This window comes from Pleurodeles waltl, chromosome 6 (genome assembly GCF_031143425.1).
Source record: "Pleurodeles waltl isolate 20211129_DDA chromosome 6, aPleWal1.hap1.20221129, whole genome shotgun sequence".
Classification (NCBI taxonomy): Eukaryota; Metazoa; Chordata; class Amphibia; order Caudata; family Salamandridae; genus Pleurodeles; species Pleurodeles waltl.
The window spans coordinates 1,513,719,987-1,513,864,165 of NC_090445.1; the positions used below are offsets into that span (position 1 = coordinate 1,513,719,987).

Genomic DNA, 144,179 nt, shown 5'->3' on the forward strand with positions numbered 1-144,179 from the left:
GATTCCAGTAGGAAAAAGGTCTGAGCTGTTCGTAGCATGCAGATCCAAGACAGATGACTCCAGCATGTTGCGCTGATGATGTGAGCATTCCTTGGCATCCTGCATAGAAAAAAGCAAGGGCGTCTGCTGGGGTGGTGAAAAATTGTGCCTTGTCACCAACATTGACCCACAGCCAGGTACAACATGCCATATCTCAGTATTACGGAGTATTTACGGCATGCCTCTTAGACCACCAGGGTAAAGTTCGGGAAAAAGGAAAGGTTGGAGCCCTGGTATTGCCCCTGACCCTGCTCACGAGCAAGCTGGAGCGCAGTGTCACAGTCCCAGTAATTTAACAGACTGGCTGTTATGGGACATAGTGGGGCCCGGGGCGCAAACCCAGAGAGCGATGAGCTCGCTCAACCACAAAAGTAGTATAGGGCTTGCGGCCAAATAACTCCGTCAGGAGACTCTCCACTAATTGATAAATCCTTCTGGTGGCTGTAGACTCTACAATGCCAACTATCCACAGATTATTGTGACACTATCTTGCTTCCAATCCTTTTTTCTATAGCAACTGTTTTAATGAGGCATTCCAGTTTTTCTATTCACTTTGCTATCTTTACCATGCCATCTGCAAGCATCGAAAGATGTTCCTCAGCGCCTTCCAAGCAGGCCTGGTGGCTATATAAATGCTCTCCCATGGCATCTAGTCTACCTGTAATGGCGTCAAAACGCGCATCCATGGCACGGAATCCGGAGTGTATTTCCACCATGAGGGCTGCAGTGGTGGATTGTTACTGAGGGGCCATGAGGCCTGCCACGGATTCAGTAATTTCAGCAGGTTTGGCAGGGTCCCTTGGCCGCTCAAACAGCAGCCTCATTTTGTTTAGTGTCAGTGTGACCCATATAGCATCGCAAGTAGGCAGTACGGGTCTGTAGTAGGCCGAGATCGGTACCAGTAAAAATGAGCAGTGGGCCAGCATGGCAGAACAGGGGAGCAGGCACCCATCCCTGGGTGCATGTTGGTATGGGATGCGGTGGTGCGCCAGTGGCGAGAAGGGCAGACAGCCATAGCTGAGGCACCAGTAAGTCACAGCACTCTGAGGGGCAGCACTTGTGAAAAAAAAGTTAGACAGTTGGGCTCCCAGTGGATTCCCTAATAGCAGTTGTATGGCAGCCTCTGCAGCTTGGGGAGCAGTAAAGCCAGCAAGCAAGGGCCCCACAGGAAGGGTTCGTCTGGAGTATGAGGTGGCAGCGTGGAGAGCCCACCTGTTTCCAGCAGTGAGACCACCGTTGCCGCAACCACTCTCTGTGGTCTGCACCACAGCAGCCCTGATCCAATTCCGCCTGCATTTTACAGACCACAATGGCCCCCAACGTCCATGGGCAGGCGCTGGATGTCGGGTCCAGCAGCACAGGCCACCTCAATGTAGGGTCGATGGTCCACCATCTGTCTAACAGCACATCTCCAGCATTGGAGGGGAGGGAGAGGCAAGGGGGTGAGACTAATCAACTAGATACAGTCCCCACGCCCGGTATTGCTCAGCAGCCCTATCCCCTGAGGCTCACCCACAGTCCCTGTCACCACAGGGCCTCTAAGGCACAGGCAGGCCCATTCCCCGCTGGCAATCAGGTTACGCTTCCTGTTCCTTCCAACGTTTTAGGCTGTCTGGGTGGTCCGATGTTGCACAGTGGCCTCGGATGCTCTGATGGTCACAGATGAGTCTAGTGTGGCCTTTATTTTAGGATATTATCGGAATTAGAGGCCTTAGTTTCAATGCCGCATGGCCATTTTGGACGCTGGCGTGGCCACGCACTCTTGGTATGAAGCATCTCGTATTAATAAACCCTCACTGAAGCAAGTGATGGATTTATTAATACATGCACCCAGAGAGCATCATAGAGGTGCCCCCTGAAACAATTACCACTACTGTGTGCCAACTGACTAGTTCCAACTAGCCCGCCACTTCCAGACACCCAAGGGTGAGAGCCTTTGCTCTAGGGCAGACAGAAACGAAGCCTGCTCTGTCATGGATGTTAGCACACCCCTCCCAACAGGTTGACCTGCGAATCTGCATTTCAAGAAAGGGGGCTTCAAAGAAGCCCACCGCATGTGATATGTAGATCTGGCTTGCTCATAGGAGATGATGTCAACCCCCTGCCCTAGGTCCCATTTGGCACCTGGAAAGGTGGGTAAAATTAGTAGTCAGGAAGGTATGCTCACCTCTCAGGTCAGACCTACCCCTAAGGTGAGCTGCCTGATGTGGATACACTTTCTGAAAATCTGCCATCTTGGTGATGGCAGAACTAGGAATTCTGGGATTGGGTTATGCTCACTTACCACAGGAAGATGTCACGTAGGGGGGTGTAGTGACCCCAGGGGTAATTAGCAACTTGGGTACTACCCTACACTCCCCCAAAACACCCCTAAATTCAGTACTTAAGGGAGCCCATGGCACCAAAAAATCAGATTCTGCTCACCTGAAGAAGGAGGAGGAAACTCCAGAGACACAAAAGACAAGAACTGAAGACTGGTGATGGACTTGGCGCCAACCCTGCCAGCTGACTTTTGACAATTGCGAGAAAGACGTCTTGTTCTCCAGCTGCTGAAACTTCCAAAAGCCTGTGAAGAATGCCAGCCTTCACCCGCGAGGGACACGCCAATAAGTAGCAGCAGGGGAGCCCAGGGCGGCCGGGAAGTGAAGTTCTTTCTTTTCCCCAAAGTGTCGTCAGCAGCTGCTGTTCGAAACACGTTTCCTACTAGAACTCTACGGGCCCTGCTGATCTCATCACATACAAGAGGTGCGGCTTCCGAGTCCTCGGGATGGATAGGCGTGGCTGTTACCAGCATGAAAGCAGAGCCAGGATTGGTTAGTGCAGTTTTCTGGGTCCCACCTTGCAGCTTCCAGTCATTCTGCAATTATAAAATTCATACTGATTCAGCGGCCTGAAGTGCCATTTCTTAACTGCACAAACAGCTTTCAATTTAAATGAACTCCCTATTTTTGCGTGCATGGGTGAAGCAGGTGTAATGTAGCGAGGAGAGCCTCGACATGAGGACGCTAGGATAAGGTGTCCAGCGAGAGCTGAAGGCAGGAAGTGGATAGGGAGGTACAGAGAGAGACAGTGACGAGATACAAGGTCATTCGTGGCAGCTCCACTAATCCACTGGTGTTTCTTCATCCCTGAGGATTGCAAGACCTGTGCCCACTTGGTGGTTCACCCTGACTGGACTACAAGCCCTAATCTGCAGCCTCTTTCCAACTGGACCAACCCCATTGACTAACATTGGGCACCTGACGCTGTACTACACCTCTGCACCTGGCCGCCTCAGTGCCACTCGGTGTGACCTGCTGGTTGGCCCTGACCCCTGCCCAGTACTCACCTTAATTCCAGGAGATTGTCCCCTCCTAAGTTGCTGTACCATACCTGTTTGCCATATTTGTTTTTCCTCTCTAGGATAACATTACAGCTTCCGAGAACTGGCATTGTGTCGACTTTCTAGACTATAAAGATTTTTCTTGCAAAACGTACTTACCTGACTGTATTGATTCTGGTGCCAAAACATATGTAAAGATACTTGTTATTTTTTCAATTTGGTGTGGATCTCCTTATTGAGTTGGTGTGTCTCATTTATCAGCTGTGTGTGTGTATTTGCAGATTTTGCAGATGTCTAACACTCCTCTCTGATAAGCCTAGGGCTGCTCGACCACACTACCCCATCTAAAATCGCACCTTGGGATTGCTAGAGCAAGCTCCTGCCCACTAGTTGGTGAACTCCAGGAATCTTTGCACAATATATCTCATTTTTATATATCATATTAAGAGCCAGCTTCCTACATTCTGCGCTCCTCACTTTTACATCTTTGAAATGTAGAGTTTTGCATTGCTGGATGAAGGTTGGGACATGGTGAATAGTTTGTAGGGCAAATGAAACATTATTAGGACTCCTTTAACTGCCAATTGGTCCAACACTTTGAGTGTATGTGTCTGAGTAGGCCAAATAAGTGCTTTGAGGGAAGTGATTTCTCTCACCATGCCAGATCCCATAAGGAACACCCTGCTAAGGCCTTGTCCACGAATAGCCATTTCTTTTCAGATTCCCTGGAAGCCCACTCTATTATAAGCAGATGTGTTGCCCTGTAATATTTTACAGGGTCAGTACTGGTCAAACATCCCCATCCTTGGGGTGATAACAATATTCTGTTGGGATACGAGCCTTCCCTACTGCCTACCAAAATTCTAGAAGCTGAGTTTGAAGTACTTGGATATCTGCTATAGGGTAATTTATTAGCAGGATTTGTAACAAATACAGACCCTGGGCAGAATATTATTTTTGAGCACATTTGTGTGTGTCAGCCTAGAAATATACTAAGCACCTCATCTACGGAGATCCACCTGAATTTGTTTAATCAGATTGATCCTGTTAGCTCGTCGCCACCATTCTGGTTATTTGCAAGCCAGTTTATTGGACTGAGTGGTTTTCCAGTCTGAGGTATCACCGGTTGCAGCTTTTTTCTTCATTCTACAGCACTGTTAAGTTCATGGTGATTGATTTTTGCATGTTGGCCTTGAAATCTGAAACTTTTCAAACTCCTCGAGTTCCTTTAGGACTACAGGGAGTGAACTCACAAGGTTGGTTAAGATCAGCAACACATTGTCTGTGAGAAGGCAGTACTTCATGAGCTCTGATTTTTTAGTTTTAAGGCCAACAGTTCACAAACAGTAGAAGAGAAAGCAGGCATTCCTCCCTGATTCCCATCGGGATGGAGATATCCCAGTATTTCCTTTGTTAATCTTGATGGCTACCTAAGACTTTCTTGCTGGCCAGGATCCAGCTCTTCATTTTCTTACCTAGCCCAGGTTTATCCAGCACCTCCTCTAGGAAACCCAGCTCACCCGACTGATGTTTCTCTTTGAATTTAGCAAAGCTGGATTACCAGGATTCCTCCTTTGCCTCTTCTTTACCAGGCGGGCTAGCCGTCTGATATAGCTTCCTTGTCTATTTTTAATGAAACCCTCCTGGTCAGTCTAAATTAACTTGGCAGCATATCCTCAAGTCTCTTAACTACAATTTTCTAGAATAACTTTGCATTGTTGTTTAACAAGGCTATAGCACAGTTGTCCATTAGTTTTCTCAGTTTGGGGACCAAGGTAACTTGTGCTTCTTGGTCAGGGATTCGGTGAGGGGGGGGGGGGTCTGACCGGTTGATTGCATAAAGAAGTTCTATAGATCAGCCAGCTGATTCTTCAATTGTGGCAAATCATCTTGTAGAAATTTAGGGTGATTCTTTCTGAGCCAGGTGCCTTATTTTTTTAAAAAATTTTTTGAATTAAAATGTAATGTTCGATGGCATCTGTCGCTGTAGATACGCATGTTCTGCAATAGCTCGCCATCTGGTGTTGGGCCGGAGTGTTACAAGTTGTTTTTCTTCGAAGAAGTCTTTCGAGTCACGGGACCGAGTGACTCCTCCTTTTGTCTCCATTGCGCATGGGCGTCGACTCCATCTTCGATTGTTTTTTTTCCGCCATCGGGTTCGGACGTGTTCCTGTCGCTCCGAGTTTCGGAACGGAAAATTAGCTAATTTCGGAAGATTTTCGTCGGTATTGTTGCGTTCGGGATCGGCGTACTTAGATTCCACACCGCATCGAAGATCGAAGAGCTCCGGTGCCCTTCAGGGTAGTTTTTCGATCCCCCGTCGGGGCCTGGTCGGCTCGACCGCGTGCTGAAGAACGCCGATGGAACGGACCCCGTTCCGTTTCTGCCCCAAATGCCACAATAAATACCCCTACACAGACCAACACTTGGTCTGCAACCTGTGCCTGTCACCTGAGCACAGCGAAGACACCTGCGAGGCCTGTCGTGCGTTCCGGTCCCGAAAAACACTCCGAGACCGTCGAGCCAGAAGACTTCAGATGGCGTCCGCACCGACAGCCCAACAGGAGTTCGAGGAACAGGAAGAGGAAGGTACCTTCTCGATCCAAGACTCAGACTCCGAAGGATTCGACGATACACAAACCGTGAGTAAGACGTCGAAAACCACACAAAGACACATTTACAAGGCCCAGGGGACGCCACTGCCATCCGGCCATGGCTCCACCCATAAATTCGGTGACCGACCGTCGGCACCGAAAAAGGCCCAAACAGTGCCGAGGTCGTCCGACTCCGGTCGAGATACCGGCACGCAGCCTTCTCGGGACCGAGAAAGTGCTGAAGACAAGCCTCGACACCGAGATGCCGGTGTGGACACGGCTCGACGCCGAGACAGCGGCACCGAAGCAGATCGACGCCGAGAGGTTTCGGCCCCGAAAAAGAAAAAAGTCACCTCGGAGCCGAAAAAACACGCAGACAAGGTTTCGATGCCGAAACAAACTGCAAGCGACCCAGCTCCAGGCTCTTATACAGAAGAGCACTCGCTAACCTCCCAAATGCAAAAGCATAGGTTTGAGGAAGAGCTACAAGCAACTGATGTGGACCATACGCAAAAGCGTATCTTCATACAGCAGGGGACAGGAAAAATAAGCACCCTTCCCCCTATTAGGAGAAAGAGAAGGTTGGAGTTCCAGACTGAACAGACACCACAACCAAAAGTGGTGAAAAGAGTTACCCCACCACCCTCTCCTCAGCCCGTGATTAACGTCTCACCAGCACAAACTCCATCACTCTCCCCAGCTCACACCACCATGAGCCAGGGTGACCAAGATCAGGACGCATGGGACCTATACGACGCCCCAGTGTCAGATAATAGTCCGGAGGCATACCCTACGAAGCCATCTCCACCAGAGGACAGCACCGCGTATTCTCAAGTGGTGGCTAGAGCAGCACAATTTCACAACGTAAGCCTCCACTCAGAACAGGTCGAGGATGATTTTTTATTCAACACACTCTCCTCCACCCACAGCTCGTACCAAAGCCTGCCTATGCTCCCTGGTATGCTCCGGCACGCAAAAGACATCTTTAAGGAGCCGGTCAAAAGTAGGGCAATCACACCAAGGGTGGAAAAAAAGTATAAGGCGCCTCCTACAGACCCGGCTTTCATCACTACACAGCTGCCACCAGACTCTGTCGTTGTAGGAGCAGCTAGGAAGAGGGCCAACTCTCACACATCTGGAGATGCACCACCCCCAGATAAAGAAAGCCGCAAGTTCGATGCAGCTGGTAAAAGAGTCGCAGCACAAGCTGCAAACCAGTGGCGCATCGCGAACTCCCAGGCACTACTTGCGCGCTATGACAGAGCCCACTGGGACGAGATGCAACATCTCATTGAACATCTGCCCAAGGACTTACAAAATAGGGCAAAACAAGTGGTTGAGGAGGGACAGGCCATTTCCAACAACCAGATCCGCTCCTCCATGGACGCTGCAGATACAGCTGCACGGACAATTAATACATCTGTAACTATCAGAAGGCATGCATGGCTCCGAACGTCTGGATTTAAACCAGAGATTCAACAAGCAGTTCTCAATATGCCTTTTAATGAAAAAGAACTGTTCGGTCCAGAAGTGGACACAGCGATTGAGAAACTCAAAAAAGATACGGACACTGCCAAAGCCATGGGCGCACTCTACTCCCCGCAGAGCAGAGGGAATTACAGCACATTCCGTAAAACGCCCTTTCGAGGGGGGTTTCGGGGTCAGAGCACACAAGCCAGTACCTCACAAGCAACACCGTCCAGTTACCAGGGACAGTATAGAGGAGGTTTTCGGGGACAATATAGAGGAGGGCAATTCCCTAGAAATAGAGGAAGATTTCAAAGCCCCAAAACCCCTACTACTAAACAGTGACTCACATGTCACTCACCCCCTCCACACAACACCAGTGGGGGGAAGAATAGGTCATTATTACAAAGCATGGGAGGAAATCACTACAGACACTTGGGTTCTAGCAATTATCCAGCATGGTTATTGCATAGAATTTCTACAATTCCCTCCAAACATACCACCAAAAGCACAAAATTTAACAACACACCATTCCAATCTCCTGGAGATAGAAGTGCAGGCACTATTGCAAAAGAATGCAATCGAATTAGTGCCAAACACACAACTAAACACAGGAGTTTACTCACTGTACTTTCTGATACCAAAGAAGGACAAAACGCTGAGACCAATCCTAGACCTCAGAGTAGTGAACACTTTCATCAGATCGGACCACTTCCACATGGTCACACTACAAGAAGTATTGCCATTGCTAAAACTACACGACTACATGGCAACTTTAGACCTCAAGGACGCTTATTTCCATATACCAATACACCCATCGCACAGGAAATACCTAAGGTTTGTATTCAAAGGAATACATTACCAATTCAAGGTTCTGCCTTTCGGATTAACAACCGCACCAAGAGTCTTTACCAAATGCCTAGCGGTAGTCGCTGCACACATAAGAAGGCAGCAAATACATGTGTTCCCATATTTGGACGACTGGCTAATCAAAGCCCATTCGTTCATAGAGTGCTCAAATCACACAAATCAGATCATACAAACCCTCTTCAAACTCGGGTTCACCGTCAACTTTACAAAATCCAACATTCTGCCGCGCAAGGTACAACAATACCTAGGAGCCATAATAGACACATCAAAGGGAGTAGCCACTCCAAGTCCACAAAGAATTCTAAATTTCAACACCATCATACAACGCATGTATCCAACACAAAAGATACAAGCAAAGATGGCATTACAACTCCTAGGCATGATGTCTTCATGCATAGCCATTGTCCCAAACGCAAGACTGCACATGAGGCCCTTACAACAATGCCTAGCATCACAGTGGTCTCAAGCACAGGGTCACCTTCTAGATCTGGTGTTAATAGACCGCCAAACTTACCTCTCGCTTCTGTGGTGGAACAACATAAATTTAAACAAGGGGCGGCCTTTCCAAGACCCAGTGCCACAATACGTAATAACAACAGATGCTTCCATGACAGGGTGGGGAGCACACCTCGATCAACACAGCATACAAGGACAATGGAACGTACATCAATCAAAACTGCATATCAATCACCTAGAACTTCTAGCAGTTTTTCAAGCACTAAAAGCTTTCCAACCAATAATAGTTCACAAATACATTCTCGTCAAAACAGACAACATGACAACAATGTATTATCTAAACAAGCAGGGGGGGACGCACTCCACGCAGTTAAGCCTGCTAGCACAAAAGATTTGGCGTTGGGCAATTCACAACCAAATTCGCCTAATAGCACAATTTATACCAGGGATCCAAAATCAACTCGCAGACAATCTCTCTCGAGATCACCAACAGGTCCACGAATGGGAGATTCACCCCCAAATTCTGAACACTTATTTCAAACTCTGGGGAACACCTCAGATAGACTTGTTTGCGACAAGGGAGAACGCAAAATGCCAAAACTTCGCATCCAGATACCCACACGAACAATCCCAAGGCAATGCCCTATGGATGAACTGGTCAGGGATATTTGCTTACGCTTTTCCTCCTCTCCCTCTCCTTCCTTACCTGGTAAACAAACTCAGTCAAAGCAAACTCAAACTCATATTGATAGCACCAACTTGGGCAAGGCAACCCTGGTACACAACGCTGCTAGACCTATCAGTAGTACCCTGCATCAAATTGCCCAACAGGCCAGATCTGTTGACACAGCACAACCAAAAGATCAGACACCCAGATCCAGCATCGCTGAATCTAGCAATCTGGCTCCTGAAATCCTAGAATTCGGGCACTTACAACTTACCCAAGAATGTATGGAAGTCATAAAACAAGCTAGAAGGCCATCCACCAGGCACTGCTATGCAAGTAAATGGAAGAGGTTTGTTTGCTACTGCCATATTAATCAAATACAACCATTACACACAACTCCAGAACATGTAGTGGGTTACTTGCTTCACTTACAAAAATCTAACCTGGCTTTCTCTTCCATTAAAATACACCTTGCAGCAATATCTGCATACCTGCAGACTACCTATTCAACTTCACTATATAAGATACCAGTCATTAAAGCATTCATGGAGGGCCTTAGGAGAATTATACCACCAAGAACACCACCTGTTCCTTCATGGAACCTAAATGTTGTCCTAACTAGACTTATGGGTCCACCTTTTGAACCCATGCACTCCTGCGACATACAGTTCCTAACCTGGAAGGTGGCATTTCTCATCGCCATTACTTCCCTAAGAAGAGTAAGCGAGATTCAGGCGTTTACAATACAGGAACCTTTTATACAACTACACAAAAATAAAGTCGTCCTAAGGACCAATCCTAAATTTTTGCCAAAGGTTATTTCACCGTTCCATCTAAATCAAACAGTGGAACTTCCAGTGTTCTTCCCACAGCCAGATACCGTAGCTGAAAGGGCACTACATACATTAGATGTCAAAAGAGCATTGATGTATTACATTGACAGAACAAAAAACATCAGAAAGACTAAACAACTATTTATTGCATTTCAAAAACCTCATGCAGGAAACCCAATATCAAAACAAGGTATAGCCAGATGGATAGTTAAATGCATCCAAATCTGCTACCTTAAAGCTAAACGACAGCTGCCCATTACACCAAGGGCACACTCAACCAGAAAGAAAGGTGCTACCATGGCCTTTCTAGGAAACATCCCAATGCAAGAAATATGTAAGGCAGCCACATGGTCTACGCCTCACACATTCACCAAGCACTACTGTGTAGACGTGTTATCCGCACAACAAGCCACAGTAGGTCAAGCCGTATTAAGAACATTATTTCACACTACTTCCACTCCTACAGGCTGATCCACCGCTTTTGGGGAAATAACTGCTTACTAGTCTATGCAGAACATGCGTATCTACAGCGACAGATGCCATCGAACTGAAAATGTCACTTACCCAGTGTACATCTGTTCGTGGCATCAGTCGCAGTAGATTCGCATGTGCCCACCCGCCTCCCCGGGAGCCTGTAACAGTTTGGAAGTTACCTTCAATTATTTATATATGTATCATCTCAACCTTAAATAGGTGCATACTTAGTCACTCCATTGCATGGGCACTATTACTACAATTCAACTCCTACCTCACCCTCTGCGGGGAAAAACAATCGAAGATGGAGTCGACGCCCATGCGCAATGGAGACAAAAGGAGGAGTCACTCGGTCCCGTGACTCGAAAGACTTCTTCGAAGAAAAACAACTTGTAACACTCCGGCCCAACACCAGATGGCGAGCTATTGCAGAACATGCGAATCTACTGCGACTGATGCCACGAACAGATGTTCACTGGGTAAGTGACATTTTCATTTCACTGCTATCAATGGGCCACACCAATGTTTTTTAACATTTCCTCTGCATAGCTGACCAATTGCAATTGTTGAAATTTGCATGGATGTATTTTAGTTTTTTGGGTTTGACAGGAGCTTTTAAAAAAAAAAATTCCTCTGCATAGTTGACGAATTGCAATTGTTGAAATTTGCATGGATGTCTTTTAGTTTGTTGGCTTTGACAGGAGCCCAGACCGTGTCTGGTGAAATCCTTTACTAGTTGTTGGCTTTGAAAAGCTACTCATTCTCCTCAGCCATTTACTTCTTGGGAACTGGGTCCCTAAACATGTTAGTTTCTATCATCCCCCATTTCTTCCCATGCTTAGAATCACATCTCTCCCCATGTCATCTCTATGTGTGCATGTTCTAATATGGAGATGTCAGACATATTCATGTCTCTGATTAAGTCAAGGAGTGGCAGGGACGCAAACAAGTAATCTTTTTGTAAATATGTGGAGTACAAATTCAAGAAAAAGAAGAAATCAGCCGCTCTCATGTGAGTTCTCTTCTGGCTGGGTCTGTGATTCGTTATGTGAGGGATTTTTAGGGGCTTCTGCTATAATGTCATCTTTCCCCATGAGCACTTTGGGTCTCAGCACCTTTTCAATTTTTTATACTCACCATTCTCATGCGCCTGTTGCTGCCTCCTTCCATTGGGCAAGACCAGCAAGGATGTATCTACCACAGCAAATTCAGTATCAGGGGAAAGCTAGTTATCAAATCATCAGTATTTCCCTATTTTCGTCTGGTGCACCCTTTATTGGGCTCACAATGGGATCTTCCCCCGCCGAGTGTGACCTCCACTCCTGGCTTCTTCTTTGGAGTTTGCTGTCTGTTTCAACCTTTTCATACTCCTTTCTGCCAGGCCACACTTACTGGGTTGCTTCCTAGGGGTACACTTACTCCGCTCTTCCTCAGTGGGAAGGGGAGACACTCTTTAACAGACCTTGGTGTCTCTTCCTGCTGGTCCCATGTTTCTCCTTTAATCCACTTGTAGATCTTTACACTTAGGGGCATATTGATAATGCCCTAGCGCCACATTAACGTCATTATTTTTAACGTTGATGTGGCCCAACAAGGCCAAAATCCCCACGCCGTATTTACATGCATGCATTGCGCCCCTCTGTAACCCTTTATGCTACATTATGCCTGCGCCAGGCATAACGTATGCTAAGGGAGCGTTCCTCGTGGGGGGAGCCAGAAAAATGGCGCAAGGAATGAGATTTCCTTGTTCCATTTTTTACGGCACTTTTAACGCCTGCTCAAGAGCAGGCTTTAAAAGGGGGATTCCATTCTTTAGAATGGGTCCCTATGTACTCTGCAGGAGTAGTGCCAACATTCTTTACATCAATAACTTCATGAAAAAGGATGCTATTGCCCCCTATCCTGCACCAGGGTGCACTATATTTTAAATACGGCGCACACATGGTGGTGGTAGGGCGGTGCAAAGGGGCGCAGGGAAAGTGGTGCTGCACTCGGTGCAGCACCACTTTCCATAAATCTGCTCCTCATTGTTTGCAGGCACCTTTACCCAAGATGGGGCCCATCTTCTGGTTTACGGCTGGGTAGCAACTTGGTGTCCCTGCAAGTTTGTGCTGATTTCTTATCTGTGTGTGGCCCAGGGGGCAGATTTACTGTGTTTTTACAAAGGCTAGGAGTGGAGCTTGGCTTCCTTGCTTCCTACTCCATGCCCTGCCAGGCCACTCCCCCACTATTTTAAATTTAAGGAGGTATTCATGAACAGAGAAGATGGATAGTCTGAGGAGACAGATAGGGAAAGGGAATGTTGGACTTCGGTTGGGATCTATGTCATTAACTATTTTAAGTCTTTTAAAAATATACTGTGCCATATATTACTCAAACCCATATTTCCTCTCACAAACAACTGGTTCTTTATCTTCATTAGCCCCCTCATATTTCATTTACTGCAGCCTGCTCCATAGAAAAGGTTTTAAATTCAGCAGTTCCTATTTCAGTAACAAGGTGTTCAGGGGTTCTGCCTTTGCCTGGGACGAACTGAGGGCCTCCCGGCTCTCAGTTTGAGGCCCTCCTGCACCTGCAGGGTCATCCCTGCGCCTCATCCGTGGTGGTCTAGTGGCCATCAACAAGTAAGTATCTTCTCCCTATCTCTTTCACACTTGCTTTTTCCTCCCTTCTCACTTATTTTCCTTTTACTTTTTTCCATCTCTTTTCCTTTTTTCCTCCCCTGCTGTCCCTGCCTCCCTCCCGCACTGCTTTGGCCCACCTCCCTCCCTCCCCCTCCCGCAAAGAACCTTTCCCGCCCTCCCCCCTCACCGCTCCCTCCACCCCCTCCCCTTGTTAATGGCTGCTGCAGCACGGTCGCAGAGCAGGGTCACCAAAGGCAAGCCCATCTGTGCCAGGACTGTGCCCAGGGCCAGGAACCCTGGAGCTCCGTTAAGACACCCCTGACCAGCCTCCATTACGATGCCAAAACCCTCCACCACCTTAACACCGGACGTCTCACCAACTGCTGCACCATCTCCCCCAAGGACAACCACGGACCTTTCACCTGCAGGAACTGCAACTTCAGCACTGGCCTCAGCAAGCTGAAGGTACTCTCCACACACAGAGATAGCAACACCCTCCACAACCCCATCAACTGCTTCCTCCTGAACATCCGCTCCCTCCAAAAACACGCCACCAAACTCTGGACTTTGATCTACCGTGCTCAACTGGACATCTTCTTCCTTACCAAGACCAGGACCAACCCCACCTCAGGCCCAGACATCACCATCTCTGATGGATACAGCATCCTAAGGAAGGACCGACCTTCCCGCCCGGGCAGAGGACTCGCCATCGCACCAAAATCCTCACTATGTGTCAAGGCCGTCCCGGACGAACAATGTGCCACCAGGGAACACCTTCACTTCCTAGTCCACTCCGACCACAACTCCTCCATCTGCGGCACCCTGGCGTACAGACCACCTGGCCCCCGCCCAGCCTTCATAGACGACATTGTAGACATCGCTCCCCCCCCGGCCCTGGAGTCAGACCTTCTCTTCCATGACCTGAATTTCCACCTCGAGGACAGTGCCGACCCAAACACCACCACTCTATTCGACAACATTGCCACCCTCAGATAGCTGGTGTCTGCATCCACACACATCGCAGGACACACACTGGACCCCATCGTCACTTCAAGCAACCGGATCACCATTGAGACCATCTCCACCCCAGACTGGACCAACCACCGCTGCATACATTTCACAATCAACACACCCATCAGCCGCACTCCCAGGACCCACCCCCCCCCACAGGAAATGGAACATAATCACCAACGAGCAACTCACCTCAACCTTCCTCCTCCCTCCGATGACGCCAACACAGCAGCGTCCAATCTCCTCGCATGGATCACCGAATGTGATGACTCTCTAGCCCCCCTCTGGCTGACATTGGCCAAACACGTACCTCAGAAAGCCAGCTGGTTCAACACCGAACTCCAAGAATCAAAGGGCTCAAATGCTTAGAGAAAAACGGAGGCACAGCCAAACCAGCAAAGACATTGCCTAGTTCAGAGCCACAACTGCCACACACTGCCAAAACATCAAGAATGCAAGGAAGGACGCCCTCTGGGATTGCATCGACTCCTCCACACACAACTCTAAGGAACTCTTCTCAGTCACTGAGTTCACAAATCCCCCCCTCCGAAGCCACCAGCATCCCCCCGTCACAGGACATCTGTGACAAACACTTTCCACCGCAAGATCCAGGATATCTACGACCGGAAAAACCTGGCACCGGGACGTTAGAACCCCCCCTCCTTCTCCCGCCAGAACCCACCCAGATCATCCACAGCTGGTCCACGCTCACCGCGCAGGAAACAGTCAGCATCATGAAAAGCACCCACAGACCCCTGCTCGCACCACATATACATCAGAGCCAGCACACCCATCGCCCCGAGCTCCGAAACAAGATTAACTGCTCTGTCAACACTGGCACCTTCCCAGAGGACTGGAAACATCCCAAAATATGCCCTCTCCTGAAGAACTCTCGGCTGACCCATCAGAACTAAAGAATTTCCAGCCCATCTCGCTCCTACCCTTCCTCGCCAAAGTACTGGAGAAAGCAATCAACGCACAACTACGGAATATCATTGAGGCGAACAACTCCCTGGACAGCTCCCAGTCCGGTTTCTGCAGCAACAACAGCACTGAGACAGCCCTCCTGGCAGCCACCGACGACATCCGATCACTCCTTGACTGCACCCACACCGCAACACTCATACTCCTCAACCTCTCAGCAGCCTTCGGCGCTGTCTCCCACACCACTCTACGCACCAGACTCCACGACATAGGAATCCGTGGAAGAGCCCTGGAATCCCATCTAGAGAGGGGGAAGAGTGAATCAGGAAAGGAAAATAAACAAATTCAGTCCGCTGGTATGATACTTCAGGATGGTGAACATCCACATTTAAGATCTGTTCAACATGCACATTACACACTTGAGTTCCCACAGCGCAGATTCAGCAATTTATCCGCATTTGGTCAATAAAATTATACAATTGGTTAACAGTAACATTTGCTATCTAAGCCCAGCACAACCCCATCTTATTTGTTGGCCAGTATGTACAGGTTTGGGATTGAACTATCAGGAGGATGACAAATGAACGCTCCTATGACAACACTATCAATCCTGGAAGTCCTCACCCATTATAGGCCAATCACCAGCATGTTATGCAAGTAATGATGTTGGAATCTAAATAACCAAAATGCACTGGAATGTCATTCTAAAACCCTAGGGCATGATGCAACATGAATTTTGCAAAGGGGTCAATTGGGAGCGAAGGGGACCCCTCCACAAAGCCAATCACATTGACGTGCAGTTACATTATCCTTAACTATAATGTCAGTTGGACTCATAAGTGAACAAGCATAAGTGATATTTAGTCACTGCCTAGTCTGTTCTGGGCCCTGTTATCCAAGAGACACCCTGCTTTTGCACCATGATGCATGACACAGTCCTGAGCCGTGACAAAGCCCTGACCACAATCTCCTCATCAGAGGGGCCGTCTATGTTCGGCTGCTACATTGGACAAGACAGAGGCCACCTCCAGGGAAATCTCTCTTGCATGTTCTTGAAGTCCCACAAGAAAGAGGAAAAGTACAGGTCCTCCTGAGTTACGTCCGAAGTCTTATCCGCCACGAATATGTAGTAAGGACACGGTCTTTCTTTTTCACGATGCACGTATACAGCCCTTCATTAATTGCATTGGCGATGATACTAAGGTGGTCTTCATTCAGCGTGAAGTAGCCCGGGTAGGAATATTCCAGAAGTTCCTTGTCTTTGAACCAGCTGCAAGGACAAAAGAGGTGTCATCAGGCACAAACATGCATACATTGGCTTAGGTCTTGCTACAGATCAGTTACAACTAGTGAGGACCAGGAGTGGACTGGCAAGCATGAAGAGCAGGATATTTCCTTATAAGTCATGTATTACTGAAATGCTGCTCTGCCACATCTTAAGTAGTGCCAGCTTGTAGCAAACTCTACTCTAGACATCCTAGCATTTTGGGGATCTCGGCCTCTCAGGAAATATCCTGACTTATACAAATTACCCTGCCTCATCTGAGGTAGATGGTGTTTATTGCAGGCATCGCACCTGCACCAGCCTTTATTTACAAACCCTCAAGTATGAAAGAAATGTTGTTTCTCGATTATTATCTCACATAATCCATCTGCATTATACCTCAAAATCCTGCTGCTGAGTAATAGCATGCACTATGATGTTCGCGAATCACAAGATAGGGCGTGGAGACTACCTAGAAAATCGGAAAACAACGTCAACCAATGATGGTGGAGGCCTTGAAGAAGACCACTCCACTCTTCTAGCTTGGCATGCATTGGACATCTTTGCTTTGTTACTTGAGAGTGAATACATGACAAGCAATTGATTCTTTGACTGTGGTCTGTTGACCTCAACTTCACGACCTTTATTTTTGTGTCAATGCCCACCCATGATCTTATCTTATACACATAACACAATTCATGTGTACTAGTGGAAAAAATAGATCCATGCATTCCAATGTTTGCAGCTGTGTATCAGAGCTCGTGTCAAAATACCTATATATTCAAACACATAGATGCCATATGCTTTGAAAATTGATTTTTAAAGGTGGGAAAACTTTTAACATGGAAATCTGAAGTATTTGCACGAATGATCACAGCCTGCCAGGGGCAATGCTCGTTGCAATACCCACCTTCGGCAGCCAATATTCATCACCAATACTGGCACTGGAATGTTACAGGAACACAGGTGTTGCCAAAGTTATTATAACGTAACTCACCAGTGGAAGCAGCACCTGCGTGGGCTCGCGCCCCATAGATCACGCCTATTTTACAATCTTAAAATTGCATAAAAATCATTTTTTGTCCCCGGGCTTATGTGTTGCTTCTTTATCTTGGTCACAGGCGATCAAATGGACAATACTGCCAAGTTTTCAAAGCTTAGCAATCTACAAGTCTGACATGGCCAATTGGACATCCATCTTGTCTACCGCATGACTGTAGTAGACCGGCACTTACTAGACTTTGCCCTTCTTGTGAATGATCTTTTTTCCACAGCGCATGGTGACCTTCCGGCCCTCTGGCACCACCTTGGTTTTCGTCCTGGGTGGATGGGCTGTTGGAGCAATGGTGGGGAAGGGGAATTCTGAGCAACAAAAAAACAAAACAGTCATATGAGACAGTGTCAAAATGCATTGCTTGGAGTGTGGGTTGTTAAAGATGTGCCACATGGATTATTTGATTTTTTTTGTGTGTGATCTACAAAAATAAGCGACTACTTTCCGGGGAGTCCGGAAGGTGTGCTGCGAGATAGAGGAGTATTGGGGCATCATTCAAAAGATTTACCTAATGAACATATTGGGGTAATTTTATTTTAAATTGTTAGGGCTATGCACATAAAAAAACCCACAGCAAGTGTACGTTCAGAAATTTACATTCCCGAATGAATCTAGTTTTACTTTTTATTTTTTATATTCCCTAAACTTCTCAATAGTATGTCTGAAAAGATGCTATTACACATTAGTAAACTGTACACCCAGTAAAGTTCCTTTAAGTAGAAAGATAGCGCTGCCGGAAAATGACACTTTTTTTTGGTTTTGGACTGGTCTAGAGATAGCTTTATCTAGCCAACCTCGTGTTTTTTTAATCATGATAAAAAGACTACATGCTGGCTTTCAGCAAGCCTTCTATATCCATTGATCTGTTCAAATGTTATTCACATTTTGCTTCCTTACAGAACAGCATAAAGTATGGGCAATGGCTTAGCCTACTTCGGCCCCTGAATTTCTTAACTGCAAGTGACGGCATCTTCCTTGTGCATATCGGCCTAACACGTAGACACTTTAGTGCTAGGGCTGGCAAGCTAAATTCTGCTTATATTTGTTTACATGTTGTGTGCTTTTTTATTTAATTTTGCAAATAGTTCGTTTTTAGTGGGTTTTTTTTTTTACCAACATGTGCACACCACCTTTAGATGGTGCCCTTTATTCTACTATTTTAAAACTTCTAATGCTTATTGCATACATTTTCAGGAAAAAATATAAAAGCAGTTGCCGGTTTCCCAACGCCAGACTTATTGGCTTTCCTTTGCGTGCTTCTCTATGGGAAAATAGTTTTCACGTGGAGAAACTACAACTCCTGTCCCTACAATGGCAAACAACATTTGGGGGTGTTCCAGTCCCCATCCTCCCCAGTAAAGAAACTCACTCCAGATCTCGACTGGTATAAACCTAGGACCATTCCAGGATGGGAAAGGGCTGAAAATAAGTGTTCGAATGCTCATATAATGGGGTGTTGGTGCCTAATCAAAAGCTCACAAGGCAAAGCACACCCTGGACGCTCCATCTCCTCACTGCATGGTATTAACAGCCACTGTGACCATGCAGGCGCAAATTCAACAATTTTCAAATGTAAAAGTACGTTTAAGAAATGAAAATGGCTTTGGGAATCGGTGAGTAACTAACAAAGTTAATTATCAAAATTAATTCCCCATCATTACAAAATGTTTTCTTCAAAAGATGAAAAGCAACTGCTTGTAGATTTCTGCAGTTTGTACTTAGTCGATCGAGCTGTCTCACAAAATTAGTGGCCCATTTCACCAAGAACATGTAAACTCAATCTTTGGAAACCCCGGGTGAGAAACCGTGGAAGCAGTCTGTATTTGCAGAAATGTGAGGGTGTAAGTACACCACATGCCTTGAAGAGTAATACATTACCGAAACAAAAATCACAACTGTACGGGCAGTGCTTTTTCATCAGCATCCTCCGTGTGTCACAGAACCCTTTCCGTGCCCAAGAGGGGCATACGAAAAGCCTGTCCAAGCAGCCTGAAATAAAACAACGAAGGCCTTTATAAGGACTAGAAAGGACTGGACACAAGCCTAGCGGTTAACTAAAGTATATTGAACATATGTTTTAAAGGGCTAGATCTATGCAGATATTCAGGATATCCAAATACTACACATGTACATCCAATTAATTTAATTGAAATAATACAAATCGTCAGTGGTTATCTTGAAAATATGACGCAGATCCAGCACTGCTGGACCTTGATTTAAGTTATTTAGTATAAAAACTAGGATATTTTACAGGAAAAATAAAATAGGTTGGCCGTTAGGGGAAATCAAGTGACTTTCAGGAAAGGCAGTGTGTCAGAAAGCTCATAGGTATAAGTCAGAGGGTCTGGCACAAGGTAATCGCATCCCCACTTGTCACATCTATAACTTGAATTGCCACCAACTGAACTGTTGAAAGAAAAGCAGATACCCTCCTATTACTAAAACCCCTCTTCTTAACATGCAGACAACTCATCTTGTTAATACAAGACAAATATTACATCTGCAGCATCAGTGAGACATCCAACAGAAGAAGAATGCTTTTTAAATCGACCAAGCACTGCATTAACCCTGCTCCCAGACCCAGCAGTCTCAACGTTCACAGACGGGTGAAGAGCAATGCCTTAAACTTCTTCTGCAAAAGAATAGTTAAAATCCACAAGCACCAGGCCTAAGGTTCTCCCCACCACACATCCCACCCATTCTGCCATAGTCATCTTTCAACCTATTCTCCCTCAGACCTCACCAACATCCTTACCTCCTTCAAAGCCACATGTGATGGAGGCAATGTCCTATGTACATCTTCTATGAAAGCCTTCACTGGAGAAGCTCCCTCATCCCTGCTCGCTGTCATCAATGTCTACCTTCCCCAAGGCATGTTTACAGAAGCTCTCAAGACTGCAAAAGAATCTGAGGTCTGAAGGAGCCCATCCTATAGATGATCAGCTTGCCCAACTGCTCATCTACCCTTCATCATTCGTCATTGAAAAACACTTTACACTGAACTCCTACAACAACTCAAAATCATTTTCTTCTCATCTACCAAATCCGCTTTAGCTCATACTGCAGCACTAAAACAGCCACCCTACAAGTAATAGATAACATCCTTCTGACCCCCTGGACAAGGATAATCCCTGACTCCAGAAATATTTGGACTTCTCAGTGGCCTTTGACTCCATCAACCATCCTACCCTTATTCACAATTTGTCATCAGCTGGTTCTCCTGCAACAAACATAAGCTCATCCTGGTGGGAACATCAAGATCCCGGAAGCTTCCCTTCACCTCTGGAGTACCACAGGACTATATCCTGTCCCTGCCTTTTGGAGCTTCAGATCCCAACTCTGTCCCCATGGAGCCTTTTGGATCCCTATTCACTGACAGCAACATCAGTATTCACCGAGACACCACTGACACCCACCATGACAATCTCCACTGCTGTTGACAATCAACAACTCAAGCACTGCCTCCACTTCAGTCCTGGATGTCCAGCGTCCCAACTGAACCTCAAACCCACCACGACTAAATTCCTCCCATTTGCCAAAAACAAAAAACAATAACTAGTCCATACACAATCCCAATAGCATGAACCTGGATGGCTTCAACCCTGCCACTATCAACCACTGGTAAGTCACAGGGATTTACGCTGTAACACCCAACTCTTGCTTAAGGAACCAACTGCGAAGCAGACCCATGTAGCATAGTATCAGCTGTCCCTTTAGACAAAAAAGAAAAAAGTGAATCAATCCATCCCTGTAAGAGATTTCACAACAGCCATCCAAGCCCACATACTCCGACATCTGGGTGGAGGCAACGTTTTACTCAACAGCCTGCCACACACCAGATTTAGCCCCTGAAAGTCATGCTATATGCTGCAGCCTGCTTCAGTAAGAACTAGAGGAAATTCAGCTATATCATGCCTAGCATGATTGAACTCGACTAGCTCTTCTTGAAAGCCCACATCATCTTCTAGACTAGCTGAGTCATCTACAGGACTACAATGAGCCCCACGACCAGCAGACAAACTAACTATCACTGACATAACAAGTGAGATAAATAAATGTATGAAAACAAAGACAGGCAACATGTCTTACGTCTAAACACCCAGGAACTGTAACAACATCCCAATAACGATCACAAATGTCCAACTCTCCTCTAAATCAGGAAATTACTGTAGAGCTGCCTGTTTGAAGTACACAACATCTCAACACTTTAAAAGGCTCCCTCCTCTTTACTGACTAGTGTAGCCACTGTCCTTTCCCCTCTCCTCTGCAGATGATCACAGACTGTGAGCCCGGCATAGCCCTACCTCACAAATACCCACATGCATACATCAGGGCACCTAAAATTTAAAATATGTCAGTGCCAGCTGATGAGCGGAGATCCTACTGAAGAACTCCCCAGGTAGGTAGGTAGAAGATTTATTGTTTTAGGTAATTAAAACTATGACAATATTCCTAAAATAATCATAGACTATTGCAAGGATAAAATCATTAAATACAACAAAGAAGGGGCTATCAACATACAAAATAAACAGATATGCAGGTTAAAACATAATTTAAGCTTGTTACTAACTCAACAATAGCGGTAGAAGGAAATACATTGAATTTGTCAAGTATATATGCAAAGTAAGCACGCTTGAAATGTGTGGTCTTTTCACTTATACGCTGAATAACCACCCAAATTTCATTTATAACTACCATCACACTATGTGGACAATGTGTTTCCAATTAAAAGCGGACAAAATTATGATTTACAGTATGGTAGAGCGGTGTTGTGGGATAGTTTCCATGATTTTTCACTGGTATGTTAAATACTAATTACAATAAATATTTCTAGGGGGAAATGACTGTTCACAACAAAATACAAACTTTGCAACTAATATGGGATAAGATCATAAGCTTGGCAATGGAATTATTAGATGTCTGGTTCTGCAAGGACCGCTGTTTCTAGTAATTTAACAAATTTCCCAGTTAGTTGTGGATCCATGGGGCTGAAGCAAGCAATTATGGCTTCCCTGCATGTTCGTATATTTCTTTCAATAAAGCTTTTCTTTAGATATCATAGCCTAAGTGCACACAAGCAGGGGCAAATACATATCAGGCGGATGGGATCATCTTCTTTAGCACTACAGTGCCTGCACTGTGTTGAGCCGGTATACCTCCATATTGGTCTATTTGCTAGGGCTGGTATATTACCCCAACCGTAGGGCCCGAAAGCTACGTTTTATAAGTGATGGGAATGGAACTGACATACAGTATATTTAGCAGGGAAGAGTGTTATTTAGTGCTTTATTGTCATCTTGCATGGAAGGCCTCCCTAGAAAGCCTTTGCAGGCTTCCTGCAAGACAAAAACTGATGTACAAATAGAAATCTTCCCCTTCATCATCAAATTAAAATAAGCAAAAACAGTGGCCATGGCAAGGACGCCACATTTTGTACTCAACAACGGCATCAATCCAAGATGTGCAAATAGCAGGTATTAGAGTGAACTGGCTTTTAAAGGGTTAGAGGTAGCCACTTGGGTCAAAAGCCCTGGTCGAGCCTTATTGAGACACATCTTGTTGTCTACCCCTTTCTTCTTACCATAGAGCCGGTAGATCCCCCAAAGGTCATCCTGCGAGATAGTCTTCTTCCCTGTCAGCGTGGAATTGATGTGCATCAGGGCATTGGAGTTTAGAGAGTGCATGAGCCCCAAGGCGTGTCCGATTTCATGGGCTGCCACGTGGACCAGGTCTGTAAGCCACACTCCTTGAGTCAGTAAGGGAAACAGATGGGTGAACATTGTTAAATGGGAAAACATAATCAGTGGTGCTTCCAAGTCTGGCCATGCAACAGCTTAACAAAGACACCTTGGCTCATATTTATACTTTTTTAGCACCGCATTTGGGTCATTTTTTTGAAGCAAAAGTGGGGCAAACATACAAAATGTAATTGTATTTTGTAAGTTTGCGCCGATTTTGCGTCAAAAAGGGGTGCAAATGCGGCACTAAAAAATATAAATATGGGCCCTTGTTCCTAAATGAGAAAGAAGCAGCAGCATAATGGGTGCTGAAAAACTGTGAGGCAGCAATAGTAAAACTATGTTTTTACTAACTATATACTAAAGTGTATTTTTCACTTTTTGAAGCTCCAACCGAGATCCAATTTGCTCCGAACAATAGACATTCCTATTACAGAGTAATTGTTGGCTTTGCAGTCCTTGGCAGGAACTAGTGTGAGGTGCATGTTGATATGCCACGATTTACAAAGGCTTTGGTTCGAGTTTGCATTACTTTTTAATGCAATCCTGCTGCAAATCCCTTTTGGGTATTTACAAACCAACGCAAATTTGCATCTCTGTTGGTCTGTAAGGAAAAGTAATGCAAAGCTCGCTTTGTTACTTAGGCCCACATTTCTACTCCGTTTGTGTTGAATTATAGCAATTTTTTTACGCTAATTCAGCGCAAACTTAACTCCATATTTATATTTCGACGGTAGAGTAGTCTAACGTCGAAATATTGGAGTTAAAGTCATTTTTAGGATGTGTGAACCCACCCTGCATCAATGAGATGCATGGTAGGCGTTCCCATCCTAAAAATGACTCTAAGGCCATAGCACCTTATTTATTCTCCCGTGCAAAAATGGTGCACAGGAGGGAGGCGGGCCTAAATAATGGCACTAAGCCTGCTTAGCACCTTTATTTAACGTCAGGGTAGGCATTAGTGGACCTGTGGACCCATTTCCATGGTCAAACACCATGGAAGGAGCCCACAGGTGCCCTCCCTAAGCCCTAGGAACACCCCCAAACACACCAGAGGGACACCACAGGATGGGGGACCCCATCCCAGATAAGTAGGGTAAGTAGAGGTAAGTATTGTTTTTTTTCTTCTTCAAAGTGCCATTGGGGGCCCTAAAACAGGCCCCCCTACATGGCACTGGGTGCAATGGCCATGCCGAGGGGACCCTTGTCCCCTGTGCTGGCCATTGGGGTGGTGGGCATGACTCCTATCTTTTATAAGACAGGAGTCATGTGGTATGGATGGTTTTGCATCAAGAAATGACACTAGGCTGGTTAGTCATTTTGATTGACTTTAACCAGCCTAACATCATTTTTTTAGTGCAACCCCCCCTTCTCCCATACCGCCATCCCCCCGGCTAACATCATTTTCCATGATGCTAGCCCACCCTATGTGCCGGATTGTGCAATCCATAAATTCTGCTCTTGTCTGGTGTCCCGGAACGGCCAAGCAGGTGCTATACTTTTAGATGCAAAACTGCACAAAGGCAGTTTTGCGTCAAAGAGTATAAATATGGGCGTTAGTGCAAAGGGAGCATTACATGAGGGGTACATGAGCATTCCCATGCAACTGCCCATGCTTTTTGACACAAAACCATATTTACACCATATCTAGTAAACAGGGTTTTGCGGCAAAAAATAATGCTGCGGGAAAGCATGTGTTAAAAGGAGAATTTTTTTCATTTCTCCTTTATTTTCCAACTTTGCATGTGTGTTCACTGTGCAGCACAAATACAAAGTAGAAAATATTTTAAAACTTGTCTAGTCATAGTATTTTGTTCAGGAAGGGTACCTTTCAGTACAAAACCTATGTTAGGAGCACCACACAGTCTTGCACTACGGTGCAAAGGTGTGTACAAGGTGCTCTGCAGCAACATACTGCGCCAGCGCTGGGGAGAGGTGAGGAGAGTGCCGTCTCTCTGTAGATATGGCGCTCTCCTGCTCTCTCCCCATCACGCAGTGCAGTACCTTTGGGTGCTGCGGTGCATTGCGGGACACCCTTGTAAATCTGGGCTGCAGTGGTTTGTGTACTCTTGTCAAAGGATCTTAGTTTTAGTGTGTTAATATTCACAAAGTAGAAGCCTCTCATTTCACAGGAGCTCCCTAAGCAAGGATCCCTTTGCTAGGAGCATCGCCATGTTCCTGCATTCATCATGTTCATCCATTCAATACTTTTCTTCTTTCAAGAATACACAAACCTGTGTGATCCCATGAAGAGTTTAGATGCAAATACAGTGCACATCTACTGTATAATGTTCTGTTTCTGTAAGTACTTTCATAGCTGCTTGTGAAGATGTACATATTCTGTGCTTGGACTGCAGCTGGTTGGACCTTGCCTAGTCTGTGTTTGATGAAGGTTCTCAAGACATGTTCCCTGTGCATGGGAGCAGTTGGGCGAATACATTAATACTCTTCTCCCACACTTTAAACCATGAACTCAGTGGCAGTGAGCAAATATCGGAAGAGTGCTAACCTAGGAAGACTAAGGGTGTAGTCCGAGTTGAAGACATTCTTAAACAAATGATGTCACATAGTGTATTTCACAGCTCAATTTGCAGAGAATGTTGCCATAAATCTACAGCCTTTGCAGTCGTTCGGGTCATATTCTTTACTTTGGGTTGAAATTTCCTTAAGCAGGGAACATCCTCTAACCTTACTAGAAAATACTGGGTAAAACGTACTTCCCACCTTTACTAACATCCACGACATAGTTCAAAGTGGAGAAAGGGAGTGTTGTTTAATTTACCTGGCTGCTTAACAGCTCTGTAACCTATATGTAACAAAGAATGAGCGAAGTCCAGCCAGCAGAAGTGCAAGCACCCAAAAGCAAACTGAACATCACATCACTCAATTGCCTCAGTGAGTTTACATTTGCAATACTGCATCTATATTACTGAATGCAGGCACATGTAAAAAACACATGATGATTGCAGGCCCAAAGAAGTACGCCTGGCAGAAAAATGATTGTGCACAAAGCTCTTGTAATATTAAAATAAGCAGTAGTAAACAAACAATGAATATTAATAGGCATCTCACACTAGTTTACACTATGTATATTGACAGTTAAACTGTCCATGTAGCAGCGACCAGTATGGCAACCTGTGGTTTCACTGTTCAGAAATAAGCCTATTGCTTTCCAGAACCCTTGCCATGAATAAGTTGCCCTTTATTTTTTTATTTAGCGCTTCATACCGTGTTTTTTGCATTTTCTAAGCGCTGTACATTTCAGTTGTTATTACATTTTTCATGGCTTTCAGTGAGATTATATTTTGAAATACATTACCCATCCTTGGGCATATTTGTTTTTATAAACATTAGACAGTTACCAGAGAAATGTCCTCTCCTGAAATATTCAGTAAGGGACTCCCACTCATCACACCTCCCAACACTAATTAAAAATCTGAGCAGTGGTGGTTACATGGCTTGACTGCTAGCCGGGCACAACAGATTTAGAGAGGCTTGTTGATGAGCCCTTAATCAGAGGAGCCTGAACCAGTCAGGCCCCGGGTCATTGCTAACTTTTCCTCGTGCTTTAAAAAGTCTCTGCTGTTGTTTCTCTCGGTATTCTCTCAATAGATGCGAGGTCATTCATCACTGGGGACATTTATCCCCCGCCCACAATCCAGCCCCTTCCACAGGCCTAAAAATAAATTTAGACATAACATTCGTCCCTCTGTCCCGCCAATTTTCAAGCACTTCTATTTCAGGAATGCATTCCTTGATTAGGAAACTAAGATTATGATGGCTGTCTAATAACACCTGGCGCAGCTGTGCATCTTCCTTTCTAAACTCCTTCCTTTTCGTGTCTTGACCCCTGGAGTTCACCTGGCTTTTATGTAAGCCCTGTGTTGTGTAACGCCAGGTCCTACAGTACAAAGGGGCATATTTATACTCTGTTTGCACTGAATGTGCGTCAAAAAGTTTGACGCACATTCGGCGCAAACCTTGCCCCATATTTAAACTTTGACGCCCGACCCCGCGGACGTCAAAATTCCACAGTGTGCATCATTTTTTGGAAGCGGGAAACTGCCTTGCGTTAACGATATGCAAGGTAGGCGTTCCCTTCCAAAAAATGACTTTAAGGCCTGTGCGCCTTATTTATACCCCAGCGTCATTTTGACGCACAGGAGGGGGTGGGCCTTAAAAAACGGCGCACAGCCTGGTGTGTGCCATTTTTTAACGTCTGGGTCAGGGCAGGAGTCCAGAGGTGCCCTCCCCCGCCCCCAGGGACACCCCCTGCCACCCTCGCCCACCCCTGGAGGACACCCATGGATGGGGGGACCCATCCCAGATAAGTAAAGGTAAGTTCAGGTAAGTATTTTTTAAAGTTTTTTTTTTAAGTGGCATGGGGGGGCCTAATTTGGACAGAAGTCCCCTGGGCATGGCCATTGGGCAAGGGGGCATGACTCCTGTCTTTGCTAAGACAGGAGTCATGTCAATGGGAGTTGTGTGTCAAAAAAAATGGCGCCAGTCCGGTTTGAGGCCTGATTTTTGCCTCAGACCTGACTTGCACCATTTTTTGACGCACAACCCCCATTTTCTCCTACGCCGGCGCTGCCTGGTGTGAGTCATTTTTTTTTTTTACTCAGACCAGTCTGCAGCGTCGGCTAACGTCATTCTTTAAATAAGGCGCCCGCATGGCACGTTGGAATGGCATTAGCTGGCGTCAAAAAGTATAAATATGGCCCTAAGACCCGTATTTATACTTTTTTAGCGCCACATTTGTGCCGTTTTTTGACGCAAATGCAGCGCTAAAAAAGTATAAATATGGGCCTAAGTGCTTCATTTCTCTACTTACATGGCCAACCCATGTAACCCATACTTAATTAAAACAAAAGAGAGTGCAGAACCTCAGAGTTTGTCTTATAAGCCTGCATCTGTCGTGGCAAATCCTGTGGTTGCCAAATACCAAGGGAGGCTAATTTTGATTATACCTTATGACTCTTTCTCCCGGCTCCTCCATTTCCTGTCTCTTAACCTCACTCTTTAGGTCTATTTTCAATCCCTATTTTCCCCTTTCATCATTAATTTTGTTAGACTTGCCAGACTTAGGGGGGTCTTCCCCCAAACCTTTGCCTTTCCTATGTTTTGCTGAAATTCGTTGTTATTGGCTTTAGGACTAAGTGCACTCTACCACTCCTAACCAGTACTAAGGTTCTTGTGCTCAGTCCGCTAAACATGGTAAAATTGGCTTTGGCCTAATTGACATATTTAATTTACGTATAAGTCCTATATAGAGTGGTACTCCAGTTACCGAGGGCCCATTTGGTAAATGCTATTAGTGAGCTTGTGGTACCTATTCTGCCACCCACTTATTTAGCCTCTTAATACATGTCACAGACCTACAATTGCAGTTTTGAACTGCCAATTCGACTTGGCAATACAAGCCCTTGACAAGCCTTAAACTTCCCTTTTATTGATGTGTCACTCCTCAATAGCCCACAGGGCAGGGTGAACTGCAATTAAAGGATTGGACATACACTTTAAAATTTTCCATGTCCGGGTTGTGGAAAAATTCCTAAATTCATTTTTTCAATACAGTGAGGCCTATCTGTCCAATAGGATAACATTTGGTTGCCTTATAACATTTAATAAGTGATAACTTTTGATTGGGAACAGGTATTTCATGTTTGTTATCTATGACATTGTGATTAAAACCCCTCTTTAATTATAAAGTCATATTTTAAATTACAATTGTGATAAAGCCACTCTTAGAAAGTTGCTGTTTTTCTGCCCTAAATAATCTGGTGCCTGCTCCCCTGAGTCGTATGAGTTGGTGTAGTTGGCAGTTGAACTTTGCTTAGTCCTCCCAGACAGCCACACAATAGAGGGATTAGGTGTGCCTGGATGAGCAATCAACTGGCAGGATGGGTGGGGGAGCTGGGCACAGACCCACTTGCAACTGAATAGGCTGTGCCCTGCCTCCATAAAAAGGACTTGTCACCCCTGAATTATTCATGCACCCAGCTTGAAGATGGGGCAAGGGAGCAAGGAAACGGCAAGCATTTCAAAGGAACTTTTCTAGAAACTTCTACTTCAAAGAAGGCTCCATGTATAAAAAGGGGACCTTCAGACCCATTCTTCAGTTCACTTTCTGGACTTGTGGAAGGACTCTCAGAGGACTGTCTGCAACTACAGCAAGCAGTGTACTCCACAAGACTGCTTTGCTATGCCTGGAATGACTGCTTCACTGCCTAGAGCCTGGCTTGAACCCTCACCGGCCTGCACTTGCTGCTTAAGCCCGGTTTCATCACTTGGACACAGGACTACCAGAGTGAATCCAAGGGCTAGTTTGCTGGCCTCTTGATCAAAGCCTTGGGGGCATAAGACCCTCCCACCATAATGAACCCAGCTTGAGTGAGTCCTGAACCGCCAAGTGATGCCTCCCTCCCGGACATGGACTATGCTTGTGATGTTAAAGGTGCCCAGACAGTAAGGCCCATATTCATACTTTTTTTAGCACCACATTTGCGTCATTTATGACGCAAATGTGGTGCTAAAAAAAATATAAATATGGGCCTAAATATCCAAAGCTTGAGACTTGGAAACATTTTGGCTAAAAACTGCTCTGAGAACCGAGGGAAGACTGGGACCAACCTGCTCATCTATCCACCCACCCAAGGTGCACCACGGTCAGCCTGACTTTCAGTAGCTCTGCTACATTCTTGTCCACAGCAGCAAATCCTGTTCAGTGGTCCTTCCCCAAGGAACTCTCATCTGCTACAGCCTCCTGCCTCATCCCGCTGGAGATTTTTAAGTACCAAAAAGGACAGAAATCTTCACTGTGACTCAATCCAGCAGCTCCCTGACAACAACGCCTCCTCCTCAGACACCACCTGCCGACTTGCCCCAAAGAACTTTACCTTCTCAGAGCATTTTCTCCAAAATGTATTCCAAGTCCAAAAGTAAGAGCCGACTGGGCCCAATCCACTTCTTGTATCTGATCAGTGCTCCATCATGGCCGCACATACTTTTTGACTTTGATGCGTCTTCAATGGTTTGATTTCTGTGGTTGGCGCTTTTATCTTTTAGGTGCTAGATTTTACAAAAAAGTTTAAAAATTCATAAACCTGGTCCTAGTCACTGGATTTGTATCTTTTTGGAGTCCAATAATTTTCTAAATTCTACACTATTTTCCTCTATTAGTGTGAGATTTTTCTTCTGTTGTGTTTTCCCTTTTATACTGTTTGTGTGCTGTATAAATACTTTACCCATTACCCATAAGTTAAGCCTGATTGCTTTTTGTACCAAGCTACGATTGGACTATGGCAAAACATTTTTTTTTCCTTGGCCTCTCCTTGCTTTAGCATCTTCAACAAGCGCAAGGTGGCTTAGCCAGGTCAGGACTGGGTCTAAATCGTTCTGAAACAACCCAGGCTCGTTCTGACCCATGCATTTGTCCCCAGGCGCATATCAGGCTTGATTGAGGCTTTGTGTACTAAATGCAGAGGGGTTAGCCCACCATCTATCAAGGGAGTTGGAAAAAGCAATTCTCTCTTATTCATTGCCTTTTGGAAAAGCCTGAATATAGGTCTCTCTCTTTAACTTTGCATCTTTTGTCTTTTGTTGCTGGCTGTGCTGGTGTTTGGTTCTATACAGCCCTATATTAGGTAAAGGTATGCTTTAAAAATACTTAAACTTCCTATCCCTTTGAGACAGTGGGTGTAGCCTGGGGCACATGGTCAGGCACTGCATAGGATCCTTTCTAAAACAGCCACACAAGCCTGGGGTCAAATAAAGGGTCTGGGGCAAGTAGTTTTGGCACCATGATGACATTTGTACACATTTTGTCACTTTTTGCCTTCTGTGGGCTCAGATGTGATGCTGCTATGGGCAATCTGACACCACATTTCTGGTGCCAGGCTAGATAGCTTCCCACTATTAAACATCCAAAATGTGATGGGAGGAATCTGGCCAAAAAATGGTGCCACTCAAGACAGAGGCCCACCTTACGCAAGTCAGTGCTGATTTACATAAAGCAGGCCTCTCTCTAGAGTGGCGGAGTTGGTGAAAAACGATGGATTGGAATGTTACAGAACAATTTCCAGTGCTTCTACTGTTTACTAGCATTCCTCCAATCCCCTTTGGTGTGTTGGCTGCCTACTGTTGCCCTAATGAAGCACATGCCTTGCACATAGACAGATACTGTGAGGCACTTTGGGCACAAGGAAAAAAGGAGGGACCATTTATTCATTTAAGGAGGCCACAAGGAATGCAATTAGCAATTCGATATATCTAAAGACTGTGAGCAGTTTAATGCACATGGACAAACAGTGTGATGATCTTGGAGCAAATAGAAAGAGTGCACAATTGGACGGATACTGTGTGCAACCAGGGATACAAATCGGATGACACAGCAAGGAAAACATTTTTAAGTGTATATTGGTTAAAAAAAAAAGAAAAAATCTTCACAACCGGTATTTATTTTTCATTCTTTGGCACATCCTGGGTGAAAATGCACCAATGAAATTTGCATTGGCATTAGTTACTCTCCAAGGATGGTGTTTCAAAAAAAGCTTTCAGGTATTGTCAGACAATCGGGTCATCTTTCAAGTGTTATCAACCAAAAGGTCACCTGTCGAGTGCTTTTAGTGCTGTTAGCCAATCGGATACTGACTAATTTTCATGAGGATTCACAGAACACAGATCCATCATTAAGCTGTCAACGTATTTCTATTCTGCACCTGGTCAGTGCCGACTTAGGCCCATTTTATGACTTCGGCGGTCCAAACAGTTGACCGCCGAAGTCACACCGGCCAGGAGACCGCTAGTGATGGCGGTCTTGAGACCGTCATATTATGACTCCTGGCAGTTCTCCACCATAAACTGGGCAGAGGGCCGCCAGCAGCCATACTGGTGGTCGGCGGTCTAGTGGAGGTTGCTCTGCTGGCACCCCCACATCATCACAACACCGCCCGCCGTATGACAACTTTGTAATCGGTGTGGCGGTGTTGTGGTGCCGGCAGAGCATGCCCCATGGACCCTGTTCCCTACCGGAGGACCACCGCAAGCAGGTAAGATGATCGTCCAACAGGGGAGGGGGGTTGAGTGTTGTGTGCGTGAATGGGGGTGTCAGTGTGTATGAATGGAGGGGAGGGTGTCTGTGTGCGGGTGTGTGCATGTATCTGTGTGAATGCATATCCGCGGGGTTGGGGTGTGTGTTATGGACACGTGTAAGTGTGTGAATGTGTGTGCGTGGATGTGTGTGCATGAGTGGATGTGGGTATGTACATGGTTCGGGGGTGAGTGGTGTCTTCGGGGCTCAGGTGGGTGGGAGGGGGTCTGTGGCTGTTTTGGGGGGGCGGCTCACATACTGGCGACAGGAATGTTAATTCCGGTCCCCAGTATCCTTTCCACCAGGAATTAATTCCCTGTCAGTAAGGAGACTCATAATACCATCAACAGTATAAGGTGGACCGCCGGGCCGAAGGTGGTACACCTTCGGCCCCCGTCGTCCCACCGCCCAGGCGGTGAACAGGCTGCTTTGCAGCCCATTCACCGCCGTGGTCATAATTTGGCGGTTCTGCTCTGCCACGCTGTCAGCGGTGTTACCGGCGTGGCGGTGGCAGTGCAGGACTGCCAAACTCATAATGACCACCTTAATTTTGTGGTGAATTGCAGGAAAAATCACTGAAAATAATTTTATTGTTTCAAAAAAACAGTATCGGAATAAGTTGTAAGTATATGATCAGCAGTTGAATGCCCACACCTAAAGACCCCATCCGGCAAGATGGCACATCCAAGAACGACTGCCTACTTAATAGTGTGGAAAAGACTGCTTTAATGAGACAGGTGCATAAGTTTAAATACCAAAAACATTGGCTCTATGCCTTACATATTAAAACAATCTAGCCTCACTATGTACCTTAATAACTAACCAAAAACCCCTCCCCTGAGCCGAACCCTCCCAAGAAAACCAACCAAATACAATCACCATGCTCCTCACTCAAACTCTCCGCATTCAACCCTCTTGCATACAGCACTGTTGTTATCTCAAGCCATTCATAACTACCCCTCCCCCCAAAACAACTTTAACTGGTTCTCAACATGACAAATGTTTCTTGCAATAACTTTTAAAGTTGTGTGCCAAAACTGCCACCAGAAACCCAACCAGAGTTTTTCTGCCCCCCCATTTCCCCTCCACACATATGCTATGACTTACATCCCCATCCGCAAATATAACATCTCTGCTAAGACATTCTGTGCCTGCACAAGTACAACTCAACCCTGAAGATGGATAGATGTACTCCATCTGGACAAAGAAATTCAACCATTTTAAATTTTATAGCGGAATGTTCCAAAAAGACCAACTCTTCCAGCTTGCAAAACTTCCTAAACTGGTACCTTTCTGATGGGCCCTGTCAGTCTCCCCAGGTTTTGTAGCCCCCCACAAAACTCTACTGGGCATCAATTCTGCCATACCCATCCGAGACCCCTTAATAGTTGATAAATCCAATTTCATGCCCTTCACCAGTGCCAAACTTTTTCTTCAACTAGATTGTTTTCTCCCAGGTGCACAATTAAAACATCGGGGCGCGGCTGCCCTCCAACAGTAAACTGAGTTTGGGTAACTGTTAGGACTGCCTGATACAGTGGTGCAACTCAAATAGTTTGGAAAGAGGGGCGTGAGGTGGCACTAACTGATGACCTCCTCTCCTGGAATTCGCATGCTTTGCTTCCCACTTCACAAAAGAGTAGCCACAGTTCCATACCTCAAAATGCCCTCTTTGGGCCTGCAATGCCACCTAGGAGAAAAGGAATCATGTAAGTGTAAATCATGGAAGACCCAACCCAATTGCAAATATCGCTGATAACAATTAGAGTGGCAACAGGCCCACATGCCTAATCTCTGCCGCAGTCCAACCCCTACGCTCAGCCTCTGTTGCCATTACGATCCGAAAAAGGGGAGTCACATAATACTGAGCATCCTACCCCAGCATAACCAGTGCTGTCTTCAAACCCCTAAAACCTATGATGTAGAAAAAAACGCATCCCATCCATGTCGCGAAAATCTCACCCTGTCCCCCGAACCCTGCCTGCTCAATGACAGCCACTATTCCAGAGGACAAGCCCATGTATCCGAATACGCAGTTATGGTCATGCAACTGCCCATGCCCAAGTAGTCAGTTTTTGACTTTGGAATCCATATTTGCACTGCTCTAACCATTGTCTTGACATCCTGCCAACACATCCCCATTTTAACTTTATTTCTGTCCAGCTCTGCAACCCTGAATGCACAGAAAAACAGCCAAGCTATTAACTGAGAAACATAGGGCCTCCCAATCATCCCAACACACATGCTGTGAAAAACCAATCACCTGCTTCAAAATGCCCAATGTAACAGGGCACTGCACTCGTACCTCAGTGCACTGTTCCCTGGACCAACCCTCCAGAATCCACTTCCCCATTTCCCTAGCCATCAGTTCATAGCCCCACTACAGTTTCTCGTAAAATCCCTCCACAGTCAACTTACCGGCTATATTAACAGCTGACAAACCTTTCTGAATCAGACACATAATGAAATGTACCACATCGTTTCGCTGAGCTTGACCTCTGTCCGTGCTGCTATGTTGTATTGCCACCGACTGCACAAAATCATCCCATGCACGACCATACGCTTTACGAGTAGACTCCGACAATGACTCCAGGATAAGCTGCATCACGTGGCCTCTCCCACAGCCCGCAAATGCAGCGGAACCGCTGTCCTCCGTTCATCTGCCCATGGTGCAAGCCCACAGAACTTCGTCCATGGGAAACAAGAAAGAGCGCCTGCAATCTCATTGTGGACTCCAGCAATATGCTGCACTTTGTAAGTGACATTCTCGTGTAAGAACTCTGAAGCAACAACACATAAACATTTCCAGACCTTGGGATCTCGTGCAAACTGACGGTTAACAATGCTCACTATGGACATGTTGTCCATGTTTAACAGAACTGTCTTGTTTGCAGTGTGTCTGAGGGGGTGCCACTTTGCAATCACCAATGGAAAAAAATTCCAAGAACACAGTAATCGGACACCCCTCTTCCACCCTTCTCGTTATTCCTCCGCACACCACTGGCCTTGCCAAAATATGCCAAAACCGTGGTCGCCTATTGCGTCTGAGATTAGCTTGACAGACCATTTTATCTGCTTCCTGCCATCATGTCATCCTGGCTTCATGCCATCAGAATCCCATTGTCTTCACATAGAAACATTCCCCACTGATGCAAATCCTCCCATACTCCTGGTTTGATGCACATCTGTGCTAGGGGAAGGATGTGCCAGCCAGTGCCCAGCCCAGTCCCCTACAAGTAGTTCTCCTACCTCTTATAGCCCTAAATGCAAAGTTCACATTTCCAAGCAGAAACTGTCTTCTACCTGTATTTTTGCTTTGACCAACATCCTGTCCAGCAGCTCAATACAATGCCGCCTCTTCTTAGGCAATCTAATTTCCATCGTGACAGAATCCAGCTCGATGCCCAGGTAGATAAGGGCCTGTACCGGGCCTACTGTTTTCTCCAGTGCCAATGGAACACCCAGATCCTTAATGACCTCCTGAAACAACAGCACACTCTCCTGACATTCCTCAGACTGTGTTGCTCCCACCATGAAGTGACAGTGACTCATGACCTCCTTCCCTTCCCTGTGTGAAAAAATCTTCTACAGAAAAGTACTGAATGCCTTAGAGAACAAACCTGAATCAGAACAACCTATAGGGAGAGCCTTGTCCACAAAAACATTCCAGCCAAACTGTATGCCCAACAACTCTGTGAAAATCCAACTTCAAGTTGCATTTTGCCATCAACGCTGCTTGTTCCCATTGCATTCACCAGCTGAACAGCCGTATCCACTGATGCATAATGCACCCTGCTAAACTCCTCTGGGATTAAATTTTTCACCCACAAGCCCTCTAGTCAAGACAGGTGGTGAATCAAACAAAACTCATCAGGATCCTTCTTGGGAACCACCTCAATCTACGACACTGTCACATTTTCCAAAGGACCGTCGTAAAATGGCCCTTCCATCTTCCTTCTTTTACCTCCTTTAACAGCTTGCTGCACAACAAATCATTTTGCTCCTTCACTGATTGCAAGTTGTCCGCTCATTGGCATACCATGGGACCACCACAACAAACGAAAACTGAACAGAAAACCAGATGACAACAAATCCTTTTCTTCTGCTGATTCCAACACATCCAGCCAAAAGCGCAACCGCTCTATATTAACTGGTGTACATGCTCTACCGATAGGATTCTGACCACCCCTGCTGCAATCCGCAGGACTGGACCCTTCACCTGCAGTGGGACCCTGCTGTCCGAAGTACCCCCTTGGGGACCGCACTAGGTAAGCATACGCTTCCCACCACACTTAGAGCATTTATGGCGAGTTGCTATTTTTGTTCCTTGTGGCCTCCTTAATAAATAAATAAGTGGCCCCTCCTTTTATCTTTGTGCCCAAAGCGCCTCACTGTCTGCCTATGCCCAGGTCATGTGCTTCATTAAGGCAATAGTAGGCAGCTCAGACACCAAAGGTGATGGGAGGAATGCTTGTAAACAGTAGAACCACTGGCAATCGCTCTGTAGCATTCCAATCCATCGATCCAAAATCTACCCATCTCCTGGTTATACCAAAAGGTTCCATCTTCTCTCCAATCAATGTCAATCTTACAAGAAAACAGCCTGGTACCAGCTCTCCCTTCTAGAAATAAATGACTGTTTTCCTTGAAACAGACTTCAAAGCAGCAGTGCTTGGTCAGCCCCTCTCAGGCTTGGATAAAGGCAGCTCAACACTAGTTCAAGGCTAACCTGAAGCCACTGTGCCCCCTCCCACACGCTCCCATGAAGAATACTGCACACAGTCTGTGGCTCAGCAATGGTCCCACACCAGGAACTTTATTTGCTTCCCACCCAGGCCTGCGTCATCTACAAGACCAGCTGCATCACATTAGAAGGCCATCAAAATGACACTGAGCCTCTTAGCAAGGAAACCAAGCACATCAGTTGGAGCGTGCCAGACCAGAAGCTGAGGCAGCGCCAGATCCCAGACAAAAATATGCAAGAAGGAAAAAAACATAGGGCAGATCTTCCCAGTATCCGCTCCGAAGACATAGAAAAACATCCTCATCAACATAGCTGCTATTATCAGAAATACCCTTAAAGGCCATCAAAGTACATTGCCCTCCTCCCTCACCCCGCCACAGAAGAGAAATCCACCCAATCTCGCAGCATTATCCCTGTACCGTCCTCCCTTTTCTATTATACGCCCTGCTGCTTAGCTTTGTTTACATTACATAAATTTCCATACATTCGCACACAAAATAGTTAAGTTACTATGTTTTTCTGTTTTTATAAACCTCCATTAATTATTACAGTAGATTGAATGGAAATTGATAGGGCGGGGAGGCCGTCTCCTGCCTTCCAGATGCTCTTTGTGGCCTCCCCTGGTTTCCTCTCGAGCAGTGCCTGGGTTTCTAACCCTGAGTACACCATGATTCCGCTCACCCTCACATTCAAACTATGACTTAAATGTCTTCCTCTTCTTCTGTATTGGTCCCTCCTGATCACTGCACTCATCCATCATCGTTCATTTCCTGTTCTCTTCGTTCTAACCAATGAGCAGGTGCTAACGGATGGATACCCCAAACACTTGCCAATCCTCCTGGTGGCATTACGATAGCGTTTTTTTAAAAGACCTCATCACATATTAGCCTCTTTTATCTTGCCTTCCTTGCACTTTGTTCACTTCCAGTGCCTCTTCTCAGTACTTTGTGGCCACCACACCCTAGCGTTTCACAATGTGCTACACAAATAAGGAACACAACATTTCAACATCTAAACTTGCATTTTATAACCTGATGGCAGCAAGATGAAACATCAATTTTAAAGCAAAAACAGAATTATCAGATAGGTCAGTGTGTGGGCCAGTTTTTTGGCTGTTTGGGGTCTGTTTGTTGTCTGCTGGGACTTTTTTTTAGGTCGAGCGTGCAAGCGTTTTGACCTGTTGTGCGTATTGTGGGCTTTTAACCATGCCCATCTCACGTCCATCACTTTCATTCATTTCTGGGCTTGCCTTTCAAAAATCACTTGGTGTCATTGGTAAAAGCTTTATATATGTCCCGCCTTGAGGCTGTTTTTGTCATGCCTTGCAGACTGCCCCTGATACATGGATTATTGCATGACTGCCAATATACTTCAGCATGGGCACATTTTTCTTCTTTTGTCCCTCCCCTTCGTGCTGCATGGCGGCCATGGCTCTCACAGCAGGAAACAGGCACAACAGCGTGAACTTGATAGGCGGTATTGGAGCGCTGGTCACATTGTTGACAGTTACCTCATCAGTCATTTCTTGTGACCCTCCCCTTAAACACTTGACATTGGTAAATGATTTACTTAAAACAGAAATCCTCAAAGCAAAAGTGACTCTCCTTGCACAGTGGGAGAGCTGCTAGTACGATATTCACTGCACATGGGGAAACTCGAGCCATAATGATTTGCAGGTCATTACTTTTACAAAACGTTTTGCTCATAACTCAGCCTGTGGTGGTCCTAGGACAATGGGACCACCACCCAAATGTTCAGCATGACCCACTTTCTGTCTAGGTCATCTTTGGGTCCCCACACTAGGTTAGTAGGGACCCCAAAATAATAACCCCTCCCACCATTCAGTGTCTTTTTAAATGCTCTTGTGGCTGGAACTTTTGTTTAACAGCTGGGAATAGATTGTGTTTTAAGGAGCCTGCTTGTAATATCATAAATATAGGCCTGTTGCCCCAGAAAATGTGTAATGCACTACGCTCTCTAGGGGCTAAATATATGGTTACACTACATTATTTATTGCCATTTGTTTGTGTGGCTATGCCTTCTAGGGGCTAACTATATAGATACATGACCATGTTTCTTACAAATGTTATTTTCATTTTAGTGTCCTCTAGAGGCTGTTCTAAGCCTTACATTCATATCAACATATTAAAATATTTGTGACACGGAAACTTGCTCTATCATGCTTTGCAGGGCATTACTTTTAGATAACATTTTTGCTCATAACTCAGCCTGTGGTGGTCTTAGGACAATTGAACCACCCTCAAATCATGCACCACGACGTGCTCTTGCTGTCTACACCATCCCTGGCTCCCCACACTGTGTTAGTGGGGACTCCAAAATAATAATTTACAGTTAGAAGAAATTATGTTTTATAGGCCTTGTTTGTAATATTATTGTGATAGGCCTGTTAGCCTTGAAAATGTGTAATGCACTACTCGCTATAGGCGCTAAACATATGGTCACAATGCATTACTTTCTCCCATTCTCTTTTTAGGAGGTTATGCTCTCTAAGGCCTGACTGCATGGTCAGATGACCATGTTTCTTCCAAATGTTATTTTTATTGTGGTGTCCTCTAGGGTCTGTTCTGAGCATTGCAGTCAACTTACTATAATATTCATGGCATGAAAACACACCCCATAAAATGTTGCACAGCATTAGTTTTACAAAACATTTCTGCTCATAACTCAGCCTGTGGTGGTCCTAGGATAATGGGACCACCTTCAAAACGCTCTGTCTACATCATTGCTGGGTCCTCACATTAGGTTACTGAGGACCCCAAAATAATAACCCCTCTCACCATTCAGGGGGTTATTCCAACTTTGGAGGAGGTGGTAATCCGTCCCAAATGTGACGGATTTACCACCAGCCGTATTACGAGTTCCATAGGATATAATGGACTTGTAATACGGCTGGTGGTATATCCGTCACTTTACCGTCACTTTTGGGACGGATTACCACTTCCTCCAAAGTTGGAATAACCCCCTCAGTGTCTTAAGTATTCTCATGGTTAGAACTTTTGTTTTACAGCTGGGAGGAGTTTTGTTTTAAAGGCCTTTTTGTAATATCATTGCAGGAGGCATGCTAGCCTTAAAAACGCCCTCTAGGGGCTTAGTATATGGTTACACCTCATTACTTTCACCTGTTTTTTTCACGGGGTTATGGCCCCTAGGGGCTAACCATATGGTTACGTGGCCACGTTTCATACAAATTATATTTTTGTTATGGTGCCCTCTAGGGGCTATTTTGAGCATTACAGTCTTGTGCCAAAATGTTATTTCTGATAAAGGTTTATATGATAATTGTATATGTTTTAATAATCTCTCCTTATTACAGTTATGACCATGATTCAGGCCTATTTAACATCCTTACTACACTATGACTGTTTGAACACTCTTGATATGTTGGGGTGACCCTTCTATTCTTCATAATCTTTCCAATTCGGTTGCCCTCGGTACCGCAGACTATCCTTTTCTCTGACACTTATTTACATCTGGTGTTTCAGTCACTGACTATGCATAGAGTTTTTGGATGTCTTCAGAACTAGTTCTTGGTTATGTTGCCTTTTCTGTGAGCTTATATGGATTATGAGATTGATCTGTGTTGCTCCTATTTAGGATTCTCTTTGCAATCACTCTCTGCCTCAGAAATCCAGAAGTACAGAATTTAGGGCCAGATTTACAAGAAAGTGGCGCATCAGCACCGATGCGCCACTTTTTTTGTGTCACCATTACCCCACATAAAGACACCATGTGTGCTCCGTATTTATAACACGGTGCACCATGGCGGTCATTAGAACGATAGCGTCAACATTTTTGATGCTATTTTGACACTAGTGCAGCAAAGTGCAAGGATGCCCACTGATTTCAATGGGTGCGTCTTTTTAATGCCTGCTCTAAGCAGGCATTAAAACGATGCCAAAAATGTGCCATTTTCACAGGACTCCTAGTGCCGGAACACCCCCTTGCATACATTATGCCTGACGCAGGCAAATTGTGGCGCAAGGGTAAGCAAAGTGGCGGAATGCATGCATTGCGCCACTTTGTAAATATGGTGCAGCAAAAATTGCCTCCTTCTGCCACGTTATTGTTTGAAAAAAAATGAAGCTAATGTGTTGTAAGGAGGTGCTAGGCCCTTGTAAATCTGGTCCTTAGTGTTATGGTGCCTTCTGACCGAGACAGACTAGCATGCCTGCTTCCACCCACCCCCCTTTCAAGCAGCCGGTCACAGACCTTCTCTAAAAGTATTTATAGTTCTCAAGTTCATCTCTACCTACCTCAACTATAATCAAGTGTGCCTTATAAACTAGTTGCAGCATAGTTTTGAATTGAGGAAATCTATCATGGCCTGTGGCACTTCCCTAACTATTCTATAAATTCCTTATTTATGTTTCTTGGATGAGGAGATGGAGACCCATATTCATTAATACTTTGCACCTGGATTTGGTCACAAAAGAAATGTAAACCTGGCACAAAGACGTTGGCTGGACTTTAGTTCCAACAAAATACACTGAATTTCCCCAGTTACCCAATGTAACACAAAGTTCCACTATACACTACTTTGCCTCAAAGGAGCATTACACGGGTGGTACAAGGGAATTCACATGCAACTACCCATGGGTTTTGATGTAAATCCCTATCTACTAACATTCATAATCAGGGATTTGCACCAAAATCTTACACCTCCTTGAGGCAGGCATAATGAGAATAAATGTGTTTTCTTCTTATTTTTCAACTTTGCATGAGTGCTGCTTTGTATAGCATATGCACAACCCAGGAAAAGTATTAAAGGAGGTTTTGTACAGGAAGTGTCTCCTTCCAGTACAAAACCTATGATATAGAGAACGCACACACCCTCGCAGTATGGGGCAACGGTGTGTGCGTTGGGACATGGCGGACAGAAATTTTATATATTTTTTTCTCTTCCCTTGATGCAAGACAGAGCAACAACTTTGGCTTTAGAGCTGCCTTACTTCAAATATTAGTAAATCTGGGCCATACTTTTTTAAAAATATTTTTTTATTGAGCTTTATACATACATATGCATCATAACAAACACATCCCAACTTCAAGAGGCATGTTGTTGAGTTTCCACACATTATTGTTTAATCCCCATTAAAACGTTCAGAGTTGGACAGTGTGTCCTGGCATTAAGGTACATTGTACATACCAACCCATCATCTTTCCTTCCCCATCATGAACCAGTCTGGTCTGCACTGCCCTACTACTTCTGGCCTACCGTCTATCCCCTTTATGTCACCTTGTTTAAATGGTCCCTAGGCCCCATATATTGACAAATTTACTTGGACATCCCCTTGCTTGACATACTAGCTTCTCAGCTCTTATGCACCAGCTTATGCTATTTTCCCATTCACTGGAGGGGTGGTAATTTTCTCCCCCAATATTTAATCAAATCTCTTCATGCTACCATCAGGGCCACATTACAAAAAAGCAGAGAGTAGTGATCAAGGGATTGGTCTCCCCATATACCTAAGGAGCTCAATTGTGGGGTGAGTGTCATTGGTGGTATAACACCCCTGAAATTCTAACGCCCACCTTCTCCCAGTATTCTCGAACTGGTGGACACTCCCAAATCATAAGGATCAGAGTGCCCCTTGAATGGCAGCCCCTTATACAGTGATCATTTTCAGTCCTCCCCATCCGGAATAGCTGGGTTCTAGTATAGTACGCCCTATGGAATAGCTTTAGTTGAATTAATCAGAAACCTGCACTGATTGCTAGTTCTCACAGATATCGACATGTCATTTCCTATTCGTTGTCTTTGAGTCTGCCTAGGTCTCCTTCCTACTTCTCACACAGCGCGACTTGTGGTGGAAGACTATTATGCAGTCCGTGCATGCCAGACACCCTGCCAACCAATTCAGATTCTGCCTTGCTGCCCTATAGGACATAAAGACTGATTGGTCTGGAGCCACCAGGCAGTCTACACCCTGCATCAGGCAGTTTGTTAGCACCTTCCCCAATATCTTTTTTTCACATTCAACAGCAAAATTGGCCTAAATGAGTCCTTTTCCCATTTTATGAATCAGAATAATTGTCGCCTTCCGGAGGTCTCTCCAGATTGTACCAACCTCCTGTGCCTTATAAAACATCTTATGAAGTGGACCCACTACCCAAGATCTCAAGCTTTTAAAGAACTCTGATGGCAGTCCAATAGGGCCCAGGGTTTAACCTCTATGCAACTGGTTAATTGCCTCCGAGATCTCTAATTCTGTGATCTTTGTGTCTACAGACTGGTGCTTCTCAGTCCCAAGTCTGTGCTTTGAGATGTCCTTTATAAAACTGCCCAAGTCCCGAAGCCTTTCTCCAGTTTGTGTCCTATACAGGTCTTCTAAATATTTAGCAAAAGTCTGTGCAATCTCATTTGAACTCTCCACACTCCTGCTGTCCCTCCTCCTTTTTGGCCAATTAGACCAGAAAATTCCCAGCCTTAATGTCCACTTTATAGAGCCTAACTTGTGTTGCTATAAATGGGTCCTTGCTTCTTGATTTCCATGGGCTCTCACACCCTCAATCCTAAGAGCCCGATCAAAGGAGGGTGCGGCCACCCATTCACTCTCTCAGTCCAGCAACTTGACCTCCAGCTTCCTGCCTTCCCCATCTCTCTTTCTTTTCTTATGCACTACGTGGGTGATCAGCTGGTCCCTCATCACCTCTGTGTGCCTCCCACAGATCCATATCAGATTTTACTGTGCCCGTATTCTCTTTGACGTACAGGTCTGTTTTGTCAATAATTATCTTTCTGGTGTTCCAGTCCATTAATTTCCAAGTATTCAGTCTCCAGTTATCCCCCAGGCTTGGTATTCTGGTTTTTATAATCTTAACTATGAGCGAGTGATCCGATGTAGCTTGGAGCAAAAAGGCTGTGTGTCTGAACTGCATTAGTGTAGTGTGGATATATGTTCACTGTCCTCCCGTATGTTTGCAACAGACCATGTGAGCGTAACATATGAAATATGTTATCCCAGTCTATAAGTTCAGGAATGTGGCCACAATGGCCCTGGGCAGCACTCCTGGCACCGACGGCTTACCCGGTACTCTGTGGGCTTTCATCACTGTAAATGTATTGAAGGCCTTACCCTCCATTATCGTCATTAGCAACCAGTCCTCTGAAAAGACTTCCATACTTGGTCCTTCAGCCTTTTCCAAGACCCCCACCAGCCTCACACTGTTGCATCGAGATCTAACTTCTGCGTCATCGGCTCATTCTTGTAACCATGGTTTTCTGCATGAAACTGATCCTCTTGTCACTTTTAAAGACCATGGGTTGAAGCTAGGCAACCTCGGATTCCGTGTCCACCACTCTGTCCACCAGTTTCCTATGATCCACGCATAGGTCCCCCTAGTCTGTGGCCACTCCATCAATTTGTTTTCCAGTGCTGTTTTAGCATTATTTGATTGCTGACAGAATCACTGCTGTGTGGGCTTCCAGGCCTTGGCCCAGCATAATCTTGTACTAAAGAGTCAGCCAAAATTGCGGGGTATCCACAGTGGGCCTCAATTTTGAAGGCTTAGGAAAAATGTATTAAAGGGTTGCGTCACTTTTGCACCATGCAATCAGGTGCAAAAGAGACAACCCTTAAAATGCAATTCATCAAGCCATGCAATCCCATGCTGTGTGGCCCTGAGGGGCTTAATAAATCCAGAGTAATGCAATGCTGTGCAAATCACTGCATTGCATTACTCTGCCCCAGGGAGGCGTTCCATGAGTGATGTGTGGGTGTTCCCAAGCAACACCTATGAATTTTGACACATTCACGGTTTTACCATTAGTGGAAGCTCTGGGAATGAGCCAAAACTGCTACACCTCTCCAGGTGAGGCATAACGAGGAGAAATATCTTTATTTCTCCATATTTCTTTCTCTTTCAATGTGTGCTGCATTTTGGAAAATGCCTTAGGGGATTGTTTGTGTGCGGGATTGTTCCTTTCTGCACAAAAACAATCCTGCTTACAATGAAGGCACTCTTGATTCATGGTGCAAGAGAGCCTGCAATGGAGCTATGCAGCATATTGTGTGTCAGCCCTGGGAAAAGGAAGGAATGCTCAGTATAATATTAGATAAGGTGCACAGACTTTTTATTAAATGTGCCCCTAAAGGCGTACCAATGTGTGTGGGGGGGGGGGCTACACAGCCCTGTCACCGAGACTTTGATGGGTGACCTCGACTAGGGTGATGCATACACTGCCAGGGTTGCCCTACACGGGGGATTGACTGACACTCCCAGCCTGGGTGTCCAGTGCGCCCGCAATCATTAGTCCCTCGTCCCCCACAGGCCAGTTCCCCAGACCCCAGGAGACCACACCCCAGCCATAGGAATAGCTCACCCCAGGCGGGAAAGAGAGGCCCCACCCACAAGCATGAGCAACCCAGACTCATCGTCCAGTCGGCTTCAATGCCAGACCGTGGGGTCACTCGCATGGACTCTGTAAGCTCTGGTCAACCTCAATAGAGGATAAATACTTCCTGACAGGCATCTATCTGCACCATCTGTGCCATCCCCCACAGTGCATATCCAATGTTCAAGGGGCTGGTCCTTAGTGGCCGCTCACTTCACTGAGATGTCTCTCACCAGCCAGAGTCCACACATCATCTAAGGTCTCTTCGGCCCAGCTCATAACCCATGAAGGATGCCCCCTCAAAGTGTTATTGATCACTAACACCTTATGGGGGTGAGCATTACACTCCTCCCATGCGGCCACTCCCTGTGTCCAGGTGCTCCAGGACTAGTCGGGCTCCTGCCGGCATTCGTGATTCATGCACTGCAGCTGGGGCCCAAAGGTCTTGGCATCATTGCCACCATCAGCAATATCCCCCTCAAGAGCTGAAGTCCATGTAGCCACCCTTATTGGGCATAAACAAGCGATGGGGGAGCCCATCACTCACTCCCCAGTGACGGCAGCCACCAGTGTCCAAGCACTCCAGGGAGGCCCTTGGGATTATTCCTATAGTGTCTCCGGGCCCCCTTCAGGAGCCCTCTGTGTTACTGGACCGAGTCACTTTGTTGCAGCTGAGGCGCAGGACTACCCCACCCGTCACCACGCTCAAGAGTCTCTGTCCCTGGGTCCTGGGAGGTGCTGGCACTCCTGCGGTGCTGTCAGGCCGTTTCTGACTCTCCTGTGATGTAGGACCCAGTCTCTGCAGATGGGGCTTGGCAATTCATGTGGCCACTACATCTGTACATGAGGAAGGTCACCCTCCCGGAGGGCCACTTCTCACCCAGGTCTGCACCGCCAGCAGCCCGCCACTAAGTACCTCTGAGGCATGTTGAACCGCTTCCACTCTGCGTGGTCTCTCAGTGGCTGCCTGGGTCTTCCAGCCCGGTAGGTTGCCGCCATCTTGCCGGTATGCAGCCAGTCCCCATTCAGAATTACTCTTTGGTCTGCCTCTGCTATGGGTTCCTCCGTGCTGTTGGGTGCTCGCCTCTCTTCCCTGGCGTTGTCATCTGGCCCAGACCGCCTGCGGGAAAACTCCGGGCATCAGGATAACTGCTCTGGAGCTCTAGCTGCGTGCGTCTGGTGCCCTGTTTGGCTAGTCACACCCCTCATTTTCTTTTTTTTTTAAATATCTTTTATTGCGTTTATCAAAGGATTACAGCATGTAACAAATGTAATTACTAAACTAGTTCCCAACGTTGTGTTCTAACCCCCCTCCCGCCAATTTGCACTTAGTACATCATCTAATAATCTTATTACGACAATTCTCTGCTGTCAGGAGGCCAATCAGAATTCCATGGTATTTTTATATGGTGGTTGTGGTTATCTGCTCGGAGTCTGAGTCAGTGGCGGAGGCGTTATCCTCTGAAGTGGGAGCGTCCATTGTCTTTAGGTTGTCCAGCAATGAGTCCCATTGTGTGGCGTTGTCTCTGGGCCTTTGTCCCTTTAGAGCTTATTTTAGCAACACCGCGCTCTCAGCTTCAGCCCATTTCTCTAGTGCTTCTTGCCATCATTGCACTTGGGGACCTCCTGGGTCCTTCCAATGTGAGGTTATTTCTCTCTTTGCTAGTATCAGCGCCAGGTCGATGTACCTGTTGGCTATTTTTTGTGCTGAGGGGCGAGGGAAGTCCCCCAGGATTGCTACTACTGGGGTAGGCGAGAGTGATCTTTCTGTGCTAGAGGATATTTTCCTGAACACTTCTGTCCAATACGGGCTGATTTTCGGGCAGTTCCACAGCATGTGCATTAGGTCCGCTGCTAGTTCAGCGCATCGGGGGCACTTAGAGTTGTTCGTGTTGTAGAGTTTGGTTATCAATTGTGGGGTTAAATAGGCTCTATGATAGATTTATCAGTTTGAACCTTGCATTTCTGGATACAGAATAAATGTGGGAGGTGATTCTAGACCATTGAGTGTCCTCTATTAAAGTATCTAGATCAGTCTGCCATTTGGATCTGAGTTTATTCATTGGTAAGCACGTGCTGTTCTGTAGGGATCTGTATATTCCCGAGATCACCCACTTCTGGCCCCCCATTGAACAGAGGAGGTTACAGCCTTCATGTATAGTTGGTTCGCATGATTTTGTGCCCCATAATTTTTGGATAGTTTTGATTAAGGCATTGTGGGTAAGGAACAAGCCAGAGGGGAGATTGAACCGCTCCTGCAGTTCCACGTAAGCGCAGAGTTTTCCATTGCTGAATAAGTCTCCTAATTTCGTAATGTTGTGTGTTATCAGTTTGTTAGTATGCACTGTGGCGTGTCCCTTTGAGATGAGGTTTAAAGATATTAGGGGGATCTCAGGTGTATAAGGGGTGTTTGTGCAGGTGCGTTTTAGGAATTGTTCCCAGCAGTATCTTGTCGCTTCCCATTCTAATGGAAGCTATTGTTTTGGTTTTTTGGGGTTCAATAGAATACTTAAATATTTTCTAGTGGACAGTTTAGCGGGATCTGCAAATCTTTTGTGCTTGGGGGTTCGCTAATTAATTTTGCTATCCATTGTAGTTGCCCTGCCCAGTAATAGATCTCCAAATCTGGGGCGGCTAAGCCACCTTCTGAGGTGGGCCTGCGAAGAGTGTGGAGTGCGATTCTGTGTCTATTCAGCCCCCATATAAAATTCGCGATCAGGGAATCTATATTTTTTAATACTCTTTTCGGGATTGTGTTTGGGATAGTGGAGAAGTAGTATAGCAGCCTGGGTAATGCTATCATTTTGAGTAGTGCGACTCTCCCAAAGACTGTTAGGGGTAGTGTGCTCCAGATGAGCATATTAGCTTTGATTCCCCTAATTGCTCTCTGTATATTCCCCTGTAGTAGGTCTTCTACTTTGTGGTATATGTTGACCCCAAGTATTTAAATGTGTTCGGGGACCAGGGTAGACCTTTGGTATCTGTGGGTTCCGAAGTGCCACTGGTTAATGGGAAAATTGAGAATTTTCTCCAGTTGATTCGGAGTCCACAGGCTTTTCCATAATTTTCTAACATATCTATTGCCCCTGGTAAGTCTGCATCTAGATTCTTGAGAAATAGTAACATGTCGTCTGCGCAAAGGGCGATGTAGTGTGTCCAGCTGTTGATTAGGATACCCTCAAAGCACTTTCTGGATCTTGCTGTCTGGGCTAGGGGCTCTACTGCCATAGCAAACAAAAGGGGAGACAATGGGCAGCCTTGTCTGGTCCCTCTACCCACCGGGAAGGAGTCAGAGATTGTACTGCCTGTGCGAACTCTCGCTGTGGGATTGGTGTAAAGTAGCTTTGTCCAGCGTGTGAATCCTTCTCCCAACCCAAGTTTTAGCATGACCTGTTCTAGGTAGTCCCAGCTTAGGCTATCAAAGGATTTTTCTATGTCTACTGAGATTATCACTGCTTGAGGCATTGTTGGGGGCATGGAATGTAGTATTGAGACTAAGCGTCTGATATTTTGCGCTGTACTGCATTGTGGAATAAATCCCGACTGGTCTTGGTGAATCAGTGAGGTCATGAGAGGTAGGAGTCTGTTTGCCAGTACTCGACTTAATATTTTGTAATCTAGGTTTAACATGGATAGTGGGCAATAGGAGCAGACTTCCGTGGGTGGTTTATTGGGTTTTAGTAGAGGGATCATTATGGCCTCGCTGGTTGATTGAGGCAGTCTATTGTTGTACCATGCTTCTGCGTATATTGTGCAGAGTTTTGGAGCTAATATGTCTTGATATAGTAGATAAAACTCCATTGGGAGTCCGTCTGCTCCCGGGACTTTACCTCTTGCCATGCCCTATATTGCTATTTTAATTTCTGCAATTGATATAGGAGCAGCCAGGGACAGACTTTCCTCAGCTCCTAATTTAGGGAGGGTAAGAGCTTCTAATTCCAAGATCTGAATGTTACTAATGGTATCAATGGGTGGTGCATAGAGGGTTGAGTAGTATTCAAAGAAACAAGTATTAATCTCCCGCTGACTGTGTGCTCTACCACCTGAGTGTTTCTCAATCTCGATTATGGTACTTTGTTGTTTAGGGGGTTTAGCAAGCCATGCTAACAGGGCGCCTGCCTTATCGCTTTCTGCGTGTTTGTTCAAATACTGCTTGTAGTCGAAGCGAGATAATCTAGTGTTTGCCTCGGTTATTTTGGCTTTAGTTTTAATCAGGAGGGGGCTCAATTCAGGGTAAGTTGGGTGCCTACGCTCAATGTCTCTGAGGGAGTCTTCAAGACTTTTTAGTTCAGCTTCGATAGATTTTCGAACTCCGATACTCTCACCGATACAGTTGCCCCTGGTTACTATTTTGAAGGTTTCCCATTCGAGGGATCTGGAGGATGTTGTCCCTGTGTTTTGTGTGAAAAACTCCTCAATGCTTTTGTGTAGGAAGTGTTTGAATGCTTCGTCTTTGAGTGCATTTGTTCTCAGTCACCAAGTGGGGATCAGTGGTCTCTCCCCACTCCACGCTAGAGAAACCAACAGGGGGTTATGATCTGATATGGTGCGGCTCAGGTATTCCGCTGTTACTACGACATTTTGAAGTTCAGGGGATATTAGGAAGGTGTCTAGCCTAACGTGTAGGTCATGTGCTATCGAATAACAAGAGTAATCTCTGCAGTGCGGGTTAAGCTGTCTCCAGCAGTCTCCTAATTGCCAGTGTTGTTACAATCTGTGAAAGATTTGGCAGTTTTTGGAATTTGTGATTGCAATAAGGGTGGGTGTGACCTATCTAAATGGATATTAGCTATGCAGTTAAAGTCCCCGCCAAGTATTTTCGGGCCTGTAAGGGTCGGACTCAGTTCCCGCGATAGTTTGTTGAAAAAAAAATGTTGATCTAAGTTCGGTGCGTATAGGCCGCCAATTGTCACTTCCTTCCCGTTCAGCCTTCCCTTGACCACAACGTACCTCCCCTCTTTATCTATGGTTGTGTGTAGTGCCTGGAGTGGCACCCCCGGTCTGACCAACATTAGTACTCCCCTTGCGAATGCTGAGTAATTAGTGGCAAATATTTGGCCTCTCCATCTTTTCTTGAGTGCTGCAACTTCCTGTTCTAGTAGATGTGTTTCCTGCAATATGGCTAAATGTATCCCTCTGCGTTTGAGGTAGTTGTATACTTTATACCGTTTGGACATATTATTTAGACCCCTAACGTTCCATGTTATCATTTTGTATTGTGTAGTCATGGTCTATGGTTTTTTATTTGTTGATTGCTGGTGGGTGTGGACCAATGGTTGAGTCTGCTATTGTGTTTAATTGTTGAGGATCTAGGTCGAGAATTTTCTGTTTCATTGAGGACTAGTGCGTTGTGTACCCCTATAACTATGTGAACAAGCTGAATTCCCAACTCCCACTCCCCAGGACCGGTGACCAAAACTTTCTCCGTCCAAACCTTTAACATTCTTAATTTAGAGTCCTATAGGTGGGTGGCGTGTCTGAGGCCGAGAGCCCCCACTCCGAGCTGCTCCCGGGGCCCGGCTGCATTGTGTTTAGGTCCAAGTAGGATATACTTAAGTTGCTATTCTGTCGGCTAGTTTTAAGGGATCTCTGCTTATTATTCTGTGTGCGTCCATTAAGTTCGTGTTAGTACTCACAGAAAGTTAGGTCTTCACAGATAAGGATCAGATAATCTCCTCAACAGTTCCTGGTGTTATTTTGGGCAGGCTAGTGATGGTGTCTCAGGAGGATATCGAGGAGCCCCCGCAGTCCGAGTCGAGGTCCGAGACGCTGCCTGGAGTCCGAGGTCGCGGACTGGTTCCCCCGCTCAGCGCTGCTGCTGCGTCTACAGCCTTCCGCATCTCTTGAAGGGATTGGTGCCTTCGGGGGGCTGCTTCCGTGATCCGTTTGGAGGACCTGCTGCGTTTCCTGCCCGGTTTGCGGGGGTTCTAGTAGGAAGGTTCAGGTTGGTTATTTTCAGAGATTCCAGCCATTCCCTCACTAGCTGAGGCGATAGAAAGAAGTGTGTTTTGTCATCATATTCCACTCTGAGCTTGGCTGGGAAGAGCATCGCATATTTTATGCCATTCTCGCGCAGTGTACGCTTAGACTCGTTAAAAGAGGCCCTTTGTGCTTGCGTTTCTCTGGTGAAATCTGGGAAGATCATGATCCGTTGATAGTTGCACATGATTTCACCAAGTTGTCGTGATTGTGAGAGTATATAGTCTCTGTCTTTATAATGCAACAATTTTGCTACTATTGGTCGTGGTCTAGCTCCTGGGGGTGGCATTCTGTTGGGTACCCTATGGGCTCTCTCTATCGCAAAGAAAGCCGAGAGGCCGTCCGCAGCTACTGTAGTCTTGATCCAGTTTTCCAGAAAGGATTCCATGTTGTCTGCTGAGGATTCTGATCTTTCTGGCACTCCGACCAATCTAAGGTTACTTCTGCGTGCGTGATTTTCAGCGCCTTCCGCTCTGGTTTCTAAGGTTTTAATTCGGGTGGTGAGTTCCGCGAGCTCTGTAGATGTCGACTTTTGTGTTAAAGTCACTATTGCGAGAGATTTTTCGTTCGTTCCCACTCTATCTTTTAGTTTGCGGTGGTCATCCCGTAATAATGTGAGGTCCATTGCTAAATTGTCTATTTTCTGATCCAGTGCTTCGCGGGATTCTCTAATGGCTAGGAGGACCGTGTCCAGTGTTGTTTCCTGTTGTGTCAGAACATCTGAGGGGGTTGACTTTGTGGGGTGGTTGGGGGGTTTTGCGATTGTAGCCTCATCTTGGTTCTGTTCTTCTCGTTTTTTGGGTTTCCCCATCTTTGAAACAATTGCTTGATTAGATGAAAAGGTGCTTCACTTGTAGCGATGGAGGGTCCTCCGTCTCGTGTTGCTTGTCCGGAGAGTCCTCTCGGCGTCACAGGGGGCTGTCGCTCTTCTCTGGAGGGTGCGCGCCGGGGGGAGCCGAGGCCCCCCGTTCTCTATTTTCTTACATCGTCAGCAATTAGGTTGTTGGCGGGGGCCCCGTTGTCCTAAGTAAAAGTGGGGAGGCGGTCAGGGTCAGAGGTGTTTTCAATTGCTTGTCCCTTTCAAAGCTGAAGTGATGCGAGTGCTCCACTCCTCTCTTGATTATGGGGCTTCCCGATCCGTTTGGTTCAGTGCTGGGGAGCCTGCCCAGTCAATGTCTCTCTAGTGATTTGCATGTGTTCCCTCTGTTGTTCTTTTTGTAATTGGGAGCCCCCCGTGTTATCCTCGATTCTTCAATGACTTCTGAGGGAGAATCTACGTTTGCTCACTTATTCCCCTGCTCTCCCTGAGTCTGGTAGGGGGTCCGTCATTGCAGGAGGACCTTCTCCTGCAAAGGAGGCCGTTCGGGTGTCGCTGTGGGGGGCTCTGTGCCCCTGTTTCACCTTCGTTCACTCTTGGGGTGTAAATATGGGGGGTGAGCAGAAGTCCTTTGTCCTTTATCCCTCCTTTCTCTTGGTTTTGAAATTGTGGGTGGGGACCTCGTTGATCAAATCGGATGGGGGGTGTTTACTGTCCTAGTTGCCCCCAATTCTCCGTTTCGCTCAGATGTGCCGGCCCGCGGGTTGCTCGTCTCCCCCGCGCGGCGCTCCTCAATTAGGGTGATCCTGGAGAATCTCCTGCTAGGGAGTGTGCTCATTCGGCAGCCGCAGGTGGGACCTCCGCGCTCCCCCCAGCGTCAAGCCCCTTACTGGGAGTCCCTCGGTCTTATTGCTGCTTCACGAAGCCCCCCGGGTGATCGGGCACAGGTTCCAGCCCGCGGTTGGGCGGAGGACCCAGGCTCCTCCCGCCCCTCTGCTCCCGCACTCACCGGCTTCTCCCGTATTCCGCTGGGGGTTCGCTCAAATCTGGGGACCTCCCCGCTCAGCGGGGGCCACTCGAACCCTGTCGTGGATGCTCTATCCACTCGTCACCACGCCGTGTCCCCGTTGGGGAAACACCCGATCGTGGCCGCCATTTTACCTCAGGCGGCCGCAGATGGAAAATGTTGGTTTTTGCTCATTCCTCTGATGATTTCGTATCGGCGAGGGTTTCTTTTCAGGCCAACTGCTCTCCGTCAAAGTTGCTGCTGATTGGTGTCAATTTTGGGCGCCGTTCAGGGATGTAGAGCTGGCCGGGCCCCGTTTGCTGTCGCGGAGCTCCGCTCTAAGCGTGCAGCTCCATCGGCTGCAGGCCACGCCCATTCACACCCCTCATGAGACATAGTCTGAGTGTTCCTTCATGAAAGCTGGTTCCCATCTGACCATTGGCACCAGGAATGAAGCTACAAGCTTTGGATTAGAACACTGTCTTTTGTTAGCAGAGTCTGAGAAAACCCTGATTGTTGTGAGCCAGGACAATGAGGACATACTTATCAACATTTCACACAGTTCAGCCCACAATCCAAGGGCAGAATTGTGCCCTATTTAACAAGTGCTGGCGCACTTATGGCTGCCTAGCGCCAACATGGGCACCATTGCACCATGGGTCAAAGGCGCCTGCATTGTAGGCAGGATTATGTTTGTGCAGGGAGGGGCATCTTCCTGCACAAAACAGTCCTCAGAGGCACTTTCCCCTTTCTAAGTTTGCAGAATGCAGACTTAGAAAGAGGAAACAAGGAGAGATAAATATATTTCTCTTTATGTCATGTCTCCCCTTAAAAGGCGTAGGATTTTAACACATTACCAGGTTTACCAGTGTTAGTAAATCTGGGCATGTGCCAAAGTCCATGGGTGGATATGTGAGAACACCCAAGCTCCACCAATGGAACGCCTCATCTGTGGCAGAATAACGCAGTGCAGCAATTGCGCTGTGTTGCGTTACAGGGCCATGCAAGGCAGCCTTGCCTGGCTTGATAAATCTGACTTAGTAGTTGCATTGCCCTTGTGCCCTCTTGCCTGGCGCAAGCTAGGGCAATGCAACTCATTGATAAATATGGGCCTTTGTATCATAGCTGTTCACGCCTGAAAGACTGCCTCATGAAATCTTCCCAAATCTGGGAAGTGAAAAAGTCTTCGAGCCATAGTATGAAGTGAAATCTGCTTATGGAAGCTACAGAATGCTTGGAAGCTCACCCCATTTGCAACGCAGGACTACCACTCGGTTCAGAAAGAAACTACAACAACCAACGATCTATAAAGATAAACCAAAATGTGCAGGTGTGCACACCCTGCTCCTAAACTAATGACACCTGGACGAAGCCCGCAGAGTACCGCTATACTTGCACACAGTAAAGCACCATGCAACTCCACGTCTCAGCCCTTAATCAATACGCACAACTGTCCTAAATGTCAACCCACAAAGAGCTAGCAGTAAATCCCGATTCCCAAACAGTAGAGCAAAGAAAGCTAATACAACATTCATTTTGTACAACACACATGTTGTCAAACAATTAACAAGAACACTGGATTTTTTAAAGATCCATACCCTACTCTTAGATCCATGGGGGCCTTATTTATGAAATTATCACGCAGCGCAGCAAGTCACCTTGCTGCATTGCATGACAGGGAAAGGGTGGAAATCAGTGCTTAATTTGTGCTTGTTGTTTCCGGTGCTGAGCACAGGCACTTATTTTTGAGGGCTGGGACATAGGGCCAGATGTAGGTAGGTTGAAAATTGCGACTTGCAATTTGCGAGTCCGTGCGACTCGCAAATTGCAACTCGCAATTTGCCATGCAGAATGGTGTCTCAGACACCTTCTGAGACTCGCGATGGGGTCGCAACGACCCACCTCATTAATATTAATGAGGTGGGTCGCAGTTTGCGACCCCATTGCGAGTATGGGCACTCACGGGGATGGTGGCCTGCTGGAGACAGCAGACCACCATGTTCGTGACTGCTTTTTAATAAAGCAGGTTTTTTTTTTCTATCTGCAGCCCGTTTTCCGTAAAGGAAAACGAGCTGCACTTAGAAAAAAAACCGAAACCTTTTGTTTCGGTATTTTTCAGAGCAGGCAGTGGTCCATAGGAGCACTACCTGCTCTGAAAAAACATTTTGTGAGCATTCACAAAGGGGAAGGGGTCCCCTGGGGACCCCTTCCCGTTTACGAATGGGTTACCATCCACTTCAAGTGGATGGTAACTGCGAATCCATTTGCGACCGCTTTTGCGGTTGCAAATGAACTTGCATAGCGTTGCGAGTCGCAAATAGGAAGGGAACACCCCTTCCTATTTGCGAGTCGGAAACACATTTTGCGAGTCGGATCCGACTCGCAAAATGCATTTCTGCATTGCTGATAGGCTTTTGCACCTCGCAAACGGCGTTTTTCACCGTTTGCGAGTCGCAAAACCCTTCCTACATCTGGCTCTTATTCTTTTGCCTCAAGCCTTTGCTGCGAGCAAAAGACACAAGGGAAAGACGGAGGAATGGAAAAATGAAAAAGCGTCACAAAGGGAGAAAGTAGAAAGCTGCTAGAGTGAGCTGAAGGGGCAGGGAATGGCTTTATATGAATTGAAGAGGCCCGGGATGGCTTCGGGGTTACGCTGCCTCAGTATTCTCTGTTCCCACATTTAATTGCAGCAGTGGCATGTTTAAGAGGAGGGCTTTGAGCACCGGTACGTTTTTATTTACAAATTAAGCACTGAGTAAAACTAGTTAGAAGTTGGGTGTATCAGATTGATTGAAAGGAGTAGAAGAGAGGCTAACACAGAAGGTCGAAGAACAGATGTATGTAATGTGTTATGTAGGGTTCTCTCTCGACTGGATAAAAAGCAGCCCTATAAAATTGCAATTCGTCGTATTTCTCCGTAGCGTGTACACCATTAGGAGTCCTTGATTCTCTCTCTAAAAAAATATCGAAATTAAAGTCAAAATAACGTACATTACTACCTTCTTTAACATTAAAAAACAACACATAATGGAATTTGCTTAGTCAATTGTGAAATAATTAAGTTCCCTTATCGGGAGACTAGTTCCACACACTATAGCAGCCTGTATGAGTGCAGTGGCTTGTGTGGGTGCAAGGTGAGCAGGGGACCTGTATGATTTCAGGGTGTGCAGTGAACCTGTGAGTGCAGAGAGTTCTTTGCCAGTGCAGGTTGTGTGAGAGCAGGGTGAGTGGTGACCGAGTGATGTGCTTTTGTAAATGCAGAGTGCGCCGGGTGCCTGTGTAAGTGCAGGGTGAACAACGTGTCTGCGTGAGTGCAGGGTAAGCCTACATTGTGTGAGTGCTGAGAGAGCACTGTTGCTGTGTGGGAGAAGGCTGACCTCTGCGCCTGAGTGGGGGCAGAGAGGTATGTGTCAGAGTGAAGGGCGAGTCTTGGGTCTGTGTGTGCAGCGTGGTGAGTGCAGGAGGGTACAGTCTGCATCCTTTTAAAAAAAACTGTAGTACGTTTTCTTGAAATGTGTTCTGTAAAATACACAATTTGAACCTATGCGGGAGAATTCCCTTTACACCTCTTCTTTCAACGCGGGACTCTTTCCTGCGATAGTCAACACATTATACTCGGGTCAAACCATTTCACACTCCCACTTTTAAAAATCCACCGGCGGCCACTGACCATTTATGCCTTTTTCTCCCACGTTTTTGAAATGTTCCACCTGCATATCTCATAAGTCATCTCCTTCCTCATTATCAAGGTCTCTCACGCTGCTGAATTTCGTTTCTTGTGTTGCCCTATTTTACCACACTTTCACCTACCCAGCCATCCTCTCTCCGCTCACCTGTAAACACATGTTCTTTTCCTTTGGACCTGTCCATATTTCAACAACTGTGTACCTTCACACACCTTCACAGAAAGTGGTATTTACAATTGGCACATGTGTGACTGCCCCCTTTGTGCTCTGCAGAAAGGTCATGGATTGGATGAGCTTGTAGCCTGAACACCTTTCTGACCCATCAACAGGCAATGCGAGAAACTCTTATTTCCCTTCAGACTCAACTCCACAGCTCTCAATTGTGATCCATCTTACACAACCAGCCATAACCTGAACCTACCTAGAGGCGAATCCGTTCACAGTATGCGCCATACAAGAGTCATGAATTGCATGGAAACAAATATCCTATTTTAAGGATTTACAGTTATTGTTGAGTACTAGATCAGGGCTGCACAGACTGAGCGACAGGTGCATTCTGGGAGCGTCAACCAGGCTTCCACTGTGTCACTGCAATTCTTACTAAGAGTTCACCCAACCTGAAGAGAGATCTGAGCTGGAGCCAGAGCTGGTTTCCATGACATCCACAATCACCTCTTCTCTGGGCACGAGTGCAGTTTATTAATCCACCAAAACTTACTAACAAAACAGACTCACGATTCAGGTGATAGGTATATCCATGATGTTACTGTTACTGCCCTGATGTCCAAGTAAGTAAGAAGTCCTACTTATGTTTGCTTTTGAATGTCTGTCTGTCACAACCACTTGGGCAGTAAAAGATGAATCGTCAAGTGTACAGTGATGACAGTGACACCCAAATGCATTTCCAACAGGAAACCAAACCAAAGGACCAAACTAACATCACTCCCTTTCTGGATCTTGTTAGCCACTGGATGAAAGAGTTTTCTGTGCTTGAATGGGGCAAAAACCGAGATCCTAATTCTGAAAGGAAGAGAATTCTATTCACAGCTTTGCAAATTGTATCTAGGCCAAGACATATTTCAACCATTCTAAAAAAACTTAAAATGGCAGTTTTGTTTAAACAATATCATCTGTTCGTTACTGAAAGTCTCGCATTGTCTATACTTGGCTTCACAACACTGATTGTAATCACTGCATCAAAACAGTATTGAAGACTAAAGTGAGATACAGGCATTTTCCAAATAATGAGTGTAAACCTGGATCATGACTTGGTCTTTTGAAACATGTCATGAAACGTCTTAGTTGCTTTGCAGCAGCATTCATGTTACCTTTTTTCCAGCTGAAACGAGTGTTGCCCAAAATCCAGTATTCACTGTCATCAAAGTGAATCTCACCATTGGAGGGGAAGAAGGCATGGGCCAGCTCACCAGTGGTGCCGTCAAAACAGTAGTGAATGGTGGATGTCAAGCAGTCAGTGTGATTCACTGGATAGAAACCTGGAAGCAGAGAAAAGCATTACAAAGAGCAACGCAGTGCACTCAGCTGGCAATGTCCTTAGCAAGAAGGTGTCATTTTATTTCAAGAATGCATCAAAAAGTGCAACCAATTTGTGCTTAGCAGAAGCTGTCCCTAAGTGAAATGTATTACTGCGGAATCTGAAAATTGCATTTCATTGAGCAACCAGTGTCTTGAGCAGGAAAGTGTTGAGAGCACACTTGAGAAAGTGCACAATGCGACCGAATGAATCTCAGCAAAAACTGCCCCTAGCAAGAAGGTGTAACTATAACATTGCAAAGTACATTGTACTACATCTCACCTGGCACTGTTCCTAGCGACACAATTAGTGTGACAACTGCTAATACATGACACGATGTAACCAGGCACTTCTAAGCCCTAAGAGCAAAGTATTATAAAATGTGAGGAAGGCATTGCGTAGTCCAAATTGCCAGTGCTCAGCAGAGCAGACAATTTCTTTGGTGGGAAAGTGTCCCAGTGACAAATGAGAATGCATCAGAAAGTGCAAACTCCGGTGCTAAGCAAACATTCGGAGTAGGAAAATGGTACTATGGCCTCTCAGAAGCGCATCACACAGTGCAACCACCCAGCGCTCAGCAGACACTATCATAAAGGGATATGCTACACTGGCAAAATAGAAAGACATCACAGAGTGCAACCAACCAGAGCTTAGCACCCACCACCTCAAGCAGTAAAGTGTTACCATTGCAAAAAAGGACCACAAGGTCTAAAGGTGTGCTCTTCTGCAGCTCTGTTAGAGTTGGCCACATACATAGGTGTGTGCTTTATCCATACATTCTGAAAAATCTTACCTTTCCTTGAAAGTCCCAGCCTTTATTAAATGTCTATAAATTAATACCCCTACAACCCTGTATTAGCCATGGGTTAATGCTCAAGAGTGCCTCATGTGTTTCATGAACAGATCTAAAGGCAATTTTATTTACAGGTAAGTGTTCAACTTACCTTTGCACCAGATGACTTTGTGGAGGCCTTTTTGCTTGGTACTATGTTTATCAAGGGTTACTAGTCAACATCTATTGGGCCACTGCATTTCACCTCGGACTTCCACAGGCCTCAAGTACTATCAAACTCTCCTGGCATAACCAGGTTGCACCCTTGGCAAACTTGACACAGCAAAGGTAAGAAGACTGAGCTGTCGCAGCTTACACCTGGAGAAGGTAGTAGGTTTAGAGCTCATATAATGTATGACTAAAGTGTCCAGTTATTGGTTTCAACCGATTTCAAACGGTAAAAACCTACCGTAATGAAATCATCCTTGTTTTTAATTGTAAAGCACTGATTTCCCCACTAAATGGCAGTATTGTCGTACGTATCTTCAGAGTACTTTATCAAGGCGATTTTACCCACTGTTTAATAATGATTTCTTCATAGTCTCAGGCTATTTGTCTCAGGAGGGCAGGGTAGTGCACTGACTCAATTTAGCTACTGTAATTTATCATGATGGTTTAGGGCCTTTGGTCATTTGCACCCCTAAAAGTGTGACCTAAAAGCTGCATTTAGCAGCATATCTTCTCTGCTACACCTGCTCCCTTCCATCTGTCTGACTATATTAAACATAATCAGATATATATCCAAGCATGTTCTCCTAGTTTTGTTCTGTTGCCCCACCTACCTCTCTTCCCCTCTCAAGTAGAGGCAATAGGAACATTGGTAACTCCCTTACTCTCTGCCTCATTACATCAACAAAGATGTTTTGTGATTGCCTGTAACCCTTCAAGAAGCTTATTAAAAAAAAAAAACTCCTATGCACACTGATTATCATAATAGATGGTCCTGCTATAATAAAAATCAACATTGGTTCCTTTAAATGGGCTATGGGGCACCGCCCCTCATTATTTCTTAACTGCTTTTTTATTTTATTACTCATATTCCCAAGAAAGGCACGTTTCTTTGCAGGCACATTCTCTAATGCGCATGTCCCTGCTGTCGCATCTTTAGCAGGTTTACCTTTCGTCAGCCCTGATGCTCAGTGGCCTGGCAGGCTTTAGGACCACAGTCCCTGTAAGTTAACACAGCCTTACTAACTGAACAAAAGCTGGGCGCATTAGGCTTCAGACAGCGCTTTAAAAGACTGCGTCAATAAGCGAGGATGCACAGGGGAGGTGATATCAGCAAGACTCATGTGGTAACGCGGGTTGGAATGGGTAGAATACAGAATGTATAACATCTAGCTGGGGAATGTTACGGTGGCAGTTGGCGGCGGAGACTGATTGCAAAGAGTCGGTGCCGCTTTTGATGTTGATCGTACTAAAATAAAGACTGTCACGGAATACTAGGACCCGCTTCTTACCTTCTATTTTCACAACTCACCCCTGTGAGAAGATGGGAAAGAGGCGGGCTTCAGAAGAGGATCCAGCTACAGATAGTTTGGCTGCAAACAGAGGAGTGACCTCTGACCTGCCTTAGGTCTAGAGCTCGCCCCCCACGTCTGCAGCACCAACCGGCTGTCTCCTGCCCCTGACCCCCGCCCACGCTGCTGCTAGCGTGTTCGAGGCCCTCCTCCACCCGCAGGCATCCTCCTGCGCCTCATCCCTGGTGTCTAGTGGGCTCTAGTAAGCTTCACTTGACCCGTGTGCCGCTTTTCGCCGTCCTGTAAGTGTTTTTCAAATTTTCTGCGCCTTGCCTCCTTGCGCTTCTGCCCCCGTTGTGCCCCTTCTGATTGTGCTGCTTTTCGCCGTCCTGTAAGTGCATTTCTATTTTTTCAAGCACCTTGCCTCCTTGCGCTTCTGCCCCCGTTGTGCCCCTCTGATTGCTGTACCCCGATTGTAACTTGTGCCATAATTGTATTTTGTGCCTGTTTTTACTGTTTTGTGCCTTGCTTTTTTCCCTGGTTTTCGCCCCTTGGGCGCTCCCCCTTGCCGCTGCCTCCCTGCGGCCCCGCCCCCCTCGCGCCCCCATTCGCCGCTCCCTCCCACCTCCCAGCTGCTCCTCCCTTCCCCCCTCCCCCTCCCCCCTCCCTTCTTAATGGCTGGCGCTGCGCGTCTGCCAGAGGCAAGCCCGTCTGCACCCGTCCGCGCCTGGACCGCGCCCAGCGCCACCCCCCCTGGTCCGCACGCCCCGCACCCCCAGCCTTCGCTACTCGGCCAGCGAACTCCTCGCCCTCAACCCTGGCTCCTCCACAGAATGCTTCCAGGCCACCCCGAAGCACACCAAAGGACCTTTTTCCTGCCGCACCTGCAACTTCACCTGCAACAGAACAACGAAGCCAGCAACAACCAACACAAACCACCTGCACTGCATCCTCCTCAACACACGCTCCGCACGAAAGCACGCCATTGAGCTCTGGGACCTGCTCGACACCGCCGCCCCAGACGTAGCCTTCCTAACCGAAACCTGGTGGAACGACTCCTCGGCCCCAGACATCGCCATCGCCATCCCTGACGGCTACAAGATCACCAGAAGAGATCGCACCAACGGAATCGGCGGAGGAATAGCCATCGCCCACAAATCTACCCTCAAGATCCACACCCACACGGACGACACCCTCAAGACAGCCGAACACCTCCACTTCCAGATTCACACGGACCCCAACACTACCCTCAGAGGAACCCTCATATACCGTCCCCCAGGACCAAGAGCCCCCTTCAGCGACACCATCTCCGACCTCGCAAGCACCCACGCCCTCGCCTCTTCAGACTACATCCTCCTGGGAGACCTTAACTTCCACCTGGAGAACAACAATGACGCCAACACCGCATCACTGACCACCAACCTCTCCAACCTCGGACTCCGTCAACTGGTCAACACACCCACCCACATCGCCGGCCACACCCTTGACCCACTCTTCACTGCAAGCATCCACATCTCATTCAGCCACACCTCCGAACTCCACTGGACCGACCACCACTGCGTCCACTTCACGTTCAAGAAAAACACCGAACACCACCGCACCCCTCTACCGCCTCACCGCCGCTGGGGAAAAGTCACCGAAGATCAACTAGCCAGCACCCACGCCAAAAACCCACCACCCGACCCCACCGACCCGGACTCCGCCGCTATCAACCTCCAACAATGGATCCTCAACTGCGCCAACATCCTAGCACCACTCAAGAGACCCACCGTCAACCAAGAAAAGAAAAAAACAGCCTGGTTCACAGATGAACTGACCACCTCCAAACGCACCTGCCAGAAACTCAAGAAGAAATGGATCCTCGAGCACACACCCAACAACCTTGCTACCCTCAAGGAAGCCAACCGCGAACACCACCAACTGATCCGACTCGCCAAACGCTCCCACTTCACAGAACGCCTTAACAACAACGCTCACGACTGCAAGGAACTCTTCTGCATCGTGAAGGAACTCTCCAACCCCAACGCCAACGACGTCCCTCCATCCCAGAAACTCTGCGACGACCTCTCCACCTTCTTCTACCAGAAAATCGCAGCCATCCACGACAGCTTCAACACCACACCTCCGCCAGACCCCATCCCCAACAACTCCTCCCACGCCGACCGCATCACCACCTGGACCCAAGTAGACGACGCTGATACCCTAAAGACCATGAACTCCATCCACTCAGGATCTCCCTCTGACCCCTGCCCACATCACGTTTTCAACAAAGCCGACGTCACCATCGCCCCCAAACTCCGCAAGATCATCAACCTTTCCTTCAACACCGCTACCTTCCCGGACAGCTGGAAGCACGCAGAAATCCAACCCCTCCTCAAGAAACCTAAGGCTGACCTCAACGACCTCAAAAACTTCCGACCGATCTCCCTCCTCCCTTTCCCAGCGAAAGTCATCGAGAAGATCGTCAACGCACAGCTCTCCCACTACCTCGAAGACAACTCCATCCTAGACCCTTCCCAATCCGGTTTCAGACGCAACCACAGCACAGAGACTGCACTCCTCGCCGCCACAGATGACATCAGACAACAAATGGACAACGGCGAAACCTCAGCCCTCATCCTCCTAGACCTCTCCGCTGCCTTCGACGCGGTCTGCCACCGCACCCTACTAAATCGCCTCCACGAAGCCGGTATCCAAGACAAAGCCCTCAACTGGATCTCCTCTTTTCTCTCCGGCAGAACCCAGAGAGTCCGACTCTCACCCTTCCGCTCCGAAGCTACCAACCTCATCTGCGGCGTCCCCCAAGGCTCCTCACTAAGCCCAACGCTGTTCAACGTCTACATGGCCCCCCTCGCACAACTGGCCCGCCAGCACAACCTCAGCATCCTCTCCTACGCCGACGACACCCAGCTCATCCTCTCCCTGACCAAAGATCCTCTCACCGCCAAAGCCAACCTCCACGAGGGACTGAAATCCATTGCCGAATGGATGAGCAACAGCCGCCAGAAACTTAACTCCGACAAGACGGAAGTCCTCATCCTTGGTCGCACCCCTTCGGCCTGGAACGACTCTTGGTGGCCCACTGCCCTGGGCCCCCCACCCACCCCAGCCAACCACGCACGAAACCTCGGCTTCATCCTCGACTCTGCTCTCACCATGTCCAAACAGGTCAACGCTGTCTCCTCTTCCTGTTTTAACACCCTCCACATGCTCCGCAGGATCTCCAAGTGGATTCCAACAGGAACCAGAAAGATGGTGACCCAAGCCCTCGTCAGTAGCAGACTCGACTACGGCAACGCACTCTACACAGGCATCCCAACAAAAGACATCAAACGACTCCAACGCATCCAGAATGCATCCGCCCGCCTGATCCTCGACATACCCCGCCGATGTCACATCTCCCACCACCTGAAGGACCTCCACTGGCTCCCCGTGGACAAAAGGATCACCTTTAAACTCCTCACCCAAGCACACAAGGCACTACACGACACCGGACCCACCTACCTGAACACCAGACTCAACTTCTACGTTCCCTCACGCCAACTACGCTCTGCCAACCTTGCCCTCGCCATCATCCCCCCGAATCCAGCAAAAGACCTCTGGCGGCAGATCCTTCTCCCACCTCGCCGCCAAGACCTGGAACTCACTCCCGACCGCACTACGCCAGACCCAGGACCTCCTCACCTTCAGGAGACTCCTCAAGACATGGCTCTTCGAACGATAGCAGCGACCCCCCTCTCCACCCCCCCAAGCGCCTCGAAACCCTAACGGGTACATAGCGCGCTTTATAAATGTAATGATTGATTGATTGATTGCATCATCACAGCGCGTGGTTCAGGAGCGCTTGCTGCTTCTCAGGAAGTAACCGCCTGCCCCAATGAAGGCTCGAGCCACACTTCTGACTTAGTCTCTGAAAATGTTAAACACGTTTATCACCTGGCTCTGTGCAGTGGTATCGTGTCAGTCAGACCACACCATTCTGCGCTGGTTGACAGTATTGTTTTCAGGTGAGGTCATTTTCAAAGTAATCTTGTGAAGGCTCTGGCATTCTCGGAATATTCTGCCTGCCTCAGCTTTCCTTCTCAGGGCTGAAGCCTGGCACATTCCACCAATTATAAAACTCATTAGCTTTAAGAGGCTTGTATTTAAAGCGACTCCGTTTTACCAGTTGCTGACTTGAGCAGTGTGAAGCTAATAGAGTGTGCCCAATAAAAAGCGCCTCATCATATGCTTTGCTTGTTCATTTTGTAACATAGTAATTGAGGGGACTATAAAAAAATATAGGTATTCCGTTTTAAAATTCCTTTTCAGTACTGGCTCACTCTGTAGCAATATATAATGGCAATGACAGCCTGCAGAGAAGAAACGCTGTAGACAGTGTGTACAGTTACGGTAAAAAGACGAGCACAGACTTGAAATTTAGGAAAATGTAGCGATCAAGACACTTTCCTATTGACATCCTGTTAGGTAACTGCTCCTTGCAATCCAGACATGAATTTACGCCCCACCACCACCAACCACCAGTGATAACAAGCATTTGCAATGCAATAGGTCTCACATTTGCTTGAGTTGGAACTATTGGTTTTGTAAATGCATAACTGGACTTTTCTTGCCACATAAATTGGCCAACCGTGCTGCATATTTTGGTCCTCTCTGCCGCATAATTCCAGTGGCCCTGCATATAACTAAAATCACTTCCATTTAACTTCTTCCTCTATCGGAGGAAAAAAATTAAAATATTGTCATTATTTATTATATATTTTGATATTATTTTGGGGTCTCCCCAACCTAGAGTGGGGACTCGTGTATGCTAAACTGAAAGCAGTGTGAATTTCTCACCGTGCCTGGCAGTAGGATTGCCTCTGCGGCTAAAAAGGTGGCAAACCTACCTGTCAGTGATTCATTAAGGGGTTCAGAATACATGGTCATCCAATCCATGGCTTCTCTGCAGTAATGGTCAGGTGTGGCAATTGCATAATTGTAATTCTATGTGACAGTGTGTGAAAGGGGTACACAGCTGTTGAAATATATACAGGGTATAAGTAAAAGAAAATGCAGTGCTTACATGTGCAGGGATCTGCTGCGTGTGTGGGAGACGGTGAAGCGGAGAAGATGCATGGAGTTAGGGAGACCAGATTTTGAAACCCGAAATCTGGGATTTTCCACAAACGTAAATGTTTCTACAGTTGAAATACAATTTTGCATTGACCAGTAGACATTGAAGACTCACCTGACAGCGCTCAACACAGACAGGGTTGCAGTAAGAGAATTAAATGCAACTTTTAAAACACCACCATCTGTGTAAGCTGCTTTCTGCTTTGTGCTGCTAACGTTTTCTGCACTGCAACACATGAAAACTTTCCTCCCTCTGATTTCACTCAACCCTGCATGAAAACCAGGACAGGTGCTATATTTAGTGGATTTTGTGAGGACAAGTGATGAAAACCATGGACTGCCCCGCCAAACATGGGACGGCTCTTCACCCTAAAAGATGTGCGTGTAGGAGGGTTAAATGGGGATAAGCTAAGAGGAAAGATAGGAGTTGTCAGATATGCAGAGGGAGGCTTTCTGATAGATGTGAGGAGAAAGAGGATTGATGTGTCTAAGATAAACTTCAGAGGAAAGTGGCATGAAGGTTAGACGCTCCGAAGCCCACTGTGACCGCATATACCATAGTAATGTTTAATTCTAGTCTCATATTTTCAGATGTGAAAGATTTGTAAGTCTAATTATTCACAACAAAATCTTCATTGTTACTAATTTATCTAATCCTGGTAATAAGCATAATATCAGTCTCACGCAGTGAAATAAAAAAGGACCATTTTGGAAAAGCAACACTCTATGAATGTGGGGGGTATTATGAGAGGGATGATAGGTGTTGGGGGTCACCAAGCTTATAGAGTTGGAATGTCTGCGGTAGGCCCACAGTCAGCTTGCAAAGCAGATGTCTTCGGTCCAGTTCTGACAAGCAAGCCTTCAATGCAGCTGTAGTCCCTGGGCGGCTCACTGAACAAGACAGCCCTCTCTTACACAGTCGAAAGGGCCTTCTCTTTGTCCTCCTAATTAGTAACCTCATCTTCACCTCATCTGCTCCTTCATGTTCAAGTCAGGGCATCGAAACTTGGACCAGTTCCCAGCCTCGAGGAGGTACAGCACCTTCCTGGTCAGAGGTCACACTGTACAGGTGCAACAGAGCTTCTCAAGAAGTAGATATACATTCAATGAACTGTTCCTGAACAGCTATCTCCTATTTAGTTCATGTGGATAAGGCCAATCAGTTTTTACCATTGCATTATGGGTGATGTTAAGCTTTCAGAGTCCGACCTCGCAGACAAAAGAAAAAGATGACAAGATATGACAAATTTGAAATGTGAAGAATACGCATGTGAAATTCTGTTGGTACAAATTGGAAACAAGGAATGAAAGTCTTTTTCATAAGCGGCCCAGTTCTAACTATTAGTTCTGAATTTGTTCTTAAAATCTATTCGACTCAGAAACGTGGTGCCTGATTTAGAGTTTGGCGGACAGGTTGCTCCGTCACAAGCATGACAGAATATCCCGTCCGCCATATTATGATCTCCATAGCTAATATGGGATCGTAATAAGGAGGACGGGATATCCGTCACATTTGTGATGGACTAACCCCTTCCTCCAAACTGTGAATCAGGCCCATAATTATTAAACGAAAGCTAGGAGTACAATAAAAGAGACAAGGGGTCTCATTTAGAGTTTGGCGGAGAGGCTGAACCACCACAAAGGTGATGAAGGACCCTTTATGCTAAAGTGACTGTCCACTAAATCTATTTTGAGTATGTTTCCAACCTTGTTGACCATCTTGATTCCAATGTTGGAAATCCCACACTAACGGCCCGACAGAGCAGTGACTTAACACAACCTGAGGGGCCCCCTCTGCATGGTACATGAGGGGTCCACTCTGATCTCACTCAAGAGATCTCAGGCCAGTATACTGTGCTGAGGGGGACCCCACACCGTGGGGTTGCAGGGCCCTTTGGTACACCACTGTGACAGAGTGTGGGGTTGTTGGTGTAGATGCAATAGACCATCTGCCCCGTTTAGTGTGGATAATCTGATGTGTTTTCTCACTTTGGGACCGCAAGGGAAACTCTGGTGGTGACAAACTGGAAAAAATTTAAAATGTCCCTCTTTCCCTGGCAGAAAACTCCCAGGATGTCAGAGTTAGTGTTTTTTTTGTTTTTGAAAATCAAAGTCCTGGTTTGCGAGATTTGTTTTTTTCGTTGTTGCCATGATGGAAGCTCCTCTGAAGGCATATAGACCTCCGAAGGGCCAGTGGAATTCTCAAAATATGGTGGGCAGTGGTCCAGCCAGGATGGTGGAGGTAATGACCTCTGCCACCGCAGTGGGCAGCAGGCTGCCTGTCACACCCTAAATCAGCCCCCAAAAAAGACCAAAAAAAATACAAGGGTGCTGATATGTTTTTTGTACAGTGAAGACGTACACTGTCATGCTGAGATGGAAAGTGTAATAGGAAGGTGGTGTGCATGGGACATGTGATAAATTCTTGCATGACATTCCAAATCGCTGTACTCACATGAGCCATTTCGTGACTGCTCAGAAAGGCAGGAGTCTCTGCTTTTTTTCAGGAAATAATTTCTACTCCCACACCCATTACAATACATTCATGACCGTTGTACCCAGCCAGCTACCTTCCTCTGTCCAAACGTGTACGTGATACTCCATCATCCAGTGATGGGGACAATCTTCTGTTTTACCACACAGTCCTTCAGTCGGTGGATAGAAGGCTTTTGGATGGCTAAAGATAAGGTTGACAGGACAAGATCCATCTGTGAAGCCCTACGTTCTTGAGATAGGCTTCAAGAGGCCTGTGAACTCACGTTTAATATTTTCTTTTAGTGCGTTGCCCTTCTTTACAAGGCTAGCGATCTCACGTTTGTGTCTCTATTGACAGTAAGTCGCTGAAGGACACCTCAGGTTCTGGGCTGAAATGGTTATATTAATTTGAGTTTCTAGGCTGGTAACCTCTTCTGGCATCTTATCAGCCATTAGTCCAAGGAATCTAGCTGCTGACATCTTGTACTGGGAACTAACCTTTCCAGATTTACCCACCATATCCATCAGTCTGAGTTCTTCCCTTCCCTTTCCAGCCTAGTGAAAGGCATATCCATCAAAGGTGGAGTGGGTGGTTATTGAGTGAGTTAGTGGATGCGGTCACCTGCACATGACTCTGAGCTCGTGATCCTGGGCAGGCTTCATCCCATGATTCTTCCACTCAGCCTCCATCCTTCTACTCCTCCTTGAACTAGCCATGAATTCCTGGATCCAGCTGCTTGGGTGGGGATGAGATAATACAGGAAGGAGCAAACACCCTCTGGGGAGACAGGACACCTGATTCATGGGCACTACCAGGATCTTTTTCTATCAAACAAAAAGCTGGGCTAGGATTGAGTGGGGCTCTAAACTCTGGAATCTCTTCCTGACTTGTCACCACTGGACATGTGATAACCTTTATTTTAGATAGACAGGCATGTTTTAAGATATCACAGACTCTTTACTTCATCCTTTCTGTGAGGATAGTCTCTCATGGCTGACCACATGCACACCCACCAAGTCAAAGCAGAGCAACGGAAAAGCAATGGCAAAACCTAGTGAGCAGAAGGACATCAAAAACTTTGCAAATAGGTGATGAGCATGAATAAAAAGTACCTGTGTCTGCTAGCATAATGTAGACATCAGAGTTTAGAAAAGGAAATAAGGGGGTAACTGGACTTTAGGTTAATCAGCACATAAAGGTGGGATCCCAAAAATCAGTGAACTTGTAGTTTGTCGTTTTCTCGTACTGACATCTTCCAAACAAAAAACGTCCTCTTTAAATCGATGATCCAGCTTTCCTGCCCTCTAAAAGCCAGCTAAGTGCAGAAAGATATTTCTAACGCAGAGGAGCACAATATTAGTTGCTCTGTGGAATATATTGTGAATGACACTACTTCAAACTAAAGAGATGGGGGTAGGGTTTGCTCTTAGGATGTATAGGTGGGCTTATTTAGGATCTGTGCCCTATATTTACAGATGTCGTCTGTGGCTGAATCATGTATGGTCAGTGGATGAAGATGGCTCGTTTGGTGGAGGCGTGGTTCTACGTAGAATGTGTAGGTCTATAGATGGAGGTAGGGTACGTGGATAGATGTATTATCGATTGCGTGTGTTCTGGTTCATTGAAGGTAAGCTCTGTGCTCTGTGCCAGGATGTGGTCTTTTTTCAGAGATTTGATTTATGCTTAGAGGTGTGGTCTCTAGATGGATATGTAGCTTATGTGTAGAGGCATTGGCTGTAGGAAGATATGTGGCTTATTAGAGGAGTTGTTGTTCATGACGAAAAGAGATGTTTAGGAAAGAGCCCTTTGTCTGAAAGATTTCCGTTGTGGCCAGTAAGAAGCAGGGGGTGTATCATCTTAGATGTGCCCAAGAGACTGTGCCCGAGGTAAGAGTATGTTTTCACCCAGTAGTGCAATGGTGTCAACAGTGATGTGCTACATAATGGGGGGGCACCAGGAGGTGTTCTGAGAGAACAAAGAAGAAGGACAACATTTGAGGCAGTGTAAGAGGTTTGCTTTGGGTTTATTTGAACTGAGTTTGAAAACCATCACATTAGACATGCTCTATGCACTGACCTATTAGCTTACTTCTGGTCACGGCCATACAAAGGGGAAAGGACTGGGCGAGCACCTTGCCTTGCAAAACGGATTAACCATGAATACGGTCATCCTCTGTTACTGTGGCTCCTTGGTAGGTACTTTACAAGTGTCCTTGGATTGGAGTATCTGCAGTAATGCTCGTTGCTGGGTTCTTGAAGACTTAATAGTAACTTTTTAATTAAGGGCAGATCACGGGCTTTGTCAATCTGCCAAGACAAGCGATGCAGATGCGTGCTACCTGTTAAGTCCCAGGTATGTTCCTTTTTAGGTATATGAATATTACACACACATATGAGTGATTACTAAAGGTGAGCAAAATTAGTTATTGTTTTTGTACATTTCAGAAAGAGCCCTGTAAACATGCGAGTACAAATTCCACAGTTAGATCCAGGCAGGTATTTGCACTTACAGGGAGAGACCAAACCAGTTTCTAGGGCGACCAAAAGCTTCCATGTGTTTTGATCGTTCATATGTTATTGTTATAGACATGGTCTAACGTTCTGTGGGGAATCTATGAGTGGAGAAGGTACCCCCAAACATTAGGTATGGACTGCTTGAGGTGTAATTTATGAGTACAGGTGTGGTAAATAGAAGGTGGGGTGTTCATGAAAGGAGGTATATTCTGTGGGTAGCGGTTTGATCTATAACTGGGTGTATTAACTATCAATAGAGATATATGTTCATGGAACTGTAGATGAATCAGTTGGTGGTGTGTTTTATTGGTGGAGTTGTGGTCTATGAGAGGAGAGGAGCTGTATAAAGGATGTAAAATACATGGTTGGTATGGTTGGAGGTCAGGAATATGTTATGCATCTGTAGCTATAATTTATGGGAAAAGTATAGTTTACAAAAGGAGGTTTGGTCTGTGGTTAGAGGTGTGACCTATAGTTGGAGTGGTGCACTGTCATTGGTCGTATGTTATATGGCTTTCGGTATGTACTTTACAAAAGGAGGTGTAGATGGAACTATAACCTATAGTGGGAAGTGCAAACTATCATTGGCTGTATGTTGTGTAGCTGTAGGTAAGTGTTTTAAAAAGAAGATGTGGTCTGTGAATGGAGGGTAGAGTATCATTGATAATATGTTATGTGGCTGTAGTTATGGTCTATGCAAGTAGGTGTGGTTTACGATAGGAGGTTTGGTCTGCATTTGGAGGTATGCTCTATGGTTCGAGAAGTGGATTATGATTGAATAGCCGACTATGCAGTTGACAGTGTGGTCTGTGGCTGGTGATGGTCCGTTTGGTCTACTGGAGGAGATGTGGTCTCCATAAGGAAGTATGATCTGTGGTTCCAGATGTGGTCTAGGACTGAACTGCTACTGACAGTGTGTTCTGTGGTTGTATGTGTGATCTGTAGATGGCAGTACGTTTTATGGTTGTAGGTATGGTTTGTGGCTGGGGCTGTGGTCTAAGATTTTTGATATGGCTAATGTTAGAAACTTCAGACCCTTTTTAACTTCATGTGTATTACTTACCTATTTTCAAATCACTCTCCTGGTCGGGGGGAACCTCTTTGAACTGGAAGGCAGACACCTCACTCCACATCTCAAAAGCAGCAGCAATCCCCTTGCGTGTGTCACTCTCGTTGATCAAGTTTCTTGGAAATGATAGGATTCTGTGAATACAAAGTGCAGCAGACCACTCAATAAAGCTTCTTGGAAGAGAGTCATCGGCTTGTCACAAAGTCAGCGACTCACGCCCACCAATTGTGTACTTGAGTGAGAAAAACAGTAAAATGCTCTCAGCTACTGTCCCATATGAGGGTTTTGGGTGGACGGCTGTCACTTTTAATGAAGTTTGGGAATTCTAGGGCTGTTAAAATAAATTTTTCTAAACTTAGGCCCATATTTATACTTTTTTAGCACCGCATTTGTGCCGCTTTTTGATGCAAAAACGGCGCAAACTTACAAAATACAATTGTATTATGCAAGTTTGAGCCATTTTTCGGTCAAAAAAATGATGCAAATGCGGTGCTGAAAAAGTATAAATATGGGCCTTAGTGTTTTGTCTATTTAATTATGTTGACAAACATTTGTGATGGATCTAGTGCCTTCACTTGGAAACTTATGTTCATGCACTATTTTGGATCACTCTTCTTTCAACTTAAACTTAATACCTAGTTCAAAACTAGTTATCCCTGTTTCAGATTAATCCTACCCTTAAAACGCCCTTCCTTCAGAAAGTCTTGCACCCTTCTCTATGCAGAAGACCAAACCCTGGAATTTCAGGAGAACAATAATCACCCACCACTAATTTTGATGAGCAGTAAATACCTTGCTGTCCCCAATCACGGTACGCCCTGAACAGACCAGCCTTGAAGCACCTAGCAAGTATTCTCTAGCACAACTGGACCTGTCATCACACCTTTCAGTGCTACGTCAAGCCTAAAAGCAGTTATAATGTCGCCACAAGAAGACTCCTAACCTCAGGCACAACAAACAGTGGTTCCCACAAAGTCCACACTAGGAACACTAATTCTCTCAGCCAGGCACATCTAAAGGATTTCTGAGTTACTTAACCACTGGCAAAATGCTTCGTAGCCTTGACATGAGTATGAAAGACCGTTCAAACGCTGCCATAAAATACCATCACAATGTGTCCCTGGTCATACTGGGCACTTCTCTTTCTGTATGGAGGTCTCGCACCTTTTTATGAAAAATTTATGTTTCAGTTGCTTTTTCTCAGGTTATCCGTTATACAATGTCCATCAGCGTGAGCCTCTTTGCTCTGTCTCTCTCAGCCTCACCATACCTCCTCTGGGCCTCTGCCTTTATTTCCATATTTCCTCCATTACTCGTCTGTACCAGAAGCCTGGAGGCAAAATAAGTCCACAAGGAGCCACAATGAATGTTGAACACATCTCCCTCATCGCCTACCTGTTGCCCACTTACCTCTTTGTCTCTTACTTACCTATTTATGATATCTCCTTTCCCTTCAAAATGAAGTGGCATAAGCATGCTGTCAAGGTACGTGATTTGGGTCATAAAGCTAGGCTTTTTGGCTGTATAGCATTTAAAAGCAACTTTAATGGGGAGCTGAGGGTTGTCTCAAAGAACTGTATAGAGAAACCTAGCAGCAACTAAGCTTTTTATGGAACACTGAGCTTTTATCATTGACTAAAAATGGAATAACTAAGACATTTTACGGGGGGTTGGAGAGCTCTTTCACAAAATTAAATGTTCCACCAACAGTTGCATTTTTAGGCACATTGGCAGAGTTTCCCCAATGAAAAAAGGTTAAAAATTAAAAGCAACTTTGCAGGAAGGATTACAGCTTGTCCCACAATTAGTTTTGGACATAATAGTGGCAAACTGGCCATTTTAAAGCGTACCAAACGAGTAACACTGGTCAAAACCGGAGATGGTAACATATGGTAGATTACAGTTACAGGCGGAATACGGTCTCTAGCCAAGCAATATTGGGGAAAATGTTTTGCAAATATAACATTTAAAGCACACTGAACCAATAATCGTGTTTAAAACTGGCTAAGATCGATAGACAAATTTACAAAGCGTTTTGAGGTTCTCTCATGAGAATTGTTTGGGAAAGGTTTTGTCAAATGGCACATTTTAAACACTGGGTCTGTAATACTGGGCAAAACTATGTCAGATTAAATGCATTTTTATGGAGCAGGGAGGTGGATGTATTCCTATATATATGTGTGTTTGGTGGAAATTAGCAGCAAATATTGAAGCACATTGATAAATTAACATTGAGCTCTCCTGAATAAGTATTTGTAATTGGGTGTTGCCAGTCCCAAATCACAGTACAGAGACTGCCCTCATCTCCACCCCAGATGACAAATGAATGGTCATGGACTGAGGTGACATGCAGTCCTCATCCTATTGGATCTTTCTACAGCCTTTGTCATTGTCTTCCACCTAATCCTCATCCAACGACTGCACGAAGCCGGCATCCAAGGTCTCGCACTTCACTGGTTTTGCTCTTTCATGATATGCCGCACCAGGATGGTCAGCCTGGTACACTTCACCTCAGACACCATCAGCATCATCTGCAAAGTTCCCCAAGAATTCTCACTTAGCCCCACTCTGTTTAACTCCTACATGATCCCACTCATCAACATTGTCTGCACTCCCTGAACCAACTTCATATCTTATGCTGATGACACACAGCTTTTACTATCCGTCCCTGGTAGGACGCCAAACACCTGGACCAGTTTCTCCACCTGCATGACTAAAGTTGCCAGATAATGAAAAACAACTGCCTCAAGCTCAAGACAGAGGTAATATTCTTCAGCAAAGAAATCTCCCTCTCGGACTTCACCTGGTGGCCTGCCAAACACAGACCCACACCCTTTCCGGCAAGCCACGTAAAGAACCTTGAGTTATTGATTGACAATCAATTCACCGTGACTAGATAAGTAAACACAGTCACCATCTCCTGCTTCCACATGCTAAGTTGCTCAAGAAGCTCTTCAAATAGCTCCCCACCAATACTCGCAGAACCGTCACCGAAGCCCTCATCAACAGCAAGCTTGACTATGACAATACTGGAATTAATGCTCAACTGACAAGAAGGCTCAGGCCTTACAAAACTCAGCGGCCAGGCTCACCCTGAAACTACCACCCCACACTAACATCATCCTACACCTCAAACAGCTCCACTGTCTCCCAGTCCCAAATGGAGCACTCGTCAGGTTTGTCAAACACACATATAAAGCCTTACACAACACTGACCCCTACCTCAACAACCACATAAACTTCCACAAACATACAAGACACATCATCTTGGCTGGGCATCTACTTGCACACCACCCCCCTCAGACACGCAGAATCAGATCCGGCTATCATTTATTCTTCTACCTCTCTCTCCTAAAGCTTGGAGTAACCTGCCCTGCACATCAGAGCCTCCTTCTCAGCCCTTGAGTTGAGCAAGAAAGTGAAGGCATGGCTCTTCACTTAGCCCTGACCCTGGCTCGGCCCATACAGCTCCTGCTTCAGCACCAGGATACCCCCTAGGTGAGTTGTGTACTATAAAAATACAAATAAAATAACACCTGCAAACACACGTTTGTCATTTTCGTACAACAAATTCATTTCAGGCCCCCCAAGGAGCTCAAGGCGCAAAGAGGCTGTGTGTGTTGAGCGTGTTTTTATGGATTTGATTGACAGCTTTAAATACATTGGATATTTCCAGTTTGAAAGTGAACCTGTTCATTCAGTGAACAATCCAATGAACACATGAGTGCACACTACTTCTTAAATCAAATAGATTGAATCACTCTCCGAGTTAATGATTAGCAGCAAAAATGATGACGCTATTGAACAGGCTCCCAAAAAATGAAGGCATATTTATACCAACACATGTAAAATGACGAGGCTCTCGGATGTTCCCAAAACAATTTAACAAATGGTACATTAGAGATCCATGGTTTATATTTGATACGTAGAAGTACTTCTTCATTTGAAACAAAATTGGTTTAACTCAACATGGTTATTGTTTCTGCTTTGTCCTCGGCTTTCTTTAGGAATGAGCATAAAAAAAGAACCACTTCAATAACATAGGCTAATTTATAAACAAGAAAAGGTGACGGTAATGATGACATTTCAAGTCGGTCCATATCTGATGGAATTAGCTTATCAAGTCGTTTTTGTAATTTATGCTCTATTACCTATATCATTCTGCAGTTTTGAACCAAGTACTACAAGTGGTACAATGCAAAGAGGAGAAGATGTTCTACTCATAAATAAATACAAGTAGTGCCTAGAAGCCATTTGCTACCCACTTCTGTTTCACACCACATATGGCTCACAAACAGAGCGTTATCAAATACATAGCTTCCAAATGTCCTCCCTAGCTATTTAACTCAACTTCAATCAGTACTGGATCCATCGTCAACAGCAGGCTGCGCCCTGGGGCTTGGAGTTCCTTTGTTGTAAACGTGGTTCAAAACTTCCAGAATGTGAAGTGATGCTGGTCTAAAAAGCTAGTACTAGCTGTACATTTTACCCATAATATAGGAGTACTTGGCAGTTATGCAAATAAGGATGTTTACATTGTTTGCATTTTGGGGTGGAAATGCCCCCTGCTCACCACTGCAGTGTGTGCAGCTGTCCTTTGTATGTGCATTCTAGGTAAAGTCACTTTATGGCGAACTGGTGATGGTTTAACTATATTAGAAGGATTAGGTCCTTACTGCTGGAAGCCTTCCAATGAGCGATGACTGTTGGCATCTCTTGTTATAAGGCCGCCTGCTGTCATTGAGGCCCTTCATTCCATTTATAGCAGACATGCATACTCTACATGTATGAGGTAGGGTGATCATGGAGTGTGTTGAGCTTCACTCTATGGAGGCGTGGATCTATCATGGAACTCCTGTGGTGGATGGCTGACATACTGGAAGTAAGTCTTCTCTGTTTCCTTGTTGACTGAGGAATGGCCCTGGCTAGCTTTACATTTGAGATGAGGGGTCCTCAGTATGGTTGGCAGGGCGGTGACCTCCTTTGAAGTGCAAAACCAGTCCCTTGAATCTTCTCGCTTCCACTTCCCAGAAGTGTCACTGCATGCATATTTTTGTAGTGACTGGGAGGAATGCCTCTCCCTTTTTCGGGCCTTTCTTTCACCTCACCAGTTAGGGCACACCCATTTCCATCCATCTTCCTGCTGATTCTTCAGACCAAAAGACTATGGGTGGGGCAACATGGGTGAAATCCAATTTGACCCAAACCCCAGCCATATCCCAAAGAGTGTGGGGCTCTGGAACTCATCAATGCATTTGACAGCCAATAATAAATGCAGAGTAGAAACTGGAAGTGGGTATTTCAGGAATTTCTAACTGACTGGTGTCCATTCAACACAAACTAGTGTTTTAGAGAAATCTTCTGAATTCTAGGGCTAGAATCTTTGACAGATAGATCCCCTGCCAGGTTGAAAACAGAAACTTAGGATCTACTTCCCGCTAGATCTGCCATCTGGATCTGCTTTGATCTGGCAAAATAGGTAATGGAGGTGTCTTGCAAAAAGAAAGTTGAACCGGATTCAAATGTCCAGCTGCTCGAAGTGAATGTTCTCTTACAGGAAGGACCACGCCTTTCCATCATCATGCACAGGACCTTGGGCTTGTTCGGCTCTACCTTGTGGCCTGGAGGTGGCCTGGAGGTGAAGGCGTTGCTAGATAAGGAGTTGAGGCAAAGCCGATTTTAAAATTCCAAAACCATGCTCGAAATTCCATCCAGTGGTTACAGAGAAATTCTGTTTTAAGCCCCTTTCATGAGAATCTCAGCCAGCCAGAATGTCCATAAGGCAGGCAGTCAACTAAAGTGCCCCACCTCAAAATATTCTGATCATGACCCAAATTTCTCGAATATTACCTCTAATATTAGGAAATACCATTGTCATTTGAAAAAATATATAAAAATAAAAGAACACTTATGACATGGCATCTTGCAAATTTACTTTCCCGCTCTCAGCAGTTTCAGAAATAGGGCTGTTGAAACGTTTTCCTGGGATTGTCCCTGCCAGGCCCAGGGATCTCAGTGCCTGGGCCCTGGACCCGACGTGTGGTCCCAACCAGAGACTGCTACTTGACTCATCCATCCCCCTTTTCTGCTACCAGGGACTATTCTGTGCATGTTAGGGTGGGCTATCTGTTTGGCTGGTGGGTTTGTGTTGGAGTCTGAGGTAGCACAGACGTAAGAAGGAGCGCCTTCCATAGGAGGTGCACAAAGTGCCAACTCAGTTACCATTCAGGAAGAAACTTTTTGTGCCCGAACTCTGACTGGCCGCCTTGACTCTAAGCCAATACCTCCATATGTGTACTGAAAGCCTTGAGGACTCGAGGGATCCACAAAAGGAATTGTGAATCTTTCGGATTTGCAAGCTCCAACTCAGTGCTGGATAATACTACCTTGGTCTCCCCTTAAATTTGGGCTGACTAAAACAGGAACAAGTACTGGGTCCCGTTGTGGCCATCCTTTCCAGCCTGCCACCCTGGTTGCAGCCCCCTCCCCCTCTATACATTGTAGGTAGAGGAAAGAGCTGTAAGGAAGATCCGGTGTAAGATTCAGTGGGCTAGGGCTTGTGACTGTGTGAACCTTGTTTTTCAAGTCATCAGTATTTCCTTTTGAACATTTGCTTAATTTTTCAACTTTAGTATTTCGCTGAACGCAGTAGAAAGTGCTTTTTAAAACCAACCACTGGTTAGATATTGCAATATTAATTGTTGCTGTGTTGTTCTGAGTCACCAGCCAAACAACCTCCCTCAGTAAGCCTTGAGGGCCGTGGTTTCAGGGGGGTGGTTAGGGTGTTACAAACGCCCCATCCCCCCTAGAAATTGCATTTTCTGATAAATAGTTGGGTACAGGTGCTTTCAGTCGGGTATGCTGAGATATCTGTCGGATTTCACTAGGACGTTTTGCATCCACACAGTAAAAAACACACACAAACTCTCACTCTTCGTTTCGAAAGTCCTTAAAAATATTGGTTAATTTACAAAATATTGTTTTCTCTCTCTTAGTACTCCACACTCCTCTCCCTTTTCATTATCCCTTAGGCCTCTCCCATGCTCCCTGCTTATCGTGTGCTGTACTTAAGCATTATATGCCAATCGCAGTATGATTGATGGACAATCTGAAGTTCACTCCCCCCTAGACATACTGACCAAGCTACGCCCGTATGTACTTAGTGGTTAATAATAGATGAGAGAAGTGTATGGTATGAGGCAGATAGGTTGGCCTTGGGGTAAAGGAGGATGTAGGGAGGTGGTGGTGAGGGGAGGGAATGGGCTTCTGGTTGTCTTGGGTGAGGTTGTAGAGGACAGAGAAAAATGGAGGCAGTGACAGCCCCAGGGTGTAATTTGCTCTGAATTGCATATTCTGCTCATGACTTTTGCCCCAAAGGAAGCTATGCTGATATAAGTCACTGGTGGCGTGGTGATGAAATGGCTTCACAGGGGCACAGTTTGGGGATTTCATTTAACAATCAAAGGGATTCTGGATGTAGCAACTCTGGATCTCTTCAGACGAAGCAGTTGCAGTAAAATGCAAGATAAATGTCATATGTAGATGTAAAGCTCAGGACTGGACAGAAAGTCTCACGACATAGAGCTCTACGGTCATCTCACACAGAGGGGAATAGAAAGGGCCCAGCGTTGGTTGGGCCAAGCACTGAGAATAGTTTTACAACTTGTGCATAACTTGCAAGACACTCTTCAAGTCTAACCCCTATTCAACTAACAAATAGCAGTGGTCGAGCCAAGCAAGACTGGGAATTGGCTGGTGACGAATGTCTGGCTGTGACCCGGCCCTTGACCATGGAGACTGGCTTATCAACAAAATAAGCATCCATACGGCAGAGCCCTTGTCCCGTAGTGATGCAGTTTTAAAAAAATAATACTATGTATAAGGTAGATGATCGCAAACATCATCTAGAAGGGTGTTCTTCATCTTGAACTTTTTGCAGCAGTCAAACCCAGAGCATGTTTGTGAAAGTATCTCTGCAGCTGAGATCGGCGCTTCTGTGTCCCACGCAAATCTGTCTTTACATATTTTTGTAGTTGCCTTTAGTGAGGAGTTGAGTGACTCCTGAAATTTTTCTCTGTTAAATCAGAGAATGTTGATGATGTTAACATACAAAGGCGGTCATTCCGACTGTGGCGGTCGGCGGTGAAGCGGCGGTAAGATCACCAACAGGCTGGCGGTCTTTTTTCTGACATTCTGACCATGGCGGTTACCGCCATGGCCAGCCGCCGCTTCACCGTTCCGACCCCCACGGCGGTAACGACCGCCGGGCTGGAGACCTGGGTCTCCAGCCCGGCGGTCGTCACATACCGCCGGCGGTATTCCGATCCGCCTGACCCCGGCTTACCGCCATGGATTTCATGCGGTTTGGGACTGCCATGAAATCCATGGTGGTAAGCACTATCAGTGCCATTGAATCCCTTCCCTGGCACTGATAGGGGTCTCCCCCACCCCCCACCCCCACTCCCTCCCATACCCCCCCCCACCACCCCTGCCACCCCCAAAAGGTTGCAGGACCCCCCTCCCCACCCCGATCCCCAACATGTACACACACATACACACACACATACATGCACGCATTCATGCACATACACACGCCCCCCGCATTCATGCATGCACTCTCAACATACACACACGCACACCCCCATGCACGCATACAACTCACAACACCCCCCCACCCCCTTTCCCTAACGGACGATCACCTTACCTGTTCCGGTGATCCTCCGGGAGGGAACGGGACCCATGGGGGCAGCTCCGCCGACACCGCCTCGCCAACAGAACACCGCCACAGCGAATCACAAGTCGTGATTCGCTGGGCGGTGTTCTGTTGGCGTGGCGGTGGAGCTACCTCCACTTCCCCGCCTGCCGCCAGTATGGCTGTTAGCGGCTCTTCGTCCGGAAACGGGCAGAGCGCTGCCAACGGTCGTAATGGCCCGTGCGGAAGACCGCCAGCACTGGCGGTCTTCCGTACGGCGGTCCCTCGGCGGTCTACAAAAAAGACCGCCGAGGTCAGAATGACCACCACAGTGTCCCACCATCCCTAACCTTATATTTTTTTAGTAGAAAGATTTGAATTAAAAAACCTCTTTTGAGAGATAGAATTAACATGTAATAGGTTCATTTTCTTTAATCACCACATCTAAGACTATTTAAAGTATTTCAGTTCAACACCTGCCTTATATAAAACCATCTTGTGTTCATTGTTTCATAGACTACAATACTGAGCCACATAAAACAAACATTGGCTAAGCCAACAGGCCTGGCATTGGCCGACGACTGTTTGATTTTACCAATGCTCATTTTGTTAGTGAATGGCTTTTGTATGAAGGCACAGACATGAGCACCCTAGTAGCAGTGGTGTGGCAGCTGCCACTCCCTCACCTAAGTAAAACAAGCTTTGCCTAAAAAAAAATATTATATATATTTTTTTTACTGTAAAGCACACATTGCACCTGTTGGGCATTAGTTATTGTACAACCATGCACATTGCGCAGGGGGAGAATACTACCACTCAAACCCACAGTAACAATCTGTAGCAGGTAGTTTTTTTCACCAAGTGGCCAAAATAAGATTACTTCCTACACTACTATCCCCAAAAGAGAAATCTCTGTTGAGTGGGACAACTGTTATCATGAGCTTAAACTACTGAATTTGCCGTTTGCAAACCTGCCACTCAAATTAAGATAAAGACAGTGCTTGAAGCAAAGCCAAAATCTAGGCTGAATGTGTTGAGCTTTCATGACTTAAGAAGGCTAAAGAAAAAGTTTATAGAAACATCAATTCAAGACCAACCTCTTCTAAAGGGAGACATTCAAACCAGTGGTAGGTACGTATAGTTATTTATTTATAAATGTATGCAGTTTTATATAGTGCAAATGTGGCTCCGGGACATCAGATTACATTTCAGAGATAGACTCCCAATTTACAAAGCATAATATAAAAAAGCATTGGCAAAACCAATAGTTCTTGCGGTGGCTGTCAGCCTTTTTGTTTTGTCAATGATTGTTTTTTTTCATGGTTTTTGTAATCGTTCATTGTTGGTGGAGTTGCTGGAACCTTGAAAATATAAAAAATAAAAACATTGGCTAAAGAAATAAAAATGTTTTTGGTTTCAAGAAGGACACTTGCTATAGTAGTTCCTGAAACTGAAAAGGTCTTCATTAAAGAGCGAGATGCTGTTACTCACAGTGAAGTTAGCCAAAGGTGAAAGTGGACTTACCCATTGCTGTATAATGCAGAAGGTGAAATAAAAATCTGACTACCACAGAAACAGACCAATGGATAAAGAGGGCTGGCCGCGAACTTGCTACCCCAAGGGCAAGCACATTCATGAAAAATACAGAGAAACGGTTTAAAAGCTGCTCTGCAATTCTCTGTGCAGGCAGGCAGCTGCATGCACTTTCAAAAGGGATTAGAGATCCATTTACAGGTGTGTGCAGTGAGTGACTTCACCCGCCTGCAGGGGGGATTTGGGAGGGTCCCTGGGACCTCCTTTCATCCTTCAAAATGGCTGCCCTCAGAGGTTGCACTTGTAAGGAAATGCCTCCTTGGCATGGTTGCCCCCTGACTTTTTGCCTTTGCTGATGCTATGTTTACAATTGAAAGTGTGCTGAGGCCTGCTAACCAGGCCCCAGCACCAGTGTTCTTTCCCTAACCTGTACTTTTGTATCCACAATTGGCAGACCCTGGCATCCAGATAAGTCCCTTGTAACTGGTACTTCTAGTACCAAGGGCCCTGATGCCAAGGAAGGTCTCTAAGGGCTGCAGCATGTCTTATGCCACCCTGGAGACCTCTCACTCAGCACAGACACACTGCTTGCCAGCTTGTGTGTGCTAGTGAGGACAAAACGAGTAAGTCGACATGGCACTCCCCTCAGGGTGCCATGCCAGCCTCTCACTGCCTATGCAGTATGGGTAAGACACCCCTCTAGCAGGCCTTACAGCCCTAAGGCAGGGTGCACTATACCATAGGTGAGGGTACCAGTGCATGAGCATGGTACCCCTACAGTGTCTAAACAAAACCTTAGACATTGTAAGTGCAGGGTAGCCATAAGAGTATATGGTCTGGGAGTCTGTCAAACACGAACTCCACAGCACCATAATGGCTACACTGAAAACTGGGAAGTTTGGTATCAAACTTCTCAGCACAATAAATGTACACTGATGCCAGTGTACATTTTATTGTAAAATACACCACAGAGGGCACCTTAGAGGTGCCCCCTGAAACTTAACCGACTGTCTGTGTAGGCTGACTAGTTCCAGCAGCCTGCCACACCAGAGACATGTTGCTGGCCCCATGGGGAGAGTGCCTTTGTCACTCTGAGGCCAGTAACAAAGCCTGCACTGGGTGGAGATGCTAACACCTCCCCCAGGCATGAGCTGTGACACCTGGCGGTGAGCCTCAAAGGCTCACCCCTTTGTCACAGCCCAGCAGGGCACTCCAGCTTAGTGGAGTTGCCCGCCCCCTCCGGCCACGGCCCCCACTTTTGGCGGCAAGGCTGGAGGGAACAAAGAAAGCAACAAGGAGGAGTCACTGGCCAGTCAGGACAGCCCCTAAGGTGTCCTGAGCTGAGGTGACTCTGACTTTTAGAAATCCTCCATCTTGCAGATGGAGGATTCCCCCAATAGGGTTAGGATTGTGACCCCCTCCCCTTGGGAGGAGGCACAAAGAGGGTGTACCCACCCTCAGGGCTAGTAGCCATTGGCTACTAACCCCCCAGACCTAAACACGCCCTTAAATTTAGTATTTAAGGGCTACCCTGAACCCTAGAAAATTAGATTCCTGCAACTACAAGAAGAAGGACTGCCTAGCTGAAAACCCCTGCAGAGGAAGACCAGAAGACGACAACTGCCTTGGCTCCAGAAACTCACCGGCCTGTCTCCTGCCTTCCAAAGATCCTGCTCCAGCGACGCCTTCCAAAGGGACCAGCGACCTCGACATCCTCTGAGGACTGCCCCTGCTTCGAAAAGACAAGAAACTCCAGAGGACAGCGGACCTGCTCCAAGAAAAGCTGCAACTTTGTTTCCAGCAGCTTTAAAGAACCCTGCAAACTCCCCGCAAGAAGCGTGAGACTTGCAACACTGCACCCGGCGACCCCGACTCGGCTGGTGGCGATCCAACACCTCAGGAGGGACCCCAGGACTACTCTAAGACTGTGAGTACAAAAACCTGTCCCCCCTGAGCCCCCACAGCGCCGCCTGCAGAGGGAATCCTGAGGCTTCCCCTGACCGCGACTCTTTGAATCCTAAGTCCCGACACCTGGGAGAGACCCTGCACCCGCAGCCCCCAGGACCCTAAGGACCGGACTTTCACTGGAGGAGTGACCCCCAGGAGTCCCTCTCCCTTGACCAAGTGGAGGTTTCCCCGAGGAACCCCCCCCTTGCCTGCCTGCAGTGCTGAAGAGATCCCTAGATCTCCCATTGACTTCCATTACAAACCCGACGCTTGTTTCTACACTGCACCCGGCCGCCCCCGCGCTGCTGAGGGTGAAATTTCTGGGTGGGCTTGTGTCCCCCCCGGTGCCCTACAAAACCCCCCTGGTCTGCCCTCCGAAGACGCGGGTACTTACCTGCAAGCAGACCGGAACCGGGGCACCCCCTTCTCTCCATTCTAGCCTATGTGTTTTGGGCACCACTTTGAACTCTGCACCTGACCGGCCCTGAGCTGCTGGTGTGGTGACTTTGGGGTTGCCCTGAACCCCCAACGGTGGGCTACCTTGAACCTGTGGTTCTTAAAATAAACTAAGAAAATATATTTTTCTATATAAAAACCTATTGGCTGGATTTGTCTCTGAGTGTGTGTACCTCATTTATTGTCTATGTGTATGTACAACAAATGCTTAACACTACTCCTTGGATAAGCCTACTGCTCGACCACACTACCACAAAATAGAGCATTAGTATTATCTCTTTTTGCCACTATCTTACCTCTAAGGGGAACCCTTGGACTCTGTGCATACTATTCCTTACTTTGAAATAGTGCATACAGAGCCAACTTCCTACATTGGTGGATCAGCGGTGGGGTACAAGACTTTGCATTTGCTGGACTACTCAGCCAATACCTGATCACACGACAAATTCCAAAATTGTCATTAGAAATTCATTTTTTGCAATTTGAAATTTTTCTAAATTCTTAAAAGTCCTGCTAGGGCCTTGTGTGTTAAGTCCCTGTTTAGCATTGTCTTTTAGAGTTTAAAAGTTTGTTAAAAGTTTGAAATTAGATTCTAGAAACAGTTTTAGATTCTTTAAAAAGTCTTCCAACTCTTAGCAAAATAATGTCTGATACAGAGATGAATGTGGTGGAACTCGACACCACACCTTACCTCCATCTTAAGATGAGGGAGCTAAGGTCTCTCTGTAATATCAAAAAAATAACCATTGGCTCCAGACCTACCAAAATTCAGGTCCAGGAGCTGTTGGCAGAGTTTGAAAAAGCCAACCCCTCTGATGATGACCTCACAGAGGAAGAAATTAGTGACTTGGAGGCCAATGTCCCTCCTCCAGTCCTAAATAGGGAGAACAGGACCCCTCAAGTCCTGTCTCCAACTGTGTTAGTCAGAAATAGTGAGTCCCTCACAGGAGGGTCCCACATTTCTGAAATCACTGAGGATGCTCTCAGTGAAGATGACCTCCTGTTAGCCAGGATGGCCAAAAGATTGGCTTTAGAGAGACAGCTCCTAGCCATAGAAAGGGAAAGACAAGAGATGGGCCTAGGACCCATCAATGGTGGCAGCAATATAAATAGGGTCAGAGATTCTCCTGACATGTTAAAAATCCCCAAAGGGATTGTGACAAAATATGAAGATGGTGATGACATCACCAAATGGTTCACAGCTTTTGAGAGGGCTTGTGTAACCAGAAAAGTGAACAGGTCTCACTGGGGTGCTCTCCTTTGGGAAATGTTCACTGGAAAGTGTAGGGATAGACTCCTCACACTCTCTGGAAAAGATGCAGAATCTTATGACCTCATGAAGGGTACCCTGATTGAGGGCTTTGGATTCTCCACTGAGGAGTACAGGATTAGGTTCAGGGGGGCTCAAAAATCCTCGAGCCAGACCTGGGTTGACTTTGTTGACTACTCAGTGAAAACACTAGATGGTTGGATTCAAGGCAGTGGTGTAAGTAATTATGATGGGCTGTACAATTTATTTGTGAAAGAACACCTGTTAAGTAATTGTTTCAATGATAAACTGCATCAGCATCTGGTAGACCTAGGACCAATTTCTCCCCAAGAATTGGGAAAGAAGGCGGACCATTGGGTCAAGACAAGGGTGTCCAAGACTTCAACAGGGGGTGACCAAAAGAAAGGGGTCACAAAGACTCCCCAGGGGAAGGGTGATGAGACAACCAAAACTAAAAATAGTAAAGAGTCTTCTACAGGCCCCCAAAAACCTGCACAGGAGGGTGGGCCCAGAGCCTCTTCACAAAACAATGGGTACAAGGGTAAAAACTTTGATCCCAAAAAGGCCTGGTGTCATAGCTGTAAACAGCATGGACACCAAACTGGAGACAAGGCCTGTCCCAAGAAAGGATCCACTCCAAACTCCCATCCAGGTAACACTGGTATGGCTAGTCTCCAAGTGGGATCAACAGTGTGCCCAGAGCAAATCAGGGTCCACACTGAAGCTACTCTAGTTTCTGAGGGTGGGGTGGATTTAGCCACACTAGCTGTCTGGCCGCCTAACATGCAAAAATACAGACAGCAACTCTTAATTAATGGGACTAGAATAGAGGGCCTGAGGGATACAGGTGCCAGTGTCACCATTGTGACAGAGAAACTGGTTTCCCCTGGCCAATACCTGACTGGAAAAACTTACACAGTCACCAACGCTGACAATCAGAGAAAAGTACATCCCATGGCAATGGTTACTTTAGAATGGGGAGGGGCCAATGGCCTGAAACAGGTGGTGGTCTCCTCAAATATCCCAGTGGACTGTCTGCTTGGAAATGACCTGGAGTCCTCAGCATGGGCTGAGGTAGAACTAAAAACCCATGCAGCAATGCTGGGTATCCCTGAACTGGTGTGTGTGAAAACAAGAGCACAGTGCAAGGCACAGGGTGAACAAGTAGAGCTGGAGTCTGGAAGAATGGCCCAGCCTACCAAGAGGAAAGGAAAGTCAGTTGGGAAACCAACTGCAACACAGCAAAAGAAAGGGAACCTCTCTTCTCAGGAAGAAGTTCTGCCCTCTGAGGGAACTGAGCCTTTGGAGCTTGAACCTTATCAGGTTGAGCTCTTAGGCCCAGGGGGACCCTCAAGGGAGGAGCTGTGTAAGGGACAAGAAACCTGTCCCTCTCTTGAAGGCCTTAGGCAGCAAGCTGCTGAAGAGTCCAAAGGCAAGAAAAATGGAACGCATAGGGTCTATTGGGAAGATGGACTCCTGTACACTGAGGCCAGAGACCCCAAACCTGGTGCCACTAGGAGAGTGGTAGTGCCTCAGCTGTTCAGAGAGTTCATCCTAACATTGGCCCATGACATTCCCCTTGCTGGACATTTGGGACAAACCAAGACGTGGGAGAGGTTAGTCAACCACTTCTACTGGCCCAATATGTCCAACATGGTTAAGGAGTTTTGCCTCTCCTGCCCCACCTGTCAAGCCAGTGGTAAGACAGGTGGGCATCCAAAGGCCCCCCTCATTCCACTTCCAGTGGTGGGGGTTCCCTTTGAAAGAGTGGGTGTGGACATAGTTGGTCCACTAGAACCTCCCACAGCCTCAGGAAATATGTATATCCTGGTAGTAGTGGATCATGCTACCAGGTATCCTGAAGCTATTCCCCTTAGGTCGACTACTGCCCCTGCAGTAGCCAAGGCCCTCATTGGTATCTTTACCAGAGTGGGTTTCCCTAAGGAGGTGGTGTCTGACAGAGGTGCCAACTTCATGTCAGCATACCTGAAACATATGTGGAATGAGTGTGGAGTGACTTATAAATTCACTACACCTTACCATCCACAAACTAACGGCTTAGTTGAGAGATTCAACAAGACATTAAAGGGCATGATCATGGGGCTCCCAGAAAAGCTCAAAAGGAGATGGGATGTCCTCTTGCCATGTCTGCTTTTTGCTTACAGAGAGGTGCCACGGAAGGGAGTAGGATTCTCACCCTTTGAACTTCTGTTTGGTCATCCTGTAAGGGGACCACTTGCCCTTGTTAAAGAAGGCTGGGAGAGACCTCTCCATGAGCCTAAACAGGACATAGTGGACTATGTACTTGGCCTTCGCTCTAGAATGGCAGAGTACATGGAAAAGGCAACCAAAAACCTTGAGGCCAGCCAACAGCTCCAGAAGTTTTGGTATGACCAAAAGGCTGCACTGGTTGAGTTCCAACCAGGGCAGAAAGTCTGGGTTCTGGAGCCTGTGGCTCCCAGGGCACTCCAGGACAAATGGAGTGGCCCTTACCCAGTGCTAGAAAGGAAGAGTCAGGTCACCTACCTGGTGGACCTGGGCACAAGCAGGAGCCCCAAGAGGGTGATCCATGTGAACCGCCTTAAGCTCTTCCATGACAGGGCTGATGTGAATCTGTTGATGGTAACAGATGAGGATCAGGAGGCAGAGAGTGAACCTCTCCCTGATCTTCTGTCATCAGACCCAAAAGATGGCACAGTAGATGGAGTGATCTACTCAGACACCCTCTCTGGCCAACAGCAAGCTGATTGTAGGAGAGTCCTACAACAGTTTCCTGAACTCTTCTCCTTAACCCCTGGTCAGACACACCTGTGTACCCATGATGTGGACACAGGAGACAGCATGCCTGTCAAAAACAAAATCTTTAGACAGTCTGACCATGTTAAGGAAAGCATCAAGGTGGAAGTCCACAAGATGCTGGAATTGGGAGTAATTGAGCGCTCTGACAGCCCCTGGGCTAGCCCAGTGGTCTTAGTCCCCAAACCTCACACCAAAGATGGAAAGAAAGAGATGCGGTTTTGTGTGGACTACAGGGGGCTCAATTCTGTCACCAAGACAGATGCTCATCCAATTCCAAGAGCTGATGAGCTCATAGATAAATTAGGTGCTGCCAAATTCTTAAGTACCTTTGACTTGACAGCAGGGTACTGGCAAATAAAAATGGCACCTGGAGCAAAAGAGAAAACAGCATTCTCCACACCTGATGGGCATTATCAGTTTACTGTTATGCCCTTTGGTTTAAAGAATGCCCCTGCCACCTTCCAAAGGTTGGTGAATCAAGTCCTTGCTGGCTTGGAGTCCTTTAGCACAGCTTATCTTGATGATATTGCTGTCTTCAGCTCCACCTGGCAGGATCACCTGGTCCACCTGAAGAAGGTTTTGAAGGCTCTGCAATCTGCAGGCCTCTCTATCAAGGCATCCAAATGCCAGATAGGGCAGGGAACTGTGGTTTACTTGGGCCACCTTGTAGGTGGAGGCCAAGTTCAGCCACTCCAACCCAAGATCCAGACTATTCTGGACTGGGTAGCTCCAAAAACCCAGACTCAAGTCAGGGCATTCCTTGGCTTGACTGGGTATTACAGGAGGTTTGTGAAGGGATATGGATCCATTGTGACAGCCCTCACTGAACTCACCTCCAAGAAAATGCCCAAGAAAGTGAACTGGACTGTGGAATGCCAACAGGCCTTTGACACCCTGAAACAAGCAATGTGCTCAGCACCAGTTCTAAAAGCTCCAGATTATTCTAAGCAGTTCATTGTGCAGACTGATGCCTCTGAACATGGGATAGGGGCAGTTTTGTCCCAAACAAATGATGATGGCCTTGACCAGCCTGTTGCTTTCATTAGCAGGAGGTTACTCCCCAGGGAGCAGCGTTGGAGTGCCATTGAGAGGGAGGCCTTTGCTGTGGTTTGGTCCCTGAAGAAGCTGAGACCATACCTCTTTGGGACTCACTTCCTAGTTCAAACTGACCACAGACCTCTCAAATGGCTGATGCAAATGAAAGGTGAAAATCCTAAACTGTTGAGGTGGTCCATCTCCCTACAGGGAATGGACTTTATAGTGGAACACAGACCTGGGACTGCCCATGCCAATGCAGATGGCCTTTCCAGGTTCTTCCACTTAGAAAATGAAGACTCTCTTGGGAAAGGTTAGTCTCATCCTCTTTCGTTTGGGGGGGGGGTTGTGTAAGGAAATGCCTCCTTGGCATGGTTGCCCCCTGACTTTTTGCCTTTGCTGATGCTATGTTTACAATTGAAAGTGTGCTGAGGCCTGCTAACCAGGCCCCAGCACCAGTGTTCTTTCCCTAACCTGTACTTTTGTATCCACAATTGGCAGACCCTGGCATCCAGATAAGTCCCTTGTAACTGGTACTTCTAGTACCAAGGGCCCTGATGCCAAGGAAGGTCTCTAAGGGCTGCAGCATGTCTTATGCCACCCCGGAGACCTCTCACTCAGCACAGACACACTGCTTGCCAGCTTGTGTGTGCTAGTGAGGACAAAACGAGTAAGTCGACATGGCACTCCCCTCAGGGTGCCATGCCAGCCTCTCACTGCCTATGCAGTATAGGTAAGACACCCCTCTAGCAGGCCTTACAGCCCTAAGGCAGGGTGCACTATACCATAGGTGAGGGTACCAGTGCATGAGCATGGTACCCCTACAGTGTCTAAACAAAACCTTAGACATTGTAAGTGCAGGGTAGCCATAAGAGTATATGGTCTGGGAGTCTGTCAAACACGAACTCCACAGCACCATAATGGCTACACTGAAAACTGGGAAGTTTGGTATCAAACTTCTCAGCACAATAAATGCACACTGATGCCAGTGTACATTTTATTGTAAAATACACCACAGAGGGCACCTTAGAGGTGCCCCCTGAAACTTAACCGACTGTCTGTGTAGGCTGACTAGTTCCAGCAGCCTGCCACACCAGAGACATGTTGCTGGCCCCATGGGGAGAGTGCCTTTGTCACTCTGAGGCCAGTAACAAAGCCTGCACTGGGTGGAGATGCTAACACCTCCCCCAGGCAGGAGCTGTGACACCTGGCGGTGAGCCTCAAAGGCTCACCCCTTTGTCACAGCCCAGCAGGGCACTCCAGCTTAGTGGAGTTGCCCGCCCCCTCCGGCCACGGCCCCCACTTTTGGCGGCAAGGCTGGAGGGAACAAAGAAAGCAACAAGGAGGAGTCACTGGCCAGTCAGGACAGCCCCTAAGGTGTCCTGAGCTGAGGTGACTCTGACTTTTAGAAATCCTCCATCTTGCAGATGGAGGATTCCCCCAATAGGGTTAGGATTGTGACCCCCTTCCCTTGGGAGGAGGCACAAAGAGGGTGTACCCACCCTCAGGGCTAGTAGCCATTGGCTACTAACCCCCCAGACCTAAACACGCCCTTAAATTTAGTATTTAAGGGCTACCCTGAACCCTAGAAAATTAGATTCCTGCAACTACAAGAAGAAGGACTGCCTAGCTGAAAACCCCTGCAGAGGAAGACCAGAAGACGACAACTGCCTTGGCTCCAGAAACTCACCGGCCTGTCTCCTGCCTTCCAAAGATCCTGCTCCAGCGACGCCTTCCAAAGGGACCAGCGACCTCGACATCCTCTGAGGACTGCCCCTGCTTCGAAAAGACAAGAAACTCCCGAGGACAGCGGACCTGCTCCAAGAAAAGCTGCAACTTTGTTTCCAGCAGCTTTAAAGAACCCTGCAAACTCCCCGCAAGAAGCGTGAGACTTGCAACACTGCACCCGGCGACCCCGACTCGGCTGGTGGCGATCCAACACCTCAGGAGGGACCCCAGGACTACTCTAAGACTGTGAGTACAAAAACCTGTCCCCCCTGAGCCCCCACAGCGCCGCCTGCAGAGGGAATCCCGAGGCTTCCCCTGACCGCGACTCTTTGAATCCTAAGTCCCGACACCTGGGAGAGACCCTGCACCCGCAGCCCCCAGGACCTGAAGGACCGGACTTTCACTGGAGGAGTGACCCCCAGGAGTCCCTCTCCCTTGACCAAGTGGAGGTTTCCCCGAGGAACCCCCCCCCTTGCCTGCCTGCAGTGCTGAAGAGATCCCTAGATCTCCCATTGACTTCCATTACAAACCCGACGCTTGTTTCTACACTGCACCCGGCCGCCCCCGCGCTGCTGAGGGTGAAATTTCTGTGTGGGCTTGTGTCCCCCCCGGTGCCCTACAAAACCCCCCTGGTCTGCCCTCCGAAGACGCGGGTACTTACCTGCAAGCAGACCGGAACCGGGGCACCCCCTTCTCTCCATTCTAGCCTATGTGTTTTGGGCACCACTTTGAACTCTGCACCTGACCGGCCCTGAGCTGCTGGTGTGGTGACTTTGGGGTTGCCCTGAACCCCCAACGGTGGGCTACCTTGGACCAAGAACTGAACCCTGTAAGTGTCTTACTTACCTGGTAAAACTAACAAAAACTTACCTCCCCTAGGAACTGTGAAAATTGCACTGTGTCCACTTTTAAAACAGCTATTTGTCAATAACTTGAAAAGTATACATGCAATTTTTATGATTTAAAGTTCCTAAAGTACTTACCTGCAATACCTTTCGAATGAGATATTACATGTAGAATTTGAACCTGTGGTTCTTAAAATAAACTAAGAAAAGATATTTTTCTATATAAAAACCTATTGGCTGGATTTGTCTCTGAGTGTGTGTACCTCATTTATTGTCTATGTGTATGTACAACAAATGCTTAACACTACTCCTTGGATAAGCCTACTGCTCGACCACACTACCACAAAATAGAGCATTAGTATTATCTCTTTTTGCCACTATCTTACCTCTAAGGGGAACCCTTGGACTCTGTGCATACTATTCCTTTCTTTGAAATAGTGCATACAGAGCCAACTTCCTACAGCACTGACACCTTCTGTGCTCAGTGTAAGGCCATGTTTGCCTCTGCGCCCACATCAATAATAAGACGGGGGCACGGAGGCAAAGTGATTCTCCCACACCTCCATGCAAACGAGGGAATGCCCCCTTGAGGTAGCGCTACATGAGCACCAGTGTTACCTATGTAATAGAAGGGGCCAGATAAGCATATCCGGCCCCTTCTGTGATATCAAAGTGCCCCATGGCTGCACAAAGTGGTAACAAATGCCCCTTTCGCCCCCGGGGCACTTTCGGTAAAACAGACCCAGATAGTTAAACAAAAATATCCTTTCTATTCTATTTCTATACATATTTTGAATTATGTGCTCTTTTGCCGATTTTCAAACCTTCCATTTGAGCCTTTTCTCCCTTCTCGGTCTAATCAGCTAGAGCTCTGTCAACCACGTACATTAATGTGAAAACGCTTGTTCTTCGTTAATAGTGAGTATACATGCACTGGACAATTTAATTGATAATGGCAATTAAGTTTCTTAATTGGTGTCACCCAAAAAACCTGATGCCAAATACTGTGCCCGTCCCACGGCACTTCCATTAACAGTTAGCTCAGTTGAGAGTCCATGGTAAATCACCTCCTCAGCTGCTGATAAAGGAGTGTGCTGCATAAGAAAAGGCTGCAAAAATACATAGCAGAGGCTGCAGAGACATCTTTGAAGGGCACATCAGCAGGCCAAGAATGGCGGAGGGTCTGGGCAATGGTAAATACAGAGAACCGAGAACCCTTGAGAACCAAGAACTGTGGCTGTATTTCAACAGCAAACTCTTTTTTAATGGGCTGGCTTGACAGCACAGCTACCGCCAGAGTATTATGTGAGCATCACTAGAGGGAGGCTTTGGCTGTGCTCGCATGTTTGGAGCCAGGAGTTCACATTTTTATTTGGTAGGTGTTGTGTGTTTCCACAAAAAAGTGCTTGCCCTCCATGTATCTGTGATCATTTTCTTTATCCAGCTGGCTGAGCTTTAACTTTCAGGGGCACACATGGCATTGTAATGATGTAAAAGTGTCTTACATAACCAGAATGATTTATGGTCTTTGGCTTTTTCTGCCAGCAGCATAGATGGCAGAAGGGAAATCTGTAAGATACATGGGGCCATATTTATACTTTTTTAGTGCCGCATTTGCGCCGCATTTTGACGCAAAAACGGCGCAAACTTACAAAATACAACTGTATTTTGTAAGTTAGCACCGATTTTGCATCAAAAAATGACACAAATGCAGCACTAAAAAAGTATAAATATGGCCCATGGAATTTTAGGTCTGCCTTGACAGTGCAACTAACTTTAAACCAGGCTAATTGGCATTGCCAATGCTTGTTTCAGCGTGGATTGCAGATGCAAATTCCTGTCAAAAAGATCCCAGGATTTGAATCTAGTTTGTTGAATTAAAAAGAAAATCACCCATCCCTAACTTCAAGTCCTGAAATGTATCCATCCCTTGATCAGCTGACCCCCAGTGGAATCAGGAAACATCACTGCTATTACATTGTCTGCCGACTGGAACAAGCCCAACCAAGCCAAAAAGATTGGTGAGGCCTCACTTGAATATAGTATCCAGGTCTGGAGGAAAAGCTCCAAAATGATAACTACCCATATTATAAAGCCACAAGAGACGTAAGATGTGCACTGGGAATCAAGAAGTTGGCTTCACTTGAGAGGTGCCCATGTGAGGATATGGACCTGGAGGACGGTGCATTTGGGTTTGGATTTACTTGCATTAGGTTAAGTTTGATGTTTGGTATGCTTGGGGATAGGTTTACTTGGGGTGGCATGCTCTTGGAGATAGCTGCACTTGGGGTTGTATGTATTTTTGACTGGGGTTACTTCGGGTTGAATGCATAAGGTATTGTACACACTTTTGAGTTTGTTTACTGGAGGCTTGGTGCACAAAGGGCTGATTGCACTTGGCTTTTGGTGTACCATATTTTGATTGCGCTCGATGTTTGGTGTAATTGTGGTTAGATGAACTTGGAGCTAAGAGCCCTGTGGTTAAGGCAACCACAAGGTTGGTGCATTTAGCATCGAGTGCACTTTGTATACGGAGCACAAGAGGCTAAGAGAACTTGGGACTGGTTTTCCTTGAAGCTTGGTTCACTTACTGAAGGTGCACGTTTAGGTGGGTGGAGCTGGAGCAGTTAGCACTTTGGGTGTGCCTTTGATTGAGTAGATTGTCTGCTGAGTGTGCATGGGGGGTCTGGGCTCACCTGTGTTGCATCATCTTGGGACTACATGGATATTAGCCTAAAGAGACGATAGTTACAAATGACAGGGATTTACAGCACTCCAGCAAATATTTGTCTTCTACTGCGAGGGCTTCTTTGCATCTCTAAAATTAAAAATTGAATCATCATGGAATTATTTCTATGATTTTCAAGTTTATCTCTAGCTTATGTGTCTATGGAGTCTCCATTGAAAAGTCCAAGAATACACTTGGAGCAAAATTTATGAAAAAGTGACTCAGTGCAGCAATTCACCTTGATGCGCTGCTTCACTTGGCAAGGACAGGAATGCGGTGTATTTAAGGAATACATTGCATTCTTGTCCTTTCCTCATGTGCTTATGCACAATGGACTGACTAGTGCCAACTCAGGCACCCTTGCACCATGGTGCAAGGGTGTCTGCGTTGCATGCAGGATTCCTTGTGCCGGAAAGTGGAACTTCCACACAAAAATAATCATGAAAGGCTTTTTGCTCTTTTGATGTGTGCTGCAGAATGCAGCACACAGAAAGAGGAAAAAGCGAGGGAATAAAGATATTTCTCCTTGTTGCGCCTCACATGGGGAGGCGTAAGGTTTTGGTGCATCCTCAGGTTTATCAGGGTTGGTAAATCTGGAGATGTGTCAAAATCCATGAGAGTTGCATGGGAACACCCACCACAAAGCCAATGGAATGCCTTTCTTGAGCAGATTACGGCAACGCAGTGATTTCCACTACCTTGCCTTACTCCATGTCTATGAGGCCATTCAAAGCCACACAAAGTGGCTTTGCGTGGCCTCATAGGTATGGTTGCAACGAATACGGAGATGTTGCGTCACAGAAAGTGACGCAATGGTGGCGCAAAGGGCTCATAAGTATGCCCCTTAGAACAGAACATAGCACACAAACCCAGCACATCCAAGATATCAGACATACCATGTAGTTGAGTGAGAAGGTGCTCCAAATAGCACTGCCAATGCATCACCTTGCAAAAGCATAGAGTGACCACTTTGAAGAATGCCACAACAAAGTCTGAATGTGTGATTACATGGCAATAAAGGCATTGCACATCACGTTCTTTCATCAGCTACTTTCCACACTTACACGTTTTCCAGTAAGGTGTTGCCTTACCATCTGAATAAATATGTAAAAAAAAAAAAAAAATAGTGCAACCCTCCATCCTCCACCATCTTAAAAAAAATCCTAACAATGCATTAAAACTGACATATCCACCTTACTGACAACATAATTCCACAAAACGGATCCAGACTTCAGTCTGCAACTGAAGTACTGGGAAAGACACATTGTGGACTACTGCAGGGTGCGGTGATTCTATACCTACTATTAACAGATTGTTTTATATTAACTGGCACTCCAGTAGTGCACACTCAAATGAGACAGGTGCAAGGATTTAAACTTGTAACTGGGAAGCACTGAGGACAGGGGAGAAGATCCGGAGAGGAAATGTGTCAGGTATGTCGAGAAGCATTACTTCATGGAAATAGCAGTAAGGGTGGGCACAGGAAAAAAACAATAGCATGAAACAGAAACAGAGGTAATACGTTTGGGTCTCTGGTGCTGCTTATTCAGAGCCTTGAGTTCAGGTGTTTGTACCACCCTCATTTTATGTCCGGCTTAACAGCACAGCGGTCTCCAGACAATTATGTGAGTATCACAAAGAGAAGGACTTCGGCTCTACCCACATATTGGTAGCCAGGAGTACATGCTTTGATTGGGCAGAAGTTGTGTGTGCTCCCTTCAAAAATGCTTCCTCTCCATAGGGCTGTGATCATTTTGTTTATTTATCCAGCTGCCTGAACCTGGAGGGCACACAGCATTGCAAAGCTATTTAAGTGCCTTAGATTACTAGATAATTTGTGGGTTTTTTCCCTCTGGCAGCAACACAGGTGGGAAGAGGTCAGCCATTGACCTACATACCTTTTTAGGTCTGGCTTGACAGTGCAACTGTCACCTGACCTTTTAACCTACACCAATATAATTCTGCAGTTCTTTGCTTCCACGCAAATATATATCCATTCCCATGCAATCTACTTATAATGCTTCATGTTACCATACAACATTCCTTATGGTTTGGCTGGACAGCATAGCTGTGGCCAGACAATTATGTGGGAATCACCAGTAGAAAGGCTTTGGCTCCGCCAGCAATTTGGGAGCCAGGAGTACATGTTTTGATTGGGCAGACGTTGTGTGCTACCACAAAAAGTGCTCGCCCTCCACTGCAACTGTGATCATTTTGTTTGTTTATTCAGATGCCTGAGGTTACACTTTAAGGGGTACACACAAGACATTGTAATGGTATTAAAGTGTATTAGATGACTGCTTAGTTGATGTTCATTTTCTGTGGCAGGAGCACAGATGAGAGGAGAGCACTCATTAACCTACAAGAGTATTTAAGTCTGGCTTGACAGTGCAACTATCACATGACCTTTTTACCTAGATTATTTTACAGTGCGTAGCTTCCACACAAATACATGCATATTCATTCCCATCACGGGAGTAGCCTGAAAATTAAAATAGCCCCACTATGAATAAAAGTGTTGATGTCACCATCAAGTGAGCCAAATCCTCCCTAAAACAGCTTTGTTGTCTTTTTCATCAATCTATTGATTCATTGCATCCTCTGCTTCATCTTTACATTCTGTCATGTCATCTTTCATCCATCTTTCAAACTTTTCCCATTCCATCCATTCATCCACCCAATCTATCGTCTGTCCGTCAATCGTTCCATCCATCTACTCTGCCATCCACATTGCCAACCATCAACTCTGCCCTCCATTCATCCATCAATCCATTTATCCAGTCTGTGATCCATCCATTTAGACACTCTGCCATCCACCAGCTATCCATCCACTCTATCTATCCACCCATCTACGCTACCATCCACCCACTTTGCCATTCATCCATCAATGCATCTACTCTGCCATCCATCATCCACTCTGCCATCCATCCGCTCACTCTGCCATTCATCCATTCTGCATGCGGTCCATCATCCATGTATCCACTCTGCCATCCATCCACAATGCCACCATTTACTCCATTGAGCCATCTACTCTGCCATGCTTTCGCTTATCCATCCCTTCACTCTGCCATCCTTCCACCAGTCCATCCACCTATCCATTCACTCCAATCATCCATACATCAGTTTATCCACTCTGCCATCCATCCACTCGCCCACCGTTTACTCCATTCATCTCTTTACTCTGCCATCCTTTCGCTTATCCATCCAACCTTTTACTCTGACATCCTTTCACCTGTTCATCCACCTATCCATTCACTCGCTCATCAAGCCACCCATTCCTTTAATTTGCCATACGTTCACCAGTCCTTACACCTATCATTCACTCATTCAGCCACCCTGTAATTCATCCATAGTTCCTTCTTTTCACTCTTCCTTCCAATATACATTTTTTACCCCCTGTTCCATTCACCCAGATGTCGTTTTTCCTTGCTACTGCCTTCAGAGGCCCATAAATAACCCTACCCGCTGTAGATGCTAAAGAGTGGCGGGATGGAGGGGTAAACCAACATTCCATTTGAAGCCAGACCAATGCTTGCTTATACCTATAAAACTAAAGTAAATCGGAAAGCTACAAAGCAGCTACAGTGTGACATTTAAGCCTGCACAGTGGTTTTGGGAGCCGCGAGCAGTCGCTGTGGTACGAGGGTGGGTAAGGATGGGACGGGCGAAATGCCTGCTAAACTTCGGGTTACATTAATACTGGATTTGCCAGGAGGTGACAATCTGTGTTTTCTGTTGGCAAGGGAAACAGACAGACTAGTGGGAGAAACCCGCGTGCAGACTGCAGAGACTGCCAGGAGAAGTTCAAAAGCGGTCAAAGTACTTATTGCAAACGTATAATCCGCAGAAGAGCGTTCGAGAACTCCAGAACGCAAAAAACACCCGCGTTTCAATACCGAATGCCAGGAAACCACAGGGAGAAGACACATTCCTGCACAATCACAAACGCAGTATCAACTGCTACGAAATCACAGAAGTAATACCGACTGCTGAAAAACACACACAAGCACACCGACTGCTGCGAAACACTAAGGGCCATATTTATACTTTTTGACGGAAAACTGCGCTATCGCAGTTTTGCGCCAAAAATATTAGCGCCGGCTAACGCCATTCTGAAGCGCCATGCGGGCGCCGTATTTATTGAATGACGTTAGCCGGCGCTAGCAGACCGGCGCTGCCTGGTGTGCGTGGAAAAAAACCACGTACACCAGGCAGCGCCGGCGTTGGGGAAAATGGCGTTAGGGCGTCTTAAAATGGGGCAAGTCAGGTTGAGGCAAATAAATCGCCTCCACCCGATTTGCGCCATTTTTAACGACGCCCAGACGCCATTTACATGACTCCTGTCTTAGTAAAGACAGGAGTCATGCCCCCTTGCCCAATGGCCATGCCCAGGGGACTTATGTCCCCTGGGCATGGTCATTGGGCATTGTGGCATGTAGGGGGGCACAAATCAGGCCCCCCTATGCCAAAAAAAATATATAAAAAAAAAAAATTATACTTACCTGAACTTACCTGAATGTCCCTGGGATGGGTCCCTCCATCCTTGGGTGTCCTCCTGGGGTGGGCAAGGGTGGCAGAAGGGGTCCCTTGGGGCATGGGAGGGCACCTCTGGGCTCATTTTGAGCCCACAGGTCCCTTAACGCCTGCCCTGACCCAGGCGTTAAAAAGAGGCGCAAATGCGGGGTTTTTTGCTCCGCCCACTCCCGGGCGTGATTTTTGCCCGGGAGTATAAATACGACGCATTTGTGTCGCAGTCATTTTTTTTAGACGGGAACACCTACCTTGCATCTCATTAACGCAAGGAAGGCGTTCATGCAAAAAAATGACGCTCATTCCTCATACTTTGGCGCTAGACGCGTCTAACGCCAAAGTATAATTATGGCGTTAGTTTTGCGCCGAATTTGCGGCGAAAAAAACGACGCAAATGCGGCGCAAACGGAGTATAAATATGCCCCTAAATAACTATTGCAAAACACCGAGGCACAATTGATTGCGTCGAAACTACAGACAGAAAACAACCTCTTTTGATGAATCAGTACTGCTCGTTTTAAAAACAAGGGGCTGCTACAAAATAACAAATTAGAAAGCAACTTGCATAAAACATTACCAATTGTCACGAATTACAAAAGCAATACATACCGCTAAAAAAAAAACAAATTGACAGCTACAAAACAGCAACACTGTTAAACAAGCATTGGCAAAGTCAATAGGTCTTGCCAATACAAGACCTATTGGCTTTGGCAATGTGTTTTGGCAAGTTGTTCACCAGTTTGGCTGCTGTTCATCATGGCTGAAAGTTAGTGGTGTGGTGTGGAGTGTCAGAGTGAAGTGGGGAAGTAGAGTGTTTTAGAGTGGAGTAGGGAGAGTAGAGTGTCATAGAGAGAAGCAGAGTTCAGGGGCAGAGTTTTGTAGAGTGGAGTGAAATAGGGTGGAGTGGGTTATAGTGGATTGAGGTAGTGGGTGGAATGGATTTGTGTGGAGTGGACTGGGGTGGGGTGGATTGCATTGAGGTGAGGTTGATTGGATTGGATTGGATTTGATTGGAGTGGGGTGAACTGGATTGGAGTGGGCTGGATGAGATTAATGTTGATCGTATTGTGGTAGATCGGACTGTGGTGGATCAGATTGGATTGAGTGGATTAGGGTGGAGAAGATTGGGTGTGATGGATTGGGGTGAGGTAGATTGGAAAAGGTTGGGGTGGGTTGGGGGGATTGGAGTGGTGTACATTGTGGTGGATTGGAGTGAGGTGGATTGGGAAGAGGATGTGACATAAATGAGCAGAGCTGCCAACTTCGGAGCTGGGGAACCAGGTTTGAGTCTCAGCATCGGCTCAACATCCTGTGATTCTGGGTAATCAATTAATCTCCCCATGCTGTCCAAAAAAATGACTGCATCCTTGTGTAATGTAACTGGTGCTCATGTAAAGCGCTCCAATAAATTTGGGTCGAGTTCAGGCTATAGTAAAACTTCAAAAATAAATTGCAGCAAGGTGGATCAGATTGATGTGGGGTGGATTTATTGGAGAGGGGTGGACTAGATTGTAGTTGGGTAGATTAAGGTGGTTTGGAGTGGGGTAGATTGGACTGGGGTATGGTGGATTAAAGTGGATCATGCTAGAGTGGGATGGACTGGAGTGGTTTAGGTGGACTGGGTAGCAGTGGACTTGAGTAGAGTGGGTGTTTTGGGTTGGATTGAGTGGGGTGGGCTGGATTGTAGTGAGGTGGAACAGAGTGGGACGGATTGAGGTGGACTGGATTGTAGTGGACTGGATTGGAAAGGAGTGGATTGGATCAGAGTGGGGCAAATTGGAGTGGGGCAGATTGTTTTAGATTGAAGTAGGTTGTTTGGGATTGGAGTGGGGCAGGTTGTTTTGGACTCAAGGGGGCAGATTGGAGTGGGACAGATTGTTATGGATTTGAGTGGGGCAGATTGTTTCGGACTGGAGCAGATTGTATTAGGGTGGATTGGATGGGAGTGGGGTAGATTAATGGGAGTGGATTGGAATGTACTGCACGATTATTTGTTGAAGCATTATTTCAGAAATTACACATAATAAAGAAACAATGTCACTTTGCAATATTTATCACAAGATAATCATCATTTATTTTATGTACCTACAAGCACAAAACAAAAGAAAACATGAGGGCAAAGTGAAAAAAGTCAAATTGGCAAAATAAAGTAAAGCTACTATAAAAAGTAAAACTTTGTAATTGTATTTGTCCTTCTGCGCATGTTTTTACCAGTCACAAGCCTTCTGTTTGCAGGGTACAAGATGTTAAAAGAACAAAAAGTACCTCAATCACGTCAGGAGAGGAAGACTGGCAATGATTAAGTTGAATCAATCAGTGCTTGGTCCCTGCTCCACACAGAGGAATGGAAATGATTCTTGGCCTGCAGTGACGAATTAAGAGGCTGTAAACAAGAGTGCCATGCAAGCCAACAAATGGTAAGCGACAGGCAGACTCCAGGCCCTTTACTATACACAACAGCCTTGCAAGTGACACGCATGCACTTGCAGGCTCGCCATTTAAACAACAGAAACAGTTCAAATGCACTAAACCCACAAAACCAAAACCCACTGACACAAAACAGGAAAAGCCAAACTAACTGCCACACAACAATAGAAATAATAACTGCTGAAGAATCACAAAGCAATATCGATTAGTGCAACACTATGTTGTAAAACTACTGAAGCAGTACAGCCAACTGTGAAAGCACAGATGTAAAACTGACTGCTACAAAACGATAAACAACACGGAAGCCACCAAAGAACATAAATACGCATTGCAACATACCTACATAAATAATATAAACTATTACAAACCACAGAAAAAGTAAATACTGGAATGAAAGCATGGCAGTGCTGGCTGCTATAAATCCACAGAAGCACTAATTTCCACAAAAGCATAGAAGGAACACTAACTGATGCAAACGCACACTAACGGATAATTAATGCTGACTTCTGAAAATCAATATTATAAATACAAACTGCAACAAAACCACAGATGCCACACTGCCCTACCTGAGCACCGAAGGAGTACAGAAATTACGCTGCCTTGTTTAAGAAGAAAACAAGTTCAGTCCTAGAATAAAAGAGGCCTATTTGGGAGGATATCAGATGTGTGCAGCACAAGTATCACCTACTTGAAGGTCAAATTCAGGTGGTCCCATTTCAGTTGTGCTGGGGTCAGCGTGTAACGCTTTGCTCGCAGATGGGAAGGAAGATGAAAGGAAGCACTTGGAGCATCTGTTGAAGTGGTTTCAGAAGCATGAGGCACTATGGCCAGAGGAGTGAGGGGTACAGTCTCTCTCTGTGAAAGAAGACAAAGAACCAGTGACATTAACCAGGTGTAACCAGTACAGGAGCTCAAAGCCAGAAAAGAAGGCATGCATAGACACGTATCTCTAGTACTTATTGAATAAACCAATCATCATGTGATATTTGTGTTTTTTTATCATTCAGTGGTAAAGATAGCTTTCTCAATCATTGGTAAACAGTATCCATTTCTCTCGCTCTCTCTAGGTAGTTATCGTAAGGACCATGATTCCATAGAAAAAATCGTTTTTTGGCTTGCCTACATCTTTGGCGCTATTTGACAAATGTTCACAAAATCTTACAAAAAAAAAGTGTTGCAGTGATTCTTGTTGCGCACTGAACATTTTGGGGTGATCCGTCAAGCGGGGACTGCGAAAAAGGGGGGTAAAAAAACATTGCGTTTCATATGTTATTTCCCACAGGACCTTTAGACACGTCTACAGCCCAAACCACTGGACAGAATTACACCAAATTTGCCAGAAAGCTAGCTGTCGGTACGTATAATAGTTTCCTTAGGGCACGAGTTATAGTTAATTGAGGTAACTATAACTGGTGAATTTCTATGATTTTAGATGTTTACAATGTGAGCCTAGATGTTATATATATATATATATATATATGTGTGTGTGTGTGTGTGTGTGTGTGTGTGTGAGAGAGAGAGAAATTGGGTTGTGAGTTGCAAAGGATGTGAGTCCTGTGCAAATAGTAAGTCAGCAATTGCTTTTTCACTGGGGACCAAATACCCCATTGTAACAGTTGACTATCTCGTGGTTAGCTGAACTAGTAATCCCATTTCACTGGTATGCAACAACACTCAATAAATTATTGTCTAATCAGTTCCTTTTCTTACAAAAAGGAAAATTACTTTTAATAAACACACTCACACACTACTAAATACTATGCTTTCTTTTTAAAGTGCATCAGGTAAACACAAATACCTTTGGTCACACCCTCGTATCACACTACATCCCTAGTGTGTCCTGAACCCAATAATCACAATTCGTGACCTATGCCAGATGCATTACACAGTATAAGGGACTATCATTTTAAATAAAGCAGGCCTCCTGGCTTCATTGAGGAGGTCACCCAATAAATAATAATAGCCATGTTACGCATTGTCAATGTAACACATTGTATGGGGTGTCAGTATATATTAGCCAGGCCTACTGTCTTTGTGAGGGTGTCACCACATTAATACATTCAAGCATGTCACAATTGAACCTTGTAACTCCATTAAAACAAATGAAACTGATTCTAATACTCAAAGGTATTCACTATAATGAAGATGTTCGTTGTGAATTTTTTAGTGTCAATAAAATATTTGCAATGAAACAACATGTGCATCAGAGTCTTTTTTCACCACTAGTAGACCATACGATGCAGTCGAACTCAAGAACCTAAAGCTCCAGCTCCAGAATGCTTGAAATAAAGGGAAACCTCTCCAGAGGTCATCCATATGAGTGTCCAAGAGGCTCAAGGCTTCCATGGCCCCAACAGGCTCCCAGTGCAAGAGGAACCGCCAGTTTCCCCTACCCATGGTGGAAGTGGGCCGGTATTGGTGGTAACACCACAACTTGTCCACCGTTAGACATGGGCACAGGTGTGAGCAACTTTTCACACTAGCTCTCTTCACGACTGGTGGATGGAGTCCGCAGTCCACTTCTGTACCAGCAACAACCGAGGAGTTGCTGATCCTCGGAGACAGAAAATAAAAATGGGAAGAGGGGCCCATGTATGCCCTATCCCCAAAGGGTTCAATTAAATATAGCTGTGCTGCCCTGCAGGCCCTGCCCACCGCAGAGGTTAAATCTTGGAGATATGGGGAGCACCACATGCTTGTTTTTCATTTATTTTAAAAAGGGGCCAAATCTTTCAAAATGCATCTCTCCGATCCATTGGGAAAATGTCTTTTATGCACCCCCAAGATCCCAGAGCCTCCTGGCTTTCTTGCAGAGCACCTGCAAGAGGCACTGGAGTTCAGGTCTTCTCCATAGAGATCCCAGAGTCCCCCAGCAGTTTTTTTCTTCACCCAACTGGCCTTCATGGGACATAAGGGGGCCAACACCACTGGCCCTCGAGAGACCCATCTTGGTCCTGGGTTCAACTGGACTCAAAGTCTTTAGTTCATCTTTGCAGGGTCTGAGGTAGCTTCTTTTTCCAGCTGGGCTTCCTTTCTGTTGTTGTCGCCTCCCAGTTATAGGGTCTTCTCAACTGTCTCTACCTTATGCGGGAGTGTTTAAGTGGGGTTTGAAAGTTTTAAGGGCCAAGCACCCCTGGCCAATCCTGTGATTCCACATCATCTCTCCACCCTGTCCCAGCCCTTCTGCACAGCATTCTTGAACAATCCAAAATGACACCTTTTGGTTTTCTATGTAAAGAACTACTCTGAAGGCCTCACCTCAGCACCTCACTGCCCGACCCCTTCACACCAAAACTTCAAAGGCGACCCCTACACTGTTTAACCCTTGTATTTTGTCCTAGTGGGCTTATGCTGTCCCAGCCCTGGTGCTTGGTGACAGGCTAATGATCAGATTTCCCCGCAGCCCTTCCTCTCCCGAGAAGAGCGAATCACTGATAATTGCTCCTTTTGTGTAGGGTGGGCCTCTGTTCCCTCTGCTGGGGTACTTGACCCAGTACGGGTACAAAGGCCTGGATTCTGATTATGAGCTGAGCAAGAAAAACATAACAGTTCCTGACGTCCCATGAGATGGTGATGTAGTGTTAGGAACTGCTGATTCAACCTCAACATGCATGTTTTACCAGAGCCTGGTACATTTCTGGAACCTGTAGGCGTAAGTGGAGTGAAAGAGTACTTTTGGGCAGGTTACTCCTGTATATAATGTGAATAATACAGTGAAAATAGCATAGATTTTCCAGTGAGTATTACAGACCTATATTATTAACGTTCAGTCATATGATAAGGCCCATCCCAGGTCAGCACCAATCCTTTCCAAGTCCATTCTGCAACAGGTTACTTGTGCACAGACACCCAGTTGTGCATGACAGCAGTCTCACATACGCAGCCTGCACACGTGTTCACGTGTAATTATCCCAGTCCCCTTTAACTATATATATTGTGTATCTTCACTGCTATCACTATGGGCCTATGCACTGAGATTCGTCCTATGGTTCTGCTGAAATACCTGTGTTTATGACTAATGCAGTTAAACAGCATGACATAAAACATATATTAAGACCCACAAACTATTATTATGGAATAAAACTGAAAAGCCGTGGAATTCCACAGGTATGGATAGCTCAGCAGCTCTTAGCTCACACACCTGCCATGCACACCGCAACTAACACACCACATACAATACCCATGATTTCGTCCTTGAGGTAACAGATGACTTCACAAATGACAAGCGTGATCTCACTAGTGACATGGTATATTACATTAACATTATGATTAAATAACTAAGGATATCCTATAATCTCCTTGTGTGTGAGTGGAAATGTGCAGATGTGGTGGTAAGTATTCCTATTCAATGTTATACATTCTTTGAGCTTAAAAGCGTTAACTTTTCTACATGTGGACAAACTGCAAATGTATTCATTCAGATTGGGGAATCATGCCATGGTTTTCCCTCAATCATTTGACTACATCGAGAGCAAATTGAATCTCATCATTGATGGTCGGATTTTGCATTTAGAAGCTTCACTTTCTGTTACCTACAGCGAAACGTTTCATCTGAACTTGTCCTTATAAAGACATTGATATTGTTAGTTTCTTGCTTCTTTTCATTGAAAACGCAGCCTTGAGGTGTGACAGTGCTTAATTTGTAAATAAAAATGTGCCGGTGCCAAAGCCCTCCTCTGAAGCACGCGGCTGCTGCAATTAAATGTGCGAGCAGCGAATACCGAGGCAGCCTAATCCTGAAGCCATCTTGGGCCTCTTTAATCCATTTACAGCCACTCCCTGCCCCTTTCATTTACCTTGCAGCTTTCTGCTTTCTCCCTTTGTGACGCTTTTTCGTTTTTCTCTTTCTCTGTCTTTCCCATTTGTGTCTTTTGCTCGCAGTAAATGCTTGAGGCAGAAAAATAAGTGCTGGTGCCAGGTACAGGAAATCACCGGTTCAAGCTAAGCACTGGCAGCGAAACACGTTTTGGCAGCATTGAATGAAATATGATACTAGTTCGGGAACTCTTGCAACATAACATCAAACGTATTATTTACATCTTATGTGATGGCCTCTAAAATAGGCTGTGTTGAATGCCAAATTGTTAGGATTTCATGAAGTCTTACCACTATGCAGGCGATAATTATTGTGTAGTTAATAAACCCTATATGGAGGGTAATATTTTGACTTCATTCACAACCCTAGTCTGGGGTCAGGCACCTCTCAAGGTGCTGGTCCGATTGCTTTGGGGATTTTTTTCCACAGCGTGAAAAATAAATATATATATATTTTTAAATGACAAGCACCACTACTTTTACTCAAGCTAATACTACATATTACTGCTCCAAGATAGTATCACTACAGCTTGTAATTGCACCACTAACTACTGATAGTAACTGCTTCAGTACTACTATTACAACTAATGATTGACAAAAGAGAGCTGAGTTACAGAAGGCAACCCCATAGGCCACAATCACCACTAGTCATCGAAATCATGAAAATATTGTAAAACAGGTGCACGAGTTCGAGGGAACAGCCACCACAATCCCTCATTCAGAGAGCTAGTCTCAAATGATCAATTATGCATTATAGCTCCGCACCCTATACATTGGACAACATAAAGCGAAAGCACAGGAAACCAAGTCAGTACATCCAAATGACATGTCCAACGTTTTTACACTTTTCTCCAACGTTGATATAATGCGCAGACCAGAAGAAGATCCAAAAGAGTGAAAAGCATCAGCTTTTGTTGTTGATATTTGTTCTGGCTACAAGCAAGTTTGATTAATAAAAGACTCCTAAATGAAGGATTTGCCATACATTAAACTATAGACCATATTGCTTCCATTTTCTTACGATAATGGCATTACTCCTAGTCCTACTCCCTCGCCTTCCTTTTAACCAATGAGGCCTCCTGCCTCCCCCCTAGACCCTCCCTTCCCCTTTCAAACCCCCCCCCCCACCCTTATCCCCTCCTGTACAAAAACCAAGCCCAAGCCGCAACTCGGACAGTCCGTACCGGGAGGGTGGGAGGGAACGGAAAAGGAAGGCGAGGGAGTAGGACTAGGAGTAATGCCATTATCGTAAGAAAATGGAAGCATTACCTCCCGTCCCTCCCTCGCCTTCCTTTTAACCAATGAGACATAGCAAGAAAAACACACAGGAGACGGACATCGAGTTGCAAGACCCTTAGTTAATATCCTGCACCAAGAACATCCCAAACATTATCTCATAGAGGATAAGACCCGGTGACCAAACACCGACTCCAAACCACCCGAATCCGACAGACTACAATGACGCACAAACGCCGAAGGAGAAGCCCAAGTGGCGGCCCTGCAAATCTCCACCACTGAAGTCCCCTGAAGCTCTGCCACCGTCGCCGCCATGCCTCTGGAAGACCTCCCCTGAATCCCTAGAGGAGGAACCACCTCTTTCAAGGAATAGGCCAACAGAATCAAAGATCGAACCCACCGACTCAAGGAAGCCGTGGAAGGTTTCTCACCTTAGAGCGCCGGACCAAAAGTAACAAACAGTGAATCCCCTGTACGAAAAGGAGCCACCACCCGCAGATACTCCAACACAACCCTACGTACATCCAACAAATGCAAACGGACCTCCTCCCCTGATGAGGGATCCGGACAAAATGAAGGAAGGATGACCGCCTGCCTGGAATGGAACGAAGAATTGACTTTTGGAATAAAGGAAGGCACCGGAACCAGAACCACCCTATCTGGAAAAATCTTACAAAAAAGGAAAGGAACATGCCAATGCCCCCAATTCCCCCAACTGACGAGCCGAAGTAATGGCGACCAAAAAGAACGTCTTCAAAGATAGACGTCGCAAATCATAGTCCCCCAATGGGTCAAAAGGGGCCCCCGTCAACACATCCAAAACCAAGGACAGATCCCATGAGGGAAAAGAACGTACCAGGCGAGGAAATAAATTATTAAGCCCCTGAAAAAATCCAGGCATCAATCGCCCTTCAACTTGAAGATTACGCCATGGTCCCTAAATGCCTGAATAGCCGCCCACTGTACCCGAAGAGAAGCCACTGACAACCCTAAACGAGCACCGTCCTGCAGGAACTGCATCACCTCAAAGAGAGAAGCGCAGGAAGGATCCAACTCACGACTTAAGCACCAAGACGAAAACACCTTCCACTGTCTACCATAAGAAAGCAAAGTTGAACGTCTCCATGAAGCCAGCAAGGTAGAACTCAAAGCCACTGGCACCTAACAGAAACGCCCTGAATAGTTGAAACGGAGGGAACGCATATAAAAGGCCCTGCGGCCAAGGACATGACATCCCGTCCACCTCCCATGCTTGGGGACACCGAAACCGGGAGCAGAAGCACTCCACTATCGCATTCTCTACTGACGCAAACACATCCAGCACTGGAAGACCCCAAAGCCGAACCAGATGCCGAAACAGAGACCTCCGGAGAGAGAAAAGTTGAGAGGAAGGAATCACTCTGCTCAGTAGATCCGCCCGAACATTTACCACTCTCGCCGAATGACATAAGCCTCGGCCACTAAGTCGTCTGTGCGAACCAGAACCGCCAACCCCCTCAGGGAATCCTGGAAATGGACCAGAGCCAGGAATATAGCCCGCAATTCTCGCCAATTAGATGACCGACTCGCCTCCCGAGGGGACCAAAACCCCCGAATCTGAGCTGACCCCATCCATGCCCCCCAACCGGAGAGGCTGGCATCCGTCGTCACCACCACGGGTCTCAGAGGTGACAAAGACACCCCTACCCTCAGGTGGTCTGCATCCAACCACCATTGCAACTCTCTGTGAATCAATCCGGACCCTGGAACCCCGTCCTTCAGAGAACCGGACCCTGGATCCCACCTACTCAAGAACCACGTCATCAAGCACAGGGGATGGAAACGTGCCCAAGAACCCAAAATATCACTGACGCCAAATGTGCAGTCGCAACCATAGAAGAGCTCGGGGAGCAGACAGTAACCATACCTTCTTTACCAAAGCCTGGAGAGCATCCAACCTTTTTTCGGACACAGTCACCAACCCTGGAATAGGCTGAAACCGAGCCCCTAGAAAAACCAGATCCTGGGACGGCACAAAGTCTGATTACACCCAATTGATCAAAAACCCGTGTTATTGCAGGACCCCCAGAACTTGGGCCACCTGCCTCTGCAAAAGGTCTCGTGAATGGGCATGAATCAAAATGTCGACTAGATAAGGGTGCAGAAACACCCCTTCTGAATGAAGCAAAGCCACTAGAGGAGCCAGCATATTCGTGAAAATTCGGGGAGAAGATTTCAGACCGAAAGGCAGAACGCAAAACTGGAAATGATCCTGCCCCACAGCAAACCTCAGGAACTTTTGAGAGGACCATGCCCCCGGTACGTGTGGGTAAGCATCCGGCAGATCCAGTGACACCAGAAAATCCCCTTGCCTGACCAATGGAAAAATAGTCCGAATGGACAGCATGCGGAAATGCACTGTCCTGATCCAGGTATTCACCTCCTTCAGATTGAGCACCGGTTGAAAATCCCCCTGAAACTTTCCGCACAAGAAACAAGACCGCATAAGTGCCCTGACCTCGGTCGTCTAGCGGAACATGGGAAATGGCCCCCATGACCAGTAAGTCCCGCACTCCGTCCAATAATGCTCCACTCCAAGACCCCTCTGAAGGCAGAGGTGTGGGATGGAGGAACCGCCACAAAATCTATGACATAACCATTGGTCACCATGTCTAGTACCCAATGATCGGTTACACTGTCCTCCCAAGCTGAAAGAAAGTGACACAGTCATCCCCCAACCGGCCCTCTGCCAGGCCCACAGCGAATGCCAGGACCCCTTCTTGAAACCACCCCGGGTCTCAGGAGTAGACTTCTTAGGTGAAAAACGCGGATGAAAACGCCGTCTCCTAAACGAAAAGGATTTAGCAACCCTAGTAGGAGAAGATCTGGAATGCTTCTTCCACCCTTTACCCAAAGAAGAAACCCCTTTATAAGGTAAGGCATGCTTCCGCTCCTTAAACGCCTTGGAAAGTATGGATGGTAATAGTTCTCCAAACAAGTTACAACCCTCAAACGGCAGTCTCAACAAGGCCGCCGTTTCCCCTGGATCAGCCTTCCATGAACGCAACCAGAGGGACCTACGAGCCCCAATCAAAGACCCAGATGCCAGAGCTGAAGTACGGACTATATCTGAAGACACATCCGCCAATAATCTGGCCAGCTGTTCCATACCAGCCAGGAGCTCCGAACACTCCGCCCCTTCCTGTACAGCCACCGCCAGTTTATCAAAGCCTTGAACCAATGATTGTGACGCATAAGCAGAATAAATCCCTGCCTTCAGCGCCAGATTCTCCGCCGCAAAAGCCCTCTTAAGACCTGAATCCACTTTACGGTCTGTGGCATACGTAGGCACACAATCCTCCGGATTGACTGCCGTTTTGCCAATTAGAGTAGCCAGAATAGAGTCCAGGCGTATTGAAGGAGGAAAAACCCCCTCACCCTCAAGTAAGTAAAGTTTCTGAAGGAATCGTGGAACCTGAGCCTTCTCCACATCCTTCCACTCACGAAACACCATATCCTTCACAGGTCCCTGGAAAGGCATGGCAAACATAAAAGGCGTCTGATATTTGAGGAAATAAATGAGACTCTGAGTTTGTAGGTTGAAACACAGGGAAACCTAAACTGTCCCGAACATGTGTCATCACTTCCCACATTACCTCTTCTGGAAACCTATTTCCCCCCAGATGACGTTGATGGGGCCTCATCCTCACTCTCCGATGAGGATTTCCTTGCCGCTACCGATGAGTGCGCACGCTTAGACTGATCAGTCCTGGCCACGCCAGCTTGCAGTGCCCTGGTGACAGCCATTTCACCCATATCCTGCACTTCCTCACTAGACATGAGGGGAGTACCCCTGCCAGGTACCTGTGGGTTCTCAGGAAGTGCAATGCTACCCTCCCCTCCCACCTCCGAGGAGGAAGAAGAGACAACCACGTCTCTTTGCTGGAGCTTTAGGCATGGTAACCAAAATAACACTGCCTTTCATTCCAAAACACTACCCTACATATAGGACCCTGGTCCTCCCTAACAGGGCTCCACCAAACCCTAAAAAGGTCACAATCCTTGTAAAAATCCAAAAAACCACGGGCAGAACGCCCGTCCTACCTGACCAGCATCCAAAAATTGAAGTTCCTCGGTCCTCGCGGCTCCGCGGCGCGGAAACCCGGAAACTAACGCCCCAGCCACAGAGGGCCGGCTGACCCCGTCAGCCGGCCCCCAGTACACGCCTCTCGAGCAGCCATGCCGTTCGCTCAAGACGTGACCCAGCCGTAGCACTCCTCGCGGAGCACCGCGTCCCGAGGAGTGTCTCCATCGACGACCTCCAGGCCCCGCCGTGCAGGTAAGAAAGGGAAAGAAAACCGTCTAGCGTGGGCTAGACAAAAGAACAGGAGGGGATAAGGGTGGGGGGGGGTTTTGAAAGGGGAAGGGAGGGTCTAGGGGGGAGGCAGGAGGCCTCATTGGTTAAAAGGAAGGCGAGGGAGGGACGGGAGGTAATGGCTTTCATTTAATCAACACTGGAGAAAAGCACAAAAATGGCGTCATATCATTTGGCTGTATTGACCTGGTTTCATGTCCTTTTGCTTTAAGTTGCACAATTTACAGGCTGCTGAGCTATAATGTAAGTGATTCTTTGCCAGGTCCATAATCATGTTGCTGCTTGATTTCACATCATCACCTTTCAGCATTAATGCTGGTGTCTCACAAGACTCGAGCATCTATCTCACCACTCCTTTCAAGGCCCACCTTGGTGCACATACACATCTGGTGTCTCACAAGACTCGAGCATCTATCGCACCACTCCTTTCAAGGCCCACCTTGGTGCACATACACATCTGGTGTCTCACAAGACTCGAGCATCTATCTCACCACTCCTTTCAAGGCCCACCTTGGTGCACATACACATCTGGTGTCTCACAAGACTCGAGCATCTATCTCACCACTCCTTTCAAGGCCCACCTTGGTGCACATACACATCTGGTGTCTCACAAGACTCGAGCATCTATCTCACCACTCCTTTCAAGGCCTACCTCGGTGCACATACACATCTGGTGTCTCACAAGACTCGAGCATCTATCGCACCACTCCTTTCAAGGCCCACCTCGGTGCACATACACATCTGGTGTCTCACAAGACTCGAGCATCTATCTCACCACTCCTTTCAAGGCCCACCTTGGTGCACATACACATCTGGTGTCTCACAAGACTCGAGCATCTATCGCACCACTCCTTTCAAGGCCCACCTTGGTGCACATACACATCTGGTGTCTCACAAGACTCGAGCATCTATCGCACCACTCCTTTCAAGGCCCACCTTGGTGCACATACACATCTCATCAAGATCTTCGATTTACCATCCTACTGCTGTCTAGACGATTCTCAGACCATACTGAAGATGAAACCCCAAGGGGCCCACACTCCTCAGGACGTGACTACCACCTTCGTGCTGTAGATGAATAGACGCAATGAACAAATCTTAAACTCATCCCAAACAAAGGCCCCAAGATGTGGTGAAGTAGGGCAGCCTATGCCCATCCAGCTCCAGACCCTGACAAAAACACCTGTCTCAGAACAACTCTGATCCAGGCGCATAACACTGAACCACTCGCCAGTCTTCATCGGAGACACTCTTGCTATCCATGCCCTCAGAGGACCATGCCACCCAGGCGCCAGTGCACTCCTGCGACTCTAAGGGTACGAACCACTCCACCAATGCACATACAGCATACCTACTACACCTACTCCGACGTAGCAGATAAACTGCTACTGGTAACAATATCATTAGTAAGAATGGATCTGTGCAGCGCTTACTGCTAAAGCTGCCACTTTAAAGCACTGTAATGAATGTGTGTTTACTACTGTGGATAATGTCGGTGTCCAGCACCCTTTGCAGTTCTCCTCGCGCCAGCACTAAGGCACATGGGCACCCCGCGTGCTGCATTCACGACGCCTGTGCATCTCTTCGTGCCCTTCAGACCCAGCACAAAGCGTCCCCTCGTGCAGGTAGGGGGACCCAACATAAGCTAATCCTTGCTTTTTAGCCAACTATGTTTTTTTTTTTTTTTTTAACACAGAGACCTGCATCGCCTTGCATTCGGAATGTGCCACGCTAGTCGCACTTGGGTCACCGGTGGGTCACTAGGTCAGTAACTGACAGCACCGGGGTCATGCTGAGAACCCCAAAACAGGATATCACATGAATAAGAAAGCACCGGGCTGCAGTGCACGGACGTACCCTGCAGCGTTTGCTTTACCCTGTCCACCGCAAAAGCCCACGTGTGCCAACTTTGGGGTGCAGGCTCGACCCTGCCTGCACATGCAAGTTCGGTAATGCACCAGTTTATTTCTAAGCGGGGCTGGTGATTCTGGTACTTGTAGTTTTCATACTTTCTATTATAAGTGGGGGCATACAATTCTCAGCATGGAGCGCAAGGAGCAGGATTGGCAGGCAATGATCCTGATTACATATGGTCATCATGCAGCTTTGCGCCTTACCCGAGTCCTTAGAGCCTCGAAGCCAGCGGTCGGGTTAAGCAGTGCGAACACGGTCCCTATGGCAGAAAGAAGGTGAGCTCGCCCAACAGGTGAGTACCACCCTATAGGCCACGACCTCGTGCACCCAGAGTGGGCAGTACGTGCATCCATGCCTTTCACGGGAGTGATCAAAGCGCGCAGATCCAGCTCCTCGGAGCGCTCCCCACGCAGCCCTCGGCAGCTCCTGCAGACTAGCCTCTCAGCGGGCGCTGCTGAGTGTACTGGAGAGGCCCAGTGTGAAGATGTCAGATTTTTTTTTTTTTATCAAGGAAAAAAAGTCTAAGTACATGCAGTGGCGCTGGCTTTGAGCGCTGCCAAGGGTCGCTCCAGCTCGCTGCCAGGCGGGTTTCATGTTACTTGGATGGGAGTATCGTGGGTTATAGCGGGGTCTGGACAAAGCCCATGCGGCCCTGCTGTCAGTGAGGGGCGCCTCAGCCAAAGACCGCAACCCTCGCAGAAAGAGGCAGGAATGCATAACGTGCTCGGGCTGTCACGAGCCTGGAAGGTGCTACAGCTGATACGTGGCCGACTGTACATCCTGTGCAGGCTCGGGGTGGCTTGCCTGAACCCAGCGAGGCTCAGCTGTCGACTGTGAGTCGGCCAGCGAGTTAGGTGGTCCTTTGCATTCTGGTACTTGTAGTTTTGTTTTTCCTATTTTAAACCGAAGGGTCTCCATTGCTTTAAATGGGCAGGTGCTCCCAGGTACTAAAGACCTGCACTTCTTTCATTTACAAGGCAGAGTACATGCACTTCTCAACACTGTTACAATACATTTAATAGAATAGTACAAACACTTCTCTGGAGCATACAGGTACTCTAAAGAGTGAGTACCTGTACATCTAGATTTCCGTTTAAAGCACTGAGTGTCTGAAGTGGGCAAACATACTTTCCCTTGTCCTGAACTGTGTCCTCGGGTAAGTCTGGTGTATACTGTAAGTTCAACTTTACTATTCTGATTCCAATCCTAGAATATTTGGGGAAAGAACAACTTCCAAATCGAATATTGTAGGAGGCTTACTTATTATTCTAAGTCCAGTCCTTTGAATATATATGGAAAACAGTTTTTTAAATAAAAATCCCAACTATTTTATAGGAAGGGTTGAAAAGTAGTAATTTTGAATAGGAGGAAGTGCTGCCCTTAGGGCCCAGCTCAGGGCAAATAACTAGGAGTATCTCCAGTGGAAGACTGCTCTGCATCATCTGACCAGAGTGCACAGTAGGTATTGTAATCGTACAGGAATGTCTCACGCCTGTATCCTCCCCAGTTCATTGTTTACCCATTAGTTCACCACTCCTTAAACACACATTCCATGTAGTCACCAGGGAAGGCGTGGCCCTCGGAATACTAAGGCCCAAAATTACCAAAAAGCCAGGCAGCACGGATATGCGTCAAAATCTGCAGCGTTGTGTTGCGTGAACTGCAACAAATTGTGACGCACATATGTACAACCAGCGGTACGCCAGTGATGTCACCGGCCACCCTTGCCTAAAAAAATGCTGTTGTAGTATGATGCTAAACATTGCGCAATGCCGCAAAAGGTGAACAAGTGGGGTCTTTCATTTTTTACTTACCTCAGCTGCCATGCAAGGGCATATTCCAGCTAATTGTACTCCATTTTTATTACACTAATGACTAACATATTATTATTTAATATTAGTGTAATAAAAAAATTGACAGAAAAAAAAGAGTCGATGTAGGAAGTTGGCTCTGTATGCACTATTTCAAAGTAAGGAATAGTATGCACAGAGTCCAAGGGTTCCCCTTAGAGGTAAGATAGTGGCAAAAAGAGATAATACTAATGCTCTATTTTGTGGTAGTGTGGTCGAGCAGTAGGCTTATCAAAGGAGTAGTGTTAAGCATTTGTTGTACATACACACAGGCAATAAATGAGGAACACACACTCAGAGACAATTCCAGGCCAATAGGTTTTTGTATAGAAAAATATCTTTTCTTAGTTTATTTTAAGAACCACAGGTTCAAATTCTACATGTAATACTTTGCATGAAAGGTATTGCAGGTAAGTACTTTAGAAACTTTGAATAATCACAATAGCATATATACTTTTCAAATAAAACACATATAGCTATTTTAAAACTAGACAGTGCAATTTTCACAGTTCCTAGGGGGAGTAAGAGTTAGTTAGTTTTTGCAGGTAAGTAAACCACCTGCGGGGTTCAAGTTTGGGTCCAAGGTAGCCCACCGTTGGGGGTTCAGAGCAACCCCAAAGTTACCACACCAGCAGCTCAGGGCCGGTCAGGTGCAGAGTTCAAAGTGGTGCCCAAAACGCATAGGCTTCCATGGAGAAGGGGGTGCCCCGGTTCCAGTCTGCCAGCAGGTAAGTACCCGTGTCTTCGGACGGCAGACCAGGGGGGTTTTGTAGGGCACCGGGGGGGACACAAGTCCACACAGAAAGTACACCCTCAGCAGCGCGGGGGCGGCCGGGTGCAGTGTGCAAACAAGCGTCGGGTTTGTAATAGGAATCAATGGGAGACCAAGGGGTCTCTTCAGCGGTGCAGGCAGGCAAGGGGGGGGCTCCTCGGGGTAGCCACCACCTGGGCAAGGGAGAGGGCCTCCTGGGGGTCACTCCTGCACTGGAGTTCCGGTCCTGGGGGCTGCGGGTGCAGGGTCTTTTCCAGGCGTCGGGATCTGAGAGCCAGGCAGTCAGGGGGAGCCTCGGGATTCCCTCTGCAGGCGTCACTGTGGGGGCTCAGGGGGGACAACTTTGGTTACTCACAGTCTCGGAGTCGCCGGGGAGTCCTCCCTGAAGTGTTGTTTCTCCACCAGTCGAGTCGGGGTCGCCGGGTGCAGGGTTGCAAGTCTCACGCTTCTAGCGGGAAACTCAGTCGTTTTAAAGTTGCTCCTTTGGAAACAAAGTTGCAGTCTTGGGTGAACAGGGTCGCTGTTCTCGGGAGTTTCTTGGTCCTTTTAGAGCAGGGCAGTCCTCTGAGGATTCGGAGGTCGCTGGTCCTGGGGAAAGCGTCGCTGGAGCAGTTTCTTTAGAAGTGGGGAGACAGGCAGGTAGAGCTGGGGCCAAAGCAGTTGGTGTCTCCGTCTTCTCTGCAGGGTTTTTCAGCAGTCCTCTTCTTCTTAGGTTGCAGGAATCTGAGTTCCTAGGTTCTGGGGAGCCCTTAAATACTAAATTTAAGGGCGTGTTTAGGTCTGGGGAGTTAGTAGCCAATGGCTACTAGCCCTGAGGGTGGGTACACCCTCTTTGTGCCTCCTCCCAAGGGGAGGGGGTCACATTCCTATCCCTATTGGGGGAATCCTTCATCTGCAAGATGGAGGATTTCTAAAAGTTAGAGTCACCTCAGCTCAGGACACCTTAGGGGCTGTCCTGACTGGCCAGTGACTCCTCCTTGTTTTACTCATTATCTCCTCCGGCCTTTCTGCCAAAAGTGGGGCCGTGGCCGGAGGGGGCGGGCAACTCCACTAGCTGGAATGCCCTGTGGTGCTAGAACAAAGGGGGTGAGCCTTTGAGGCTCACCGGCAGGTGTTACAGCTCCTGCAAGGGGGAGGGGATAAGCATCTCCACCCAGTGCAGGCTTTGTTACTAGCCACAGAGTGACAAAGGCACTCTCCCCATGTGGCCAGCAACATGTCTCGAGTGTGGCAGGCTGCTAAAACCAGTCAGCCTACACAGGTAGTTGGTTAAGGTTTCAGGGGGCACCTCTAAGGTGCCCTCTGGGGTGTATTTCACAATAAAATGTACACTGGCATCAGTGTGCATTTATTGTGCTGAAAAGTTTGATACCAAACTTCCCAGTTTTCAGTGTAGCCATTATGGTGCTGTGGAGTTCGTGTTTGACAGACTCCCAGACCATATACTCTTATGGCTACCCTACACTTACAATGTCTAAGGTTTGGCTTAGACACTGTAGGGGCACAGTGCTCATGCAATGGTGCCCTCACCCATGGTATAGTGCACCCTGCCTTAGGGCTGTAAGGCCTGCTAGAGGGGTGACTTATTTATGCTGCATAGGCAGTGTGTGGTTGGCATGGCACCCTGAGGGGAGTGCCATGTCGACTTACTCGTTTTGTCCTCACCAGCACACACAAGCTGGCAAGCAGTGTGTCTGTGCTGAGTGAGGGGTCCCCAGGGTGGCATAAGATATGCTGCATCCCTTAGAGACCTTCCCTGGCATCAGGGCCCTTGGTACCAGGGGTACCAGTTACAAGGGACTTACCTGGATGCCAGGGTGTGCCAATTGTGAAAACAAAAATACAGGTTAGGGAAAGAACACTGGTGCTGGGGCCTGGTTAGCAGGCCTCAGCACACTTTCAATTCAAAACATAGCATCAGCAAAGGCAAAAAATCAGGGGGTAACCATGCCAAGGAGGCATTTCCTTACAGTCGAGCCTCAACTTACGTTCGTTCGTAAGGACAAGCTGAATTTGCCACGTCTGAGACAAGGGGTTGTAAAGGCAGTGCCAGGGGTAGCAAAGGGCAAGCCACAGGTCGAAGCTGCGATCCTAAATGACGTCCATGATTAAAGCCTGTGGAAATAGATAGTAAATCTTGAACAACAATTTGTGCTGTTTCTTTATAGCTAGATTTGTGCTCTATCAAGCCCTACATGCGACGGGCGCTAGGTTCTTGAAATGGTTCTAACTGAGAACACTGGGGCCTAAAGCCCTCCATTGTAGTGCCAGCTTTTCACCCTACCCACGAAAACAGCAAATCTGCTCAGGTAAGGTTGTCACAATCTCCATGCCAATTGGTGTTCTATTGAAAGTGCCAACTGGGGTGTGAAATATATGCTGAACCTGAAAAAGGCCTAACATTATCTCTAAAAAATACAACACTTCCAGTTGGCCTCTAGCATCATTGTCAGGTGATGATTTAAGTGCGGCAGGTAAAGAACTCACAGTAGACTTCAAATCTCAAAGGGATAACATAAAGCAAAGGGACATTGTGGCATAGCCGCAGTAATTGATTTGCGGATGATATTATATTTGCACAGAAAGCCAGAGTTGCTTCTTTTAGTTATGTTAATATTTATAGAGCACACGATCACCCAGAGGTGTCTTGGCACTAGACAGGATCACCAACCAGAAGGGCAGATGTAACCGGGTGAAAACCTAATCCGGGTGTGTATGTTTGAAAAGCCGTGCCTTTAAAACTTATTTTCCCGGAAGTGACACAAATGTTCTTCCAGACGAATGTTTAATTCGAGTGAATTCCACAGTATCGGGCTTGGGCACAAAACCTCTGCCTCCAGACTTGTTCTTTGGACAGCCAGGTGGTTGGGATGAGAATATTTCAAATTTCAACAAGGGGGGTACTACTTCACTTTTTTAAGCTACAAATTTGGGAACAAGACCCTTTTAAAGCTTTAAACATTAGACAGCGCATTTTACATTGGATCAGCTAATTAACAGGAAGCCAGCGACGTTTCTTTAATAGTGGGGTAACATTGTGTATCGGGGAAGATGGTAAATGAAAGGAGCAGCTTCATTTGGTATAACCTGCAGTCTGTGAATTGTGTTCATGGGAAGCCCTAAATACACAGAGTAAGCATAGTCCAGTCTAGCTAGGACTAAGGCCAACAGAATATTTGTCCCAGCTACCAAAGGAAGGAGTGGGGTGATTTTCCTCCGTAGTTTCAGCAAATAAATGCATTTTGAGACCACTGCATTCACTTGCTGGCTCAGGGAAAGATTGCTGTTGAGAATTGCGCCGAGGTTCAGGAAGCCAGTAATCTTTAATCCATCGGTTGATCATATTCTTAAGGACCACTGTTACAAATGGGGTCTCTAGTTGGCAGTCGGTTTGCACCCTGTCCAAGTAGGGACCATCACTCTAATCAGGATAAGGGAGATACCCGCTCAGATAACCCCTGCTCACCCCCTTGGTAGCTTGGCACGAACACTCAGGCTTATCTCAGAAGCAGTGAGTAAAGCATTTGCACATAACACACAGTAATAAGTGAAAACACTACAAATTGGCACCATGCCAGTTTTAGAAAAATAGCCAATATTGATCTTTATAAAACAAGACCAAATATGAAAGAAAATCCAACATACAGTAATAAAAATAAGAATTCTGCAAGATTTACTCAAAAATACAGTTCCTTGAAGTTGATAGCTCCACCTGGGGCTATCACGGCGTTGTGATCAACAGAACCAACAGTTCAGGCCGGCCGCGGTGTTGCGGGCCAGCTACGGTGTCTGGAAAACCCACAAACAGTCCCCTGGATTTGCAGGACGTTGTGATCCTCACAGTGAGCTCCGTAGAGCGGCGTCACTGGCGTCGTGGTGTCGGTTCCAGAGTCGGTGCAGGAGTCGTCGTGCCCTTAAGGTCACCCGCTTTGCAGATCGAACTCCAGGCTGATGAAGATAGGTGCGCCGGTGTGGATGACGTCAGGGCTGCGGTGCAAAGCGGAATGATGCGACGTGTGGTGGTCACGGTGCAAGCAGAGGCTCGGTGACGGCATCCAGCGGTGTCGGTGAGACCAGGGCTGCGATGTGAAGCGGGGCGGTGTCCACAGGTCACGGTGCAGGCAGCATCATCGTCGTTGCTGAAGCGCGGTCATTGGTAGGCCCAGGCCAGCAGTGCAGGACGGGACGATGCTTCGTGACCCTCACGAGCGGTGGCCACAGTGAAGGCAGGATGCCTGGTGACGACCCAGGAGTTGATGATGCTGGCGCCGGTGGACTGGGGCTGCAGTGTGGGATGGGACGGTGCTTCTTGTACCTCACAAGTGGTATCCACAGGCCACGGTGCAGGCAGCGGCTCCGGTGTCAGCAGGTGCGTCGTCGTCTGGGATGCCCAGGCTGCAGTGTGAGCAGGCGATGCCGGAGTGCGGGGCCCACAGGTCGCGGTGAGAGCAGTGGCTCGGTGAGGTTGTCCGACGACAGCGTCGTTGAGACCAGGGTCGCGGTGTGAAGCGGGGCAATGTGAGTTTGTGTGGCGTTGTCAGGTCATGGTGCAGGCCAATGGCGTCGTCTCAGTGATGTCTCCTTTTGAGCAGCACAAAACACACAGTTCGCAATGCTGCAGGTCGAGGAAACTGAAGTCTTTGGTCCCTGAGACTTCCAGCAGGAGGCAAGCTCTACTCCAAGCGTTTGGAGAACTTTCTCAAGCAGGACACACAGCAAAGTTCACCTTTTGCACTCTTTTCTGGCAGAAGCAGCAACTGCAGGCCAGTCCAGCAAAGCAACACAGCAAAAGGACTGTACTCCTCCTTCAGCTCTTCAGCTCTTCTCCTGGGCAGAGGTTCCTCTTGATTCTAAAAGTCTGGGGTTTGTGGGTCTTCTTCTTCTACCCAGTTCTACATTTGAAGTTGTCAAACTTCAAAGCAAAGTCTCAAGTGTTTGCAAGACCCTTCCTTGGCCAGGCCAGGCCCCAGACACTCACCACAGGGTCGGAGACGGCATTGAGTGAGGGCAGGCACAGTCCTTCAGGTGTGAGTGACCACTCCTCCACTCCCTTCCAGCACAGATGGCTAATCAAGATATGCAGGCTACACCCTAGCCTCCTTTGTGTAACTGTCTAGAGGACAGGTGTGAATAGCCCAACTGTCAAACTGACACAGACGGGCAATCCACAAACAGGCAGAGTCACAGAATGGATTAAGCAAGAAAATGCCTACTTTATAAAAGTGGCATTTTCAAACTAACAATCTGAAAACCAACTTCACAAAAAGACACATTCTTAAATTGTGAGCTCAGAGACCCTAAACTCCAAATTTTTATCTGCTCTCAAAGAGAATCTGAGCTTTAAGGATATTTAAAGGCAGCCCCCATGTTGACCTATGAGAGAGATAGGCCTTGCACAGTGAAAACCGACTTTGGCAGTATTTCACTGCTAGGACATATAAAACACACTAGTATATGTCTTACCTTAAACATACACTGCACCCTGCCCCTGGGGCTACCTAGGGCCTACCTTAGGGGTGCATGACATGTAGTGGAAGGGAAGGTTTAGGCCTGGCAAGTGGGTACACTTGCTAAGTTGAATTGGCAGTTTAAACTGCACACACAGACACTGCAGTGGCAGGGCTGAGCCATGTTTACAGGGCTACTAATGTGGGTGGCACAAACAGTGCTGCAGGCCCACTAGCAGCATTTGATTTACAGGCCCTGGGCACCTCTAGGGCACTTTACTAGGGACTTACCAGTAAATCAAATATGCCAATCATGGATAAACCAATCAACAGTACACTTTACACAGAGAGCATATGCACTTTAGCACTGGTTAGCAGTAGTAAAGTGCCCAGAGTCCTAAAGCCAACAAAAACAGGTCAGAAAAAATAGGAGGAAGGAGGCAAAAAGACTGGGGATGACCCTGCAAAAAGGGCCATTTCCAACACAACCCCCACCAGCCTAAAGGCAGGGGAGAACAATCAATACCTTGATGTACTTTCCTGATTGGGGAGATAGAACAGGGACCCAGGCCCACAACAGCAGGGGCATGTTCCAGTTCTATGCCTTCCTGACTCCAGTTGGATCCCTCTGTCCTTACTCTCAGTTTTTTTTAGTTTTAATTGACTTGCTCTCATCCAGTCTGCATAATGTTTTGAAACTGCAGATGTACAGCAGATGTTCCATCCAACTGAATTAACAATTGAGTCATCAACAGAGCTAAAGCCTGCAGCTTCTCAGTGCCAATTTGTGCATCAGGGGCTTAGTGTATAGGTTAAAGAGATCCTGGGATAACCCCAGAATCCAGTGTGACCGCCTTTGCACCGAATCCTGCTAGGTTTGTGGCATGAGTTTGCTGTGGGAGAAACCATTTTAATCATATAGTCAAGTATATAATTCAGGACGGACCCGGGCTCCAGTCTTCGAAAGCTGGGTCAACGATTACAACACAAACAATTGTTCTGTGGGTTCACTTACACATAGATCCATACACCTTTGGAAAATCGCATCAATAGGTGTAATAGTGTGACAACTGCAACACAATGGCCTCTGTAGTAATTACTTCCAACTCTATTATTCAAGACACCATAGTACTGTTTGTAAATACATTCCAGTGCAGAAAGTGCTCAGTGAGTGAATTTGTTATGCATGAACAAGACTGTAATCAGGGTGTCACAAGACGTCTGTACTACTAGTACAATACATACATACTTTTTAAATCGGAGTATGACTGAATGTTCACGTCTAACACCCCTGAGACTTTGCTGAGGTTTTGACCCTATGAAATAAAGTGAAAAAATAAATACATCCAATCTAGCTGCTCTATTAAAGCGCTTGGACAAAGACATTAATATTGTCTTGATGTAGAATCACATCTCCAATGTTCGATTAGACAGTGTCCATGCTTAATTCAATAAGTTGTTTGGCAAGTCTAGGCTTTAATTGTTGGTCATCAGTCCAAGAAGAATCTAAGAAGGTGGTTTGAACAAAACTGAAGTTGCTCCCGATTATGAAGTCCTCTTTCATTAAGGATGACTATGAAAGCATCAAATACACTTTTTGGCAATTTTACCAGTTCACTGGTATTATTATATGTTATATAAATGTCAAAATGTAAGTTTCACTAATAAATCATCAAGTAATGTGCTCCCTCTTAAACTACGGCCCAATTATCATAAGCAGCATCTCTTCATAAATCTTGGCGTATGTCTCATCTCCTCCTATTTGGATTTATACAAATTAATCTGTACAAAAAATAAATGTTAAATAAAATATCAACCTTGTTCAAGAAGTAGAAACATCTTCATTTAACAATTAATGATCTTGTTGCTCTGATTAAGGTGTCAATTCTGCCATTAATATTCTTCCTATTTTCCAACATACCTTGTAAACAACACAATAAATTATTTGATCAATGTCAGATTTTTTTACCCAATTTATATGGAATGGATATGGACTTCATATAAAGCTGTTCAAAATTAAATTTGACTGTCAACGAGTTCTAGCCTTTCCCACTTTCAGGCTCTATTATTCATATCTTTTTGCAAATGTTTTAACGTGTCTAAACTCTTAGTGTAAATTATTTGAAAATTCTATGATCAATATTATGCTGAAAGAATTATCTATGGATCCATCCTTGTGCATTTAAACAGCTAAATAGCAACAACAACAAAAAAAGCTATAAACTTTTTGTGATACCCACTTTTTCCTAAGATTGGCACTTTATTATCCTCCTATGATGTTAAAATAAGCTCTGCCCTAAATTTGTTTACTTGTTTTTAGTGTCAAAACGATTCTGTGGCTGATTGGTGGCAAGTAATAGGAAGTTGTCTTAAATTAGAATCTTTTAGGGGGCCAGGGTTTTTATGATATTAACAAAGAAAATAGATAATAACATTAGATCTGATTGTAGATAATTTTATCGGATACCTATCTCTACTTAGTGTTTTCCACACCATATATGGAGGCTTATGTTTATAGCCATTTCTGTTCCACTCTCAATACTTTTGCAAAGATGGAAATCTTCATCTGTACCATAATTTTTTTACCTGGGAGGAAAATGTATTCTGTAAGGTTAAATGAATCGTTCTATGCATTGAGACTTAATTCAATTCATAAATGAGTTTGGTGATGTTTATAAATTTGCAATACGTTTATTCTTGAACTTTTTTCTGTTATGAATATATATATATATATTTATATGATGTATGCATGTATAAATTTTATGTATGTATAAATTATTCTGATTATTGTTCTCAATTATAAGCAAAAGTACATTTTTCTACCCTTTTGGCACACCTGTATCCAGGAATCGAAGTAGACCGGGTGCAAAAAAGTGAAAAACAAGGCAACATTTCTACATCTGTGCACCTACGATCTGGAACAGCAACCTTCTATCCATGCAACTTTCTCCAATTTAGGAAAGAGCCAAAGACAAATCTCTTGAAAGAAAACTACATCATAAAGTAGTAAAAGTCCCCCTTAAACACTAGCTATTGCCCCACTCCTTCACTGTCTCTGTCTTTTCCATTGACCCTGTACAGCACTTTGTCGCTTTCTGCTAGATTCGTGCTATATATACTTATACAAATATACATACATTTGCCATGATTTGACAAAAGCTCTTGTAGGATGACCACCAATGCATAACCTGGTATGGTCTTGTAAAAGATTTTTAAAAATCTAAGTCGGTCGCCTGCTACTGTATTAGCAGCAGGTGAAGTGCTGAGGAGCATCAAAAGACAATTGGGGTAGAGTGTCATGTTAAATAAGCAGAGTTAAGGTGTGGAAAGGGTGGTGCACAGAGGGAAAGGAAAGTAAGGGGGGAAAAAAAGCTCTTCTGCATTGTATTGCAAGGTCCTGGTGTCAGCAATGCAAGCTTACAACTTATCCAGTGGAAACACAGTGATACTGAAATCTTCCTTTTGGCAGGACATACACAAGGGCCAAAAGCCCACTCTAAATGGATTACAATAGGTCTTTTGCCAATTGACAACTAAAACTGTTTTTTTGGTGAGACCTGCCAAATAGCAAACTAATCCCTAAAGGCCCTAATATACTGCACCTCTCTTCCCCTATAGGTGATTTTTAGTGCAGGTGACGTCCCTCCAGGCCACTCCTGAGCCACCAAGTAGGATTACTAAAAATACATTTTTCAAAAACCGGCTACTCCCTTCTTTCACATTTGCTGCAATTAGGTGGTGGAGGTGAGCATGCAATGGAGGCTGCAGAACCCCCAGAAATACCCATGCTGGAGTTCAGAAGGTACATGAGCAATAAAGATGCCTTAACCTTTTTCTTTATCTAGTTGTGTTTGCTGTGTGTTCAGAGACAGGTGTCAAATGTCAGACTGTGTCTTCTGACAAATTTCTGCTTATTACAGAGAGATTTGAGTTTACTTTTCTTTCCCTGACTGCGAACTGAGGATTTTGTAAAGTGAGCTATTAGATAATCTTGATGAAGTCTAGGGAGTGTTAAAGTAAAGGTATCAGGATGTCTTTTTTTTTTTTTCCTAACACAACATTTAAATACCTGCAAATGGACTGTTCAAATATTTCCAAATATATACGCATTTAAGAAAGAACAAATGAAACACTTTTTTCGTAACTCTGAAGCATGATGGAAACAGACTTTTTAAGGGGATCAAAACAAATCAAGACACTTTACTTAGAGATGTGCAAATGATAATCATTCACTGAAACTTGATCGACCCACATTGTCACTTGCACACTATATAGTTTTATCAGTAAACCTTCAACTTGGTGCCATTTCAATGAAAAATGTTTTGTCTGTTAATGAGTGCACTACTACACTATGCTTTAGTAATTTATTTGTGACAGAATACCCTAAAATTCACCACCAGCTAAATGCCACACCCTTACCACTCTTACTGACCGGGTGAGGCATGTTTGCTGCACTTGTTCTTTATGAAATACTTAGATTTTTCACAATTCTTATGATTTAGGTTATGTAACACTAATCGAAGCCCCAACTGCACCACCACTCTGAAATTGTGCATGGGGTGCCGCTGGGGGGAGTGAACCACGAACAGGGCCGCACTGTGCTCTCGCGCTCCATCCTCAGGTGACGGAGGCCCGCCGGTTCTTGGAAAGCGCACTCTGTTTGCTCATCCTTGGATAAATATTTTTCCTGGTATGGGAACTGATGTCCCGCGAAGCCCTAGCTGCAGGTCCAGCTGGAGGGGCATGCACTGGCCTTTTTCTAAAAGCCCAGGTCTGCCAAGAGACACGTTAGAGCCAGGCGCTCGAAAAGAACCGCTCTTCCGGCACCGATAGAATCCAGCCAATCCCATGGATGTCTCGTTTTCTGGCGACGAGGTTTGAGAAAGGTGCTCGCGCAGGGTGAGAGTGCCCCGGAGTCCCGAGGGCCTCTCATTCAAATCATATGTGGTTGAGGATTAACCAAGCGAAAACAAGGATCCGGGCATAGAAAGTTATGCCAAAATATGGAAGGATGTGTGCTGGAAGATGAGAGGTAGACGAGTGAAGAATGCTCACAGAAGAAATAACGGGGAGGGAACTAGAACCAGGTAAGAGGGGCGTGGTGGGGATAATGGAAGTGGGAAGAGACAAAGCCAGGAACAGAATAAAAAAAGAAAAGAGCGATAATGGAAAGGGACTGCGACAGAAGACACGACAGTAATAGAGCAGAGAGAGAGAAACATGTCATGTAAAAAATTAAATAAAAGCAGAAACCATGCCAAAATAGCTTAGCAGCAAATGAAACGGAACGAGAGAAAAGGACGCTAAATACAGGAAGATGGAACACCAGGCTTGTTACTGTGGTTTTCTTTCTTATGCAACACTTTCTTATTTAGGGTTGGCTACAAAATGCTTTCAGCTTTGGCTAGCCAGTTCTTGGAAAGGTGCTGGGATTTTTCAGCGCTACATGCCGCATAGTTTTGCCAGCTGGCGTGCTCTCCAAGCACTGAAAAGTGGGCAGTTTAGTTATTTTTAAAACTAATGTAGCATAACCACTAGGTGGCGTTCCAAGGCTATTGGCTTACCTCGTGTAGGAAAGTACCATCTTGCCTGGCAAGTTACCCCCATTTTTACTGTATATATGTTTGTTTTTGCCTGTGTCACTGGGATCCTGGTAGCCAGAAACCCAGTGCTCATAAAGTGTGCCCTGTATGTGATCCCTGTGTGGTGCCTAACTGTATCACTGATGCTCTGTTAACCAGAACCTCAGTGTTTATCCTCTCTCTGCTTTTAAAATTGTCACTCCAGGCTAGTGACTAATTTTACCAATTATGATTGGCACACTAGAACACCCTTATAATTCCCTAGTATATGGTACCTAGGTACCCAGTGTATTGGGGTTCCAGGAGATCCCTATGGGCTGCAGCATTTCATTTGCCACCCATAGGGAGCTCAGACAATTTTTACACAGGACTGCCACTGCAGCCTGAGTGAAATAACATCCACGTTATTTCACAGCCATTTTACACTGCACTTAAGTAACTTATAAGTCATCTATGTGTCTAACCTTCACTTAATGAAGGTTAGGTGCAAAGTTACTTAGTGTGAGGGCACCCTGGCACTAGCCAAGGTGACCTCACATTGTTCAGGGCAATTTCCCCGGACTTTGTGAGTACGGGGACACCATTCCATTACACGCGTGCACTACATATAGGTCAATACCTATATGTAGCGTCACCATGGTAACTCCGAACATAGCCATGTAACATGTCTAGGATCATGGAATTATCCCCCCAATACCATTCTGGTATTGGGGGGATAATTCCATGCATCACCGGGTCTCCGGTATAGGGCCCGGGTACTGCCAAACTAACTTTCTGGGGTTTTCTCTGCAACTACCGCTGCTGCCAACCCTCAGACAGGTTTCTGCCCCCCTGGAGCCTGGGCAGCCCAGACCCAGGAAGGCAAAACAAAGGATTTCCTCTGAGGGAGGGTGTTACACCCTCTCCCTTTGGAAATAGGTGTGAAGGGCCTGGGAGGAGTAGCCTCTCCTGGCCTCTGGAAATGCTTTGAAGGGCACAGATGGTGACCTCCTTGCATAAGCCAGTCTACACCGGTTCAGGGATCCCCCTAGCCCTGCTCTGGCGGAAAACTGGACAAAGGAAAGGGGAGTGACCACTCCCCTGACCAGCACCTCCCATCTTGGATTCAGAGGTGTGAGGGCACAATGGACAGCTCTGAGTGGCCAGTGCCAGCAGGTGATGTCAGAGACCCCTCCTGATAGGTGCTTACCTTTCTCTGTAGACAATCCACCTCTGAGGGCTATTTAGGGTCTCTCCTGTGGGTATCTCACCAGATAACAAATGCAAGAGCTCACCAGAGTTCCTCTGCACTTCCCTCTTCGACTTCTGCCAAGGATCAACCGCTGACTGCTCCAGAACGCCTGCAAAACCGCAACAAAGTAGCAAGAAGACTACCAGCAACATTGTAGCGCCTCATCCTGCCGGCTTTCTCGATTGTTTCCTGGTGGTGCATGATCTGAGGGCTGTCTGCCTTCACCTTGCACTGGAAGCCAAGAAGAAATCTCCCGTGGGTCGATGGTATCTTCCCCCTGCCAACGCAGGCACCAAATTTCTGCATCACTGGTCCTCTTGGTCCACTCTCATCTTGACGAGCCTGGTCCCTGGAACACAGGAGCTAGATCCAAGTATCCCCGACAGTCCAGTGCCCCTTCTGTCCAAATTTGGTGGAGGTAAGTCCTTGCCTTTCCATGCCAGACAGTAATCCTGTGTACTGCCTGAACTGCAGCTGCTCGGGCTTCTGTGCACTTTTGCAAGACTTCCTTCATGCACAGCCTAGCCCATGTCCCCAGCACTCCGTCCTGCATTGCCCAACTTGCTGAGTTGGACTCAGACTTCGTGGGACTCCCTTTTGTTGTGCTGAGTCAACTGTCGTGCTCAGATCTTCTGAATGCCTGTTCAGGTGCTTCTGTGGATGCTGCCTGCTTCTGTGTGGGCTCTCCATGTTGCTGAGCACCCCCTCTGTCTCCTCCTCCAAAGGGCGTCCTCCTGGTCCTTCCTGGGCCCTGGCAGCACCCAAAACCTTCAACCGTGACTCTTGCAGCTAGCAAGGCTTGTTTGTGGTCTTTCTGCATGGAAACAACTCTGCATCCTCCAGCATGCCGTGGGACATCTTCTGACCAAAGGAGAAGTTACTGGCACCTTCCGTTGTTGCAGAATCTTTGGCTTCTTACACCCAGAGGCAGCTCTTTTGCACCTTCATCCGGGGTTTAGTGGGCTCCTGCCCCCCTGGACACTTGCGTGACTCTTGGACTTGGTCCCCTTCCCTTACAGGTCCTCAGGTCCAGGAATCCGTCTTCAGTGCCGTGCAGTCAGTTGTTGTCCTTGCAGAATCCCCTATCTCGACTTTACTGTCTTTCTGGGGTAGTAGGGTAACTTTACTCCTACTTTTCAGGGTCTTGGGGTGGGGTATCTTGGACAACATTAGTGTTTTCTTACACTCCCAGCGACCCTCTACACACTACACTAGGCCAGGAGTCCATTTGTGGTTCGCATTCCACTTTTGGAGTATATGGTTTGTGTTGTCCCTAGGCCTATTGTCTCCCATTGCATTCTATTGTGTTCTACACTGTTTGCACTACTTTTCTAACTGTTTACTTACCTGATTTTTAGTTGTGTGTGTATATTTTGTGTATATTACTTACCTCCTAAGGGAGTATGTCCTCTGAGATACTTTTGGCATATTGTCACTAAAATAAAGTACTTTTATTTTTAGTAACTCTGAGTATTGTGTTTTCTTATGATATAGTGCTAAGTGATATAAGTGGTATAGCAGGAGCTTTGCATGTCTCCTAGTTTAGCCTAAGCTGCTCTGCTATAGCTACCTCTATCAGCCTAGGCTGCTAGAACACCTCTAATCTACTAATAAGGGATAACTGGACCAGGCACAAGGTGTAAGAACCACAAGGTCCCCACTATAAACCAGGCCAGCCTCTTACACCTCGCATTACAAAAACAGACTCTAATCTTTAAAATAGGTGCTACTCTACCCAACAAACATTAGCAAAGCCAATAAGCCTGGCCTATGCAAGAGCTACTGTCTTTGCTAGTGTGTGTTAGCCATGTTTTTCACTGGCGGTTCAACATGGCTAAAAGTTAGTAGCATAGAGGTGCGTGGAGTCAATCAATCAAGGATTTGTAAAGCGCGGCTACTCACCCATGAGGGTCCCAAGGCGCTGGGAGAGGTAGAGGGGGTGCTAACGATCAGTCATAGAGCCAGGTCTTGAGGTCCTTCCTGAACTGAGACAGAGTCGCGGACTGCCTGAGGTGGATGGGGAGGGTGTTCCAGGTCTTGGCGGCGCTGTGGGAGAAGGATCTTCCTCCGGCTGGGGTCTTCCGGATGTGGGGGACGTTGGCGAGGGCCTGGTCAGCGGAGTGGAGTTGTCTGGCAGGAGTGTAGAAGGAGAGTCTGTGGTTGAGGTAGGCTGGTCCGATGTCGTGTAGGGCCTTGTAGGCGTGGGTCAGGAGCTTGAAGGTGATTCTCTTGTCGATAGGCAGCCAGTGTAGGTCTCTTAGAAGGGCTGAGGTGTGGCTGTGTTGTGGGGTGTTCTTGATGAGACCAGGCAGAGGCGTTCTGGATGTGTTGCAGTCTTTTCCGGGACTTGGCGGTGGTTCCGGCATAGAGTGCATTGCCGTAGTCGAGGTGGCTGCTGACGAGGGCCTGGGTGACTGTCCTTCTGGCTTCGGTAGGGATCCACTTGTGGATTTTTCAAAGCATGTGCAGGGTGTGGAAGCATCCTGATGAGACAGCACTCACCTGTCGGTCCATTGAGAGCGATGAGTCTAAAATGTCGCCGAGGTTGCAGGCGTGGTCGGTGAGGATAGGGGTGTTTCAGAGGGCAGTATGCCGCCAGGAATCGTTCCAGGTGGAGGGCGTGGAGCCGAGGAAGAGGACTTCTGTTTTGTTAGAGTTCAATTTGAGGCAGCTGTCTCTCCTCCAGGTGGCGACTGCTTTCATTCCTTCGTGGAAATTGTTCTTGGTGGTGGTCGGGTTGTTGGTGAGGGATACTATCAGTTGGGTGTAGTTGGCATAGGAGACTGTTGAGTGCGTGGCTTCTGACTAAGGTGGCCAGTGGGGTCATGTAGAGGTTGAAGAGGGTGGGACTCAGCGAGGATCCTTGGGGGATGCTGCAGCCAATCTTGGTGGGTTCTGAGAGAAGGGGGGGGGGAGGAGTCGGACCTTCTGTGTTCTGCTGGTGAGGAACAAGGAGAGCCATTGCAGTGTAGAGTCTCGGATGCGTCGTGGAGTCTGCTGTGTAGCGTGTCGTGTGAGACTGTGTCAAAGGCAGAAGAAAGGTCCAGGAGGATGAGGGCGACGGTGTCATCTCAGTCGAGGAGGGTGCGGATGTCGTCTGTGGCAGCGAGGAGGACGGTCTTGGTGCTATGGTTGCTTCTGAATCCTTACTGATAGGAGTCCAGGATGTTGTTGGCTTCCAGGAAGGCGGTGAGTTGTTGGTTGACTGCTTTCTCAATGACTTTGGCCGGAAAGGGGAGTAGGGAGATGGGCCAGGAGTTCTTGAGGTCTGTCGGGTCGGAGGTAGTTTCTTCAGTAGAGGGTTGATCTCAGCGTGTTTCCAACTCTCTGGGAAGGTGGCAGTTTCGAAGGAGTGGTTGATGGTATGCTGCAGTTTGGGCGTGATGATGTCTCTGGTTTGTTGAAGATGTGATGAGGGCAGGGGTCGGTGGGTGCTCCTGAGTGGATGGTTACCAGGATGTTGTGGGTCTCATTGTCTGTGATATTGTTCCAGCAGAGGAGGGCGGGGCGTGGTGACGCTTCGGTCGATGGGCTGGTGGTGAGAGTAGTGTGGAGGGGCCCTGGGTGATGAAGCTGTTGTAAATGTGTGCGATCTTGTGGTGGAGGTAGCTGGCGAGCTTTTCACAGAGTTCTTGCGACAGGGGGATGTCGGTGGAGTCAGAGTCTGAGTTGGGGTTGGCGAACTCTTTGACAGTGAAAAGTCCCTTGCTGTGGGCGTTTTTATTGATGCGTTGTTGCAGGGCGAGTTTTTTGGTGATCCTGATGAGCTTGTGGTGATGTTTGACAGCGTTTTTGAAGGTTTCGTGATTTGCGGGGGTCTTGTTGGTGAGCCATTTCTTCTCTAGACGTCTGCAGACATGCTTCGATTCTTTGAGTGCGAGGGTGAACTAGTTTGCTGCATTGGCTGTGCCTCTGAAGTGGGGTGTCTTGAGGGGGGGTGAGGGTGTTGGTGCAGTCAGTGATCCATTCGTGGAGGTTGTGTGCGGCAGTGTCGTCGTCTGCTTGGGGGGGGTGTTGTGTTGAGGCTGGCGGTGAGCTGGGCTTCAGTGACCTTGTTCCAATTTCTGCAGGGAAGTTGGGGAGCGTGGTGGTGACTGATGGGTTTCTTAAAAGGTGAAGTGAATGTAGCGGTGGTCAGTCCAATGGAGTTCGGTGGTGTGGCTGGCGGAGACGTGGTTGCTGGCAGAGAAGATGGGCCGAGTGAGTGGGTGCAGTGGCGAGTTGCTTGAGTCCGAGGCTGGTGAGGTTTTCGATCAGAGTGGTGGAGTTGTTGTCGTTTGGGTTTTCCAGGTGGAAGTTGAAGTCCCCCAGTAGGATGTAGTCCTTGGATGCAAGAGCGTGTGTGCTGGCGAGGTCGGCGATGGAGCCGCAGAACAGGGGGAATGGGATCCTGGAGGTCTGTAGATGAAGGTCCGTCAGAGTGTGGTGTTTGGGCTGGTTCCGATCTGGAAGTGAAATTGTTCCATGGTGGTTGATGAGTTCTCGGAGTGTGTGGAAATGCGAAGGGTGTCTTTGTAGATTATGGCAATGCCTCCTCCTGGTCTGTTGGTGCGGTCCTTGCGTACAATCTTGTATCAGTCAGGGATTGCTGTGGCGATGTCGGGGGGCTGAAGAGGGGTTGAGCCAGGTTTCGGTGAGGAAGGCGACATCTTGGGAGATTGAGTCGAGGAGGTTCCAGACCTTGACGGCATGCTTGTGTATGGAGCGGGTGTTGATGAGGATGCAGCTGAGGTGGTTGTGCTCTACCCCTTGGGTTGGTGCTCTGGAGGCTGATGAAGTTGCAGTTCCTGCAGGTGAAGGGTCCTTTGGTGTCACTTGGAGTGGCAGACCTTGTCGTGTATTGGAGTGGCAGTGTGAAGTCATGTAGAGTGGCATACACTGGAGTGGAGTTGTGTACAGTGCTTTGGCATAGAGTTGCAGAATATAGTAGTGTAGTGGTATTGAATTCAGCAGCGTACAATGCAGCATCATAGAATGCAGTGGCGTAGAACAGAGTGGTGCATAGTAGATTGCACTAGAGTTGAGTGGCGTAGAGTTGAGTGGTCCAGAGGGCAGTGGCACAGAGTAGAATCAAGTGGTAGAGTGCTGTGGAGTAGAGTGCAGAGGTGAGTAAAGTGGCATTGAGTGCAGTGGCATACAGTGATGCAGAGTAGATTAGCACAGAGTGGTGTAGAGTATAGTGGCAGAGTGCAGTAGTGCAGTTTAGAGTGGTGTAGAGTTCAGTGGCAGAAAGCGCCTTGTTGGCAGAGTAGTGTGTCAGAGTGCAGTGGCATAGTATGGATTAGAGTGGCGTAGACTACAGTGATGCAGAGTGCAGTGGCATAGAATGCAGTGACAGTACAGTTGCGTAGAGTTCATTAGAATAGGGTGCAGTGGTTAAGAGGAGAATGGAGTGCCACAGTAGAGTGGCAAAGAGTGCATTAACATAGTATAGAGTGGTACAAGGTGGAATAGAGGGGGACTAACATGAAGTGGTGTAGAGTGGACTGGTGCAGAGTGCACTGAAGTGGTGCAGAGTAGACTGCATTGGTGTGGAGTGGTGTAGAGTCGAGTGGACTGCCATTAAAGACTACATTTTCAATTGAAATTACTATTACATTTGCACAGACAGACAGCTTTACTAATAAAACTATACAGTGCACAGGTGAAAATGTGGAAATTGCATCTCCTAGTTTAATGATCAATTTTGATCATATTAAAGTATTTGTTTCCAACACACTTCAGAAATAACAAAAAAGTGCTTCATTCATTCAAATGTTTTCATGTGCAACAAAGAAAACTTTTGTACCCCAAGTATCCAGCAAAATTGTCACACTCATCCTCTCACTTTGAAGTCAGATAAAGAAAAGTAAACAGGCGCCCTTGGAAGAAAGAGCCTGACATTTGACCTCTGTCTTTGAATGCACAGCACAGCAGTGACTAGAAAAGAACAAGATTTAAAGGCCTGTAAACAGAACTCGAGTACGTGGAACAATGCAGAAAAAGTGGTTTAGGCAATGGGAGGGACAAACTCTACCTGGAGAGCTAAATGCAAATAAAGCCAGCAAATGAAAAGCCAGAAAGTGCGAGTTACAAGCCACAAGGCCAATTGTAATCAATCAGCGAAATGCATTCCTAGGTCAACTTTCTGAAAGTCTCCAAGACTCTTTTAGCTACGCTGTCTGGTATTCTGAGACCTAAAAAGTGATTCATCAGGTAAGTAATGGACCACCCTGTTAGCATACTAACACCATCTGACATATTAGGTACAGTGAATGTGTCTTAAAGCTATACAGCAGCATTTCTTGAGAGACCTTGGGTTACCTTCTTAACCGTCCTTTATGCAGGTGAAAGTCACAGACAGTCTGTTCATGTCCAAATGGACTAAAACTAGAACCCTTCTGTGGCTGTCATCTCCTTCTCAACTGTGATTTCTCCTTTGTCTCTTTCTGTCCATAACTATGTTGGCGATTGCGTACCTTGAAGAGCTGCCAGTTGCAGTGACCCCATGGCAGTAAACCTCAGGAAATTACCTTGGATTGGTTCTACTCCATGAGTGACAAACAGTTTGACTAGCACTGATGACCTACATGCCAGTTCATTTCATTTACCAAGACATATAGTCTTGATGTTTGGGAGAGGTTTGGTGCCTTTCTGTCCTCCCAGCCATCCACAGACCCCCTACTTCTGAAGGTCGTCTCTGACAACTCGCAACCAAACTGAAAAATACATTCAGCACCTGCAGTTTGGGGGGGGAGGTTATGGTTGATGGAGCCTTGTACCCCAACAATTCAGAGACATCTGTACGTTTGGTCAGGAGCACCTCTAAGCTACCTCCATCATTCTTGGTTGTGATCCTTCCTTCAAAAAGGATCCTTTCCCTTTATCCTCTCCTCTTGCGGTGTTGCCTGGAAATCATTGCAGCTATTTTTTAGAAGGATGGACAATATGCTACATACTCTTGCCACCATGGCCTTTCGAAATCTGACCACTTCTGGCCCTTCTAGTCACCTGGTTTACTATCTCCTTCTCGGACTGTGTTGAACATTCTTTTGGATCAACAATCTGCATATAGGCCAAATAACTAAGGAGCTCTACAAGGCAAACAGCCATTAGTTGCTTAACAAAGATACCTTTTTCCATTTCACATACCCATTAAAAGTCTCTCAGTTCCCATTTGGCATCTTCCCAGGCTCATAACATTTTTATAGTAACGAGCTGGGTCCAACCAAAATCTTCTAACTACAGCATCCTTCATGTATTCATGGGTGGTTCTGTAGCTGTCATTCACCTTCATCATAGCATCATTACCTCTCCTTTTGGTGGCAAGCTGTCATTCTGGTCCCTGGGGCTCTGCCCATCCCTTTTCCAAAATATGACAAGTGTCTGTCACGCTGAGTAATGGTCAGTCCGAGAGTCACTCAATATATTTGGGTCAGGCGGCCAAGTGCTTTACATGTGCTAATATGCAGGCACCTGGCAGCCTGATCAAAGGCTTGCCAGGTTGAAGATCTCATAGCCCTGAGGGCAGTAACATTTTCAGCCTGCAAAGCTCTGTGAGGATCCTCCTGCTCATGATGAGGGTGGCGGGTGGTAGGGGAAGGAGGGGACTTCACTGATAGCCCTGGGAGCTTGAGGTTTATGCACTGAAGAACCCAGGGTTGACTATCAATGATGCCTCACACCACTCTTTCCTAACTCATCACAGAGTTGGGTGGGGTGGGAATAAGCAAGTCTCACTCAAGGCTAGGGTAGATCTTTTTTTTCATTGGCTGACCCTTGACAAGGTTAGCCAATGAGAGGTTGCGGCAGGATCTTCTGTTTTTCATTTCCCACCCCAAAGCCTAGAGCTTCTTCCTAGGTGTGTGCTTATGTGTAAATGTATATATATTTGCGCGTGAAGGCTGTATATGGGTGTGTGTCATTGTGAATGGAGGGCCTGAATATGCGTGCACTTGTGAATGGAAGAGTGAAACCACGTGGCTGTGGCTGGATAGAGAGATAGATAGATAGATGGATGGATGGGTGCATGTATGTGAGTGCGCCTGTGTGTGGATGTTTGGAAGTGCCTGCATGTGTGACTGACCCATTCCGCCTCGAAATTACAAGCTTCCACTCTTACCCAGTAACAGTGATCTCCTTAGCGTGACAGTCACGTTCTCCACTTCATTGAAATTCAATAAGGCGAGGGATAATTCAAAGATATTAATCTGTACAATCATATTAGCTCAAGGATATCCATAGGGATGTGAGGATGATGAAGCATTAATCTGAGGCATAGTGCACACAACTGCTTGTAGAGGCTACCTTAAAACTTTCTAACTTGACCTTCTTATTTATGTGCTGGAAACCCTATCTTAAAACTTTTCTTGAGCCTTGCTTTGTAGTTTCATTTGTAATTCAGCCTTGTAGGTGCAATCACAGCGCTATATGAGGTACAGGTTTAACAGAAGGATTTAGGTTGTGGCTAATCGGGAAATGAAAGCTGAAGAAAAGCGAACAAGGGATCCAACTCTGATGAACATTTGCTCAGAGCAATCTAAGCAACAACCTCAGGATGGGCATTTTGCCACCTCATTAGCCTGCCACTAAATCTTTCTGCTACAAATTAACATACTTCATCAACCTGAATTAAATGGCTGCTCTCAACTCCTGTGTAGACAGCCACCCCCTCCACCTTCCTTCTTAAACAGCTGACTTTCTGCCCTCACTGACTAAGAACTTTAATAGTAATTGCTTGGACTTCTTGCTTGGTGTACAGCGCTTCTGAGATCTAGGGTGATGAGCCATCTCTGTTTGCTACCAGTGCCATACCAGGTCCCTGGTGTTCTGTAAAAGTCAAGGCCATTCCTTGTAACAAATGCTGCCGCTGAAAACAGAGGAACTACCTACAAGTCTGTGTTCATTGAATTGTCATGTCCCCTGATGGGGATTACCTCTGCACATGGATTTGAGGGGGGCGGGATTATCTCATGCCCTGCTTAAAAACATGAATCCATCTACACATCATCTACTACTGGTCAGCTCTACCTCAAGAGTCAAGAGAGGAACAGACATACTAAATCATTCAGTTTGGGGTCCGTTAGTACTGTAGCCATATGATACCAGTGGCAAACAGCTCCAGTTGTCACAAATGAAGCCCAGTAACCCTGATTGCCTGGCACCCTTGCGCCAGGTCTCACATGTGTAACCTTCCATTTTTCATTCAGGGAGAAGCAAACCTCCCAAAATGTAGGCACTTCTAAAAGACTTGGCACTTTTGATAAAGGTCTATGTAGCCCTATCAAGTGTTCTAGGTCGTGTGTGATGTGTAGGTTCAGCGCAGGATTTTTCTTTCAATTCTGTGACTTGTAGTCCTGGTTATTCCATTATAAAACCAGACTACCAATCCCAGAATGAAAATAGAAAAATGCGACTGAAGCAGCACCTCACGTATGGACCTGGGAAACTTAGCAGCTCTGCTAGATTCATCCATTATTGTTTCGTTTTAGTGGCAGATCACATGGTGACATGCTGACGATGGAGCAAAGGCTCACCCATTCCTTTGTTTCTTTGTCCATTCAAAAGGACTCTAGGTAAACCAAGACAATTTCACAGGCCAGGAAGGTTTAATCGATCAAATGTCAAGAACGCAACAATAGACCTTTCAAATAGCTGCCAAGTTTCCCATGCCGATGTGCTATACCAGTCCATGATTTTTTATTTGAATTCTGAGACTAGTTCTATTTTATGATGGAATAAACAAGACTACAGTTCCCAGAGTTCAAAGAAAAAACCTGGACTGGAGCAGTAGTACATCATGCATGGACCTCCAAAGCAACAGTGTTCAAAAAGTACAAATCTTGTTAAAAAGTGAACAAAAAGCCTAGCCGAGTTGAGAAGCCCCACTGGCTTTAAAATGGAGGGAGCTAGGCGCTCACAGCTTGAAGAGGGACTACCTTTTCAAGCAATAATCTCTGAAACCCTTCAATGGGTCGGCGGGCGCGCACTTGGCCGGGCCTGTCCACCTCCGCCTTTGCGTGCAGCCGCTTGGACGGCGCGCGTTCCAGAGACACCGAGTCACCCTTTGACGCAGCCCGGGAAGAAGCTCGGGGTTGCAATCAACTGGCTTTTACGTCAGTCACGTGCACTAAATTGGGACAAGATGGGATTTCTGATAAACATGCAGTAGTTTGTGCCGCTGCGGCTCGTGATCTCAGCCAGCAGTGAATTAAACGCCGATTATATTATCCGGCCCAGAAATCCGAGCGAGTAGCCTCTGTTCTGATGCGGTTTACGATACTTGGAAGCAAGCAAGTACTAGCTGCTGTCGCATGCCTGACCTCTTTTTAGATAAAAAAAAGAGTGTAATAGCTGAGTAGGGTCGGAGCACTTTTCAGTGGGGGTAACGAGATAAACGGGAGCTGCAAGAGAAAAGAGGCGGGGGCAAGTAACCCTCCTTATAACTGATGTGGGTTAAGTGCACCCTTGGCCTTGGGTCTTTAAATCCGCTCCTTCAAGGAAGATTTTCTTTATGTTGGGGGAAACTATTTACTCAATCACACAATGTCAATGTCATTGGTCAGAAGTGGACAAGTCTTAAAGGTACGACTTTACACAGGGGCTGCAGGTCTCATTCAAAGATTGTTTTAAAAATGTAAATTTTAGCACACATTAGGCCGAAATGTATATAGTAAGATTTGAATACGCCATTACAAGTGGTCTGGGAACAGGGGGCAAGGTTATATGGAATATTAGAGATCCTGTGGATTAGAAGGTGGACGTTCTCTCATGCCTCCCACTTGCGTGTTTCCAAAGTCTCTGTCTTAGTGTGAAGCATGGTTTAAAACTGGGCAACGTATGAGATAAACACTGTAGTATAATAGCACAGTGTTTTCCTAAAATAGTGAATATATGTATAGAAATGGTGGCTAATGTAGGGTGACTGTGCTTTCAAGTTCTCTCAAAATGCACACCTCAGCTTAGCAGACAAGTACCAACAATAACTTTATATCTCAAGATATAGGATTTTCAATAACCAAAACTTAAACCTGAGCAATTAGCACATGAATAGCAACAAATGCAGCCAAGAAACATGAATGAACACGCAACATTTCTTTAACTGACTTAAAGCTCTTTTCAACACAGCTTGGACACTATAAGCGCAGCTCATAAATAAGGCAAAAAGCATCAAATTCACAATTTCAAGCAATTAACAAATTAATCACAGAAAGCACATACAACAAACATGAATGAACACCTTCATAGGCCTCTCAAAAACAATTTTGACACCAATGAAACGCAACTCAAAAATAAGCACCAAGATCACAATAACCAAACACCCTATTATCACACACATCAAGGCCGCTTAACTAAAGTGCTCAGAACTTGCATACATCTCCTGTTGACATCAAACCCAAACTACAAATCCTATACTCCAAAGAAGTGAAATGTAGTGCTTTCAGTGGCACAGTCTACTGCAGTGCATCACTCTACCTATACTTACTTCTCCTCAACTCGTGGATCACCTTCAGAGATACCGGAATGCTGCCAGTAAGCCACATGGAGCCATTGGAACTCGGAAGTTTAGAGGGCTTTTGTTTCAGGAGTTCATTTGCCGAATGATAAACATCCTTCCATATTCAACTAACCGATTCAGATCCACAATCTTAAATGTGACTGATGAACCGGGAGCAGTGTTGATCCCCTTTAAAATGTAGTTGCTCCAGAACTGAACTTGGTCAACTTGTAAGTTCAATATCAAATAACATTTCAGAATTTTATGTAGATCTCATAATAAAGACTGACAGTATTAAAACGAAAACCATACAGTTTTATTAAACGTTTAAAGGCATTACAGAAAGCAAAATTAATGGCAAAGAGTTAATCAGACTAAAATGCAAATCGTGAAAAAGTATAATGCAGCTCAGTTAAATAGGTCATTAATCATAGATCATAACCCACCATCTTCTAGGAGAAGCCCATTTTATACAGAAAAATACAAGAAGACTAAACATGTCGGCGTGAAAGTGCAAAGACCTAAATTCCACCAATCATGTTATAGGAAGAGCAATGCAGTTCTAAACCATATTTGTAATCTCAATTCCAGGAAGGCAGAACAACGCATTTCCTTTAGGAGAGGGGTGTTACACCCTTTCCTTTTGGAAATAGGTTTTCCAGGAATTGGAGGGGTATCCTCCCAGAGCCTCTGCAAATGCTTTGAAGGGCACAGATGGTGCCCTCCTTGCTTAATTCAGTCTACACCGGTTCAGGGACCCCCAGTCCCTGCTCTGGCACGCAATTGGACAAAGGAAATGGGAGTGACCACTCCCCTGTCCATCACTGCACCAGGGGTGGTGCGCTGAGCTCCTCCAGAGTGTCCCTGGGTTCTGCCATCTTGTTTTCAGGATGGTCAGGGAACTCTGGGAGCATCTAAGTGGCCAGTACCAGCAGGTGACATCAGAGACCCCTCCTGATAGGTGCTTACCTGGTTGGGTGACCAATCCCCCTCTTAGGGCTATTTAGGGTCTCTCCTCTGGGTGTTCCCTCAGTTTCGGATTGCAAGATTCCAGCTGAACTCCTCTGCATCCTTTGCTTCACCTACCATAGGATCAGCCGCAGCACTGCTCCAGGAACTCTACAACTTGCAACAAAGTATCCAAGGCGACTACTGCAACTGCAACAGTTTCCACGTTGTGCCCACTCTGAGGACTGCCTATCTTCATCCTGCACCAGAAGAACTGAAGGAATCTCCTGTGGCGAGACAGTCCCTTCCCTGCGTCAGCAGGCACCTCACTGCAGCGATGACCGGTACTCTGGGTCACCTCTCTTGACGATCAGCGTGGATCCTGGAACACAGGTGGTGGACTAAAGCGACCCCGACTGTCCAAAGGTCCAAATGCCCAAATTTGGTGGAGGTAAGAGCTTGTCTCCCCCTGCCAGACAGTACCTCTCTGCACTGGGTGTTTTGTAGCTTGTAGGCCTCTGTGTACTTCTCCAAGGAATCCTCTATGAACACCCTAGCCCAGGTCCCAAGCACTCTATCCTGCAAAGCTAAGCTCCCTGAGCTGTTCTCCGGCTCCGTGGGATCCCTTTTGTGTAGTGCTGCGATGATTGTGATTTGTAACTCCTTTGTCTCTGTGACCTGGGACTTGTGTGGATGGTGCCTTCTGAGGGCTCTTTGAAGTGCTGCGAGCCCCCTCTGACTCTGCAGTCGGAGTTGAGACCTCCAGATCCCTCCTGGGCACGGGCAGCGCCTTTTCCTGCCAAACGCATCTCTTGTGTGAGCCAAGGCTTGTTGGCGGAATCCAACAACGAAAACCAGCCTGCATTCATCTACTCGACGTGGGACATCTCTTGCACCAGGGCTCTGGGGTGGGGTACTTTAGTTACCTTTGGTGTTTTCTTACACTCCCAGCACCCCTCTCACACTACTCTTGCCTAGGTGGGAAACCAACATTCGCATTCCACTATTTTAGTATATGGTTTGTGTTTCCCCTAGGCCAGGGGTCTTCAAACTGGGGGGTGGGGCCCCCCAGAGGGGCCTCAAGTGACCCCAGGGGGGTGCCAGGCTCTGGCCAAAAGAAAGATTATGCAGATAATAGTGCTTTGTTTTAAGCAGAATTTTTTTTATTTCATTTGTAAAAAGGTAACAGAACTTAACTACAATGTTTAAATAAGTCTAGGCTTATTTAAACATTGACAACTTAATAGAATAGTTATGAAAAATTCTGAAGGGGGGCCATTTTTTTTTTTCTCACACTGGAGGGGCACGGCATGAACAACTTTGAAAACACTGCCCTAGGCCCATTGTAACCTATGGTCATTTCTACTATTTGTACTATTTTATGACTGTTTACTTACCTGATTTTGGTTACTAGTGTATATTTTGTGTATAATACTTACCTCCTAAGGGAGTATAGCCTCTAAGATATATTTGGCATTGTGCCTCCAAAATAAAGTACCTTTATTTTTGGTAACGCTGAGTATTGTCTTTCTTGTGTGTAAGTACTGTGTGACTACAGTGGTATTGCAAGAGCTTTGCATGTCTCCTAATTTGGCCTTGGCTGCTCTGCCTACAGCTACCCCTAGACTGCCTCGTTCTAGACACTCACTACAGTTCACTAATAAGGGATAACTGGACCTGGTGTAAGTACCTGTGGTACCCACTACAAATCAGGCCAGCCTCTTACGCTGATTCAAAATTACTCAACAACTGGTTTCAATAGCTTGTGATTCAGTGCATGGTGGTATGCTCAAAACGCTAAAAGAATAAAAAATTTAAGTGTAGGTGCTCCTATGACCTGAGGAGCGAAATATGCAAAACATCTTATAATGCTCGTATTTACAAAGTGGGAGATACAAATGCAGATTGGTTGTGATAGCATCCCTTGGAAAGTTTTGTTTTTCTTTTTTTAAATTAAAATACAGCATACATCACTTGTGATCAAAGCACTTGTAGGTGGAAAAACCATGCTCTTACAGCATGTACATTCCTATTATGTCCCAAATATGTGCCCTTTAAAGTATCTCAGAGCTGCTTCTCGTCATTTAGCAACTAGATAATGAAAGGTATCTCACTATTTAAGGTATGGAAGGCCACAGTTGTCCATGGACAGGGTCTCCCCACTGAGTCCTGCTTACTTTTGTTGAGGAAAAGCATGTAGAAAATCCTACCCTGCTTCCGAGATCCCTGGAAGTGAAGAGGTAGCAGAGGCAATTTCGTAATCGCACAAACTGCAACAATAAAAAGCTGTGTGCACTTAATCCAGTGTCCATGTAACTTGCAAAACCTAGGCATGTCCTTTGGACCAGTAAAAACGAGAATCAATAAATACAGAAGCGCAATTAGATGCCTCCTTGCTGCAACAAAACTGACCAACCATCGCATTGAAAAGAAGAATACGCCTAATGGTTTGACCTGGTTGATTCTTGAAAAACTGCTGAAACGCATAACATTCAAGAGAGACCCCTGAACAGAGAACAACTCTGGGTATACAGACTTCACACGCATGA

General features: G+C 46.4%; 1 protein-coding gene across 1 annotated transcript; it reads right to left on the reverse strand.

Moving 5' to 3' along the window:
• Nucleotides 1-15,638: 15,638 nt before the first annotated feature.
• On the reverse strand, nucleotides 15,639-114,771 carry MMP23B (matrix metallopeptidase 23B). Its single transcript, XM_069241037.1, has 8 exons — nucleotides 114,528-114,771; nucleotides 102,694-102,860; nucleotides 72,010-72,149; nucleotides 58,345-58,512; nucleotides 23,181-23,345; nucleotides 19,478-19,588; nucleotides 17,781-17,907; nucleotides 15,639-16,551 (listed from the first exon to the last, which is right to left on the reverse strand). The coding sequence occupies exons 1-8, from the start codon at nucleotides 114,675-114,677 to the stop codon at nucleotides 16,377-16,379; spliced, it is 1,203 nt and encodes a 400-aa protein (XP_069097138.1). The 5' UTR covers nucleotides 114,678-114,771; the 3' UTR covers nucleotides 15,639-16,376.
• Nucleotides 114,772-144,179: the final 29,408 nt, after the last annotated feature.

Coding starts and splice junctions, on each gene's coding strand:
- MMP23B (XM_069241037.1), bottom strand. CDS start 114,677: ATGGATGCACGTACTGCCCACTCTGGGTGCACGAGGTCGTGGCCTATA. Junction 23,346..58,344: donor TCGTTTCAGCTGGAAAAAAG/GTAACATGAATG, acceptor TACTGACTCAAG/GAGTGTGGCTTACAGACCTG. Junction 19,589..23,180: donor GGGGATCTACCGGCTCTATG/GTAAGAAGAAAG, acceptor GTTTTATTTCAG/GCTGCTTGGACAGGCTTTTC.